The sequence below is a fragment of the Salmo salar genome, chromosome ssa06, assembly GCF_905237065.1.
Source record: "Salmo salar chromosome ssa06, Ssal_v3.1, whole genome shotgun sequence".
NCBI lineage: Eukaryota > Metazoa > Chordata > Actinopteri > Salmoniformes > Salmonidae > Salmo > Salmo salar.
Genome location: NC_059447.1, coordinates 56,751,372 through 56,895,550, shown reverse-complemented (window position 1 = coordinate 56,895,550; position 144,179 = coordinate 56,751,372). Strand labels below are relative to the sequence as shown.

Below are 144,179 nucleotides of genomic sequence, written 5' to 3'. Positions count from 1 at the left end.
CCTGGGAAAGAGCACACACTAACTGATATTTCCACACTTTCATGAGCTTGGCAGTAAATCAAGTGTGGTTGTAAAGATTCATGCGTGAAGGAGTTTGCATTTAATACATCATTTTAAAACTTTCCCCTAATCTACAAAAATAAAATAAAAGTAACCCACTAATCCCAAAAATTACAAAACACATCCATAAATATGGTCAAATGCGTTTGAACCATGTACTTTATGTGGGCAATCTAAAATAAGTTTCTGTCTAGTAATGCCTAACGCTCAAATCGTTTTAGCCTCATTTGTAAACTGCACTATTAGTCAATAAAAAACTCTTGTGACATACACTGAGAGTCCAAAACATTAGGAACACCTTCCTAAAATTTAGTTGCACCCTTTTTTGCCCTCAGAACATGGACTCTACAAGGTCTCGAAAGCATTCCGAAGGGACACTGGCCCATGTTGACTCCAATGCTTCCCACAGTTGTGTCAAGTTAGCTGGATGTCCTTTTGCTGGTGGACCATTCTTGATACACATGGGAAACGGTTGAGTGTGTTAAACCCAGCAGCGTTGCAGTTCTTGACACACTCAAACCGGTGCGCCTGGCACCTACTACCATACCCCATTTAAAGGCACTTACATCTTTTGTCTTTCCCATTCACCCTCTGAATGGCACACATACACAATCCATGTCTCAAGGCGTAAAAATCCTTCTTTAACCTATCTCCTCCCCTTCAGCTACACTGATTGAAGTGGATTTAACAAGTGGCGTCAATGAGGGATCAGCTTTCACCTGGATTCACCTGGTCAGTCTGTCATGGAAAGAGCAGGTGTTCCAATGTTTTGTACACTCAGTGGAGCTCTCTTGTGTTTCAAAGTATTACGTTCCCTAAAAACCAACCAACATTTTTGTCACCCAACAGAAAAAGGAAACTAATGGGTGCTGGCCAAGCGACTCGAGTAGGGTCTTAAAAGACACCCACTGGATTTTCCTGAGAACAGACAAACTAAAATAAAACAAGGCGTCGCCACAAGGAGTCGCGCCCTAGTGACTCACGCCCTAGTGACTCCTTGTGGCGGGCCGGGTGCCTGCAGCCTGACCCTGGTCGCCAGTTGAAGGGTGTTTCCTCTGACACATTGGCTTCCGGGTTAAGCTGACAGGTGTTAAGGAGGACGCATGACTCCACCATCACCTCCTGAGCCCGTTGGGGAGTTGCAGCGATGAGACAAGACCGAAATTGGGGACAAAAAAGGGGTAAAATACAAAAAAATATATAGATATATATTTCTTAAACTGAACAGAAAAAACTAAGCCTGTAACACAAGTCTGTAAAAAGACAAAATATGTAATTCAAGGCAAAACAATATAGTACTTAAAAATCTTCACCACAATGAAAGGAAAGACCAAAATGTAATAATATAATGCCTAAGTAACACATAATTGGCACAGCCACACATATTTTTCTCTGTGGAAAGAGCAGAGCAAATGTTCCTAAGCACACGGCTGCATATTCATTTTATTTTGAAAACATCTGAATCGTTTTATGCACCGTAATTACTGTGTACAGTTGAATGCCTCGCTGTCACATTACCCCTTTCGATATACAACGTTGTAACAATAACCTTTGTTGAATTCCTTATAGTAAACAGGCGTGTGGATTAAGGAAGTTGGTGTTCAATAGATTTTTTAGCACTTCCAGCTCAGCACCCGTATGTGTTGACAGTCCGAAAGGGAACACAGTTAAATCATAATGGCCGGAACAATTACTATCGTTGAAGAGGTAAGTCCAGATGAAACTAACATCAAAGACACATGTAAAGGCAGCTGAGCTGAGGAGTCATAAAAAGTAAAGAGGGAAGAAAAGATTTAGTCAAACTTAACGTTTACATTTTCAGTTCCCTACGGTTTAATGATTTCCCTTAAATCTGCTGTTTAGTTCAAGAATAAAAGTATACAGTAGAAGCCACCCACAGCGGTACCGTCAGTACATTCAGATATCTGAAACATATTGTCTGAACTCGTTGTTAAACATATACATTTTTGAGTTAGTTTTGTGAGATATTGATCTCAAATGTACAGTGATATACTGGAAATGGAAAGGGCATATGCATTTTTCAAAAATATGTATTGAATGTAAGTCAATACTTGCATCAGGCAGTATGGTAACATTTTGAGACTTCTCCATGGTTCCCTTACACCCTTTCCACTTCCATATGAGCTGTTTAGGTCAGTTCTCTCATTCTACATTCTACAGAACTCACACATTGCTCTCATCAATCCAACACCTGATGATGAATTCTGTTTACATAATAAATCAAAAGTTGCTCCAATGGACATATTACACTATACAAGGCATTGAAACTCTGTAACAAAAGGAGCTTTGGAAATAAGGGCTTATGAAATTATCTGTGACCATAAATCAGCATTGACAATCTATTGAGTTCTTCTGCCTAGTCAGTGTTTGTTTCTGCCCGTTGCGTAGAGATGGACCGATTTAACTGGCACTTATTTAATTCCGTAACAAAAAAAGGACATTCCTATTCAAGAAAATTTCCCAAACATGAAATAACTCGTACTTGGGAACAGTTTTACATTTTTTATAGCATGTTCGAATTTAATTAGGGCATCTCAGAAAACGTTTTTGTACATAAATTGTTCCTCTAGGGGATATTTAGAGGTTTAGCGTATAGGCGGTTAGAAGGACTTCATTGCACTAGGTTAGATATTAACAACCTGACATTAAAATGAAAGTATATGTAGTACATTGCAACCCATTACAGAGATAATGTTAGTCTGAAAGACAACAAAAGTACAGTATATGTACAGTATACAGTATATGCTACTCAATTTGACAGACTCTAAATTGATCCTACTCCTTGCCTTGACTTAAAAAATGGATCAGGTCAGTGATATGCAAGTGAATTGTATTTTGAGCCGTGGTGGTTGAGGTTTGGTCCTTCCAATCCACAATTGCAGGCTCTCCCAGCCGCCTGGCGTAGTTAAAGTCAATCATGGATATTTGGCAATAGAGGGGAAAATAAAAACGAATCGTGATGAAAGTTGTGAAAAGCGGAATGGATAATTTTCCACATAAAACACCAGTATTCTATGAAGTGCTTGAGCCAGAGGTATACCACAAACAATAAATATGAAATTAAATGAACAAACCTGCATAAAAGGAAACTGTTGTCTTTGATTAAAGAATTACTCTTTTATTGGAGGCAGTTAGCATTTTTTGTTACGTTTTCCACAGTCAACGTGATGGGTGGTTTGAGGGATTGACTAGACTAGACTAGAGGCAGTGGGTGCACTAGACTACAGATCTAACCCTCACCCCAGATCAGGCCATACGATGCCAGGAGCAGTTCTGTGCATTTGACGTATCTTTAAAACGTTTGTATGTGAAATTAGACCATTCCCAGGTTGTTGTTTGGTACTGCACAGCTGGTAAGTGTGTGGGTGCTGGGTTTTGATATCTGAATTACTATGTGCGATATGTTCATCAGCACAGCACATAAGCTTTCTGATTGTTACAAATCTGCATGTTAGCATACATATATTGCACCTAATATTTTTTGGTAATTATCCTCTATATTATGAATGGAAAGGTGAATAAATACTATGCTTGCTCTTAAATTAAATGTTAAATCATTGAAAATAAAGCAAAAAAGGACTGCCGCACTTGCGCTCATATTTTAACAAAGTTTGGGAATCAATCAAATGCTCAAATGGTAACCTGAGTAAGTCATTGGGGAGACACAGGCAGGTGAAGCTGGGGAAGAGACTGAGATGCATCAGTGCATTGCCTCCCATGGCGGTAAACTCTATACCCCCTGATCTTGAGTAACTTTGTTATCCATAGCCCTGTTGGCAATGTGTCAAGTCACAAGGTCATGGACACATTTATGTGTTTATGTAGATGTATGGTAGTAAAGTAATATGGATCAGACACCACCTGGAATTGATTCCCCCCAGGCCCCCAGGCCTAAAACAAATCTCCTGATTTAGCCATTAGGCTAGAGAGAGTGACATAACTCCTTGAGAATGTCACATATCACTGCTGTGTTACTTATGGTTGACTAGCCTTAGCTTTGAGTTGTGTTTCATCTATCCTAATTGTCTGTATGAGACAGAGGAGAACAACACCCAATACCAGTGAGGCTAAAAAGTGTACAACTTTAATATTTGATTACTCAGATATTTTCTTGCCTTTTATAATTTTCACTTTTACAGCCTCTTACGAAGGACTTAAAAGTACAAACAAACAAAAATTCCCAGTGCTTTATAGTGTTTGTTGGTGAGCTGTGTTCTGCATGTGTTCCACTAAACTGTGTACAAGGCTGTGTCTGGACAGCTCAACAGTGGCCACATTTTATTCTGTTGAGGAATTGATTGCTGTATAGTTGTGGTAATGACTTTAGCACAACACTTAATCAAGGTAATTCATGTCAGAGGGACACTGGGCACACTGAGAGATTCAGGCTCTGAAGGCCAGTGGGCCTTCCCATTTAATATGGTGAGCACAGGATCAGGATGAAGAGAAGCATTCACAGATATGTACTGAATGTTGATGAGACGTACAGTTCTCATTTGCAGAGCAGCTGTCGTGTTTACACAACTTAACAGCTCTTGTACAACATGGATACACATTTCCTTTACTAAACCTCACCGTTATATGGCAGAGTATGGTGGTCTCAGTATGGTGGTTATATGGCAGAGTATGGTGGTTATATGGCAGAGATCTGGGTCCAACCTATATCAGGGGTCTGAAGTACTTCTACTAAAACATCAAATGGCATTCTACATACTCAGGCATCATGTAAATAGAATGACATCTGTTTGCGGATTACCAACGTTTGCACAGTGACATTGTTCTTTGAATATAGAAAACGAATGAATGGACTACTTAATCTAGTTGTGTTTCTTTTGTCAGTGGAAAACAGCAGCCTGTGGGTTTTATTGTCTTTAGATTGTAAAGAAATGTTGCCTTCAAAAGAATTCCTAATGAGGTTGTAAACACGAGCATCTGGGTCTAAAGACAGCTATTTCTCAGTTTTAACCCCTGGAGAGAAACCATATCCAGTCTACGTCCCAATCGCAGGTTGACGTTTATTGTCATGAATCTTGCCCTGGAGGCAGAGCTGAGTGATTTCCACTAGATGGGCCAGCTGCAAACTTGGCTATATCGTAAAAATTTATTAAAACCAAAATTTTCTTTTTGGTCAGAATTTACGGTTAGGGTTGGGCATTAGGGTTAGCAGTGTGGTTAAAAAGCAACTGCTCCTAAAAACTAACTAATCCCTTTGAAAACTGCCTATGTGGCATTGATATGAGTCACAAACATTTATTCTAGGGCCAAAATTGACTAGAAAGTGTAAATAGGATAATTTTGGTCATAACGTCAGTCTCGTCTAAAACGGAGTTTGGAACCTCAGTGTGTGACAACGAGTATATTAAGGTTGGGTATGGATTATAATTATGTCAACAAATCATGCCCCCTTTTGCCATGTTCCACGTGCAAATCGCCCCTCTGCTCACTTCGCGTCCCTTCATTGAATGAGACTCCATTGTTTTCTTGCCCCCAACCAACTTGTTCAAAGCCGGTCGAGAGTGAAAATCCCTATACGGATTGACCATGCAATGCATGCTTCCAGCAGGATGTACAGCCAACAACTATGGCTTCCTTGCCCTGCCGAAGGACCCTATCATGGTGTATATAGATGGTTGTTTGTTGGTCCCCAGTGGTGGTGAGTATAACGGTAGCTAGACCATAGATTGCTGGTTATGTTTCTTTAGAACAAAATGCTATTAACCACTTGGCTGCCTATTATATCACCCTGTCACAAGCCCTCCCAGTCAACACCACCTCATAAGATTGTCTGCTGCAGTTGTTCGAGAGTCCAGTTTCCAGTTGAACATGCAGCATAGAGAAGACCAGCCCTAATCAACATCATGCAGACATGCCCTCGCTCTGAGCATTCCTTTGAATGGAACAGTCAGTTACCCATGTTGGCAAGTATCCGGCCAGCAACCTTCCATGTCAACAGCTTTCACAGGCTCGTCATTTGTACAAATACAGAAGACAAACCACTTCATTACTTCAACACATTTGATTACCCAATTGTGCAACTTAATTTATGTAAGCTGACATTATATGTTGCTTATTTTCTATTTCTTAGAAGCATGTAATGTCCAGGGCATAACCTAGCCGTGTTGAACCAGTCTGATTGCTATGTTCACAAGTCTATTTCACTTCACCTTTGATGATATATGAAGTGAAATAGAAAGGTGAATGAACAGCGATCAGGTTGGGAGAACAGAATAAAGTAGGTTTAGTGTGACTTGTTAAAACTTCAACATAGTACATGTTTATGTGTCAGATACTGTATCACCTATCCCCAACTGCCATGGGTAACAGTGACTATGTATGTACAGTTGAAGTCGGAAGTTTACATACACTTAGGTTGGAGTCATTAAAACTAGTTTTTCAACCACTCCACAAATTTCTTCTTAACAAAATATAGTTTTGGCAAGTCGGTTAGGACATCTACTTTGTGCATGACAGAAGTAATTTTGACAACAATTGTTTACAGACAGATTATTTCACTGATAATTCACTTATAATTCAACATTCTAGTGGGTCAGAAGTTTACATACACTAAGTTGATTGTGCCTTTTATACGGTGTCATGGCTTTAGAGGCTTCTGATAGGCTAATTGACATAATTTGAGTCAATTGGATGTGTACCTGTGGATGTATTTCAAGGCCTACCTTCAAAACCCACTGCCTCTTTGCTTGATATCATGGGGAAATCAAAAGAAATCCGCCAAGACCTCAGAAAAACAATTGTAGACCTCCACAAGTCTGGTTCATCCTTGGGAGCAAATTCCAAACACCTGAAGATACCACGTTCATCTATACAAACAACAGTACGCAAGTATAAACACCATGGGACCACGCAGATGTCATACCGCTCAGGAAGGAGACACGTTCTGTCTCCTAGAGATGAACGTATCTTGTTGCGAAAAGTGCAAATAATTTCCAGAACAACAGCAAGATGTGAAGATGCTGGAGGAAACAGGTACACAAGTATCTATATCCACAGTAAAACGAGTCCTATATTGACATAAGCTGAAAAGGCCGCTCAGCAAGGAAGAAGCCACTGCTCCAAAACCGCCATGAAAAAGCCAGACTACGGTTTGCAACTGCACATGGGGACAAATATCGTACTTTTTGGAGAATTGTCCTCTGGTCTGATGAAACAAAATAGAACTGTTTGGCCATAATGACCATCGTTATATTTGGAGGAAAAAGGGGGAGGCTTGTGATGGGGTCAACTTGGGGTCATGATAGGGGCTGCACCAAATGTTTGATGTATTATAATAATTGATTATGCTTATGTTGTATTAATAGAAGGGGAAGGGCTATAAGACCCCTCCCCCACTACATTCATAGGGTCATACACTACAGATTAACAATATATATATATATGTGTTATAAGGTTTAATATTGTTCCACAGTTCTTTTCTAGTCTCTGCCTCTTATAAAGAAATGGTCTGAAAGATGTGTGAGTTATTTTAGTCAAAACAGGGTGTCTGTGAGAAAGCGCCTCAAGGCTAAAATAGATTAATAGACGCAGAACCCTGCAGGGGAGTGAAATAAATAAGAGACTAGTCAGACATACCACTATAAAGCAACTTGGGAAGTGGAAAATTACTGCTGAGCCCTTAGAAAACACTGGAACTAGTGTCGCTCCTGCAAGTTTGTAAAACTGTATATGCATGGGCTTGGTCTCATGAGTAGAAGGTATTGACGTAGGCAGTTACATCACTAGGAGTTGACTGCAAGCATATTAAAAGCAAATTGGACATTTCCTATTTTGCAGAACTCAGGAGAGACATCAGTTGTATGTCTGATGTTTGATCTTTGACTTCTGTCCATAGCTGTATTTTGATTAAAATGTTTATGATTTATAAGTGCACATTTTGATTATTCCTTATTTGTTAAGTAAATAATGGAGCCGAGAAAAATGGAACCAACACTTGCAAGCTGAAGAACACGATCCCAACTGTGAAGCACGGGGGTGGCAGCATCATGTTGTGGGGGTGCTTTGCTGCAGGAGGGACTGGTGCACTTCACAAAATAGATGGCATCATAAGAGAGGAAAATTATGTGGATATATTGAAGCAACATCTCAAGACATCAGTCAGGAAGTTAAAGCTTGGTCGCAAATGGGTCTTCAAAATGGACAATGACCCCAAGCATACTTCCAAAGTTGTGGCAAAATGGCTTAAGGACAACAAAGTCAAGGTATTGTAGTGGCCATCACAAAGCCCTGACCTCAATCCTATAGAAAATTTGTGCGCAGAACTGAAAAAGAGTGTGCGAGCAAGGAGGCCTACAAACCCGACTCAGTTACACCAGCTCTGTCAGGAGGAATGGGCCAAAATTGGGAAGCTTGTGGAAGGCTACCCGAAACGTTTGACCCAAGTTAAACAATTTAAAGGCAATACTACCAAAAACGAAGGGAGTGTATGTAAACTTCTGACCCACAAGGAATGTGATGAAAGAAATAAAAGCTGAAATAAATCATTCTCTCTACTATTATTCTGACATTTCACATTAAAATCAAGTGGTGATCCTAACTGACCTAAAACAGGGAATTTTTACTAGGATTATATGTCAGGAATTGTGAAAAACTGAGTTTAAATGTATTTGGCTAAGGTGTAACTTCCGACTTCAACTGAAACATGTATGGAGCCAGCACATGGAGACTTGCAAGATGATGTGATAAAGCCCAGACTGACAGACAGGTTTTATGCTGATGTCTCTGAATAGAGACCTGTCACTCGGCATTAACATTTTACTAGACACAACTTTTACATGTATTGTCTTTTTTTTATTATTGACTGAATGGTATCAGCAGCATAGAGCAAACATCTAGCAATCCAAGGGTTGCGAGTTTGAATCTCATCAAAGAAAACTTTAGGTAATTAGCAACTTTTCAACTACTTCTAGCTACTTTGCAACTACTTAGCATGTTAGCTAACCCTTACCCTAAACCTAACCTTAACCCTTTTAGCTAACCTTTCCCCTAACCTTAACCCTTTAACCTAACTCCTAAACTTAACCCTAACGTTAACCCTAACCCCTAGCCTAGCTAACATTAGCCAGCTAGCTAATGTTAGCCACCTAACCACCTAGCTAGAACTCGTAGCATATAGTACCTTTTGCAAATTTGTAATATATTGTGCATTTAGAAAATTCATAAAGTGCGATTTGCAAATTCGTAACATATCATACCAAATCGGTGATGAACATCCACAAATGAATACATACCATACGAAACATAACATATCATACTAAATGGAGTGTCTCGTATTTACGCACAGAATAATATGAAATGCTCTGAGACCAGGTTGTATTACCCCCATACCTGCAGTCATGAGTCATGACCATAGACATCTTCCACATGAGTGCATTCAAATTGCCATCGATAAAAATGTCATTGTGTTCATTGTCCGTAGTTTATGCCTGCCCATACCGTAACCTCACTGCCACCATGGGGCGTTCTGCTTACAAAATTGACATCAGAAAACCGCTCGCCAAATTCTCTAAAAAACAGGGTGATCAAATTAAGATCTTACATCTGTTAAGCAATAAAGAAGTTATTAAAACAACCACATTATCACAAGAAAAACCGATGGTTGTCAATATGATAAGTGAAATGCTTGTCTTTCTAATGGAAGCATGGTTTGCTAATACATTTCAATTGAAAAATGAATACTTATGACATAATACATATATCTTTTAAGCACTGGGAATACAATCAGATTGATCATTGATTAAAAGTTTCTACAACTCCAAGGAAAATATTGTGTCTTGGGTTTTGCATAAATATTATTTATTATTCAAAGAGACCATTGATAAGTTTGGTACAATGATTCTCTACTCAAGTGAATACGGAACACAAAGGAAATTGCACCACCTACTGATTTCCTGCATGTCGCTAATGTACCTCCTACTCAGCCCTCAACCTACCGGACCACTGAAGCCCTTTCAAATAACCTACAAGTAACAACTTCATATTGATGGAAATGGTTAGGCTGCATATGGTAGGAACCATGTGTCTATGATGGAGCGGACATTTCTCACTACGCACAGACGTCAGTTCAACATCTAGGTTTGATTTACATTTTGTTCGTTGTCAACTAACGTGAATTCAACGTGATAACTACAAAAAATGTCACCATGTCATTGGATTTAAAACGTTTTAGGACTAGGGTCCTTTTTTCTGAATTTCCGCCTGACTGACATGCCCAAAGTAAACTGCCTGTTACTCAGGCCCAGAAGCCAGGATATGCATATAATTGGTACCATTGGATAGAAAACACTTTGAAATTTGTAGAAATGTTAAAATAATGTATGAGACTATAACACAATTGTTATGGTAGCCGGAAATCCAAAGAAAAACCAAACGTAAATTATTGCGATCCCATGCTCTTTCACTGGAAAGCTTTGGGTCCTATGCAATTCCAGCTCCCAGATTGCAATTCCTATGGCTTCCACTAGATGTCAACAGTCTTTGTTCAAGGTTTCAGGCTTGTTTCTTCCAAAATGAGGAAGAATTTTGAGTTTTGGTACAAGGAGTCACAGTTGGAAATCAGTCTGTGGGCGCGCGAAATAGAGGACGCGCACTTGCTAATTTTACTTTTCTATTGAACATACTTCTTTCCGTATGAAATATTATAGTTTAATTACATTTTAGGGTACCTGAGGTTTGAATAGAAACGTAGTTTGACTTGTTTTAAAGTTTAGCGGTAGGTTTTTGGATTCCTTCCTGTCTGCATGTTGAACGACTGGATTTGGGATATAAAGAAGGATTTTATCTAACAAAACGACCATGCATCAAAACGACTACGCTGACGGGACGCCTAGCCCTTAGAGGTTTTTAAAGTTGAGTGAAAAAATCCACCGTCAGTACTGTTCAACTGACTCCAGTGCAGTGGCAGGGTGGCCTGTCCTGACCCTGATCAGAGGAGATCCCCTCGACCCCCCCACTGCTGCCCCCCCGTCAGAGACAGGATACGAATGATTGCCCTCTTTTGAGTTGTGAAATGATGACACAGAGGATGGGTCGCGTCCCAAATGGCACGCTATAATAGCGCACTACTTTTGACCCAAGCCTAATATGGACCCTGGTCCAAAAATTGTGGAATAGGGTGCCATTTGGAACGCAACCCTACAGTACATTCAGCTAATGAGCGCTTCACTCTTTCAGTAAGCTGGATCAGACAGGGTAAAGATGCTTTAGGTGGCTGACAGTGTTAGAGGAAGAAGGGGGGGAAATGGGCACATTCCTTTTGGGTGAAACAAAGTTGTTTTCCTTACTATAGAAAGTGTTTACAGATGTGCTGTCAGTTTTTACATTTGAAATCTCATCTCCAAACCTAGAATTCTTTGATAGCCGTACCTTAACCTCTTACTGCAGTGGGCTAAATCAGGGTCACAGAAAGTGTTTCCTGGTAGTCTTAAACAAATCTACTTTGAAACCAAGGTATACACCTCACACACATGGTTATGGGCTTAAAAAAGAAGACTCCTGTACCATGTCAGAGATACAGTTGAGTTGTAGAGAAATGTATTCCATTTTGAGTTGGCATCCAAATATTACACTTTATATACTTTACAGAAGACTGAAATATAACAAAACCATTTGACATAGAAACACCAGATAAGCAGTATTTAAAAAAAAATATATAACGTTTATTAATTATGAAAAATATGAATACCATTCCACAGATGAGGCCACTAGTCATTTAACTGCAGGAACGGGCTACTAACACATAATCAAAATATATTCCTGGGGAAGTCCATGTATTTTATAGTCAGTTAACCTTCATTGCACTTCAGTCATCATTTTTTTTTCAGTTGTCTTTTGCAAGTAAAAAGACTTACATTAAGTGGGGGGAGAATGTTACAAATTTCTACCATGAGACGTGTCTGAATAACCTTTGCAGATTGACAGCGGGATACTGAAAGAGATGGAACCGATAAGCATTCGACTGACAGCCACAAGTGTGTAGTAACAACTTGAATGTGTGTGAGAGAGTGGGTAAGTGAGCATGTTTTCAGTGAGGGTGGATTGTCGCTAAGGGACAAGGATACCACATAGAGTGATCTTCAGCTAATGTGGATGCACAGTGCTGAGAATTGTTGATGTTGGTAGCACTTCGAGGATAGGTCCTCCACTGTCTGACAGAAATATTGCGTTGATGCCAAAAAGCCAGAATTACCTTAAATGAATTTATCCAGACATCATTTGAAAGATTGTAAAAGACACTGTCCATCCTAATCATGATAATACTATATTATTACATTATAATATAATACTCTGATGCTACATTTAAAGAAAACAACCGAGAGAAGTCCTTTTTGAGTGTCCAATAATACGGTACTGTTTATTTCTCGTCGGTGGGGTTGAGTTAGATGTTGCCAGTTTGCCAAGCTTCTTTTTTCACTAAGCACAGATGTCTGTTAGCAAGCTGAGTGAGCTGCTGTTGCGGTCTTGACAAAGCATATGGCTTTTGATGGCATGGAAATAATTAATTGTGGATCTATTCAATACTGTACTGTATATACTGTACAAGTCCTTGAAGTTTTGAAAGAGTGCCATTTTCCGATTCCCAAATATTGGTGATGCTGTGTCTAGTTTGGTAAACAACTCCCAAATCCTTGATCGAAACCATGATGTAAAATGGATAAAAAACAAATACTTCCTTTTACGACCTTATAACTAGTTGGGGATTTCAAGCTTTTTTTTGTTATAAGAGGCAACTGCAACCACATTTATAGCTTGTAGTTGCAAGAGAAAACAATAACACTGTTGCCAATCAATTGGGCAAAGACGGGCTGGAGAACTCATAGCTGCCTCCTCTCCCTTGTCATCAATAATGTTGGAATGTTGTATCTTTTATGCTATACTCCCATGAAATTTCCCAGATGACTTTGCATGTGTAGGTGTTCTTTAAACCATGCAACTGTAAATAAAATGTTCTGTAAAGGGGAAAAAACAGGGTAGGGGCAGATGGAATCCTGCTAGCTGGCACGAGCATAGAGCAAGTATCGAAGAGATCAAGCCCTGTCCTCTAGAATATATGACCCCATGGCTGAATCTCATTGACCTGTTTTGTCATACTAGGAAGTTAGAGGACACAAAATGTGACCTTGTGGGACTTCGGAGGCCAAATCTTTTTTACATTTTTGAAATTTTTTATACATGTTTGTTTCCCCATATTCCAAGTGCATATTAGCTACAGGTAGCTGAATCATTTATATATTTCACCACCATAAATAAGGTAGCAAACAAACAAACAAAGGCAAACGTTGCATGAGAACGGCTGGAACAAGGTGCACAATCTGTTTTCAGTTCGATGTTTGGCATCCCAATTTACTAGCTGTTACAAAAGGAAATCTATTCTCTCTTTTATAGGATATAATAAAATAGTTTGGATTCTGCCGACATCATGCTGATTAATTTCCATTGAGAGAATGCACATTGTAGTGATACACGCAACTATTGGACATTATGAAGTAAGAATGTGGCAACAATAGCATTCTCTGGTTGGTGTAAATTCAGTTTTAGGTAACATGGCTTTAAGTATGAATTTTGAGTGCCTGTTCTATACTGTTCAATTGTTCTCAGAGCCAAAACATTACAAAGAACTGGAATAGACAGACTATCAGACTGTGTTTTTTGGTCAGGAATGGTGAGGAATTACTTGTTATGTGATCACCCTGTTGCAGGATAACAGGAAATGTAAGACTTGTATTGTATTTGAGGTTTAAAAAGGCTTCTGAAGTTCGTAATTTCCACTTTGAAATGTCAGACTTGATTTTCCCTTACAAAAGATGTGTCAATCCTTACAAAAATGTCCATTAATTATAATGCATATAATAATTTACATTTCATGTTGCTGCATAATTATTTTTCTTGCTGTAGCAAACTGGCTCAAATTAAGATTCTACAACAACAAGAACAAAGCAGACAAATGGGAGGTCTGTCATTATAACGGTTCACTTTCAATAAAAAATGTTTTAGTCCATTGGCTACACATCTGACAGGTGTTAACTCTGTCTGTGTAACGGTCTTCGTCGTCCTCGGATGAAGGGGAAGAGAAATCGGACTAAAATACAGCGTGGTAAGTGTTCGTCATTTTAATGTTAAAACTGAACACTAATGCGACAAGCAAACAAAAGAACAACCGAACAGTTCCGTCAGGTGCAAAACACTAAACAGAAAATAACCACCCACAAAAACCCAAAGGAAAACAGGCTGCCTAAGTATGGCTCCCAATCAGCAACAACGATATATAGCTGTTCCTGATTGAGAGCCATACCCGGCCGAAACAAAGAAATACCAAACATAGAAAAAAGGACATAGAATGCCCACCCCAACTCACGCCCTGACCAACCAAAATAGAGACATAAAAGGATCTCCAAGGTCAGGGTGTGACACTGTGTTAATGCTATAAGAAAGATTTATGTCTTTGTGCAACATATAGAAAACTCAATATTAAACATATCCCTTTGTACATTTTTAAAGTGCTGTGTCTTTGGCTTTCTCTGATATTATCATTAGAGAAAGTTTATCGTACAGTACTTCAGAGAATGATACTGGGATGGACTCCAGGTGTATGTGGTACAGATATGATACATGTCTATATGGAAATGAAGGAGCACAACTGATGCTGGGCTATGAATAGCTCTTGTATACATCATGCTCTCCCAGGATGAATATCAGGAGAGTGGAGAACCACATCTACAACAAGATCTAAGGGCTCGTGCTGGAGGAGGCTGGTCAGCTCCAAACTGCCAGCAGCGGTTTTATGACCATCCTTTAAACCATGGACAGCAAAACAATTGGAACCAATGACAAGACAGCCAGCAATCGGGTTGATTAATTAATTGAATAAGCCTGTGGCTTGATGGGTGCGTGACAGACCACCCTGTGTGGTACGACATCACCAATCCCAATCGCTGATGAGGACATCTTCAGCTCGCGGCCTCAATGCACTGTGGTCGATTGTGAATAGTACTACCTGTAATAAGCATTAGATTATCTGTGTTTAACAAGCCGGGGAATGCATGCTTCACATTCTTCTGTTTGTTCCCTTCTTGAAATTGTACAAACAAACACATAAAGTTTAATGGATCCCTCATGGCTTGGTTTTTCTTGATTGGGACATGGGCTTTATCAGGCAGCTCCCCCCCTTTACTGAGATTAGCCCCGTTTCCATTACCTCTTCAACCCCACAGGGCCAGATGGTGTGCCACCCGTCATAGCCGTGAAAAAGATGGAGACATTCTTCACTTCTACTTGAAACATGTATGCTGACAGATATAGTACCTCAGTCATTTTCCCTCCCTCAACAACTAAAGTGCAGTAGTCAATGTGCTTATTGAGTGAGTGATGCAGGCTGCAGTGTTTACATTGGATGTGGCCCAGGTAAAAGGGGGACTACCCTCTAATTATGGGCTGTGTTGAACTTTCCAGTCACTCATTCTGGCAACAACAGTTTTGTCATGGCTAACCCCATTGGTCGCCACTCAAAATCCACTCCAATATATCAAACCGTTTTATGGTTAACACTCTCTCATGCTTTATTATTGATTCAAACCTAGTATTTCTATTTGTCATGCATGACGCCTCTGCATACCTATTTGCATGTCATTATATTGGAATATAATAAATGTTTTCTACCAGCAATGAAATATTACTTTTTATACTCTATTTTTTACTGCTCAACATATCATTATTTCAGTTCCTCTGTAAATATTCAGCTATTCGTTTCATAAGCCCCCAGCAATTCTACTTTCTCTACTTCAGTTAACTTCTGTGTTAAATATTTTCTCAATCGCGTACAAGCAATTTTGGTATCTGAGTTGAAACGTATCTATAGCCGAAAACAATTATCAAATGCTCAAATGTATTTCAACTTCTGACGATTTTCTTGCCTTTGTACCTGACTTGCATAAATATCTTAGACCACCTTTTGCACAACATTAAATACAAACGTCATCAGTGAATACAAAATTGACTGTTAAGTGTTTTGTTTGCAGAATATTAACACATAGTTTTAAGAAGAGAAATGAGTGCAATTGTGCTCACTGTTTCCAGCAATCATCAAATACTACTGCACAAAATTCTAAATCATCCTATCAGTGTCACACCATGTACAATATATGGAAAGATCTAGCTAATTGGGACTGTCTAATTGTTGTGATTGGTTTACAATATTGCAGACATGCAGAGATGCAGAGAATGAAGTTGGGTTGCTTCTGCATAACCTTGGGTTACTCCTAAGTCATCATCTCAATCATTGTGATCTTCCATTATAGAGCTTTGCTTTGTGTTGATTTAGGCCTATACGTCTGTTGCTCCTCCATTGTATTTACCTTTCCTTATGTCTATTGTGCGCCAATGGAAAAGCTTTAAGCAAACCAACCTTTGTATTGAATACATAGAATTGGACTGTGATGATACCGATGAATGAATTCTGAACACTACTGCTTATTTTTAGGGGTTCAAGCAGCAAAGCTGGGGGAAACCCTATTGTATTTGTTGGCATCATTATTATGGTTCTCCGTGGATTTATAGAAAACATTTCCCAAATTCCAAACAAATTCCTGTAAGTAAGGCCTAGGAGGGTGCAACTTGGCATGATGGTAAAGGCCCATGGGCCACACTCTCTCGTACAATGCCATGTCAATTGGCCAGATGGTGGTGCTATAACAGGCAATTGAAAGTGCAAACTTTGAAAGGTCATGCCGCTCACCCCGTTTGACCTAGAGTCATCAAATGTGTTACATAGGTCCCTCTCCGCACAAGGAACACATTTGCATCAAGAACCCATTAGGTCCACCCTGATGGATTTTCCGCCATTTCGAATTTTGTGAAAAACACTTCAAATGCAGCAAATTACCGATCCGCAGGAAACTTGATATACAGTGCATTCGGAATGTATTCAGACCCGTTGACTTTTTCCAGTTTGTTACTTTACTACCTTGTTCTAAAATGGATTAAATATATAAAAAAGTTGTCAATCTACACACAATACCCCATAATGACAAAGCAAAGTATTCAGACCCTTTGCTATGAGACTCGAAATTGATCTCAGGTGCATCCTGTTTCCATTGATCATCCTTGAGATGTTTCTACAACTTGATTGGAGTACACCTGTGGTGGACACATGTTTATATCTCTTGATCTGTTTGGCTCAGAGTGATGAAATTGTGCACACATGTTCAGGGATGTGAGTCTAGCTAACCTGTAGAGTATGGTTCAGTTTGGGCACATGGTGGCGCTGTTGAACAGGACAAACCAATCATACAAACTCATTGGCTTGTAGTGGCCATGTTGTTTGAGCTAGAGTCTTGGAAAATAAAAGATGTGAGTCCATGGATGCAATCTATCAAATTTGGTGCCGGTTGGTCCGGTGGTTCTGGAGAAGAAGACATTTATAGCAGTCAACATCATAAAAAATGGTCCAAAATACATCAAAAGCTTATTGCATTATCTGTTTGCTTTTGAGTTCTGATATTTGGCAAGAGTGGTAAAGAGTACACAGTGGTGTAGTGGGGGCTGTGGGCAGGTATATGACGTATACCCACTTTTTTCAGTGGAAATGGTGTACTCACTTCTTAATCCCCACTGATGCATATCAAAGTAGTGTAGTGGAGGTACATGCTGCATCAATTAAGTAGTACATTAGAGAAAGCATGCACAATGTACCCTACACATACGCAAAGCACGTGAAATATATTCACATGCGTGCCTCACACATAGCTTAGTTTCAGCGGACTATCATCCCAAGGTCATGTAACTCTCAACTGGTTGTCACATGGAGCAGCTCACAGAAGAATGATATCGGTAACTGGTAGGGTAGGTAAGAAAGATGTTTCAACTTATGATATCTACAGTAAATGCACACGAAGGCAACAATGGGTATGCAAACCAGGTATCAAAAAGGTTTGGTCTGGGGCCTCCCGAATGGCGCAGCGGTCTAAGGCACTGCATTGCAGTGCTAGTTGCGTCACTACAGACCTGAGATTGATCCCAGGCTGTATTACATACGGCCATGATCAGTAGTCCCACAGGGCGTTCCGGGTTAGGGGAGAGTTTGGCCGGGGTGGCTTTACTTGGCTCATCGTGCTCTAGTGACTCCTTGTGCGTTAATCTTTTTGCATGCAGTCATGTATGTACTTGCAATTTTTACGGTATAATATAGTTTTGATGAATGTATTAATGTTTTGAGAAGGCAACTACTTTTTTTTTTTAAAGCATTTACTGTTTTGCAAAAGGCCACAGAGTTTTGTGTCTTATGGACTCGGTTTTGAAAATTGTTCCAAAGAATGCTTGTACGCAATTGAGAAAAACTGTAACAGTACATGCTGCTTTGAAGCTCAGTTAAGTTTTTCTGTGTGGCACTGCTGTGCTGGAATACAAACACTCCTTGAAACACACAGCCTCTCCACAAAACAACAAATTACGCAGCAATGTCCTCTTCCTTACCCTAGTTGAACCTACTCTTTTCACATCTGTTGAGATGAAAGGGGAGAAAAAAGGAATATTTCACACACGAAGGGGGCATCACAGAGCACGCTGTGCAATAACATCATAGGGGTTCACTTTCCTCCCTTTCCTCTCATTTAGCCCATTGTCTGTTTAACAGCATTAAGCGATGACAGCTGAAGCACCAAACAGCACTAGCGCGGTGGTGGATACCCTTTGGGGAGATCCTGTTTTGTGTGTGTGTGTGTGTGTGTGTGTGTGTGTGCGTGCGTGCGTGCGTGCGCGTTACAGCTGCTCTTAAAACATGGAGGGCCAGACACCTTGACATTCAAGTTCAATTAGACCAGGTCCGAGAACTCCTACTGGTCTTTCTGTTTTTTCTATAACTACTGATTAGCAAGAGCAGTTCATGGAGTTCCACAGTCTGTAAAAAAAAGTGTTAATTGGTAGGGAAATGACTTCACCCTGTCTCAAAGCTACCACTCACACACAGGAATGTCTCTCAACACTGTTATCTGAAGTGTAACACACACACAGATGTGTGGACGCTTTATTTAACTAGACAAGTCAGTTAAGAACAAATTCTTATTTACAATGACAGCCTAGCGGGGAACAGTGGGTTAACTGCCTTATATAGGGGCAGAACAACTGATTTTTACCTTGTCAGCTCTGGGATTCGATCCAGCAACCTTTTCAGTTACAGGTCCAACGCTTTAACCACTAGGCTACCCCCCAGATCTCTCTCCATTGAACTGCATTGAGAGAAAAAAAGAGCAGGTACCTTTATCAAAATGAGAAATGCACTAGTTGGGAAGGTGGAAACTTGGCTGGGATAACTACATACTGTCTGATCTATGAACTAGTCTGTCCATCAAATAGACAGACATGAGTAAACAAGGCTTTTGCTATAAACTGTTATGTTTATTTAATAACCTGAGATCTGTCAGTGCAACAAAGCATTTGTCCAACCTCTCATTACGGAGAGATTATTTGACAACAAATAACATGCCAAGGATGCACATTTTAACTGCAACAGCCGCCCCACCACCATTGCGATTGTTTTTGTTGCCGAGCTCAGGACCGTCTAGCCGCTTTGGTATAAAAAAAAAACGGCACTAAATACTATGCTCTTCTATCGCGCGTGCAATGATGTTTTGACAGGAAAAAACTATATTCATCGTTTTCAGTAACTTCTTTGTTGTAATATCACACATGCCGTGGCTGTTTCACCAGTGGGGATTGCAGCTTTAACTCAGCCCCACATTTTGTTTCTGCCTTAAATGGGAAATCCTCCTCCATAGCTCCTATTGTTATCCAATTGAGCACTTTGTCTTATATACAGTAATGTAACTGTTTGACATATTGAGAAACTCTCTGGTGTACGACATCTCTATAATCTGCAGGGAGGTTTTCATCACAACGGTTTGGGCGGAGTGCGTGTGCATATCCGTTACTATCTGGACAAGAACGTCTCATGGCTTTATTCTAGACAGGAATTCTCATAGCCAAGGTGAATGTTACATAAACAGAGACATACGTGCTGAGTTGTGAAAGCCCAGATCATAAAAGCTGGATCAAAATTCTGAACTACTCAAGACACATTTCCAGATCAGTTTATCTGTTAGTTGATGAGGCCACTTGACCAAAGCGTATAGTTAACCCTTAAACCATCAGAAGATGTACACATGTTAGTAATAATACGATACCATGTACAACATCTAATGGATAAGTAATGGTCAAGTGTCTCTAAACTCTGTTGTATTAATTCACAAGAACAGTTGTTGATTTTCTGAAGCTGAAAGACCCCCCCCCCAGCTAAGGTTCTCCACATGACAGGGAATGGGAGTGGTACTGAAGGCTAATGAGCATGTTGATCACACTCCTAACAACAACAACAATACCACGGCTGTGTCCCAAATGGCACCCTATTCCCTACATAGTGCATTACTTTGGTCACACGTTATTTGGATAGTCCAGATTTTCCATCTGTAGACGCTCTAGAGAGGGTTTAGTCCCCCCCTGTACTCCCTGTTCACCCACTATTGCGTGGCCAAGCACGACTCCAACACCATCATTAAGTTTGCTGACGACACAACGGTGGTAGGCCTGATCACCGACAACGATGAGACAGCCTATAGGGAGGAGGTCAGAGACCTGGCAGTGTGGTGCCAGGACAACAACCTCTCCCTCAACGTGAGCAAGACAAAGGAGATGATCGTGGATTACAGGAAAAGGAGGGACGAACACGCCCCCATTCATATCGACTGGGCTGTAGTGGAGCGGGTTGAGAGTTTCAAGTTCCTTGGTGTCCACATCACCAACAAACGTTCATGCTCCAAACACACCAAGAAAGGGCACGACAATGTATTTTCCCCCTCAGGAGACTGAAAAGATTTGGCATGGGTCCCCAGATCCTCAAAGGTTCTACAGCTGCACCGTCGAGAGCATACTGACCGGTTGCATCACCGCCTGATATGGCAACTGCTCGGCATCCGACCTTAAGGCGCTACAGAGGGTAGTGTGTACAGCCCAGTACATCACTGAGGCTAAGCTTCCTGCCATCCAGGACCTCTATACTAGGCAGTGTCAGAGGAAGGCCCCAAAAATTGTCAAAGACTCCAGTCACCCAAGTCATAGACTGTTCTCTCTGCAACCACACGGCAAGCGGTACCAGAGCGCCATGTCCAGGCCCAAAAGGCTCCTTAACAGGTTTTACCCCCAAGCCATAAGACTGCTGAACAATTAATCGAATGGCCCCCCCTTTGTTTTGTACACTGCTGCTTCTCTCTGTTTATTATCTATGCATAGTCACTTTACCCCTACCTACATGTACAAATTACCTTGACTAACCTGAACCCCCTCACATTGACTGTACCCCCTGTATATAGCCTCATTATTGTCATTTTATTGTGTTACTTTTTTTTCTTACTTTAGTTAATTTAGTAAATATTTTATTAACTCTATTTTCTTAAAACTGCATTGTTGCTTAAGGGCTTCTAAGTAAGCATTTTTTGGCGTACGTGACAAATAAAATGTGATTTAATTTGAGAATAGGTTGCCATTTGTGATATAATGTGAGATGATCAGTTCAACTGCTTCAGCTCATCTCCACTCCTTTTCCCGCCACTGAACTAAGCATTTACAGGGAAGCATCTCCCCTCAGCCCTGCATGATCTTTAGAGCAAAGCAGGCAGTGCATCTGTGTTGAGAGGTACATTTGCACTGACAAATATTGCTGGAGAGAAATTATGAAATGAGAGAATGAGAGCATGTGCTTGTGCTTGTGTTCAATTCATGGCATCTTGCCTTGAATTGTCTTTAATAGCTCTAGTGATGCTCTATTGAAAATCAGGCATACACAGCAATGTTTTCTATAAACCAACAGCACCATTTCTTCATCCTCTGTCTTTTCAATGTGGTCTTATGGTTAGGGTTGAGCTATGATGTGAAAACAAAGCTAGGGTTAGGGTTAGGGACACGTCCACCCTGACCTCCATCCTAGCACCAAAGTGCTCCTGTATTATTGTCAGAGCCATAATTAATATGTCACCCAAGGTGACATAGTCTGCTAAATTACTAAAAGGTCAATGTAAATATAACTACACAACTACTATGGTTAATTTTCAACTGACTGTTGTTTCAGGACCTCAAGGCTATTTATGCCTATGGTGTGGCTAGTGTATTGTAACACACACATCCCTCTACAGGATCGGTTGAGCTAACTTAGGCTAATGCGATTACCATGAGGTTGTAAGTAAAAATAACATTTCTCAGGACATAGACATATCCTGATATTGGCAGAAAGCTTAAATTATTTCTAATCTAACTGCACTGTCCAATTTACAGTAGCTATTACAGTGAAAGAATACCACGCTATTGTTTGAGGAGAGTGCACAATTATGAACTTGAAAAGTTATTAATAAACTAATTAGGCACATTTGATACAAAATATTGAACAGAAATGCAATGGTTCATTTGATCAGTCTACACGTTTGCACACACACACTGCTGCCATCTGGTGGCCAAAGTCTAAATTGTGCCTGGGCTGGAATAATACATTATGGCCTTTCTCTTGCATTTCAAAGATGATTGTACAAAAAATACTTAAAACGCATGGTTTTTTCTTTGTATTATCTTTTACCAGATCTAATGTGTTATATTATCCTACATTCATTTCACATTTCCACAAACTTCAAAGTGTTTTCTTTCAAATGTATCAAGAATATGCATATCCTTGCTTCAGGTCCTGAGCTACAGGCAGTTAGATTTGGGTATGTCATTTTAGGTGAAAAGTAAAAAAAAGAAAAAAAAAGGGGGTGGATCCTTAAGAGGTTTTAAGGCAAGACAGATACACATGAACCTCAAAGGGCAAATGAGTGTGTGCAGGATATTGCACTAAAATCTTGCTTTTATCCATCAAAACAGTTTAATCTAATTCATCAAATGTGTTCATGCAATCCGTGAAAGTTATATATACACAAGAAATGTTCTTTTGTTTGCTCGTTTATGTGTAATTATGTACATGCATGACCTTTCAAATCTAAAGCATTCCTACTACTAAAATCACCATGAAGCCACAGTATTGCTATTTTTTATAACATGGATGAGTAATTATCATCAAAACACACTAGAAACATATTAGCCAAGAACAGCAACATTTCGTGACCAAGGAGTGACCACAGTGCTCACCCCATGGAATAGATTTCTCCAACAGACTTCTATAAACACAATTTGTCAACCTAGGACCTTATGTCAGACTTCAGAATGAAGTTGGGAGTACCAAATCTCTCTCACCATTAGTGCCACTTTGTGTGTTGTCAAAACAGGGCCCAGAGTTAACATTTCTATAGAATGTCCACTTCACGGAGAGCTCAAGTGTGTGAAAATCAGGGCCATGGTCCATTGCGAGACAAATATGTCACGCAACAGGCTCTTTTTCCTGGGTAGGGAACCAAACCAAGGCTATGTCCCAAATGGCACCCTATTCCCTAGTGCACTATTTTTGACCAGGGCCCGTAGGAATATGGTGCCATTTGGGACATAATCCTTCAACTCTGACTCACTAAGTCAACAGCAGCTAGACTACAGCGCCTATACTTGCTGTGGACTGGACTGGACACTGACACCAGTGTGGAAACATAAATGGCCATATCCTGTATACATACCATTACGGCCATTAACCTGTCCGACTTGAATAGACTTGCATGTAAAATGGTTCATGTTCTTTGGCAGGATGAGGAAGTGAAGCCCCTAAATCATAATGGCCCTTTTCTCCAATAACCATGAAGCCATGTTTTAACATCTCCCATTATCTCAATAATGAGAAAAGATGAAAGGTTCGAAAGGTACCTGTGAAATGACCTTGTAATACTAAGGTCACACTAATCACACGAGTAGTTGTTGGTGTTCACATAAATACTACTGGCAAACCACTGACTTGTCAAAGATGCTTTGAATGTACAGTAGGTTAAGATTACCAACATAGGGTAACCTTAACTTTTCATGTCAATCGTCCATTGATATTAAGGAGCTTCCTTCCTCCAGAACTGAGGCGAAGGAATATTTTTTGATATTGGGCTGTAGGTTGGAAAAAGGTTAACAAAAGAAAAACAATATGATATCTGTCTAACTGCATGCCTGTTTATGTAAAAAAAAAAATTGATAAGGAGAGAACTTGAACGAAAACAAAGTTACAGAAGAACAATGGGAAACAGATTTTTTTGCCATACAGATTTCCCCTGTTAGATCATAGCAGTGAAATACAAAACAGATACTGTATCATGCATCTCTGTTATATTAGCAACCCACTGATAGAAATGGCTGGATAAAATTATCTGATGTACTGTAGTGATACACGTTTGGAAATATTTACTGGAGCAGAATTTCGTGTGTTCAACTAATGTCACTGTGGGGTCACTTTATATTGACAATTACGTATAATATTCAAAGGTCTGCCTTGATCTATAAATGTTATTGGATAGAATCTCATTATGCATTTGAATTACTCATTACGCTGTAGGAATGCTCAACCGGTGTCGCTTATTCAGCCGACAGAAACTTTCAACCGGTTCTCCCCATTAATAAGCGAGTCGGAGTCGGAGGCCGAGACTTCTCTGGTCTCTACTCCTCCCATTGTGGGGTCTGAGACGCCGACGGCTCCCACCATTAGCTCTGACAAATTGAAAACCCTAGTCATTGGCGACTCCATTACCCGCAGTATTAGACTTAAAACTAATCATCCAGCGATCATACACTGTTTACCAGGGGGCAGGGCTACCGACGTTAAGGCTAATCTAAAGACGGTGCTGGCTAAAGCTAAAACTGGCGAGTGTAGAGTATAGAGATATTGTTATCCACGTCGGCACCAACGATGTTAGGATGAAACAGTCAGAGGTAGCTTCAGCGTGTAAATCAGCTAGAAAGATGTGTCGGCATCGATTAATTGTCTCTGGCCCCCTCCCAGTTAGGGGGAGTGATGAGCTCTACAGCAGAGTCTCACAACTCAATCACTGGTTGAAAACTGTTTTCTGCCCCTCTCAAAAGATAGAATTTGTAGATAATTGGCCCTCTTTCTGGGACTCACCCACAAACAGGACCAAGCCTGGCCTGTTGAGGAGTGACGGACTCCATCCTAGCTGGAGGGGTGCTCTCATCTTATCTACGAACATAGACAGGGCTCTAACTCCTCTAGCTCCACAATGAAATAGGGTGCAGGCCAGGCAGCAGGCTGTTAGCCAGCCTGCCAGCTTAGTGGAGTCTGCCACTAGCACAGTGGGCGTAGTCAGCTCAGCTTTCTCCATTGAGACCGTGTCTGTGCCTCGATCTAGGTTGGGCAAAATTAAAAATGGCGGTGTTCGCTTTAGCAATCTCACTAGTATAAAGACCTCCTCCATTCCTGCCATTATTGAAAGAGATTGTGATACCTCACATCTCAAAATTGGGTTACTTAATGTTAGATCCCTCACTTCCAAGGCAGTTATAGTCAATGAACTAATCACTGATCATAATCTTGATGTGATTGGCCTGACTGAAACATGGCTTAAGCCTGATGAATTTACTGTGTTAAATGAGGCCTCACCCCCTGGTTACACTAGTGACCATACCCCCCGTGCATCCGGCAAAGGCGGAGGTGTTGCTAACATTTAGGATAGCAAATTTCAATTTACAAAAAAAAAACAATGACGTTTTCGTCTTTTGAGCTTCTAGTCATGAAATCTACGCAGCCTACTCACTCACTTTTTATAGCTACTGTTTACAGGCCTCCTGGGCCATATGCAGTGTTCCTCACTGAGTTCCCTGAATTCCTATCGGATCTTGTAGTCATAGCAGATAATATTCTAATTTTTGGTGACTTTAACATTCACATGGAAAAGTCCACAGACCCACTCCAAAAGGCTTTCGGAGCCATCATCGACTCAGTGGGTTTTGTCCAACATGTCTCTGGACCTACTCACTGCCACAGTCATACTCTGGACCTAGTTTTGTCCCATGGAATAAATGTTGTGGATCTTAATGTTTTTTCTCATAATCCTGGATTATCGGACCACCATTTTATTGCGTTTGCAATCGCAACAAATAATCTGCTCAGACCCCAACCAAGGAGCATTAAAAGTCGTGCTATAAATTCTCAGACAACCCAAAGATTCCTTGATGCCCTTCCAGACTCCCTCTGCCTACCCAAGGACGTCAGAGGACAAAAATCACTTAACCACCAAACCGAGGAACTCAATTTAACCTTGCGCAATACCCTAGATGCAGTTGCACCCCTAAAAATTAAAAACATCTGTCATAAGAAACTAGCTCCCTGGTATACAGAAAATACACGAGCTCTGAAGCAAGCTTCCAGAAAATTGGAACGGAAATGGCGCCACACCAAACTGGAAGTCTTCCGACTAGCTTGGAAAGACAGTACCGTGCAGTATCGAAGAGCCCTCACTGCTGCTCGATCATCCTATTTTTCCAACTTAATTGAGGAAAATAAGAACAATCCGAAATTTATTTTTGATACTGTCGCAAAGCTAACTAAAAAGCAGCCTTCGCAAATGGAGGATGGCTTTCACTTCAGCAGTAATAAATTGATGAACTTCTTTGAGGAAAAGATCATGATCATTAGAAAGCAAATTACAGACTCCTCTTTAAATCTGGGTATTCCTCCAAAGCTCCATTGTCCTGAGTCTACACAACTCTGCCAGGACCTAGGATCAAGGGACATACTAAAGTGTTTTAGTACTATATCTCTTGACACAATGATGAAAATAATCATGGCCTCCAAACCCTCAAGCTGCATACTGGACCCTATTCCAACTAAACTACTGAAAGAGCTGCTTCCTGTGCTTGGCCCTCCTATGTTGAACATAATACACGGCTCTCTATCCACCGGATGTGTACCAAGCTCACTAAAAGTGGCAGTAATAAAGCCTCTCTTGAAAAAGCCGAATCTTGACCCAGAAATTATAAAAAACTATCGGCCTATATCGAATCTTCCATTCCTCTCAAAAATTTTAGAAAAAGCTGTTGCACAGCAACTCACTGCCTTCCTCACTGCCTTCTGGTTTTAGACCCCATCATAGCACTGAGACTGCACTTGTGAAGGTGGTAAATGACCTTTTAATGACGTCAGACCGAGGCTCTGCATCTGTCCTCGTGCTCCTAGATCTTAGTGCCGCTTTTGATACCATCGATCACCACATTCTTTGGGAGAGATTGGAAACCCAAATTGGTCTACATGGACAAGTTCTGGCCTGGTTTAGATCTTATCTGTCGGAAAGATATCAGTTTGTCTCTGTGAATGGTTTGTCCTCTGACAAATCAATTGTAAATTTCGGTGTTCCTCAAGGTTCCGTTTTAGGACCACTATTGTTTTCACTATATATTTTACCTCTTGGGGACGTCATTCGAAAACATAATGTTAAATTTCACTGCTATGCGGACAACACACAGCTGTACATTTCAATGAAACATGGTGAAGCCCCAAAATTGCCCTCGCTAGAAGCCTGTGTTTCAGACATAAAGAAGTGGATGGCTGCAAACTTTCTACTTTTAAACTCGGACAAAACAGAGATGCTTGTTCTAGGTCCCAAGAAACAAAGAGATCTTCTGTTGAATCTGACAATTAATCTGGATGGTTGTACAGTCGTCTCAAATAAAACTGTGAAGGACCTCGGCGTTACTCTGGACCCTGATCTCTCTTTTGAAGAACATATCAAGACTGTTTCAAGGACAGCTTTTTTCCATCTACGTAACATTGCAATGACGCAGAAAAATTAATCCATGCTTTTGTTACTTCTAGGCTGGACTACTGCATTGCTCTACTTTCCGGCTACCCGGATAAAGCACTAAACAAACTTCAGTTAGTGCTAAATACGGCTGCTAGAATCCTGACTAGAACCAAAAAATTTGATCAAATTACTCCAGTGCTAGCCTCCCTACACTGGCTTCCTGTTAAGGCAAGGGCTGATTTCAAGGTTTTACTGCTAACCTACAAAGCATTACATGGGCTTGCTCCTACCTATCTTTCCGATTTGGTCCTGCCGTACATACCTACACGTACGCTACGGTCACAAGACGCAGGCCTCCTAATTGTCCCTAGAATTTCTAAGCAAACGGCTGGAGGTAGGGCTTTCACCTATAGAGCTCCATTTTTATCGAATGGTCTGCCTACCAATGTGAGAGACGCAGATTCAGTCTCAACCTTTAAGTCTTTACTGAAGACTTATCTCTTCAGTAGGTCCTATGATTAAGTATAGTCTGGCCCAGGAGTGTGAAGGTGAACGGAAAGGCTGGAGCAACGAACCGCCCTTGCTGTCTCTGCCTTGCCGGTTCCCCTCTTTCCACTGGGATTCTCTGCCTCTAACCCTTTTACAGGGGCTGAGTCACTGGCTTACTGGTGTTCTTCCATGCCGTCCATGGGAGCGGTGCGTCACTTGAGTGGGTTGAGTCACTGACGTGGTCTTCCTGTCTGGGTTGGCGCCCCCCCCTTGGGTTGTGCCATGGCGGAGATCATTGTGGGCTATACTCGGCCTTGTCTTAGGACGGTAAGTTGGTGGTTGGAGACATCCCTCTAGTGGTGTGGGGGCTGTGCTTTGGCAAAGTGGGTGGGGTTATATCCTGCCTGTTTGGCCCTGTCCGGGGCTATCATCGGATGGGGCCACAGTGTCTTCTGATCCCTCCTGTCTCAGCCTCCAGTATTTATGCTGCAGTAGTTTATGTGTCGGGGGGCTAGGGTCAGTCTGTTACATCTGGAGTATTTCTCGTCTTATCCGGTGTCCTGTGTGAATTTAAATATGCTCTCTCTAATTCTCTCTTTCTCTCTTTCTGTCTTTCTCTCGGAGGACCTGAGCCCTAGGACCATGCCTCAGGACTACCTGGTATGATGACTCCTTGCTGTCCCCAGTCCACCTGGCCGTGCTGCTGCTCCAGTTTCAACTGTTCTGCCTGCGGCTATGGAACCCTGACCTGTTCACCGGACGTGCTTGTTGCACCCTCGACAACTACTATGATTATTATTATTTGACCATGCTGGTCATTTATGAACATTTTAACATCTTGACCATGTTCTGTTATAATATCCACCCTGCACAGCCAGAAGAGGACTGGCCACCCCTCATAGCCTGGTTCCTCTCTAGGTTTCTTCCAAGGTTTTTGGCCTTTCTAGGGAGTTTTTCCTAGGGAGTTTTTCCTAGCCACCGTGCTTCTTTCACATGCATTGCTTGCTGTTTGGGGTTTTAGGCTGGGTTTCTGTACAGCACTTTGAGATGTCAGCTGATGTACGAAGGGCTATATAAATACATTTGATTTGATTTGATTTGAACCAGGGATGGCAACTTGATAGGGGTGGGCGCCACAAAAAATCTGAACTCATCATGAGGGGCTGCAGTGGCTCACCGGTCTGCATAACCACATCCATACCCACACATGCAGTGAACTGATTTGTGCAATTGTGTGCAGTTAAACTACTTAACTCTCTTAACAAAACACGTTATACTAGTAGCCATAGCTCAGTCTTAACGGAGGAGAGAAAAATGTACATTTTAAAGCAAGTTCGCAGCAATTCCACACATTTTGCCATGGGGTGGAGAGAAAATGTTGCAATTTTAGAACACATTTCATGCAATTCTACTCATTTTGCAATGGGGCAGAGAGAAAAGATGAGAAGTTTAACATCCAATTTCCTGCCATACCATCCATTTTGCCATAGAGGGGAGATACATGCAATTTTGAAGCTAATTTCTTGCAATTCTACACATTTCGCCATGACTTATGCCATGTTAATTTGATATCTGAGTTAGAGTGACTAACAAAATCAATGGGAGGCCCATTGAGGTAAGGGCCCCTGGCAACGTGCCCTATGTGCCCTGTCGGTATTCAGCCATGATTACTACAAGTTTAGATGGCTGGCTAGACTAACTTACTAATCCAAAAATTGTTAGGTGACATGGCCAATTGAGTGACTGTCAGTGACTGACATAAGAGAAAATCTACTGATGCATAACCAAAAGTTGAGACCCCGACTGTGTTGCTATGGGCCCCGTTTTTGGAAATTGCCAATCCCTAATTTGAAGATTATTTCATGCAAAAGAGACTTAAACTCACCAGAATGAGAGGCAGTTACAGAAATCAGTGATTCTGCAAAGCTGAGGTGAGATACAGCTTCTTTATAAGTAACATCAGTAGATAACATGACATGGATGTTACAAGACAATTCTGACATACAAGTTAAAACAAGGATCAAAATGAACTGAACTTTTTCAATGGTCGTTCATGCTGGTCATGCCATGTTAGGAATGTTGCTATCAGTAAAAATTATCAGTGGTGGATGTAAATGAAAAGATGAAAGATGAAAAGAAATAGCACAATGTACATAGACAGGCAGTTGTTGGAGGACATTTGATCTGATAACAGAAGGAATGTTTAACATATCAGCATAGATAGCTCATGTAACCTATGTTGTGGTGAAGTTTAAAAAGGTGGGCAATTCAGGCAATCTATGTATGTGCAGTTGTAGCCGGAAGTTTACACACACTTAGGTTGGAGTCATTAAAACTCAGTTTTGAACCACTACACACATTTCTTGTTAACAAACTATAGTTTTGGCAAGTCGGTTAGGATATCTACTTTGTGCATGACACAAGTAATATTTCCAACAAGTGTATACAGACAGATTATTTCACTTATAATTCACTGTAGAAAATTATGTCATGCTTTAGAAGCTTCTGATAGGCTAATTGACATCATTTGAGTCAATTGGAGGTGTACCTGTGGATGTATTTCAAGGCCTACCTTCAAACGCACTGCCTCTTTTCTTGACATCATGGGAAAATCAAAAGAAATCAGCCAAGACCTCAGAAAAACAATTGTAGACCTCCACAAGTCTGGTTCATCCTTGGGATCAATTTCCAAACACCTGAATGTACCACGTTCATCTGTACAAGCAATAGTACGCAAGTATAAACACCATGGGACCACGCAGCCGTCATACTGCTCCGGAAGGAGATGCGTTCTCTCTTCTAGAGATGAACGTACTTTGGTGCGAAAAGTGCAAAACAATCCCAGAACAACAGCAAAGGACCTTGTGAAGATGCTGGAGGAAACGGGTACAAAAGTATCTATATCCACAGTAAAACGAGTCCTATATTGACATAACCTGAAAGGCCGCTCAGCAACGAAGAAGCCACTGCTCCAAAAACACCATAAAAAAGCCAGACTACGGATTGCAACTGTACATTCTGGGAAAAAGATCATACTTTTTGGAGAAATGTCCTCTGGTCTGATGAAACAAAAATAGAACTGTTTGGCCATAATGACCATCGTTATGTTTGGAGGAAAAAGGGGGAGGCTTGCAAGTCGAAGAACACCATCCCAACCGTGAACTACTGTAAGGGTTGCGGAACTGGTGGCAGTGAAGTCAGACGCAGGAGAGCAGAAATAGGTAATAGCCGGAGCAGTTTAATACAAAACCCACGGCAATACAAAAGAACCTACATGGGTACAAAACCCGACGCGCACCAGTAACATAAAGTACAAGCACTTACAAACAAACAATTCCACACAAGGACATGGGGGAGCAGAGGGTTAAATACACAACAGTTAATGAGGGAAATGGAAACCAAGTGTGTAAGAAAACAAGACAAAACAAATGGAAAATGAAAAGTGGATCGACGATGTCTAGAAGACCGGTGACGCCAACCACTGAACACCGCCCGAACAAGGAGAGGAAACAACTTCGGTGGAAGTCTTGACAACTACGGGGGTGGCAGCATCATGTTGTAGGGGTGCTTTGCTGCAGGAGGGACTGGTGCACTTCACAAAATAGATGGCATCATGAGGTATGAAAATTATGTGGATATATTGAAGCAACATCTCAAGACATCAGTCAGGAAGTTAAAGCTTGGTCGCAAATGGGTCTTCCAAATGGACAATGACCCCAAGCATACTTCCAAAGTTGTGGCAAAATGGCTTAAGGACAACAAAGCCCTGACCTCAATCCTATAGAAAATGTATGGGCAGAAGTGAAAAACTATGTGCGAGCAAGGAGGCCTACAAACCTGATTCCGTTACACCAGCTCTGTCAGGAGGAATGGGACAAAATTCACCCAACTTATTGTGGGAAGCTTGTGGAAGGCTACTTGAAACGTTTGACCCAAGTTAAACAATTTAAAGGCAATGCTGCCAAATACTAACTGAGTGTATGTAAACTTCTGACCCACTGGGAATGTGATGAAAGAAATAAAAGCTGAAATATGATTCTGACATTTCACATTCTTAAAGTGGTGATCCTAACTGACCTAAGACAGGGAATTTTTACTAGGATTAAATGTCAGGAATTGTGACATTATTGGGCCTCTGTCTACCATGAAAGAAACTTTATGGGCTTGTTTAGCCTTCCAGCATTCCAATAACTCTCACCAACGTTCAGTTTCTGTTGGGCCTTTTCACTTTGGGAAACCAGTATAATACCAATATAAATAGTAATTTCTCACAAATAAGCTATTTAATTTAAATTAAAACCAACATAAAAAATACAAATATATTTTATGTTGAGCAGCGCCTCAGTAGAATGTCCAGAGGGGCTCTAAACTACTCCCAGAATAACTAGCTGTTGCTCTCTAGGGACAAGGACTGTATCTGGGCTGGCCTTGTCTCGCTTAGCCATCCTTCCAAATCCGTCTGGCCTGATGGACAGATCAATGAAACTGGCAGTAGTCATGAGTTTGTCAAAGTTTTCTTCCACTGATAACTCAATTGGTATAGCCTCTTTCTCTCCATTGAAGTTCCTTTTAATCTATTCCAAATCAAAAACCTTCACTTTTTTTTACGCATAGTTAACTCTCTCCAGACTGACCTCAAAGTAGTACTGGAGATTACAGTTAACAGTGGTGAACGTAATAATTGTTCTATAGAAGAATACATTATAAAGTGGATATGGTCTTTATGACCCCCAGGTGCGAACTACATGCTGTATGGGAAAGGACTGCTGGATCACAAACATATCATTTGTAATGACCATCAATCCCATTTATGGCTACTGATCTTTTTTTGTTGTGCCTGTTCGCTCTTAATTTAAACCCTCTCGGAAGGGTTTAATTGTATTTATTTATGATGAAGCTCCAGCTAGCATTAATGAAGGCCAAGAAATACTGTACTACAGTGTGAACCATTCAGGATCTTCCAAATGCCATAACTGTTTCTCATTAAGTGTTGTAGTCAGGGCCTGAACAGAAATAAAAATAGATAAGTTAGTGAAGAGATGATGGATACAGGAAAGATGTAAAGTATGATTGATGGCAATGGTTAAACCAATAAACCAGGAACTTCCTGGAACTTCCTGGGCCGTATCGTCTTGCTCAATATAAAAAAGAATGGGTGGAGCTTGAGTGTATTACTGGTAATTTTCAACATGGTTCAACCATCTAAATTGTTTTATGAACCCTACAGTAAGTTTAAGGAGGTATTGAAAATAGATGATGCTAGAAATGGATGTACACTCTTATCAAAATGTTTTTTCTTCATTAATTGTATCAGTATGCTATATATTAGACTAAACAAAGCAGACATTGACAGTAAGCAGTGATATTTTTCTTACTGCAAGGCAATGGACCCATTAATATGCAGAAGATAATTTAGGAAGAAATTAAGTAGCAGTTAGGATAATTGCCTCAATGAGCTTTGGGCTTTGGCTTTGGCTTTATCTCGCTCCCTCTGGGCAAATAACCTAGCAAAAATTTCACATTAGTCTGCTTATTCTATTTTCCAGCCTCTCAACAAATATCGGTGCCCCTTTACCCTTGATGCATCACAAACGGCACCCTATTCCCTTCAAAGTGCACTATTTTTGACCAGAGCCCTATCAAAAGTAGTGAACTATAAAGAGAATAGGGTGCCATTTGGGAGGCATACCCTGATAGTCTCATGTTGCTATTTCAAGGGAGGAATTACATCATTGTTTACATAAACTTTTATTCGGCTAACTATCTCTAAGTATTCCCAATTGTCCAGGGCAGCCCTCAGCAAGGGCAGCCCTTAGTAAAATATAATTATAATATTAAAACGTGGAGTGTTCCAAGAAAGCACATTTGGACAGAGAGGCTTGTTGAGAGAGGGCAGATCAGAGCTGCCACTTCCCAGCTTCCATGCTCTGAGCATCACCAGAGGCCCTCTCTCTGCAGTAGCAGACCCAAAACAGTGGCCCAGGGGTCAGCCTCAGCTGGCCTTTAGGGACCTGCAGGTGTTGGTGGTGTTACTAACATGCTGCACTGGTCTGACACCTCTGTGGGCTGGCAATATGCCAGAGCATGATGAAGTGTGTCAAATCAAATTGTATTTGTTACATGCGCCGAATACTTCACTTTACCATGAAATGCTTGCTTACGAGCCCTTCCCAACAATGCAGAGAATCATTTTTTTTAACTTTTTTAAAAATTGTAATTTAATTGAGAGTGTGAGTGAATGTGTATATAGTCCTGTGAGTGTATCTCACTGGGTTCATGTAATCCTCCTCAGACTGTCCTTCCAGTTAGAAAGAGGTCCTTTGAGGTTAGAGGAGGTCAAGTTCAACCATCATCATCGTCTTCGTCAAGAACATTGACCTAACAGACATCTGATGTTTGAGGTAGGTTTATCCTATCTAGGTTCCAGTGTCTTTCAAAATAATAATTAGAATAATTAGCCTTGTATGAAGTTGTTGTTATGCCTAACATTTATCACTATGGATGACGTGTTCACCACAAAATCTCACTATAACTATCACACTCATATAAAATAACGCTGTAAACTGTCTTATTGGACATTTTCCTGATCCAAATTGAAAAGCAATTATCTCTGTCACTCGCTGGTCTTTAACATGGGATGTGACATCATGGCAGGCTAGTCTGAAACGTGCGAAAATCTGCAGGCTATTTATTATGGGTTTGTTGCTAGTTAAGTAGAATGTTTACTATGGGTTTATTTAATGGAATAATAAAGTTGATTGAAAATCTCTTAAAAAATGTAAAAGAGAACACCAACCAAGAAGTGCCGTTCTTAGTTGTCTAGAAAACTCCAGAAGAGTGTGGAAGAGGTGGACCAGCTTTATATATGTGTTTTTAGGTCCAAAGTGGTATGATGTAAGAAATATTACATGTTCTGTATAGTGTTATACTATGGTCCCAACAAAACAAAATCTAATTCATAGAGTTGAACAATTCTGCCCTATAGCCAACAACCTCTCAAAACAATGCACTTTGTTTGAAGACCCTTTAAAAGGCTTCAGATGTCAAAACCATTTTATCGCCAAACCTAAATAGTAAATAGCTGATCTGTTATGAAACGTTCCATAATTGTACGAAAAGGATAATCAGGAAATGTGGAGTTTGGCTAATGAGAAACAATACACAACAATATCAGCAAACAAAAACAAGGAGGCATTGACATGCCTTTTCCAAATACACATGGGATATTGAAAAGTGGATATATGCGCAAGTTCCAATGTGTTATCATTTCCTTTGACAGACTGCTGACGTGGTGACTGTTGTGTTCCTCAAAAAAACACCACAGGAAAAAAGGGGTTTGAAAACCAACGATTTAGAATCCATAATGCCAGGAGGTCTTCCAAACCTAAGGTTAGATAAGAGTGAAGGAAATTGTTAGCACATGCTAAATAAAGAAGTTGCCAGTGAGGCTGTGAGGAAGCAGTTACCCCAAATCACTTTCTAGATGGTATAAAAAAAAGACACAAAGTGTGAAGTACATGGAAGGAAACAATGAAAAGACAGGCTGAGCAATGAAAAGACAGGCTGAGCAGGAAAAAAACAGCCCAGAGGAACACTTTGTAACAAATGTTTACAAAGGAGGAAGTGCTGACTTCCAGCCTCGGAGCATAGAAGAGTGTTGTGGGGAATGTCTGATGCTCTTTTGATGAGCCCAGCCCCTGGAGGTGGGTTCACAGTGGTGGTCCTTCAGTGTCTATGATGCGACATACTCAGGTCATAGGGCTCTGGTCAAAAGTAGTGCACTATATAGCGAATAGGGTGCCATTTGGGATGCATCCCAAGTCAGTGTGCTAGACTGTCTTATGCCACCACTTACATAAACCAGCTCAGGATCCCAGTTTTATGATTGGTCATTTAAAGGCAGGTGTTGATGTGTCTACAAATGCCCAAGCTTCTCTATGAATATTTCCTTCATCACATTGACAACAGTTGCCTCCAGGAGGGTCAAGTCAATCATGCCATGACTGTTTAACCACATGGATTAAATATGCAAATCCTCAATGATTTCATCCATTTGTAAACTTAATAACAAATAACTCCCTTTGGGGCAAGTCCTCTGCTGTAGATAAGTAGTACCACCTGGATAACTGTGCCGGGCGAGAAACAAGTTTAAGGAAAAAATACATTTCTATTTTGACTTTTTGGCGCCACTCCCAGATATACCGTCCTGTGGATCCATGAAGTTGTGAGGGCAATGAGATGAGCCACCGGCACAGAACCCATTACTCATCCTCACCTACCTTCCCACTGTGCCCCACAGCAGTGGAAAATAAATAACAAATTGAGTTTGTCAATTCCATACAAGTTTCAGCAGCAGTAGCAGACATTGATGAATTGCCTGGAGACAGTGGCACATACCGGTACACCCGCTGGCCACTGAATAAATATAGCCTAGGAATAGGGCTGTTGCTGCGGTGACCATTTTACCGGCACACCGGCAGTTATGAGTCATGAGCGCAGTCAAATTCCACGTGACTGTTGAGTCATAGTAATCTCCTTTTATGCACTTTGGAAATAAGCTAATGACTGTCAGGTTGTGAATGGCCTGGTACTCAGCGCTCTATTTTCCCTCTAACATCAATGCAAATGCATTAAAAAAAAAATCACATCTAACACTTCATCAAAACGGTATCACGCTTTTATAACTCACTTCACTGAGATCAATCAATTTGAAGAAAGATGTTCAAGAACAGGTTCAACTGAGTGGAAAACATGGTCAGAGTGGATGTGGTTTAAAGTAGAACACAACAAAATGAACAGTGCTTTCTAAATTGATGATTCATTCAAAACCCCCATAAGCATATTAGAGATTATTCATTCGTAAAGTATTCAGACCCCTTGACTTTTTACACATTTTGTTACGTTACAGCCTTATTCTAAAATTGATTATTCATACAATATCCCATAATGACAAAGCAAAAACAGGTTTTTAGACATTTTTGGCACCATCCCTACGGTGAGGCATGGTGGTGGCAGCATCATGCTGTGGGGATGTTTTTCAGCGGCAAGGACTGGGAGACTAGTCAGGATCGAGGGAAAGATGAACGGAGCAAAGTACAGAGAGATCCGTGAAAACCTGCTCCAGAACTCTCAGGACCTCAGACTGGGGTGAAGGTTCACCTTCCAACAGGACAATGACCCTAACTACACAGCCAAGACAATATAGGAGTTGCTTCGGGACAAGTCTCTGAATGTAATTGAATGGCCCAGCCAGAGCCCGGACTTGAACCCGATCTAACATCTCTGAAGAGACCTGAAAATAGCTGTGCAGCGACGCTCCCCGTCCAACCTGATAGAGTTTGAGAGGATCTGGAGAGAAGAATTGGAGAAACTCCCCAAATACAGGTGTGCCAAGCTTGTAGCGTCATACCAAAGAAGACTCAAGGCTGTAATCACTGCTAAAGGCGCGTCAACAAAGTACTGAGTAAAGGGTCTGAATGTGAAAAGAAAAAAAACTGTTTTTGCTTTGTCAGTATGGGGTGTTGTGTGTAGATTGATGAGGGGGAAAAAATGATTTAATCAATTTTAGAATAAGGCTGTAACGTAACAAAATGTGTAAAAATCAAGCGTAAGCCCCCCCCAATAAATGAAGTAGCTCTTTCCAGCAGTCAAATTAACTAGTGGCCTCGTGGGTGGAATGCTAATAATTAAGTAACATTCTTTCAGAAAAAACATTTGAAATTCCAGTATTTCTATGTCAAATGGTTTTGTTATACACTGAAAAATAATATAAACGCAACAATTTAAGAGATTTTACTGAGTTACAGTTTAAATAAATGTAAATAAATTACCCCTAATCTATGCACATCACATGACTACTGTGAATACAGATACCTTATTAAAAAAGGTAGGGGCGTGGATCAGAAAACCAGTCAGTATTGTAATGAATACTCAGGGAGAAAAAGGTATAGATTCAGGCGCAGAGCGTGGCAGGTGTTTATTTCGCCTTCACAGAAGGCAGGAAATCGTGGTCACAGGCAGGCAATGGTAATACACAGGTAGGCAAACAGGCAGGTGAAGCAAAACTAGGACTGAAGGCTACAACTGGTTCTCACAAACGAGCTAGGAAAAGGCTTAGTAGAGTCAAAACGAACAATACCTCACAAAGGCACAAACAGAATGAACTGAACTAAATAAGGAGCTGATGAGACCAGGTGAGTAAGTAACACAGGTGAAATCAATGAACAAAAATGAAAGACAGGGCTATGTTCAATAACATAACGAAACAGAACACTAGGTTGACTAAGAAAATAAATACAGAACCTTAAAAGTATATGGTGTGACCACCAATTGCCTCATGCAGCGTGACACATCTCCTTCAAATAGAGTTGGTCAGGCTGTTGATTGTGGCCTGTGGAATGTTGTCTCACTCCTTTGGGGCCGTGCATTACCATGCTGAAACATGAGGTGATAGCGGCGGATGAATGGCAAGACAATGAGCCTCAGGATCTCACCACATTATCTCTGTGCATTCAAATTGCCATCGATAGAATGCAATTGCGTTCATTGTCCGTAGCTTATGTCTGCCCATACCATATCCCCACCGCCACCATGGGACACATTTATAACATTTACATCAGCAAATCGCTAGCCCACCTAACGCCATACACGCTCTCGGTTAGGACGCCAAACTGCAGTCAGGTCAAGACCCTGGTAAGGACGACGAGCACGCAGATGAGCTTTCCTGAGACGGTTTCTGACAGTTTGTGCAGAAATTCTTTGGTTGGGCAAACCCACAGTGTCATCAGCTGTCCGGGTAGTTGGTCTCAGACGATCTCACATGTGAAGAAGCCGGATGTGGAGGTCCTGGTGCTGCCGTTGGTTACATGTGGTCTGCGGTTGTGAGGCCAGATAGATGTACTGCCAAATTCTCTAAAACAACATTGGTAGAGAAATTAACATTAAATTCTCTGGCAACAGCTCTGGTGAACATTCCTGCAGTCAGCATGCCAATTGCACGCTCCCTCAAAACTTGAGACATTTTGACATTTATGGCATTATGTTGTATGACAAAGCTGCACATTTTAGAGTGGCCTTATACTATCCCCAGCACAAGGTGCACCTGTGTAATGATCATTCTGTTTAATCAGCTCTTGATGAGCCACACCTGTCAGGTGGATGGATTATCTTGACGAAGGAGAAATCCTAACTAACAGGGATGGAAATAAATTTGTGCACATCATTTTAGAGAAAAAGTCTTTCTGCGAGTATGGACAATTTCTGGGATCTTATATTTCAGCTCATGTTGCATTTATATTTTGGTTCAGTATATTTCAGTCCAGTATATTTCAGTCTTCTGTGATGTATATAATGTGCAATAATGGGATGCAAACTCAAAATGTAATACATTTCAACTCTATATCTATCACATTTCAGGTAAGACCCAAATGCAGACCGTGTTGAAGTAACAATGTTTATTACAGCAACAGGGGCAGGCAAACGACAGGTCAAGGCAAGCAGGGGTCGATAATCCAGAGTAGTGGGGCAAAGGTACAGGACGGCAGGCAGGCTCAGGTCAGGCAGAGGTCGGTAATCCAGAGTAGTGGCAAAGGTACAGGATGGCAGGCAGGGGCAGGCAGAGGTGTCAGGCAGGCGGGCTCAGAGTTAGGACAGGCCAGAGTCAAAACCAGGAGGGTGAGAAAAAGAGTGACTAGGGAAAAGCAGGAGCTGATCCGAAACGCGGGTTGACTTGACAAACAAGACGAACTGGCAACAGACAAACAGAGAACACAGGTATAAGTACCCAGGGGATAATGGGGAAGATGGGCGACACCTGGAGGGGGGTGTAGACAAGCACAAGGACAGGTGAAACAGATCAGGGCGTGACAATATCTGACATGGTACATGAATCTTCTTTTTTTTAAGCCTATACCCGTGTGTGACGTGTATACTTTTGTTTCAAAGTAGATTTGTTTAAGACTACCAAGAAACACTGTGTGATGCTGATTTAGCCCGCTGAAGTAAAATGTTCAAATAATGATTGTGCAGTTATAGCCTACATAGCCTAATAGCCTACCGCATATTACGCATGGCAGAAAAACATACAAAAAACATTGATTTAAATTTGGTATGTAATTGGTGTAGCCTGCACTTCAAAATGTAACACATTCTAGTAATCACCTTTGAGTGTGGACTAAATGATTATGCATACTGGATGGACTGCTGAACTTATGCTATGCTCCAAATTTTCTATCTATGAGTCTGGGAGAGAACGTATAGGCCCAGTCGTTGCTGTTGGTTCATTGATTGTGCAGGGCGGCTTACAGAGTTAGCCTACAATTATTGTGAATTTATATTTGATTTTGAATAGTCTAGAGATAGGGATTTTGGTATATTTTCATAATTAATAGGCTGACATTACCTTAAGCTACAGAATAGCTGACCACTGTAAGTTTCCATCTCCTCCTCTATCCCCTTGATTCCTTTCTTGAGCACAGCGAGACGGGCTGTCAACAGTTTAATTAAATATGTTCATATGTTGTGAATCAAATGAATAAATATGTTGTGAATCAAAACCAAATGTTATTTGTCACATGCGCCGAACACAACAGGTGTAGGTAGACCTTATAGTGAAATGCTTACTTACAAGCACTACCTGTTATAGAGGTCCTGGATGGCAGGAAGCTTGGACCCAGTGATGTACTGGGTCATGCGCACTACCTATGTAGTGCCTTGCAGTCGGAGGCCATGCAGTTGCCATACCAGGCGGTGATGCAACCAGTCAGGATGCTTTCGATTGTGCAGCTGTTGAACTTTTTGAGGATCTGAGGACCCATGCCAAATCTTTTCAGTCTCCTGAGGGGGAATATGCGTTGTCATGCCCTCTTCACGACTGTCTTGGTGTTTTTGGACAAATAATAGTTTGTTGGTGATGTGGACACCAAGGAACATGAAGCTCTCAATGCGCTCCACTACAGCCCCATCGATGAGAATGGGGGCTTGCTCGGTTCTCCTTTTTCGGTAGTCCACAATCATCTCCATTGTCTTGATCATGTTGAGGGAGAGGTTGTTATCCTGGCACCACACTGCCAGGTCTCTGGGAAAGGGCAGTGTGGAGTGCAATTGAGTTTGCATCATCTGTGGATCTGATGGGGTGATATGCAAATTGGAGTGGGTCTAGGGTTTCTGGGATAATGGTGTTGATGTGACCATGACCAGCCTTTCAAAGCACTTCATGGCTACAGATGTGAATGCTACAGGTTGGTTGTCATTTAGGCAGGTTATCTTGGTGTTCTTGAGCACACGGATTATGGTGGTCTGCTTGAAACATGTTGGTATTACAGACTCGGTCAGGGACAAGTTGAAAATGTCATTGAAGACACTAGCCAGTTGGTCATTGCATGCTCAGAGTACAATAGAGTACAGCTCAGAAAAAGATTGAGATGAAAACTCTATTGCTACATAGTGTGATCTACAGCTTGTCATGAGATACTCCTTAATATTAGATTTTGTGCACCAGCTGTTATTTACAAATAGACAAAGACCGTCACCCCTTGTTTTACCGGAGGCAGCTGTTCTATCTTGCTGATGGACCAAAGACCCAGCCAGCTGTATGTTATCCATGTCGTCGTTCAGCCACGACTCGGTGAAACATAACATATTACAGTTTTTATGTCCCGTTTGTAGGATATACTTGATCAGAGCTCATCCATTTTATTATCCAATGATTGCACGTTGGCTAATAGGACTGATGGTAGAGGGGGTTTACTCACTCCCCTATGAATTCTCAGAAGGCGGCCCGACCTCCGCCCCTTTTTTCTCTGTCTTTTCTTCAAGCAAATGGCAGGGATTTTTGCCCTTTCCAGAGAAAGCAACATATCCTTTGTGTCGGACTCGTTAAAGAAAAAATCTTTGTCTCGTTTGAGGTGAGTAATCGCTGTTCTGATGTCCAGAAGTTATTTTTGGTCATAAGAGATGGTAGCAGCAACATTATGTACAAAATAAGTTCAAAAATAAGTTACAAACAACGTGAAAAACAAACAAAATAGTACAGTTGGTTAGGAGCGCGTAAAACGGCAGCCATCCCCTCCCGGCGCCATTATCATCATGTCACTTTCGATGTTCCCGAACAGATTTCACTTGGTTTCCCAAAATAAGCACTGGGTAGCTGCAGGAACAGGGTTAGAGAGCCCACGGCATACAGAGTTTGGACGGAATATCACCTGTCGTGCATCGAGAGGCTGCATGCTCCTCAAACAGTGATTGATGAGTGGAGTGAAATCGGCTAAGTGTTCTTTTAAGCCCAAACATTTCTATATGCAATCCCATGTGAAAGCGGAGTTTTGATGGTTGCCACTAAAAAGAGGAGGATCAAAGCTGCTACTATATTTGTTTCTCAGCTGCTATTAAGCACATTCTCGACTATAAAACCAGAGTAACCTACCTGGCATGATTGAAAAAGGAACAGCGGGGATGCAGCCTCCATTTTCTATTTGAGTGCATAAGGATGACATGTATTTTTTGCTCTGCCCCTGTTCCTGCCCATTATCATTCTAAATTTAAACTCATTTTACATATTAGTAAAGACAAGATTAAATTGAGAATAGTCTAATGGGTGGAAATATGATAAATTGATGATCTGAGGCAAGGACCAGAGTGCAAGCTTTTTTTGCGACTTTTTCTAATCCTCAATATCCAGTAGTTGCATTATTTTATTAACATTTTTTATCTAACCTTTAGTTAACTATGCAAGTCAGTTAAGAACAAATTCTTATTTACAATGTTAGCCTACCAAAAGGCAAAAGGCCTCCTGTGGGGACGGGGGCTGGGCATTGGCGAAAATCTGATATCAACTTTGGAGGGGACAATTACATGAAATTTTCTCAAGAGCAATTCCTGAGGGGGACACCAAAAGTAGTGCTGTAACACATAGCCTACATTGTAATATGGTAAATGTATATTGAGGAACCAAAGAAATAAGGTGTTTGCCGTACTCCTAACTACCGGTACCCAAAACTACACAACTAATCACAACAGCAATACCATTGCCTTTAACAAATCTTAGTTCAATCACCAGTTTAAGTTGAGAGTGGGGGTATCCATGGCATTTTCCAATTATGTTCCTATTTTACAAGTCAAAAAAATGGAGAACCTTTCATAATGTTGCCAAACAAAGACTCAACAAACTTACCTGAGACTCCCTGTCTCTGCCAGTCTGTCCCTGCATATCTGTCCCCAACTCTGCTGTCTGTGTGCCATCTGTTGCCTGCTCTGCCTAATGACATCATTGTGAAACATTTCCATTAGAATTTCATTTCTTTCTTATGAACATTTTATCAACTAGTCTTTGAGATATTAGGCTACTAGGGTTCTTACTTTGCGTTTTGGTGTATTGAAAAATACTCTGATGTCCGTCTTTTATTTTTCTGCCATTTTTCTACCTGGCTGGCTACACACACAGTGTGTAGGTTATTTACAGTAGGAGATGGGCTTCTATCATCTTCAATCATTCTATTTGGGCTTCGATCTAAAAGGTAGCTAGCAAATGTGAAACGGATTAAAATGACAAGAGTTGACAGCTGTATGAGTTCACCATTTACACAACATATGCTGCAACCTTTTGTAATTTTAATAGTTTGTTTCATATTGGCTGGCTTCCAACAATAGCTGAATTTGCAAAGCTAGCGAGCACCAATTCAGTTTCAGTGGTGTTTGCTATAATCTTTGCTACCCGGGTTAAATAAAGGTGAAATAAAATAAATAAATAAAAGTTCACTTGCGACAATTTAGCTTTTGCAACGAGACCATTAAATATATTTAAGACAATGGTAGAAGAGAGTGTAGTTCTGTTCAGTTTGGATTTCAGTTTATCGCTAACCTTATCACAGGGACTTTGAAGCACTAACTTACATCATCTGCATGCTGATTCCATTTTTGACGACGCCACATAAATGGAATAGGTACTAGCTAGCTTAATAGTTCATATTTGCGCGCTAGCTCTGCATATTCAGCTAGTGTGTGTGCGCGATTGACTGGATTAACCTCACGTCAGTTACGTAGCAAGCTAAGGAACTGGCAGTGGATCAAACCATTGTGAGGCAAAGGGTGGGGGGGGTTGCAATCTTTTGAAACTTAAAAACGCGCTATTAAGTGTCTATAATCAGCACAATTGCTTTCATTGCGTATTATTAATATTATTTAAATTACATAGTTATGTTTCAGTGATATATTGGGGGGGACAAATCATATTTTTCCCAGGATGGGGGGGTCGTGTCCCCCCCGTCCCCCCCGGGATTTCTGCCCCTGGGGCTGGGATTAAAATACAATTTAAATATAGGACAAAACACACATCACGACAAGAGAGACAACGCAACAGTACATAAAGAGAGACCTAAGACAACAACACAACTCCAGCATGGTAGCAACACAACATAACAGCAGCACAACATGGTAGCAGCACAAAACATGGTACAAAAATTATTGGACACAGACAACAGCACAAAGGGCAAGAAGGTAGAGACAACAATACATTACACGAAGCAGCCACAACTGTCAGTAAGAGTGTCCATGATTGAGTCTTTGAATGAAGAGATGGAGATAAAACTGTGCAATTTGCTTGTTTTTTTGCAGCAAGTCCCAGTCACTAGCTGCAGCGAACTGAAATGAAGAGCAACCCAGGGATGTGTGTGCTTTGGGGACCTTTAACAGAATGTGACTGGCAGAAAGGGTGTTGTATGTGGAGGATGAGGGCTGCAGTATATCAGATATGCAGCCCATATATGTTTTGATTTCTAAGGTTTGTATCATTCACAACTCAAGTTGCCAAGTAAGTCTAAATCTAGTGTATAGGACCTGTTTCAAATTATCACTTTTACGCTCAACATAGCCACTTCATATGCACACGCTCCGGAATGGGAAAATATCCTTTCTATTTTATTCAGCTAAGTTAAATTATATTCTTCTTTCTATGAAATCATATAATATAAAATAATGCCACGGAACTTATAAGCATATCTTGTCTGCTAAATGATCTAACCTACAGCCTATGGCATGGCTCATAGCCAGATAGCATTTGTTCTTCTGAAATACATTTTCTTCATATCTTAATGTTACTTTAGACCTGCCTAAAATATATAATGGATTTATTGTGATGGCGTATATTAAATGGATTTATTCTCATTTTAAATGTAGATGTTCCAAAGGCACGCATCAGCGGCCTATATGCGTGGAGGCCTGGAGATGCTAAACATGTTTATGTTAATTAAAGTTCACTTACCGTGAGACCAGCAGTCATTTGCATGACAATATCTCATGAACGCCACAGCCCTCCCTAGGATCAACAGAAATAACACATGGCAAAAGGGGCTGTGATGAAGTGTACAGGCTGTCAATGGCATTACATCTGTTCACCAAGTATTCCCACAAATAAAATAAGAGACGTGATCGTGTCTCATTGATTTGAATCTGGATTAGCTATCCCGGCCTCAGAACAATTTAAGATTATATGCATTGATTGTAATCTGACTCAATTGATCTAAAACCCCACACGGCTAAATGTGAAAAACAATGTTTGCTTCTCATTGATGATTTAATTCTTACTAATAACCCCCATAAACATTTGTCTAGTATTTGCATATGATCTCAGTAATCATTTTCACCTAGCATGTATTAGAGATACGAAACAGCAAAAATACTAATCCTCGTTAAATTAAGAAGATACATTTAAAAAAAAATGATCCTCAAAGGTTTTTACATGACATGTTTTAGCCACTGTCTCCTGTATTCCTCACCCTGAGTTGGTTCTAGAAAATGTATCCTCCATATTTATTCCTCTGGCAGATACACATGCCCCTTTTAAACAATTCAGAGTCAAAGATAGATCTAACCCTTGGTGTTCTTTGGAGCAATCTGAGCTCATTCAGATGAGAAATCAGGCCTGGCCCAAAAACAAGGAAAGCTAACTGTAGTGGAATGGGAATCTTTCAGACAATTGAGAAACAGATGCACTATCTCGATCAAGAAAGCAAAATCAAGCTACTTTTTAAGCTCTCTCTGACACTGGTGGTGATCCTTCAAAACTTTTGAAAACAGTAAATGCACTGAAGCGTACAAATTCCTCTTCTTCCCTGCCTAAGCAAGTTCTGTCTGACTCTGGCATCATACAAGAAGAATGGGACAAGTGCTGCTTTAAATCATCATTTTTTCTCGGTGGGCTTTTTATTTGAGAGAAACAATGTCTTTAATTGACCTTGGTCAGACCTTGGTCAGACCGCTCTTCCCTCTGTCAACCTTTAGCCGTCAACTTCAACTTATTTTTTTTCTTTTCAACAATTTACTATCTGTGATGTCCTAGATGCCTTGCTTAAGATTGATGTAAAAAAAAATAAAAAAATCCACTGGGGCTAATATGCTTGTTCCATTTTTGCTGCAGCTCTCTGCCACCCTGATTGCTAAATCATTAACCAACATTTCTAACCTGACAATTATATCTGGTACTATCCCCAAGGTTTGTAATGTGCCCCATGTACTCCCCCTTCACAAAGGTGGTGACCCTTGTGACCTAAATAATTATCGCACCATTTCTAAACTTTCTTGACTAGCTAAAATATTAGAATCCTTGATTCATTCTCAGCTAAGATCGTTCTTATCTTTGAAATGTATTCTCAATGTACATCAGTCGGGTTTTAGACCAGGTCATAGCACTATCTCTGCTGCATCCCTAGTTATAAATGATGTGGTTAACTGAATGGATAAAAGGCAACATTGTGCTGTCCTTGTCATTGACCTGTCAAAGGCTTTCAACCCTGTTGATCACAATGCAAATTCAGAGGCTTTCCTCAATTGGCTTAGACCAGGCTGCATGTAACTGCATAAAAATGACTTGACAGATATAACTGAATGTGTAACTACTGATGGTGTTAAATCAGGTTTCCTGGATATTACGAAAGGTGTCCTGCAAGGGTCGATTCTTTGTCCTGTACTTTTTACTGTTTATATTAACAATATCGACTGGTCTGTAAAAAATTGTAACTTGCACTTGTATGCCGATGATACTGTTGTGTATGCTATAGCCCCCACAGTTGACCAGGCTGCCTTCATTGTATTACAGAAAAACTTTATTGAATGCAGGTAAAACTAAGTAAAACTAAGCAACTGGTTAGATGGAAAGCTGTCTTTAAAAAGCATATTGATGAGTTAAGAAGCTGAGAATAAAAGTGGGCTTCTTCTATAGAAATAGGTCCTGCCTCTCGCTAAATAGTAGAAAGCAGATTATTCAGTTGACGTTCCTATTGGTCCTACACTATGGTGACATCATCTACTATATGAACGCAGCTGCCATTTCATTAAAGCCGTTAGATGCAGTTTATCACAGCGCACTGTGCTTTATTACGGGCAACAATTTTTGTTCTCACTGCATTCTCACTGCATCCTCTATCAGAAAGTTGGTTGGCCGTCTTTGATGTCCCGTAGGTTGATACATTGCTATGTTTTTATTTATAATAACCTTTTACTGTAAAACAGACAATGAGGATGCCCTTCATCACAGAGACGTGTTTGTTATTGTTACCTCAGAACGCTCCAGGTATGAATTGTGGGTAAGCCTCACTTACATATAGATAGGCACGGTCTGATTTTGACAACCCTAAATAACACAGATGTTTTGAAAACCACAGACTCACATTTTGGCAAACAAGTTCCTAAAGCTCCAAAAATATCAGTGAGGGAGCACTCAGCTTTGGGCATCTGACAATTGTGTTTGATCTCACTGATGTTGTTACATCAGAGCAGATGGTGTGTGTGTGTGTGTGTGTGTCTGCGCGTGTGTGTGTGTTGTGTGTGTGTGTGTGCGTGTGTGCGTGTGTGTGTGTGTGTGTCTGCGCGTGTGTGTGTGTGTGTGCGCGTGTGTGTGTGTGTGTGTGTGTGTGTGTGTGTGTGTGTGTGTGTGTGTGTGTGTGTGTGTGTGTGTGTGTGTGTGTGTGTGTGTGTGTGTGTGTGTGTGTGTGTGTGTGTGCGTGCATGCGTCGGCCAGTCGGCCAGCGGGCGGGCTGGCGGGAGGTGTGTTTGGCTGAGATTCTCAGGGACAGAGAACAGTGACGCATTTGGAGCTTTAATTTTAAATACCAAAGGAAGCATTTCCCCATTAAGGGAAATAGTGAACATTTTTAGACATCTGCATATCCCTGAAAGTATGTCAATGATTAACAATTTTCCTTTATATGACCACCACAACCCATCCATCCAAAATGCTTTTTCCATGAGGTTTCACATTGTGTGAAGTATTCCATCTTTCACCCCCCCCACCTTTTTCCAGTGACACTCTTTTCCATATAGGAAATTGTCAAACAAAACAGGAGTTATTTTCACAAGGACAATCCTAGTTTATTTCTAGACCATTATAATAGAAAGGTATGGAACATGTCTGTAATTTCAAATATACAGCTGTCATCTGAAACCGATTGGAAAGAGATTTAGAATTGCACACACACACACGTGCACACACACACACAAGACACTCAGATACATGTGACACTACGTTACAGACACACAGACAGACTGGTGCCCAAGTTAATTCTGACGTCACTTCAGAAAATGTGCTTGCGCCTGTTTTTAGCAGCATAGGTTCACTTCAGACTGCGATCACTGGCACTACAGCGGTATTGGGCGCATGTTGCTTGTTCTGATGGATGACCTCTTTGGAGATATTGTGTTTCCAGACGCGGTCACCCTGAGGTGAAATTTGGTAGTGGAAAAAATGTCCTCCTCTCGTCTGTGTGCCTGTCAAAATGTTCTGCACGGTGGACAAAGAGAGTGGGGAGTAGTGTGGTCTAGGAAGTAAGACTGAGAGGGGAATAAAAACCCTTGAAGTTATATCATGTGAAAAAGCAATATTTAGCGGCTCTATCGCACCCCCTTATTGTGACTGGAGGAGCCCCAGCAGAGCTATACTGACACCTAGTGGTAGCTCTGGGAGAGGGCCAGTAGATTGACAGAGACACAACTCAATCAGCCACCTCATGATGGGAGGGTTCAAGCACATAAATCATCTCAGACACACTGCATGCTACTAGAGGGTTTGTGCATGTAGTATGTACTACACAGCTAAACTAAGAAAAAGGAATAAGATCAGGTTTCATCTCACACTAGTCTTATACACTGAGTGTACAAAACATTTGGAACACCTGCTCTTTCCATGACATAAACTGGCCAGGTGAATCCAGGTGAAAGCTATGATCCCTTATTGATGTCACTTGTTAAATCCACTTCAAATCAGTGTAGCTGAAGGGGAGGAGACAGAAGGATTTTTAAGCCTTGAGACAATTGAGACATGGATTGTGTATGTCTTCCATTTAGAGGGTGAATGGGCAAGACAAAATATTTAAGTGGGGTAAAGTAGTAGGTGCCAGGCTCACCAATTTGAGTGGGTCAAGAACTGCAACTCTGCTGGGATTTTCACCCTCAACAGTTTTTCGTGTGTATCATGAATGGTCCGCCACCTAAAGGACATACAGCCAACTTGACACAACTGTGGGAAGCCTTGGAGTCAAAATGTGCCAGCATCCCTGTGGAATCTTTTCGACATGTTGTAGAGTCCATGCCCTGACAAATTGAGGCGGTTCTGAGAGCAAAAGCGGGTACAACTCAATATTAGGAAGGTGTTCCTAATGTTTTGTACACTCAGTGTACATCTGTAATATGAATGTAATAACAGAACTAACCAATTGTACTGTAATTCCAGCATACACACTGGGGGGAAAAAACAACGTTTTAACAGTCATTTTGATGTTCTTCAATGACTAGTGTAATAAAGTTCATGAACTTTACTTTCCCGGGTTCCTGATAAGACTTTGGGACACTAAATCAGTAGCAAATGAAATGTCTGACAGAGAAAATCCCAAATGCAATCAAAACCTGTGGAGAAATATGTTGCCCGGCGGATCACTGAAAGAGGGACACTGTGTGCTAAATGAAAAATTGGATATCTGATAATAATGGCAACAGAAATCCTTTCAAAACAGTAGCAGGATAATTTCATTTGGATCTCCCAGTAAAATTTCGAAGTCCAGTAACAATATACATCATTAGGTTATACTCATTAACTGGTCTCTGTCTACTTTTGCCACGTCAAGGAATAACAAATACCCACTTTTCACATAGTTAAACACACACTGTGTCCAACAGAAAAGTATATCAAATTGAAAGTATTTCTAGACAAATAAACAAATCATCCTTGCAGTTAAGTTTTTTTTTGTAGTTCATTTGACATATCCAGTCCCCATCCGTTTGTGTGTGACCAAGCAGAACAGGTGACCTTTCGGACCTCTGAACTTAAAGAATTTGAGGCGTCAGGGTACAAATAAAACCATCGACTCTAATGGCATGTGTCTGTCTCTAATGACACTATTATCCTCAAGTTCATTCAAAGTGGACCGTGTTCCAGTCTAGTCACCACTGTCTGTTTTCCCCCAGCATACTCCACATTCCTCAGGGTTTATACACCAGCCCTGGTTCTCCTTCCTCTGTGTGTTCTGTTCTGCCACGTAGCTGAATCAGTTAGTAGCGTTCTCCACAGGTTATCCCCCAGTAATCCCAACATACCATTTTGCTCACAATAATGTCGTTTCTGGAATTGCTCAAATATTTTCCCATATTTATTCATTCACTTTGTATGAATCATTTTCCATCACTAGTACAACACTTGCCTCATAAAATATACTGAACAAAAATATAAATGCAAAATGAAACATTTTCTAAGATTTTACTGAGTTACAGTTCAAATAAGGAAATCAGCCAATTTAAATTCATTCATTAGGCCCTAATCTCTGGATTTCACATGGCTGGGAATACAGATATGCATCTGTTGGTCACAGATACCTTATAAAAAAGGTAGGGGCGTGGATCAGAAAACTAGTCAGTATCTGGTGTGACCCCCATTTGCCTCATGCAGCGCGACACATCTCCCTCACATAGAGTTGATCAGGCTGTTGATTGTGGCCTGTGGAAATGTTGTCCCACTCTTCAATGGCTGTGCCAAGTTTCTGGATATTGGCTTGAACTGGAAAACGCTGTCGTACACATCGATCCAGAGCATCCCAAATATGCTCAATGTCTGGGGAGTGTGCAGGCTAAGGAAGAACTGGTACATTTTCAGCTTCCAGGAATTGTGTACAGATCCTTGCAACATGGGAACGGGCATTATCATGCTGAAATGGCGGAGGATGAACGGCACCACAATGAGCCTCAGGATCTCGTCACAGTGTCTCTGTGCATTCAAATCGCCATTGATAAAATATAAAATGCATTGGTGTTCGTTTTCCGTAGTTTATGTCTGCCCATACCATAACCCTACCGCCACCATGGGGCTCTCTGTTCACAACGTTGACATCAGCAAACCGCTTGCCCACACTACATCATACATGTGGTCTGTGGTTGTGAGGCCGGTTGGACGTACTGCCAAATTCTCTAAAACAGCTCTGGTGGACATTCCTGCAGTCAGCACGCCAATTGCTCCCTCCAAACTTGAGACATCTGTGGCACTGTGTTGTGTGACAAAACTGAACATTTTAGAGTGGCCTTGTATTGTCCCCAGCACAAGGTGCAGCTGTGTAATGATCATGCTGTTTAAACAGCTTCTTGATATGCCACACCTGTCAGGTGGATGGATTATGTTGGCCAAGGAAAAATCCTCACTTACAGGGATGTAAACAAATTTGTGTAAAACATTTGAGAGAAATAAGCTTTTTGTGAGTATGGACAATTTCTGGGATCTTTTATTTCAGCTCATGAAACATGGGACCAAAACATGTTGCGTTTATATTTTTGTTCAGTGTAGTTGGCCCTCTCATAATTTAGTCTTCTTTTGGGGGTTTTGAGAAACAGAACATCTGTGAGCCGGTCATGAATTGTGATGAATTGTTAAACTCTTCCAAGCAGTCTCCTCCTCTAGTTTGACCCGAGCCTTAGGGTTCCCCACCTCCTGATGAGACTGCAGAAATGAGCCGATAGTTCTTCAAGGCCGTAGTACTTCAAACAGTTATAGTTATGCATACCAGTATGCAATGATATGAACTGACAGACAGAGTATCTAAATCTCTGTCAAGACACACACACACTCAGTCCTGTTGCTGTCTTCCTATGTACAGTAATGTCATGGACCAGAAGCACAGATATTTCAACATGAAAAACAGTTTCTCATAAATGACAAAACATTCCTGCAGGACCTGTCTTCCCCTCTCAATCTTTCCTTTACATTGTATAATATGTACAGTAAGACTGCAGGGCAAGAATTCCTCACGTACAGACCTGACATACCCCTTAATCTACTCAGGCAGGCACACTTGAAACAAACCTTAACCTTCACACAGCTCATGTCTTCTCTAACATCTATCCAGACCACTATTTGAAATCATTTCAAATGCTTTAGCTGGGCTTGATTGATTGATTGATGAACCAATAGAATAACCGCATAACTAGAAACCCTGCCCATCTGGCACTCCAGGAGGAAAGCAAATGTTAAAAGTACTTGAGAGATTTCAATAGTATTTGAACCCAACTCTATTCCTCCCATGACACACAATTAAAATGGTTCTCGAGGGGCGCATTCACACTAATATTAGCCACTATAAAGATATAGCCTACTCATCATATAGATTTATTTTACGGTTTCCTAGCTGTGGGATGTGAAGTTATGTTTGTCAGGGAATTAAAAATAGACATAGGTAACATGGGTAACCATCATATTTGAGTTCTGTTTGGTTTCATATTTTCTGCATCCTTCCATTTGTTGTCCAGTCTCCCCATAGCCCCTCCCATTCCTGTCATAAAGCAGCAGTCATTGTCTGGAATTTAATTACTTCTGCACACTCAATGGGAATACTGAGTCTGGGATGAGGGATAAATCTCCAAGCCAAGTTTCAGGAAAAAGCCGCAATAAATGTATGAGCCTTTTCCATGGATAAAGTTGAGCATGCTGAATAGGAAAGAGAAGCTAGAGACGCTTCCATGGTCATAGACCACCTGCAGTCTCTGTCATTCCAGACCTCGTTTGTATCTTTGACGAGACTGTGGAGAAAGCTTTACACACTCACCGTGCCCTGCCTCTCACTGTGAAGGGACTACGGCTGCTATCTGCCAGCACTATCAATCTTCTTTAATGTGCACAATGACAACAATGAACTAAAATGCTATATCCACGGCCGTGTGAGCAGGCTTTAATTTGCCTCTGAAGTTTTAGCACACATCTGGGAGACATTTTGTTATGGTTTACATTTTGAGAAACAAAATAGTTTGTTGCTAGCGCTTGAGCTAGGCTAATGATCCCAGTCTAGTCTAGATTCAGCCGAGGTGTATATACATTTCCCGGGTCGTTTACAGTCCTTAAATTGTGGGAGTATATGGCAATGTAACCATGGTGATGTAGAATTGTAGGTATGCGAAGAGAAAATCAGGACAGCTGGAACCAACACGGTTGAACAGTTATACCAAGTTTTTGAACTTGCCTCTTATCCTTCTGTGTATCAGCCCACTACCAGTTGAGTTTAATACACTAAACGTGAGGAACTGTGACCGCACAAACACGTAAATCAATCATAGCACGAAATAGGATTCCCTGGTTGAAAGACACTAGGTCCACTGAAGGTCGTTTTATTAAACCCCAAAGAACCCATTCACCTAATTATCAAAACACAAGGATGGACAAGTTCACGGTAGTTAACAATCTAACATCCCTGGGGGAACTTGATCGCTAGTGTATCATGTGTAGATTTGCGATGACACAAAAGTTATAATGTGTGAGCTTTTAATGAGTGGAAAAGAGAATTGAGCAACGTTTACGTAGCTAGGTTGGAAAGTATTCCAAGCCCTCTGGCAATTGGTAAAGTCTAAATGTACAGGTAGCGATTAATACAGCTGACATCCAACACTACAAGGACCTAGGGTGATAAAATGCCTACTTGTCGAGGGTTTGTGTGTACATGCATTTCACGCTTGTCTACCTGTCTAATCATATGATTGTAAGAGTATCGTTCTCATGTCATTTAAATGTTTCGAACTCATTTATTTACCAGTTATGTGGGAGGCATAACAAGCTGAATAAAAAGGCTTCCAGTATGCTGATGGGAAATGGAAGGCAGACTCCCATTACTGATTGTATCCTAGTATCCTTTGACCTGATGTAACGGCTGCATTTCACACTTAGAAACCCTTGGTATCCAGAGTGTGGTATGATATTTTGGCAGATCTTTGGATACCAGAGATAAATACTCCGGGGTCATGAGTAGAGTAAGGAAACTCATCGTTTTTTCATGAATGTTGTAATATTATTCACTTTGAAAATACTTTCATTTTACAACCTATGCCACTTAAAATGATCATGAAAAGCAGATTTTGAAAGTGAATCATTTGAAGTCCTTCCAGACGAGAGATTTTAACAGCATCTTAGAAGGGCCTTATCAGTCACATTCATTCATCAGATATTACCTCATCTCTTTCAAAGCTTCTCTAATAGGTCACTGTTAATTTACGAAGCGTTACATTACATCAGGACATGTAATGGCCTTGATCTAAAGGGGCAAGTATGACATTTAAACTGAAGCATATGCTAAAATGAAATATTTGTACTGGATTACCAGCTGCTGGGGCTGCAAAAAGTGTCTGAAGGAATGACCACACCAGCTATCTCCCCACCATGCCAGACACGTGGTCACATTTGTTGGCCCCTGCTGCTTCCATCTCTGATCATTTAACTTCATTGGACCACCCATTTAACTTAGTAGTTTTGTTGGTGATGATCAAAAGAAAGAAGCGTGATGACACCGTAAACAAATGCTTATGCTGAGGTCACACACACACCCTCTCTCCCTTCACCACCAAAAGCTGTTAGTGTCTCACCCTAACCCCAGAACTCTCCCAGACAAAACCACAAAGTATTTGCGACATCCGAACAGAACAAAGTGTGACTTTAAATCAAATCACAGATGAATCACCGTCGCTTTTACTGTTCTGGTCAGTGTGTGGTGCTCACTCAGACAGCCTGTGAACACTATGTCTGCATCCAAAATGGCACCATTCCACTGACTAGCAACAATTATCCCTCTCCCTGACCAGCGACAAGGCATGCTACTGCTGACAGCAGACATGAGGAATGACAGGCCGGGCCAATGTTACACAATTCAAGGGAATGATACAATGCACCCACAGAGAGGATTGTCATTATTTTCCCTCCTTTTTCATTGTTTTGAAGGTCATTATGTGTCAGGTCCTTCCATCTTCTTTTTCTTTCACTTGACCTCCAGGTTTCAAGTTCGACCTTGCTGTCCAGACTGTCCGAGTGTTGGATAGGTCAGCTGTAAAACCATGCTAGGTCACCACATCAGAGGACAGAGAGGAGTCCTTCATGGTGATAACATGGTGTGTCGGCACACAAGTACAAGCCATCATAGAGCACCCCAGCTAGAGAGGTCAGAGGTCAGGGACATCTGGTTAACGCTTTACATTTACATTTTCATCATTTAGCATATAGGCCTACTGGAGCTCTGATTGGTTATGCCGCACAGGTGTGTGCAGAGTACAGGCTGAGTAGTGCCTGTCAATGCAATAGAATCCTACTCGGATGTGTCTTGCCTACAACAAAATCTCTTGCGTAGTTAGTTTTGCATACTAAGTCTTGCATAGTATGTTTTGTTTCGGTATGTTGCATTGAAAGTGGCTAATTTTGTATTAGTTCAATCACAATTCCCACAGTAAGGGGAAACGTTGATAGTGTTAACTAAGGGGAAAAACTCTAAAAAGTTGAGTGATGTTCAATCTCGTACTTCTCTGTGCTGTCTGATATTTCTTCTGCCTGACAGTCCCAAGGGAGCTGCGTGCCCGCGCATGCACGCACATTGGATGGGATCCTTGTGGAATGAAATATGATATAGCAGAATTCCAAAGTAAACACTGAACTATGACAACCAGATCCTCACCCCACATTTTACTACAAGCACTGGCTTTTCTGATAGCTACTTTATTGAGGAAAAAAGTTATTTACTATAATGTAATTAAATGAATATAACTACTGTTCCCCAAAGGAAGTAACAATGTACAACATACTATGGGGAGTTGCACTCTCGCGACTTCGGTTGAAGGATCTACAATCAAGCATGACAAGGCCAATAAAATCCATGCCACGCTGCAAGCCCTGCCTTCCACAGATGATAAGTGTGAGGCTTGGATTCATTCCTTCAATTTAATATCGCTCTTAACCGAGCCCAGGAACGGGCGGCGCGGGGCCCAACAGGTGTTGTGCCTCGCTTCTCTCCCAGGTGCTGTACATTGTTTCCCCCGGTTCTCTGCACACTCCGCTGGCTTCCAGCCAAATTTTTCATTCCGCTTCAAGGCCATGGTGCTTGCCTACAGAGCAGCAATGGGAACTTCCCCACCCTACCTTCAGGCTATGCTCAAACCCTACACCCAAACTCGAGCACTCAGTTCTGCTACCTCTGGTCTCTTGGCCCTCTCACCCCTATGGGTGGCCAGCTCCCGCTCAGCCCAATCAGAGCTCTTCTTTGTCCTGGTACCCCAATGGTGGAACGAGCTCCCCCCTGACGCTAGGACAGCAGAGTCCCTGCCAATCTTTACGTTCCCTTTCAGTCAGTCAACTTGAGTACAACATATTATGGGGAAATATAATCATGCCCCAACCCGACCCCAATGAATACTAAATGAAATGGCCGATGGCAGACCTCCCCAGACCTGTCCCCACCAGATGCGGCAGTCTGGGTATTGCGCACACGGAATGCTGCCTAATGACTTTCCCCTGTCCCAACCGTAAGCACACTGTGGGCTACACTGGGAGCATTGACATCCAAGCGACAGAAGTGTGTGGTGATGCCCAACTCTCCGCAGTGCAAATATCACCTATAGCCAACTCTTTAAACAACACCCAAGATGCTGCCAAGACCGCTGGTGGAGCGGTGTACACGTCCACTAGTTAACCCTTACCCCTTGCTGCTATATTCTAGGGAGATAGCCTCCACAATCCAGTGGGAGAGACGCTGTTTAGAAGACGCCCTGCTGCAAGCTGGATTAGCAAAACATACAAAAAGCTTATCACATAACCGGATACCCCGGGACCTCCAATGTACGTGTCTAAAGCTTGCACCGGACACAGGGGATGTAACCTCTGTTTCTCTTCAGATTTAAAAGGAGGAGGTGGAAAGGGAAATGGCTCAAAGCTAAGGACCTGTAGGACATAGCCATGACTTTCAAGGGGTGAAGGCCGCATTTGGACTCCACGTCACCTTAGAGTCTCCTGGTGCTAACTGAGTACAGGAATGGTGTACGGATAACGCGTGGAGGTCCCCAACACATTTAGCCGAGGCCAAAGCCATGAGCATGGAGATTTTGTAGGAGAGGATCTTCAGAGGGGGCACACAGTGCCTCCAAAACTAGCAGCAAGTGTCATATGGGTGCAATATTTGTAGAGAAAACTTACAACCATTCAGGAACCGCACAACCAGGGGGTGGGCACCCGGTGTGGATCCATCAATTCCCACATTACATGCTGAGACTGCGGCCATGTGGACAATGCCCACCCCTGCTCGAATAGCTCCTGTAGGAACATAAGGATGTCACTCACAGAGCACTGAAAAGAAACCAGCCCTTTATCTTGGCACCAGATATCCAATGCTTGTCACTTATATGCATACAGGGCACCCTTGCGGACTGAATGGTAGCAATAACATTCGGAGGTAAACTTCTAGCCATCAGATTGGAACATAAGCCACTGGTGCGCCAGAGCATCTGTTCCCAACGGGGTACTCGGTCCCTCATAGAAAACAAAATAGACATGCGTTTTCTCGTGATGCGTAAAGATCTATGTCGGCCCTCCCGAATCGCTCCAATATCTGGGCAACCACCCAGGGTTGAATTCTCCACTCCTGAGGAAGAGGGCCACCCAGGATAGCAGATCTGCACCCAAGTTGAGTCAATCGGGAACATGCATCACACAGCAACATGGAGCGAGCCAAGGTCAGGATGGGGAGGGACCGTGTCCCCCCCCTGCCTGTTGCTGTGTGCCACCGTTGTCATGTTGTCAGATCTGACCAGCAAATGCCGGCCCGACAAACATGGGAGATGGCGCTTGAGCTCCATGTACATCGTCAGAAGTTCACACCGTCCATACTCCCAGAATTGAGTAACACTCGCACAGCTCGCCCCACCCTTGGAGGATACGTCCGTCATGACCATATTGTGGAACAACACCTAGCCCGTGAGATCCCCTTGCGACAGTAGCCGGGGATCCCTCCAGTGGGCCAGTGCCCGAAGGCATGTTGTGGCCACCTGAATCGACCAGTTTAGATGGCTAGCACCAAGCGTTGGAACAGCTGCATCAATAATAGTCACAGAGGAATGACCACAATCATAGAAGCAATCATCCCCAGTAGGGACAGGAACTGGTGAAAACTTACTGTGCACCCCAACCGAAATTGGGCCAAGAAATCTGGACACCCTCTCCGGGGATAAATACATTCAACAACAAAAAAATTCACCTTTATCCAGGTAGGCCAGTTGAGAACAATTTCTCATTTACAACTGCGACCTGGCCAAGAAAAAGCAAAGCAGTGCGACACAAACAACAACACAGGGTTACACATGGAATAAACAAACACAGTCAATAACACAATAGAAAAAAAAGTCTATATACAGTGTGTGCAAATGGCGTGAGGAGGTAAGGCAATAAATAGGCCATAGTAGCGAAGTAATTACAATTTATCAAATTAACACTGGAGTAATAGATGTGCAGATGATGATGTGCAAGTAGAAATACTGGTGTGCAAAAGAGCAAAAAGTAAATAATAACAATATGGGGATAAGGTAGGTAGATTGGATGGGCTATTTACAGATGGGCTGTGTACAGCTGCAGCGATTGGTTAGCTGCTCAGATAGCTGATGTTTAAAGTTAGTGAGGGAGATATAAGTCTCCAACTTCAGCGATTTTTGCAATTCGTTCCAGTCATTGGCAGCAGAGAACTGGAAGGAAAGCCGGCCAAAGGAGGTGTTGGCTTTGGGGATGACAAGTGAGATATACCTGCTGGAGCGCGTGCTACGGGTGGGTGTTGTTATCGTGACCAATGGACTGAGATAAGGCGGAGCGTTACCTAGTTTATGCAAGAGTCTAACTCAAGACCCAGTATTGGAATGCGTTGCAATTGAGTTAGACAGCTCTTTTCTGGTTTACAATAAAACCTAGAGACTGAAAATGGGACACAAGCCTACGAACTCTGATATACTTTCTGAAGGCACAAAAGTCTAAAAACAGGGCGTCATGTCCCGACCCCTTTCAGGAAACCAAGAAATACCGGCTGTACCCGCTGTCCAGTATCCGACATAGAAACCTCTCGGATTGCCCGCGTCTGGAGACGGGAGGATATTCCCTTCCTGAAAAAAAGGCCACGGAGGCCTCAGGAACAGTCGATGTGATGATGCCGCAAGAGAGTAGGGGTTTCGCAACAAATTGTAGCCTGTACCCCGACGTCAGCCCTGGGTGAAAACAGACCCCTTTTGTGGTAACAGCCAGGGGCAATTCGTAATTGAATCTAATTCCCAGGAATGAAACCAATCGCCTATACAACCCATAACCTGTGTCACTAACCACCTGATTGGGACTAGTGAGTTACAGGCAGGAATCAGCAATGAATCCCAGTAATGAGCCGCATATGGGGAGGAGTACCCCTTGTGGACAGAGAGTGACTCGCCCAACTTATTATTCTCACCCTGAGGAGATTGATATACCCCTTGAACCCTGTGAACACCATGGAACACGGGGTAACAGAGGGGGCTTTAAACATGGACAACTACCAAATGAAGCTGTGCTTCTGTGCAACTGTATAGCCTGGATGAAGCCCAGCCCCTTATGGACACAGGGGGCTCTGGCAATGGCTGACGTAGCACCCCATTTGGCCGTACCCAAACGTGGGGGCACTGACGTCACAGTAATGTTTTTGTGTAGGGGCTCACCGGTTGCTCGGACCGATGCTAAGGCCCCTCGCTCCGAGGCTTATCCAAGCCAAGTGCTCAGAGGCTGCTTCCTCATCGGATGTGCCCGCAATTTCTTCACTCCCTCCAACTCCAGAAATTGGAAATAGGAATGTGATTGTCATAACGCCTGAGGAAAGCTAGTAAGCTTCATTCGCCGGACGTTATGCATGCTAGCCATGATGAGGCTTTTAGTCTATGCTAGGCTAGCTAGCCTCTTTGACCACAGCATGGTCTGTTTAGATTGACCGATTTGTAAGAGTTATTCACAAATATTAAACAAGAGAGCTACAGTCTTATAAAAAAGGTGCTATTAAAAACCTGAAACGGTTCTTTGGCTGTCCCCACAGGAGAACCCTTTAAAGAACCCTTTTTGGTTCCATGTAAAACTCTTTTGGGTTCCATGTAAAACCCTTTCCACAGAGGAGAGTTCTGCCTGGAACCAAAAATGGTTTTACCTGGAACCAAAATGTTGTTTTTGGTCATTTAGCAGACACTCTTATCCAGTGCGACTTACAGTAGTGAATACATACATTTCATGCATTTTTTATTTATTTATTTTTGTACTGGCCCCCCGTGGGACTCAAACCCACAACCCTGGCGTTGCACACATTATGCTGGCGTTGCAAACACTGTGCTCTACCAACTGAGCCACAGGGAAGACTATGGAGACAGCCGCAGAACCTGCAGAACCCTTTTGGAAGTCTTTTCTCTAAGAGTGTACCAAAGCAATTCCACCGTTAGGAAGCCGGAATAGCTAGCAGTAGCTAGCTCACCTCAGCAAGTTAGTTAACCTGGCTACCACGCTATGTAGCGCTTGTTAGCTAACCTGGTCTCGAAAGTCCACGTAGGACCGGATCACCGAGGTCGGACATGGACCCTTCTGGGAAGAGAGGAAATCGGTGTTCAACCAAGGCAGACATAGGTGGCATAGCACATAGGAGCCGGGAGACCGTTGACCCGACCAACAACCCAATCCATCTCTGCGTATCGCAACTCAGACCCAGCTGAAGTACGGGCACCCAGGAGAGGAAGTCACCATCGGAAACACCAAGCCCCCTAAAGAATGCTACACGATTGTCAAGAGAACCTACGCTGTGGACTAGTAAGGGAACAGTGCCAGCCGTCCGCTACTCTCACACTCAAACTGATTTGAGCGAGGGCACACTGAGCATGCACTGAGCCGAGACATACTTATTAACCTTTATTTAACTAGGCAAGTCAGCTAAAAAGCACCCTCATAGATATTTATGTTATCATGGGACTGCCGATATTTCCCTCTGGCCAACGCCAATTGGCGGCCAAGGGTTTGCCGTAGGATGCAAAGGTGTGTCATGAGTCAGGGAGATGGTCTGATGGTTTTAGTGACAATAGACCTAGATATGGGGGGAGGTTTTAGTGGGGGGAATATTAGGACAATTGGAGGTTTACAAATTTGCAGCTACAGTATGCTTATATGGTGCAAATATTATGGTACAGCTATATGGACACTTAATCATCATGGTGCTTTTTAATGGTAAGTTTACAAACATTGGTTGTGGTAAGTATAATTGAAACTTGGGTGTCATTATGGTAAGTGGGGAAATAAGTATAGCCAGTTATAATTGTAATGACTTAGCAGATCATAAAAAAGGAGATACATTTTAACATGGCTAAAATAGAAAGAACATAATATTTATTGTTTACAGGAAACTCATTCTACGAATATAGATGAGGTTGGGTGGAAAAAGGACTGGGAGGGAGAAATATATTTTTGTCATGGGCAAAGAAACTCAAAAGGGGTGGTTATACTAATTAAAACAAATTTTGATCCGATTCTGCAAACTGTGCAAACAGATCCGCAAGGAAGATGGATTATTTTAAATATGCTATTGGATTAAAAACAGATCTGGCTAATTAATCTATTTGGGCCAAATAATGATGATCCACACTTCTTTGAAAATATATATAATAATCTATTGAGCTCACAAGCAACGAATGAATCTATTATTATGGTGGGAGATTATAATACGGTTTTAAGTACCTCAATGGATCGTAAAATAAATCACTCTACAAACTATCACCCTCAAGCACTAAAGGAGATCTTGAAGTTCATGGATACATTAGAACTAGTGGATATATGGAGGCTGAAAAACCCTGACAAATGAGATAAGTATAGAGGAGGCTTAATCAAGCTAGCCATCTTGATTACTTCCTCGTCTCATTCTTGCTGGCATCAAAAGTATTAATAGGAGACTGAATGCGATCGGACCACCATCTAAATTGGCCTCCATATACAGTAACTCTTACAGAATTCCCACATGGATGGGGATATTGGAAATTTAATCAAACCTATTGGATGACAATTTGTTCTTAACTATTACAAAATAATGAATAATTCACTTTTTTTGCACAACATAGGTACAGGAGATCCCCTTATTGTATGGGATACTTCTAAATGTACTTTTAGAGGCCATTCAATACAATACTCATCATAAAAACAAAAGCTGTTTAGGTCAAAAGAGATAAGACTAATAAAGGAAATAGAGGAAATAACAGCGCAGGTACAGTAGATGGTAATGGAAATGGTACTATAGAGGCACAAAATAGGTTAGACGAAATAGAGGTACTTATTCAAGAACGATCAAGTGTAATGTATTACAAAAATAAAGCGAATTGGATGGAAAATTGTGAAAAATGCACAAAATGTTTTCTTGAATATTCAACATAGAAATAATACCAAAATTAATTGACAGAATGTCATTACAAATGATGGTGTCATCCATGATTCAACAAATTATATTTTGAAAGAGGAAGCAAAATATTTTAAGCATATGTTTTCTTTTCAGTCTCCTCCATTTCCACTGAATGATGTTAACTGTAAGGATTTCATTCCTAATAATAATAATAATTTAAAAAATACAAATAATAATAATAATTAAGTGCAGACGTCATTACAAAGTTTATTTTTTATTTACATTTGGTTATTGTCAACTAACGTGAATTGAACGTGAAATCAAAAAACGTTTCACCATGTCATTGGATTTAGGTTAAAAGTTAGGTGAAAATAAATACTAAATTCCCTTACACTGATGACTTTTTACAAATCCAGTTAGTTTTCCACGTTGATTTAACATCGTCACGTTTTTTGGTTTTGTTGAATTGATGAGGAAACGACGTTGATTCAACTAGTTTTTATGTAAAAAAAAAGAAAAAGAGCTATAAGACCAGTGAGGGCCATTCAAGTTTCAGTCAAGATGAGTTACATTTGGTGAATTAAGATCTTGTGTTAATTTCTTCCAGGGATCATAATTCTATATGTCACCATCATTCTGTATGTCATCATGAATGGGAATTTATGTGTTCTTTTAGCTGAAACAGATGTATCATAGAGTTTGTCTGACTAGCATGTGTGATTGTTTAAACACATAACAATTCACAATGTAGCTTAATTGTACCATCCGCTCTCTGGTGTTGACCGAAAGATAATGGCCTATAAAATGGTTTGGATGGAGGATCCGTATATCACCAGACAGATCGCTTCATGTGGAGCTCAGATGTTCGAAGTGAGCCATCAAACGGAAATTCCTCAGAGCACATAATTCTACAGGATCTGGCAATCCATGGCATGAGGCACCTTACGGACAGACAGATGGAGGTGAATCAAATGCTCACATCTCCCTGGAAAAACATTCTGTCTGTATATGCGAGGATTCCAAACGCAACCCCATGTTAAAGTGGGCATTGGATGGCCAGAACCCATGAAGTCATCACAAATCATACCCCACAAGAAAATGTTAACAGTAGCACTCACAGATCACCTCTCACAGATACAGTTCTTGCATGGATTAAGGTTTAGGACATATCTTGTCTCTGGGGAGTGGGTAGCACCAAGCTTCCTGCCAACATCCCACAGTGGTTTGTTTTAATGGTGTGTATCATGATATGTAATACAGTATTTATACCATGTACAGTGCATTCGGAAAGTATTCAGACCCCTTGACTTTTTCTACATTTTGTTAGGTTACAGCCTTATTCTAAAATTTATGAAATTGTTATTTTTCCTCATCAATCTACACACAATACTCCATAATGACAATGCAAAAACAAGTTTTTAGACATTTTTGCTAATTTATTAAAAATAAAATACAGAAATATCACATTTCCATAAGTATTCAGACACAATACTCAGTACTTTGTTGAAGCACCTTTGGCAGCAATTACAGCCTCGAGTCTTCTTGGGTATGACACTACAAGCGTATCATACTAATTTCAGGGTCACAGATTTACGTTTACTATGTTACGTGTACCCCTGAGTCCAGGTTTCCATTTAGTGTAAAGTACTTAAGTACAAATACTAAAGTACTACATAAGTAGGTTTTTGGGGTATCTGTACTTTACTTTGTATATTTTTGACTACTTTTACTTCACTACATTCCTTAATTAAGAGAATATTGTCGTTTTTATGCCATACATTTTCCTTGACACCCAAAAGTACTCGTTACATTTTGAGTGCTCAGCAGGACAGGAAAATGGTCCAATTCACACACTTATCAACAGAACATCCCTGGTCATCCCTACTGCCCCTGATCTGGAGGACTCACTAAACACACAGGCTTCATTTGTGTTTGAGCGTGCCCCTGGCTATCTGTAAATTAAAAACAAGAAAAGAAAATGGTGCTGTTATTATATTATTAATTATTTATACTTTTACTTTTACTTTTGATACTTAAGTACATTTTAGCAATTACTTATACTTTTGATACTTAAGTATATTTTAAACCAAATACTTTTATACATTTACTGGGTGACTTTTACTTGAGTCAGTTTCTAAACTGCGTTTATTTTCAGCAAACTTAACATGTGTAAATATTTGTATGAACATAACAAGATTCAACAACTGAGACATAAACTGAACAAGTTCCACAGACGTGTGACTAACAGAAATGGAATAATGTGTCCCTGAACAAAGGGGGGGGGGGTGTCAAAATCAAAAGTAACAGTCAGTATCTGCTGTGGCCACCAGCTGCATTAAGTACTGCAGTGCATCTCCTCCTCATGGACTGCACCAGATTTGCCAGTTCTTGCTGTGAGATGTTACCCCACTCTTCCACCAAGGCACCTGCAAGTTCCCAGACCTTCTGGGGGGAATGGCCCTAGCCCTCACCCTCTGATCCAACAGGTCCCAGACGTGCTCAATGGGATTGAGATACGGGCACTTCACTGGCCATGGCAGAAGACTGACATTCTTGTGTGAAGGTGTGAAGGTGAATGGAAAGGCACTGGAGCAACGAACCCCCTTGCTGTCTCTGCCTAGCCGGTTCCCCTCTCTCCACTGGGATTCTCTGCCTCTAACCCTATTACAGGGGCCGAGTCACTGGCTTACTGGTGCTCTTCCATGCCGTCCCTAGGAGGGGTGCGTCACTTGAGTGGGTTGAGTCACTGACGTAGTCTTCCTGTCTGGGTTGGCGCCCCCCTTGGGTTGTGCCGTGGCGGAGATTTTTGTGGGCTATACTCGGCCTTGTCTCAGGATGGTAAGTTGGTGGTTGAAGATATCCCTCTAGTGGTGTGGGGGCTGTGCTTTGGCAAAGTGGGTGGGGTTATATCCTGCCTGTTTGGCCCAGTCCGGGGGTATCATCGGATGGGGCCACAGTGTCTCCTGACCCCTCCTGTCTCAGCCTCCAGTATTTATGCTGCAGTAGTTTTTTGTCGGGGGGCTAGGGTCAGTCTGTTATATCTGGAGTATTCCTCCAGTGTCCTGTGTGAATTTAAGTATGCTCGCTCTAATTCTCTCTTTCTCTCTCTCGGGGGACCTGAGCCCTAGGACCATGCCTCAGGACTACCTGGCATGATGACTCCTTGCTGTCCCCAGTCCACCTGGCCGTGCTGCTGCTCCAGTTTCAACTGTTCTGCCTGCGGCTATGGAACCCTGACCTGTTCACTGGACGTGCTACCTGTCCTAGACCTGCTGTTTTCAACTCTCTATAGACAGCAGGAGTGGTAGAGATATTCTCAATGATCGGCTATGAAAAGCCAACTGACATTTACTCCTGAGGTGCTGACCTGTTGCACCCTCGACAACTATTGTGATTAATATTTTTTGACCATGCTGGTCATTTATGAACATTTGAACATCTTGGCCATGTTCTGTTATAATCTCCATCCAGCACAGCCAGAAGAGGACTGGCCAGTTTTTGGCCTTTCTAGGGAGTTTTTCCTAGCCACCGTGCTTCTACACCTGCATTGCTTGCTGTTTGGGGTTTTAGGCTGGGTTTCTGTACAGCACTTTGATATATCAGCTGATGTAAGAAGGGCTTTATAAATACATTTGATTTGATTTGTCTTGCAGGAAATCACGCACAGAACAAGCAGTATAGCTGGTGGCATTGTCATGCTGGAGGGTCATGTCAGGATGAGCCTGCAGGAAGGGTACCACATGAGGGAGGAGGATGTCTTCCCTGTAACGTACAGCATTGAGATTGCCTGCAATGACAACAAGCTCAGTCCGATGTTGCTGTGACACACCGCCCAAGACCATGACAGACCCTCCACCTCCAAATCGATCCCGCTCCAGAGTACAGGCCTCGGTGTAACGCTCATTCCTTCGACGATAAGCGCAAATCTGACCATCACCCCTGGTGAGACAAAACCACGACTCGTCTTTGAAGAGCACTTTTTCCCAGTCCTGTCTTGTCCAGCGATGGTGGGTTTGTGTCCATAGGCGACGTTGTTGCCGGTGATGTCTGGTGAGGATCTGCCTTACAGCAGGCCTACAAGCTCTCAGTCCAGCCTCTCTCAGCCTATTGCGGACAGTCTGAGCACTGATGGAGGGATTGTGTGTTCCTTGTGTAACTCGGGCAGTTGTTGTTGCCATCCTGTACCTGTCCTGCAGGTGTGATGTTTGGATGTACCGATCCTGTGCAGGTGTTGTTACACGTGGTCTGCCACTGCGAGGACGATAAGCTGTCCGCCCTGTCTCCCTGTAGCGCTGTCTTAGGCGTCTCACAGTACGGACATCGCAATTTATTGCCCTGGCCACATCTGCAGTCCTCATGCCTCCTTGTAGCATGCCTAAGGCACGTTCAAGCAGATGAGCAGGGACCCTGCGGCATCTTTCTCTTGGTGTTTTTCAGAGTCAGCAGAAAGGCCTCTTTAGTGTCCTAAGTTTTCATAACTGTGACCTTAATTGTGTCTTAACGACCGTTCCACAGGTGCATGTTCATACATTTTTTATGGTTCATCGAACAAGCATGGGAAACAGTGTTTAAACCCTTTACAATGAAGACCTATGATGTTATTTGGATTTTTTACGAATTATCTTTGAAAGACAGGATCCTGAAAAAGAGACATTTCCTTTTGTGCTGAGTTTATAAAGCAGTTGCAGTATAACTGTGCCAATACAGGACCATTAGAAAACTACAGTGCCTTCAGAAAGTATTCATACCCCTTGACTTATTCCACATGTTGATCTGTTACAGCCTGAATTCAAAATGGATTAAATATGTTTTTTCTCACCCGTCTACACACAATACCCCATAATGACCAAGTGAAAACCCATTTTTAGAAATGCAAATTTCTTGAAAAAGAAATACAGAAATATCTAATTTACATAAGTATTCAAACTTCTGAGTAAATACATGTAAGAATCACCTTTGGCAGTGATTACACCTGTGAGTATTTCTGGGTAAGTCTCTAAGATCTTTGCACACCCGGATTGTACAATATTTTCCCAGAATTATTTTCAAAATTATTCAAGCTCTGTCTAATTGTTTTGCCATAGTCTTGCCATAGATTTTCAAGGAGATTTAAGTCAAAACTGTAAGTTGGCCACTCAGGAACATTCACTGTCTTCTTGGTAAGTGTAGATTTGGCCTTTTTTTGTTCTGCTGAAAGGTGAATTAATCTCCCAGTGTCTGGTGGAAAGCAGACTGAACCAGATTTTCCTCTTGGATTTTGTCTGTGCTTAGCTCCATTCCATTTTTTTATCTTGAAAATCTCCCCAGTCCTTAATAACGATTACAAGCATACCCATAACATGATGCAGCCACCACTATGCTTGAAAATGGTACTCATTAATATGTTGTATTGGATTTGCCCACACAATAACACTTTGTATTCAGGACAAAAGTGAATTGCTTTGCCACGTGTTTTGCAGTATTACTTCAGTGCCTTATTGCAAACAGGATGCATGTTTTGGAATATTTGTATTCTATACATGCCTTCTTCTTTTCACTCTGTCATTTAGGTTAGTATTGTGGAGTAATAACTACAATGTTGTTGATCCATGCTCAGTTTTCTCCTATTAAAGCCATTAAACTCTGTAACTGTTTTAAAGTCACCATTGGCCTCATGGTGAAATCCCTGAGCGGTTTCCTTCCTCTCCGGCAACTGAGTTAAGAAGGACGCCTGTATTTTTTTATTGACTGTGTGTATTGATTCACATACAGCCTGACTTAAAAATGTCAGTAGACTTTACACATAAATCTCACTTGAAAGGGTGATTTACTTTAAATAAATGCAAAACATGTCTAAAATATCCTTGTTGCTGACATGGAGCCTTGCATTTTATGTTCTCTATCCATACTCATGTCATCAGCAACATTTACATTAGTCGGTGCTGGCTGCAAAGCCAAACTGTATGGAGCTTGAGTGTGCTTTTCATTTCTGATAGCTCTTTACTATGTCCCTGGAAAAAGGGAGAATTCTAATCTATGTGCTTTCATGGATTACATATTTGTCGAATCCTCGACAGTATCAAGCAATGTGGAAAGAATGCATATGGTGAGGAGCAGAGGAGGCAATACTTGACCACTGACTGAGGGGTATGTTCTCCACATACATATATGTACATAAATGTAATATTAGCTTGTCTCTCTCGCTCACATTTTTATTATATTTTTCCGTCTTTAAAGTTGAGGATATGCCAAACCGTTTGAGCCAGAAACTGGGACAATTTATAGCAGTGTGATTGATACCACATTGTGGTAGAAAGCCCCATATTCATTGGGATTTGGAGCCGTAGATCCCTTCAGAACTGTTCGTCAAGCTTACATTGTTCAAATGCGACTATTCTAGATTTGAGGGTAAAGACACGGTGACTAAACCATTAAATTACTGTCATTAGATGATACAGAGCTCTATCTTAAAGCAGTTTCCAATTACAATTATAAACAACATGGACTTACCTATAGTCCTGTCTCCTTTGACCTAAACATGAACATAAGCACTTATCAATTTAATAACAGTTTAATAACAGTTCATCATCCTATTGACCTTATAAAGCTACCCTAGTAGCTTTCTTAATGAAAATATCTGCATCAAAGAGGAAGAGGATTTGTACATTCCCACGAAAAACATTTCTCCCTATAGCGCAGCACATCTGAATATTCGTCGGGTTAACTTTCTTTATGGCTTACAATGTGAAACTGTAGGCAGTCCACATGTCTTCTGGGCCAGAGAATGGTGTTGTCCCAAATAGCACCCTATTCCCTATGTGGTGCACTACTTTTGACCAGGGCCCGTGAGGGTCTGGGCAAAAGTAGTGCACTATGTAGGGGACAGGGTGCCATTTGGGACAGAGCCTATATGATACTACCCACCCTGCAGGAATGGGGCATCCGGAAAAATCTCCTCACTGGGGTCCTGCTCTCCACCCTAAGCCCTAGCTCACCACTGATGCTTCCAGCCAGCACTGCAGCAGTGGAAAATGTTGCTTCTGGAAGTCTACATAATCTGGCATCATACCACTGAGGCGTTAAAGAAGTGATTCTATCCAGCTCTGCAGCTTTAAAGTGAGAGCCCTCCACAAGGACAAATGTGTTGCCATTACTGTTTTAGGCAATTGTTAAGAGTAATGTCTTTATTAGAATGTTGGATGAAGATTTGATGTTATGATGCATTCACCCAGAAAGACTGAAGACTGATACTTTTGAGAATGGCTATTGTTGTTGTCACGCACAAGGTGAAGGAAGCAATGCCGTGTGAATCAGGCATGGCCACAACCGTCATGTTTTCCATACATTAGTCCATTCACATGTGCAGTGGCGACACGTGCCACAGAAGATTAATGCAGTGGCCTGTTTCTCATTATACTAAATTGGTGATTGTGTTAAGGAAAATGTAGAGCAGCTGTCTAAATTTGTACTAGTAAGCTCATGTTGGGCTTGGGCAAAATAAATGAAAGCTCTTCTGCTAATAAGAGAGCCGTTCTGAAGCGGCAACTTCCCAGCAGCTTCCCTTACCTGGCAGCATCTAAGAACTTAACAGTTAGCTAAGGCTTTTGAAAGCTCTTAAGCCGTTTTCAATGACTTTAAGCTGGTGCCTCTCGTTTTACCTTTGGTCATATTTGGCAAACCCATGAAGAATTGCCCCCCACCACCACCACCACTACTACTACCACCCTGCCCCTAGCAGCATAGCTAAGCTCCTTTCCCAAATCTCTCCTTTGAACTCAGTTTTCCCCAAATGAGAAACACTCACACTCCAAGGGACCATAAACAGGCCTCTCCTCCTAGCATGTTGGAGAATGATTTACAACAGACGGCCTGCGGACACTGCCAATCATCCATTCCTTTGGCGTGTATGCAGAGAGAGGGCCACAGGCACTCCGGGGCCTGCCCTTTTGCCCTTTCGGTGGAGACAGGCAGGTTTTTTCCACAAGATGTGGGTTTTTGACCCTGTTAAAGGTTTTCCATTCATAAATCATGGCTCCAATCCATACTTACATCACTGACAGCCATAGTAGTTATCAATGAACTGTATTATTTCATGGGCATCCAAGGAATGGAATGGATATCTAGTTGTAGTACACAATAGTTACTCAGTTATATACTATATGCTATAAGTTATGTAGGCAGTAACTTGCGGCGGTAAAAAGTGATTGTGTTGTGCTGCCTTTACCAACAGTGCTCCTTATCTTCAGAATGACCATTATCCCATATTTTCAAAGAGCAAAGGTTCCATGGTAATCACAGTGAATAAGGGTAACTGCCTACTAATGGTACTAAATTAACCCAATTTACTTAAATTGACTAAACTGCGGATTAGATTGATGACATAAAGAGAACCATCAGATCTGGTCTGGGATTCCCAAGTGGATCGCTGCCTTGACAGGTACTGTAATCCCCGTTGTAATCCCAGCTGTTTCAAGCCTAGCGGCAGAAAAAAAATAGACATTAGTTCCATCAACGCTTTAAGTAAAACGTGTTGTATAACTCCCACGACGTCGTCTCGCACCACAACGTTCTCTTTGATCTCTCAGTGGTGCTCCCAGTAGTGTGGCTAGCCTAGTTGACTTGGTGTGCTTGGCCTGCAAAACCCTAGACTGAATTATGAGTTAGCTGGTGGGAAAAGGACCAGAGGACTTTCCATGACTCCCCGGGATGAGATGAGCGAGTCCTGCCAGATGCATGCATCATCATCACCACGGCTGACGAGCCACACTAAGGTCATGTTTGGTTCTTTGTCAGAAACAAATGAGAGCTCCCCCATGGGCTATTACAAGGGATGGGATGACATCATGACTCGGCTCTGGGCCAAATCAGGGTTATGCCGGTAGGGCATGTTTGCTTTTGATTCTTATGTAGACAGCAGTGGGACTTTGTGTTCGGGGGGGGCTATCAGCCCTAATCTAAAGATAATCATTACACAGCTGCAATTTTGGGCTCACAAGATGAAAGGAGGTATTTGAAGGGGATGAGTAGGCTTTTATAGTTTAAGGGAGTTTTAGAGAAATGTAATCAAAGTTCCATCACTTGTCCTGGGAAGCAATTATGGAATATTAAGATAATGAGACTTGGGTTATTACAGTAAAACATGTATGGCATTGATACTGTAAGGGTTATAGTGCGCTGAAGACAATTTAGTTATACCTTTTATAAATATCTATGAAAGCTAGCGCTCAACCTTTGCATTTATTTCCATGGCAACGGTTTTGTTGTGGTGTTGCCTTTTATGATTAAGGGCAGGCAAAATAACTGAAAATATTTGTGACTCTAAGGTTGACTTAGTTGCAATACATTCACCGTTTTAAGTAGCCTACCCACAATTGATCATGCATTAAAGCTCCCTCCAATTAAAATCTGTCAGACCATTTCTGTATTAAGTGATTCTTGGTAGGTGTTGAATTTGTATTTGTTTATGTCATCTGCATCCTCATGGTAACCCTTTTATAGGTGTTCTTTGAGGTCTTTCTTCATTCCTGGATATCATTAAATGGTTGAGACTCTAGTGAAGTTATTTGATTGTGACACATGCTCTTACCTAGACCTCCTATTGTGTTCTGTTGAACTGCGGTGTGTTACAGATCGAGCCAAATACAACTAGCCAATTACAAACTGAATCCAAATACCTTGGGCAGTGAGCTGTTTGCATACCCCCCAAAATATGTTAGCTAATAGCATATTCAAAGTTTAGTGTTCTCTTCGTTTTTGAAAATGTTCTTGGAACCACATCCCATAAGCAATGTTTAGACTGGAACATTTTTGGAATGATTCCCTTCCCTGATTTCATCAATGTAAACAGCACAAACACATGTCGACATGTGATTGAGTAAATAGCTGCATCCACGACCACGCATGCTTGTTTCCATAAATGGCAACCTCAGCTTGATGCAGTAAGTGTCACTAGGGTATGGTAATGTATTATTGGGAGACGCAACACAATTATGAAGAGCATGGCCATGGAAACCAATAATTGGAGGCTGGGGTCTCCCATAGTGACTGTAAGTTGTGTGTGGGATAATCAGGGGCCCCAGTGTTGGAACATTTCATCACAACAACAGTAGCTCAAACCTCTGGACAACCAAACCCACCTGGACATACCAGACAGTTTAATAATGATCCTCTAAGGATCAATTTGGATTTTCCTTTCCCTGACCTGCCTCTGCGGATGACCTGAAAGAGGCAGCTTGGGGTGTGCCGAGGGGCCACAGTGGCTTAGTGCTGTAACACGATCCTGAGAGTCAATAGTCCTTGGAAGCCCCTGGGGTTATGGATTGACTTCTATGACCTGGGCCCCTGAGTAGAGCTGAGCTCAATACTAATGAATGTTGTACATCACCTCCGGCCAGGACTGCTCTGCTCTCTCCAATGGTGGGATGGACTTGTGTTGTAACCATGCGTTCACTCCGCATCCCAAATGGTACCCTATCCCTTATATAGTGCACTACTTTTGACCAGAGCCCTGGTTCAAAGCAGTGCCCTATATTAGGAATAGGTTGCCATTTGGGACACATCCTGTGTGTTACGTTACCAAACTGCCTCACTCCCATCCCCGGGGAAACCTTAGTGATACATTTTTCATTTTATGACTTCCATTATCCTAGTCAGCAAAATGAATGCTACATTCATACATTCACACTTGAGTCCTGAGTCATGTACGTATACGTCCATGCCTGGATCTGATCTGCTATGCTCTGGGGTTTATGGAAAGCTGCGCTGCGTATCCGCCTGGCTCAGTTCACTCCAGATTCCTGTAAACTGGGGCATGAAGAAGAAGCATCCCTTGTTCTGAGGAGCGCCTAGCTGACCAAGATTCACATGACAGTTTAGTATGAATAAAAGAATGGAACGAATTGAACGATAACACTTGCTGTTGCTAGGCAGTCGTTAAGTAGAACGAGAAAATAACTTCCTCGGTGCATTAACGAGCCTACCACATTTTTTTTTTATTGGCTCTCCCTGACCTTTAGTGAATCTAATTACTAGTATGTTTTAGTGGTGAGAATGCTTTCAAACAGAGCAAGAACAGTGTTTAATTGTCATGGTACCCTTAGCATGGTCCCAGATCTGTTTGTGCTGTTAAGGCTGCTTTTACAAAGGCAGCCCAATTCTGATATTTTTTTTCCATTCATTGGTCTTTTGACCAATCACATCAGATATTTTCACAGCAGATCTTTTTCAGAGCTGATCTGATTGGTCAAATGACCAATTACTGAAAAAAAAGATGATGTGTAAATGCATCCATGTCAATGTCGTCTCGACATGGCATGCCAAGGAGTAGCATGATGGCACAAACAGACTGATACCCAGGCTAAGTTACTCTCACCCAAGGTCAGTCGTGTCACTTTTCACTGTAGATAGACATGATATGAATACACTTGTAATGTAAAATGGTGTGAGGATATCCACCCTAAGAGAACCTAAGCACACTGTAGATTTGATGCTAGACATCATAGGTGTTTCTGTGTTATGTGCTGCACTTCCACTGATTCCATATTTTCGTAATTATTTTGTTGCATGTGGTCTATGAGTCTCTGGCAGTGATCTCGGCCCATCTGCCTTCGATGAACAGTGACAGTCAAAAAGTCTCTCTTCTCACACAGTTTGACTTACACAGGCGATGTGAAAGCATCTATAAAAAGGTTCCTGTTGTTACCTTTTTTGTCATGGAAAGTAATTTACTTTTTTTTGGCTCTCAAAACTTTGTCTTGAGCAAGTTTGCCACCTAGTGGTGAAATGGATGACTGTGATGGTCAGCACAGAGTGACGAACATCCAGGATCCACGATGTATGAATTAAATCTGAGGGAGCGTTATTAGAACTCATTTTCTCGTTGCCCCAGAAGAAGAGGTGTTGTGAATCTTGTCTCCATCATCCATCACTAGTAAGACCAATCTTTAGTCCCAGAGAAGCCCAATTGACACTGGTTTTGATTCCAACAACTGCTCTAACGATCAGTTATGTCTGATTGCCTACGAGATAAACTCAAATGGGATGGGTGTCCTTGGTAAATGAATTAGTGTGGCTTGAGAGAAAATGCTGGATGTCTTGTTGGATCTGATGATCCAACCTTGTCCTTTACCAACAAATTAGCATAACTGGATCTTGTTGGAAAATTGGAGCCAGGTGGTTGTTGACAGTATCATATTATTTTCTTCTCTGAAGTCACACTGAAGCACAGAGTCATTTTGACATTCCTGCCTGTGTGTGTTGTTTGATGACCAAGGGAATGACCAATGTGGTCTGTGCTACATGTGTCGGGTGGGGGTGGATAGATGTAGGCTATACAAGAGGGTCTGGCCTATTTAGAATGACTAATGATGAACCAGAACTCTGTGTTTGTGTAGAGTAAGATTCTCCGCTGAGGAAAGATTCAGCCTTTATCGTGTTTATATTCCCACAAGGTCTAGACACACGATTTTCTGGCTGGGCGTGCGGCGAGCAAACGTGTTTGTTTACAGGGACGCATCTTCCCTTTTTTTGGACCTGGTTGGAATCAGAGGTCAGTCTCTCGTGACCAGATGCACTAACAAGTAAACAACCTTTCCTCTTGTGTCCTTATTGCAGACATAAACCTCACTGTGTTATTCCATACTGAACAGTACTGCAATGTGTGCATGATAAAGCTGGAAAAAACAGGAAAGTTGCTATCAAAGCCAATGTAATTACTATGGTTACATCCCAAATGATACCCTATTCACCATATAGTGCACTACTTTGCCCTGGTCAAAAGTAATGCACTAAATAGGTAATAGGGTGCCATTTGGAACAGAACCTATGAAATAAAGTGCTGCATGCTCCAGTCAGTAACATATGGCCCAAAGTCCACAACACACCTCTGTAATTCACAGCTGCGTTGAATATCCCTCTAACTGCCCTGCTTCCTGGTTTGGCTGCTCATGACCCTGGTTGCCTTGGTCATTTCTGAAGGCATATCCCCTGAGCATGACATCCATCTCCGGTATCTCCGACTGAGTCCAATGTTGTTCTGTTACCAGTGGGAGATGACATTCAGACCCATTTCTACTGTTGATATAACCTGAAGCACCTAACTACAGTGCATTCTGAAAGTATTCAGACCCCTTCCCTTTTTCCACATTTTGTTACGTTACAGCCTTATTCTAAAATGGATTAAATAAACAACTTGATTAAATGTTCGAATAAGGCTGCAACCTAACAAAATGTAGAAAAATTTAAGGGGGCGGAATACTTTCCGAAGGCACGGAATATAGGAAATAGGGTGCTATTTGGGACGCACACCTGAGATCAGAGGCAGACTGAGGGGCAGGAAGTGCTTTTTGGACAGACCTAATTGAGAGACACACCCTAAGTAAAGCCCTGTCTGTGCCATTTGGTGCTGATCAGGGCCCAGGATATGTCCAGTTCAGACCCAGGCCTGCAAGGCGTCAGGTACCGACCGGTAAGCAAAGACAGGGTTCCCCTCCTCTGGAAGAAGCAACACTTCAGCTCATTGACATTTACACACATACAGAACCTTGTGGCTGAGGGATTTGATTGTATAGTAGTTTGAAGGTTATTTAGATGCTGGATGGATTACTCTCTATAGACAAACACTGGATGGACATCGATTACTCTTTTGAGCTGACCATATTCACACCCATGCATCAACTCAACTACTTCTTGTTCTGTCCCAACGATTAACCAACATCTGACCAATCAGAATAGAGCAAGGTAGAGCTAAGTAGTAACTAGGTAGATAATCCACAGAGCTAAAAAGTAGCTAGACAGATATTCAATTACCATTACTATTCCAAACAACTGATTCACCATATTTGAGAACTACAAAACAGTGACGTAAAATAATCCTACATGATCAACAGGGTAGAAGTATGTCAACTCTGCAGAACTATAGGAATTAACAACATTCATCACACTTTGTGAGTAATCAGCGTTACAATGCTTGTAGTGAATACAATGTTGAAGAATCGTAACAAAATGATTCTACCAATATCTGCCATGTAAGTACACTACCAGCAAAGGAGTAGTATGTAGTGATAGAAGTGTGTTCCCTCCCCTGCTGTCGGAAGGAATGCCAATAAATAAAAAACAGCAGTGTGAAACAGCATGCCAAGGACCAGAGGGCATCCATCGACCCAGAAAAACCTCAAAGGAACTACAAATATTACAAAGGATCCAGAATATGAGGTCAAAATGACCTAACAGACTAACGCCATACACTACAGTCTGTCTGTGAGGGCATGATTCCAACTGGGCACAGACGTCAATTCAACATCTATTCCACGTTAATTCCGTGTAATTTCCTTAAAATTAAGTGGAAACAACGTTGATTCAACCAGTGTGTGACTTTGTTAGGTCAGGGACAGATCTCCAACCCCACTCATATTTTTTTGTGCCGATGGAGGGAAAAAAAATCTGTTATCGCCTTACTCACGTAACTCTTTCTTCTCATTCTGTGTCCAGTAAGGGCAGTGTGATTGTTGTAATTAATCGTCATGGAGACAGCTTGGTTGTGTTCAAGAAAAGATTTACCCGTTTTGAATGTTATATTGTTTTCGTGCATCTCGATGTTCTATCGATTTCCATTGTCATGTCATGTTTATCTGAGCTATTCAAGCAGGCAGAAATACAGTGAGCAAAACTTGTCATACCAGCTGTATTTCTGCCTGCTTAAATGGCTAGCTCAGACACACATGAAAACATTTAAATGACGCCAGGAATCGATAGAACATAGCTCAGAGATGCACAAAACAACATAAAATGGGTCAATATTTTCTTTAAAAGGGTCAAAAACGTGATTTCCTGTGTTTCATGTATATTTCCATACTATGAGATTGGAATAATACTGTGAAATTACGATAATGATGATAATGCCCTTTTTATTGTAAGAGCTGTTTGACTGACTGCCTGAAATTTCAGCTTGTTTTGCATGGGTCGGGTTTCGGACCGCCTGGCGACATCAACAGGTGGTATAAGTTAATAGGCCAATAACAAAGAGAGTTTACCCTCCTCTGCCAATAACAGCTAGTTTTCAGGTTACATATCCCTCCAATTAGGCTCCTCAAATTAGGTCACTCAGACCACTCTCAGACAGTCCTAGCAATATTCTTGCTTGATAAATAGCTTTTTGCTAAGAAGCATTTTTGTTTATTTTTTTAACCATTTAATTGAAAACAATCACAGTAAGGTACTTAAGTGTTACCAAGAAATTATTTAATATTGAGATCAAAACAGCTGCATTGGATCTTTAAAACCCCACTCTTTCTATAATGGGTAATTCCCGGAGAGTATTCCCCGTAAAGGATTTCCCAGAGAGTATTCCCCGGAGAGTATGCGCCAATGCATACTGTGTCATTTACTTCAAAAAGGTCTGCATGAGAGGCTGGAGGTGCTATTTGTTGTCCGATTTGTTCTGCCGTTTCCAGTTGCCAGCCACTTGAGTATATACAGGTGTAGAATCTTAAATTGACCAGTTTGTCACAGCAGGAAAATAATCCTGCAGCAACAGGAAATGTGAATTATTGTGTGGATTATAATGACTGGATATTTTTGTAGGGGTTGATACATTTTTAGTTAGGGCAAATCAAGTCTGACATGTTTAAGTGGAAATTAAACTTTAGAAGCCTTTTTAAACCTTGAACATACTACACGTTTTCATTTCCTACTGTGCAGGACATTTCCTGCAACAACAGGGTGATCAAATTAAGATCCTACACCTGTATTACTATACTGCTCTCAACTCCTCTCAGGTCAGTCGGTCTGCTCTCAGAGTGTCTTTCTCTTTATTCAACAGACTTTATATTACATTGTACACGATCATACCCAACATATGAAGACATATCAGGTTGTGACAGTCAGTCATTATATTAATTGTGAAATGCTATATTGTACTTTTCATGAATGCCTTAAAAGTGATGACAGGAAGAATTCAAATAAATGCATAATATGCCTGTAATGTTCTGCGCTCTGGTACCTCTATCTATATTTCACTTAAAAGTCCAATAAAAAAATTCTAAACAGTATTTACAAACATTCCAGTGCATGACTTTGAGATGCCTAAGACAAAATACACTGCAGAGCAAGATTTAATAAAACCTCGATTGAGAGAAAAAATACCTCACACTTCCCCAACCTATTCAGTTAAATCAGTTTCCACTTACTTATTATTAAACAACCAAATGGTATAACAAGTCTATACAGATGTCTTTTACAAGCTACAGACCAGGAGGACAATAAGAGAATAGGCGAGAGTGGCCACATGGTGGCAATGGTGGGAGACAGACACACTGTTAGACACATAGGCCATCTGTCCTTTACACTGGCTGCAGTCTTCCCCACAGAATGAGCAGGCGCCCATGTCATACCTCCAATAGGACTGGTATGTCCTCACCGTCTTCCTCCCTTGGTATGAGACAAGAAAGGAAACAATTAGTTTACAGGCACAAGTCCACCAGGTAATCTCATGCCCTCATTTCGAATGCGTGTTGAAACTTAAGTGTTGTTTACGGGGCTCGTAGTAATCATAGATGAGAACCGTTGCATCCTGGACGTTGGCAACCTTGAAGTCCATGACTAGAGGGATTTTCACACACATCTCCTCTGTTGTCACCTGAGGAGGGAGTCAACATGAGAATAAAACGAGAGGTGGTTTCCCTGCTGAACAGTGAACTTGGAGGTCATGTAACACACGTTTTGACTTCTGACCACTGTTTCCAAGGCCTCCATATCTATAATGAGTACCTATAACAATAATTGTGTAAATCAAGAGTTTCAAGATCTATCTCAATATGGGATATGTTTCCTCCTCGCCATTGTCGGAACGAGAGATGCCACAGGGTATATTGTCTTGATGGTCTTGTTACATGAACCGGCAGACACACCCCACAGTACAGTACTAGAAGATACACCTCACACCACACAGTACAGTAGTAGAAGATACACCTCACACCACACAGTACAGTAGGAGAAGATACACCTCACACCACACAGTACAGTAGGAGAAGATACACCACACAGTACAGTAGGAGAAGATACACCTCACACCACACAGTACAGTAGGAGAAGATACACCTCACACCACACAGTACAGTAGTAGAAGAGACACCTCACACCACACAGTACACTAGTAGAAGATACACCTCACACCACACAGTACAGTAGGAGAAGATACACCTCACACCACACAGAGACAAACACTACACGGAGGGGAAGTGGTGAGGATATATACAGGGCATTTGGAAAGTATTCAGACCGCTTCCCTTTTTCCACATTTTGTTACGTTACAGATTTATTCTAAAAGAGATTTTTTTTATATTCCCCTCATCAATCTACACACACCTCATAATGACAAAGCAAAAACAGGTTTTTAGAAATTCTTCCAAATGTATTAAAAAATAAAAAACAGAAATGCCTTATTTATGTATGTATTTAAGTATTCAGATCCTTTGCTATGAGACACTAAATTGAGCTCAGGTGCATCCTGTTTCCATTGATCATCCTTGAGGTGTTTCTCCAACTTGATTGGAGTCCACCTGTGGTAAATTTAATTAATTGGACATGATTTGGAAAGGCACACACCTGTCTATATAACGTCCCACAGTTGACAATGCATGTCAGAGCAAAAACCAAGCCATTAGGTCGAAGAGCTCCGAGACAGGAGCTGTAGAGCTCCGAGACAGGATTGTGTCAAGGCACCGATCTTGGGAAGGGTACAAAAAAATTGTCTGCAACATTGAAGGTCCCCAAGTTTACAGTGGCCTCCATCATTATTAAATGGAAGAAGTTTGGAAACACCAAGATTCTTCCTAGAGCTGGTGGCCCGGCCAAACTGAGCAATTGGGGAGGTGACCAAGAACCCAATGGTCACTCTGACAGAGCTCCAGAGTTCCTCTGTGGAGATGGGAGAACCTTCCAGAAGGACAACCATCTCTGCGGCACTCCACCAATCAGGCCTTTATGTGGACAGACGGAAGCCACTACTCAGTTAAAGGCACATGACAGCCCAATTGGAGTTTGCCAAAAGGCACCTAAAGGACTCTCAGACCATGAGAAACAAGATTCTCTGGTCTGACGAAACCAAGATTGAACTCTTTAGCCTGAATGCCAAGCATCACATCTGGAGAAAACCTGGCACCATCCCTACGGTGAAGAATGGTGGTGGCAGCATCATGCTGTGGGGATGTTTTTCAGCGGCAGGGACTGGGAGACTAGTTAGGATCGAGGGAAAGATGAACGGAGCAAAGTACACAGAGATCCTTGATGAAAACCTGCTCCAGAGCACTCAGGACCTCAGACTGGGGCGAAGGTTCACCTTCCAACAGGACAACGACTCTAAGCACACAGCCAAGGCAACGCAAGAGGGGCTTTGGGACAAGTCTTTGAAAGTCCTTGAGTAGCCCAGCCAGAGCCCGGACTTGAACCCGATCGAACATCTCTGGAGAGACCTGAAAATAGCTGTGCAGCGACACTCCCCATCCAACCTGACAGAGCTTGAGAGGATCTGCAGAGAAGAATGGGAGAAACTCCCCAAATACAGGTGTGCCAAGCTTGTAGCATCATACCAAAGAAGACTCAAGGCTGGAATCGCTGCCAAAGGTGCTTGAACAAAGTACTGAGTAAGGGTCAGAATACTTATGTAAACGTGATGTTTCAGTTATGTATTTATTTTGCAAAAATGTCTAAGAAAAACAGCTTTTACTTTGTCATTATGGGGTATTGGGTGTAGGTTGATGAGGGGGGAAAAAACGAATTAATACATTTTAGAATAAGGCGGTAGGTAACGTAACAAAATGTGGAAAAAGTAAAGGGGTCTGAATATTTTACGAATGAACTGTGTGTGTGTGTGTGTGTGTGTGTGTGTGTGTGTGTGTGTGTGTGTGTGTGTGTGTGTGTTTGGGGTATGTGTATATGTATATATATATATATATATATATATATATAGATATATATATGTATGTGTATATATATATATATATGTATGTGTATATATATATATATATATGTGTGTATATATATGTGTATATATGTGTATATATACACTGCTCAAAAAAATAAAGGGAACACTTAAACAACACAATGTAACTCCAAGTCAATCACACTTCTGTGAAATCAAACTGTCCACTTAGGAAGCAACACTGATTGACAATAAATTTCACATGCTGTTGTGCAAATGGAATAGACAACAGTTGGAAATTATAGGCAATTAGCAAGACACCCCCAATAAAGGAGTGGTTCTGCAGGTGGGGACCACAGACCACTTCTCAGTTCCTATGCTTCCTGGCTGATGTTTTGGTCACTTTTGAATGCTGGCGGTGCTTTCACTCTAGTGGTAGCATGAGACGCAGTCTACAACCCACACAAGTGGCTCAGGTAGTGCAGCTCATCCAGGATGGCACATCAATGCGAGCTGTAGCAAGAAGGTTTGCTGTGTCTGTCAGCGTAGTGTCCAGAGCATGGAGGCGCTACCAGGAGACAGGCCAGTACATCAGGAGACGTGGAGGAGGTCGTAGGAGGGCAACAACCCAGCAGCAGGACCGCTACCTCCGCCTTTGTGCAAGGAGGAGCACTGCCAGAGCCCTGCAAAATGACCTCCAGCAGGCCACAAATGTGCATGTGTCTGCTCAAACAGTCAGAAACAGACTCCATGAGGGTGGTATGAGGGCCTGACGTCCACAGGTGGGGGTTGTGCTTACAGCCCAACACCGTGCAGGACGTTTGGCATTTGCCAGAGAACACCAAGATTGGCAAATTCGCCACTGGCACCCTGTGCTCTTCACAGATGAAAGCAGGTTCACACTGAGCACGTGACAGACGTGACAGAGTCTGGAGACGCCGTGGAGAACGTTCTGCTGCCTGCAACATCCTCCAGCATGACCGGTTTGGCGGTGGGTCAGTCATGGTGTGGGGTGGCATTTCTTTGGGGGGCCGCACAGCCCTCCATGTGCTCGCCAGAGGTAGCCTGACTGCCATTAGGTACCGAGATGAGATCCTCAGACCCCTTGTGAGACCATATGCTGGTGCGGTTGGCCCTGGGTTCCTCCTAATGCAAGACAATGCTAGACCTCATGTGGCTGGAGTGTGTCAGCAGTTCCTGCAAGAGGAAGGCATTGATGCTATGGACTGGCCCGCCCGTTCCCCAGACCTGAATCCAATTGAGCACATCTGGGACATCATGTCTCGCTCCATCCACCAACGCCACGTTGCACCACAGACTGTCCAGGAGTTGGCGGATGCTTTAGTCCAGGTCTGGGAGGAGATCCCTCAGGAGACCATCCGCCACCTCATCAGGAGCATGCCCAGGCGTTGTAGGGAGGTCATACAGGCACGTGGAGGCCACACACACTACTGAGACTCATTTTGACTTGTTTTAAGAACATTACATCAAAGTTGGATCAGCCTGTAGTGTGGTTTTCCACTTTAATTTTGAGTGTGACTCCAAATCCAGACCTCCATGGGTTGATAAATTGGATTTCCATTGATTATTTTTGTGTGATTTTGTTGTCAGCACATTCAACTATGTAAAGAAAAAAGTATTTAATAAGATTATTTCTTTCATTCAGATCTAGGATGTGTTGTTTAAGTGTTCCCTTTATTTTTTTGAGCAGTATATATATATATATATATATATATATATATATATATATATATATATGTGTGTGTGTGTGTGTGTGTGTGTGTGTGTGTGTGTGTGTGTGTGTATATATATATATATATACATACATACATACATACATACATACATACGCACGTACGTACGTATGTGTGTGTATATATATATATATATATATATATATATATATATATATATATATATATATATATTGTGTGTGTGTAATAGTAACACTTACAGAGTCCAGGTAGAGGATGACTTTCCCCGAATGCGTTTCCACTCTCCGTACCACATCGTTGGTCTCGATGCCATCCTGAGCCAAGATGAAGCCACTGAGAAGGCCCACGTCTAGAATGGCCATGCCAGTCTGATTAATGCCTTGGCCCTCCAACAGACTGGAAGAGAAAAATACATAAATAGCTGTCTCAAACGTGGTAGGTATTAAACTTTTAGTAGCATACTGGCACGCCAGACCATGTGGTCCTTTCCAATATCTGTCTTACTTAACAGCAGGCGATCGAAAAACAGAGTTTTCTTTCCTGTTTTTCATTTTTAAGTTGTAAATGTGTGTTACCAAGCCAGACCCTAACCCTTACCTTGTGCAAATGTAAAGGTGGATGTAGTACATGTTAGTGTCAAACAACTCTATGTGCAAATCAAAAGCCTCCTGTGCAGTGTTTCTCCATTTCCGTGACAACCCTCTGCTCTCTAAATTGTAAAACACATTAATCTAGCGAGAGAGAGAGAAAGAGAGAAACAAATCATTTGAGAGATATAAATAAAGGACAGGAAAATCAAAACAATTTACAGGCAAGTTTCATTTCCATTGTTTAACTGACAGACAGAATGTTTTCTTCAAAATGACTAGGGGCTGATTTGTTGCAGCTCATTCACAGAGATGAAAACAGGTCAAGAAGACTGAGACTACAGGCCACTTTCCAGCAGGAGGCTCCACCATAAACTCCCTGGGACACAATCGGACAGTGGCAGCATGTTGTACTCAATAACACTGCAAAGTGGACATTTTTACTATATATTTTGGTTATTTCTTATCCTTTTGATATGAGTTTAGTCATTGGTATGATGCAGGAGGCTGGGTAATAATTCGCAGCAGTTGAACATTTTGTTTTCATGTGTTGTACCTTGATAATTACAATGTTCTAGGCACTGGCAACCTCTATGTCATGGTGTTCACGTGGATACCACAATAGCCCAGCAACCAGGGTGGCTTAGCTTTTGTCTGTAATGTCATGTAATCTCTTACTGACGCAACATTGCTCGGTGGGGTTACTATTATGATCGTAAAACCAGGGTGACAGGTTTTCATTATTGAGATTATTGATGCTGGCAGACATGACATCAAGTACATTTAAGATTATCGGTACCTGAAACAGAGCGAATCCTTGGCCCTTGGCAGAAACCGTTAAGCGTACCTCTCTTCCTGTCTCGATCTGAAATGTAAAATCACAGCGATCGGTTGCAACATCATCACTAAGGTGGGGCACCAACCTGGAGAATCATGCGCTGCTTTGTTCTTTATCGGCAGATAGATTTAGATATTTATTTGAATGGGGATATTTTTATTTTACCTCTCGGCTTTGGTATAGCAAATAGTTGGTGTAGTTTATGTGGAAGCTGGCCACTGTGGTTGAGGGTGCTGTGTTGACTGTAATGTGGAGATTGATGAATTGAGACCCACTGTAGGCTGCATACTCAGACAAGGCCTGCAGGGCAATCACTGTATCCTGAGGAGAGAAAGGGACAATAAAGCAGCTAGACTCCAGTTGAGTCCCAAATGGTACACTATTCCCTATATAGTGCACTACTTTTGACCAGGGCCCTAGGGCTCTGGTCAAAAGTAGTGCATTATGAAGGGGAATAGGGTACCATTTGGGACAGCCCTAGACTTAATTTCCACATGTGGAGGCAAGAAGAGGCCATTTTTGAAAAACCCTTTCAATAAATGAATGCCAATTCCCACAGAATGAAACCAATATCTGGTTTTGCTTTGGATGTTGTTTGAGTGTCTGAGCACGGACTGGGCTGCTTACAATAACTTTTCTTTTAGCCCAGCCAGCCAAAGACAGTCTCCCTAACGATTTGACACAGACAGAGAAGCTATTCCCTATTCCCCGGTGGTTGTTGTTATCCTCTCTCCAGCTCTACGAGTAGCTGCATGCCAGCTCAATACAGCCTGTTGATCCTTACTGCTATCTTCACTGGGGTCCCTAATATCTTGTTATACCCTAACTCTGTCCATGGTGGGTTTTTGGGTAAAGTGGTACATTTTATCACAACGTGCCTCAAAGTACTTGAGGGACTTCTATTTCAATCCCTGTGACTGACACAGAACAGGCTCCATAGACACTAAACTAGAGGATTGTTCTTTTGGGTTTTGTGAATGTTCCTTTTGGTTATATTCAGTGAAACTGGAATGCAGTATGCTCTGAGTCAACCTAACTGATCTGGACTCAGAGATTGACCCTTTAAATGCTTCTTCAGTCTAACTGATCTGGGTTTCGTCACTGACCCTTGAAATGCATATGTTCTGAACCAGCCTTGCTGATATGGGATCAGAGACTGACCCTTCCTTCCTTACCTGTGTGGAGCTGTATCCTCCCAAGTAGTTCCTCTGCTGGCTGAGCCACTTCATGAGGCTGAAGCCCTCCTCCAGCCTGGATAGCTTGTGGAGGGAGAGCAGCAGGTAGGCAGCCATTTCGATGTCTGCGGAGCGCGGCTGCCACGACTCAGAAAGCCCTACGCCTGATGAACTCCACGATGGAACACTGTCTGCAAACAGAGGAAGTAATGGTGGGAAACACAAATTAACTACATCAACAACGACAACATCTAGAAGACAAGGCTTGCGCTGTACAGTTGAAGTCGGAAGTTTACATACACTTAGGTTGGAGTCATTAAAACTCGTTTTTCAACCACTCCAAAAATGTCTTGTTAACAAACTATAGTTTTGGCAAGTCGGTTAGGACATCTACTTTGTGCATGATACAAGTCATTTTTCCAACAATTGTTTACAGACAGATTATTTCACTTATAATTTACTGTATCACAATTCTAGTGGGTCAGAAGATTACATACATAAAGTTGACTGTGCCTTTAAACAGCTTGGAAAATTCCAGAAAATGATGTCATGGCTTTAGAAGCTTCTGGATAGGCTAATTGACATCATTTGAGTCAATTGGAGGCGTACCTGTGGATGTATTTCAAGGCCTACCTTCAAACTAAGTGCCTCTTTGCTTGACATCATGGGAAAATCAAAAGAAATCAGCCAAGACCTCAGAAAAAAATTGTAGACCTCCACAAGTCTGGTTCATCCTTGGGAGCAATTTCCAAATGCCTGAAGGTACCATGTTCATCTGTACAAACAATAGTATGCAAGTATAAACACAATGGGACCACACAGCTGTCACACCGCTCAGGAAGGAGACCCGTTCTGTCTCCTAGAGATGAACGTACTTTGGTGCGAAAAGTGCAAATCAATCCCAGAACAACAACAAAGGACTTTGTGAAGATGCTGGAGGAAACAGGTACAAAAGTATCTATATCTACAGTAAAACAAGTCCTATAGCGGCATAACCTGAAAGGCCGCTCAGCAAGGAAGAAGCCACTGCTCCAAAACCGCCATAAAAAAAGCCAGACTACGGTTTGCAACTGCACATGGGGATAAAGATTGTACTTTTTGGAGAAATGTCCTCTGGTCTGATGAAACAAAAATAGAACTGTCTGGCCATAATGACCATCGTTATGTTTGGAGGAAAAAGGGGGAGGCTTGCAAGCTGAAGAACACCATCCCAACCCTGAAGCACGGGGTGGCAGCATCATGTTGTGGGGGTGCTTTGCTGCAGGAGTGACTGGTGCACTTCACAAAATAGATGGCATCATGAGGGAGGAAAATGATGTGGATATATTGATGCAACATCTCAAGATCAGTCAGGAAGTTAAAGCTTGGTCGCATATGGATCTTCCAAATGGACAATGACCCCAAGCATACTTCTAAAGTTGTGGCAAAATGGCTTAAGGACAACAAAGTCAAGGTATTGGAGTGGCCATCACAAAGCCCTGACATCAATTCTATACAAAATTTGTGGGCAGAACTGAAAAAGCGTGTGCGAGCAAGGAGGCCTACAAACCTGACTCAGTTACACCAGCTCTGTCAGGAGGAATGGGCCAAAGTTCACCCAACTTATTGTTGGAAGCTTGTGGGAGGCTATCTGAAATGTTTGACCCAAGTTAAACAATTTAAAGGCAATGCTACCAAATACTAATTGAGTGTATGTAAACTTCCGACCCACTGGGAATGGAAATAAAAGCTCAAGTAAATCATTCTCTCTACTATTTTTCTGACATTTCACATTCTTAAAATAAAGTGGTGATCCTAACTGACATAAGACAGGGAATTTTTACTGTGATTAAATGTCAGGAATTGTCAAAAACTGAGTTTAAATGTATTTGGCTAAGGTGTATGTAAACTTCCGACTTCAACTGTATATAGAATAACAAACTATTAAACATGCAGAAATCAAGAAAGTTTAATCAAGAAATAACCATTTTCTAAATTCCTCTTGAAATGTTTTTAGATATAACCAGCACCTTGTAAAGAGGTGTCTCATCCATCCCCATCCAACTCCCCAAGTGTTTACCCTTCATCTCTGCTCGTCCCATCAGCTGTGCCAGCGCTCGTTCTGCACTCTCACTGTTGGCCAGGGTCAGAGCGTAGGTGGCCAGACACAGGCTGTAGTTACTGGAGATGCCTAGAGCAAGCCTGGTCTCCAAAAACATCAGGGCCCCGGAAACCTGGCTCGCATACATCTTCTGAATAATAGAAACAGAGAAAACGTCAACCACAGAGATTTAACAAACCAAATACTGTAGCACAGAATCTAACGGTAGCATGACTCCCACCTTGTAGATGTCATCCTCCAGTAGAGCCATGAGAACGTAGGCTGTGAGAGATACAGGGCCATCCAGGCCTCCCTGGAGCTCAGTGTGAATGACCCGGCCAGGCTCCAAGAAGGCCCCATCATTCCCCTGCTGGGCCCCCAACCAGGCGGCGGTACTGACCAGCACTCTCCCATCAATGGAGATGAAGGGCCTCGCCTGCAGGAAGCACTTCAGTACGAACGCAGAGAGCCTTCGGAGAGAAAACATGAATACAGGGTTACAGACAGACAGACACACACAACCACAAGCCAAGTTTTCTCACCATGTGCTTCCAGAGTAGTCACTATCCCCAAAAGCACTGAAGGAACCGTCATCTCTCTGGTAGGACAGTTCACGTTCATAACCTACATTGATGAGAGACAAAAAGGTTAACTATTCATCTTCATCATACACATTTCAGCTCAGTGGCATGAGTTGGTATTATTAGCACCTTTCATCATGTAAGACGTGGCTTTAATCAAGGTATCGTGGTCAGCTTGTCCAGACGCGGTCAGATACTGGATGACATATATGTTGGGAGCAAAGTGGATCATGTTCTGCTCCCCGCAACCAGAAGGCATCTGGATGAGGGACTCCAGGCCCGTGATGGACGGTCCAAGGATGTCACCTTTTCCACCAAGAAAGAAAATGAAGAAAAGACGACAGAAACCAGAGAGAAACCATGAGAAATTACATCTTGGTCTAACTCTCACAATGCATCCCCAGACTGAGACAGCTCATCCCATAGAATTAGGAATTAGAACACTAACAATTGATTAAGATATCTATGGCCTGTCAACATCCAAAGGAGCCCACGTGGTGACAGCTTAACAAGTGTAAAAAAAATAAAAAATAAAATAAATTAAAAAGGGCTTTCTTTTAATATGGTGACAGACAATTAGCCTAACAAGTAACAACCAGACTTGCTCTTCCCTGACATATTTAAAAGAGCTGCCACTTAAACAGCAAGCATGTTTACCGGACAACAAACACAAGCATCCAAAGTAGCCTGCTAGATTGACAGGTTGACTAGAGTGACAGATGCAGCACTCTTTAGGATTCCATTCTCCGAAGGGTAAGGAAACAATCACACAGCTGCTGACCATAAAAAGAGAAAGAAACGTTGCCAAACATGTCAGTATTTTCCACGGAAATGTATGATTCAACGTGTTTAAGGCTTTGTCTTTGCTTGACATTCTTTCTCCGTGTTTTCAAAGAGTTCACTTCGACATTTTATAGGGGTAAAGTGGTGATAAAAAGGTCTAATATATTGTGACTATGCTCGTTATAAGACCATCGAAAATGAGTTTTGGGGTCACTAGCTTGTGACTGGAGTGGAAGAGGCCAAGCTGGATGTGTTTACATACCGACTGCAGTCACTTGTGCTCGCTGACTGCCCTCCACAACATCTGCAGGGAAGGTAAACGCCACTTCCCTGGAAAGGCTTTTCACTGACCCCACCAGCTCCAGAAACATGGTCTTCGAAAAAGACTGCTCAAATCCTTCAGGCTACCAAAACAACACGGATGAAAAAATGATTACGCACAAAGAAACAATAATATGCAATACAAACTGGGTGAGACTGAAAAGTTCTTTGAAGAAGTTTAGAAGAACGAGATGTGTGTGTTTGAGCTGAAATAACTAACAAATTCATTTGATACTCCAATAAGGAGAAAAATGAATTGCTTTCGCTGACTTGTACGTTTTATCAAAGTAAAGTGAAACTTGTGACCTGTACCTTGACCAGAACCATCCGGCGGACGGCGTCAGAGGCCACAGACGATTTGGCTTCCACCGAGATTGGGATCTCCCCCAGGACCAGTAGCCTGATGGGAAATAGGACAGAGGTTCCGTTCTGACTCCCCACTGACACAGTACGTGTACTGGCCATAGAGAGCCCCTCATTGTCCGGGAAGACAAACTCAAACGAGTCACTCTGGGAAACAATCACCATCACCTGGAAGTGGAGAATAAGAGCAAACAAAGAGAGAAAGGGAAGAAAGGGAAGTCGCCCAGATCACATTACACGCTTCTCAAAAGACATGGAATGTATTTAGAGGTAAAACAAACTGTTCTTTACCCCCAAATGTTTGTCCCGTAACAGTATTACAGATTAGAACTATGATAAATGGATTGTCTAGGGTCCTGCTCCACATAGAGGGGAGTGATATTTCTGGGATAGGTCCCTGTTGGATTAATAGGTACAATGATTTGTTACCTCTAGCATGTAAACATCTAAACTGGTTCATTCTTGTTCTGGCTGCAACTCCATTACAGGATTCTATTTGTAATTGTAAACTGGGTGGTTCGAGCCCTGAATGTTGATTGGCTGAAAGCCGTGGTATAGCAGACCGTATAAAACGGGTATGATAAAACGTTTATTTTTACTGCTCTAATTACATTGGTAATCAGTTTTAACAGCAATATGGCACCTTGGGTGTTTGTGGTATATTTCCAATAAACCACGGCTAAGGGCTGTATCCAGGCACTCCGTGTTGCGTCGTGTTTAAGAACAGCCCTTAGCCGTGGCATATTGGCCATATAACCACACCCCCTCGGGCCTTACTGCTTAAATATGTTAAAATATGTGTCAAAAAAGGAAATAATACTGTTAGATGTACAGATGTCAGTGGTGGAAAAAGTACCCCATTTTCATACTTGAGTAAAAGTATAGATACCTTAAAAGAAAATGACTGAAGTAAAAGTGAAAGTCACCCAGTAAAATACTACTTGAGTAAAAGTCTGAAAGTATTTGCTTTGAAATGTACTTAAGTATCAAAAGTAAAAGTCTAAATCATTAAATATTTCTTATATTAAGCAAACCAGACAACTTGATTTTTTATTTACTTATAGCCAGGGGCACAGTTCAACACTCAGACATCATTTACAAACGAAGCATTTGTGTTTAGTGAGTCTGATAGATCAGAGGCAGTAGGGATGACCAGGGATGTTCTCTTGATACGTGCGTGAATTAGACACATTTCCTGTCCTGCTAAGCATTCAAAACGTTATGAGTACTTTTGGGTGTCAGGGAAAATGTAAGGAGTAAAAAGTACATTATTTTCTTTAGGAATGTAGTGGAGTAAAAGTAAAAGTTGTCAAAAATATAAATAATAAAGTAAAGCACAGATACCCCAAAACACAGCTTAAGTAGTACTTTGAAGTATTTGTACTTAAGTACTTTACACCACTGACTGTAGTGAGGGATTCTCAACACAGTAAATAATATCAAAGTGGCTATGCCAGAGACATCTGAGAGGCACATTGATGCCAGACAGTGCAGCTCACCTCGAGATCCTGTTCGAGGTAATTGAAGAGAGTGACCTCCACGACCAGCAGCTCTCCTCGGATGATGAAAGCAGGTAGATTCAAGGACAGAAAGAAGTCCTGGAACACTGTGAGCTGAAAACACAAGAGGGAGAGGAGAGGAGAGCAAAGGAGAGGAGAGGATGGTAGAGTCAAGCAGAGAAAAGTAGAGTAGAGTAAAGTAGAGTAGAGTATCGTAGATGAAAGTAGAGTAGAGAAGGGTAGAGTAGAGTATTGTAGATTTAAGTAGAGAAGGGTAGGGTAGAGTAAAGTAGAGTAAAGTAGAGTAGATGAAGGTAGAGTAGAGTAAAGTAGAGTAGAGTATTGTAGATGAAAGTAGAGAGGGATAGAGTAGAGTATTGTAGATTTAGTAGAGTAGAGAAGGGTAGAGTAGAGTATCGTAGATGAAAGTTGAGTAGAGAAGATGAAAGGGTAGAGTAAATGAAAGTAGAGTAAAGTAGAGTAGTGTAGAGTACCGGAGATGAAAGTAGAGTAGGGTAGAGGAGAGTATTGTAGATTTAAGTAGAGTAGAGAAGAGTATAGTAGAGTATCGTAGATGAACGTAGAATAGAGAAGAGTAGAGTACAGTAGAGTATTGTAGATGAAAGTAGAGTAGAAAAGGATAGGGTAGAGTAGAGTAGATGAAAGTAGAGTAGATGAAGGTAGAGTAGAGTAAAGTAGAGTAGAGTATTGTAGATGAAAGTAGAGTAGAGAGGGGTAGAGTAGAGTATTGTAGATTTAGTAGAGAAGAGAAGGGTATAGAAGAGTAGAGTAGATGAAAGTAGAGTAGAGTATCGTAGATGAAAGTTGAGTAGAGAAGATGAAAGGGTAGAGTAGATGAAAGTAGAGTAAAGTAGAGTAGTGTAGAGTAGAGTACCAGAGATGAAAGTAGAGTAGTGTAGAGTAGAGTATCGTATAAGAAAGTAGAGTAGAGTAGAGTAGAGTATCGTACATGAAAGTAGAATAGAGTATCATAGAGTAAAGTAAAGTAGAGTAGAGTAAGTCTATCTGGGAATGAACAATGACTCGTACGGCGCCAACAATGCAGATCAGGGCGTGTGTGAGGATATAGTACAGGAAAAGTTGGTAAATAAAATACTGCATCGGAGCTATTAGAGTGTGCAGCTTTTCCTTTTCTTCTAAAGGGTATAGTGCAGTACCTTTGCAGGGGTCTCAATGATGCCTATGCCCAGATCAGCAGACATGACAAAGGCAGTGGCTACCCAGGTAGTAATGCTGTCCGGTAAAGTCAGAGGGAACTCAGCTGTGGTAGAATCCCTGTGACCAAGACAATGAAATGCCTGTTGTCAATAAGAGTAGGATTAATGCATATTTAATTCAAGTGTGTGTGTGTGTGTGTGTGTGTGTGTGTGTGTGTGTGTGTGTGTGTGTGTGTGTGTGTGTGTGTGTGTGTGTATGTATGTATGTATGTATGTATGTATGTATTATGGACCATGGTTCCTGTCCATCACCCTGTGTTGGTGTCCAGCCACAGCCAGGTCTCAGGGAAGTCCCTGCGTTCCCGAGGCTCCTGCTCCTCCTGTTCCATATCATCCCCCTCATCTCCAAGCAACTGGATTCCCTCCCCTGCTGTAGGGAACACAGGGGTTAATACAGCCAAGACAAATACTGCACATAGGTGTACTGGAATCACAATGTGCTTTGTGGGTATTTATATCTGAGCTTACGGAATTGAGGTCTCAATTGCTCCCCCATCTTCTCCAACTTGGCATCTGTCAAAACCATGATGCCAGATGTCTGGGGATGTAGGAAACAATCACAAAGAACATATGAAAAATGCACATTTTCCAAGGAATGTGATATACAGTATGTGTGATGGTGTTATGGCATCTGATATGCCTGTCAAAGTCACAGCTAGCCACCGTAAAGATGGAGTAGGGATCTCCCATTCTCATGTCGCCTGTCGTCTTTCTGCCGTACTTTGCCATCTCCTCCAGCACCTGAGAAAAAACACCAGCATTCACTAAAGCCTCCTACTGTTACAACCTACACAGCACAACAAAACATCTAGAGACAAAAATATAATGCATTGTTAAAACCTGTTTGGTCAGGTTCAAAACAGACAGTTCATAGTGACTTCGTTTACACCTGACCGATACTTGGGTGGGGGCAATAGAAAGTGTTTCATAGGTGTACCTGCACGGGATATTATATCATGTAAAATGGCCTACCTGAGATGAAATAAATAAAATAAATAAATATGTGAGGTGCACATTAAAGTCAGACAATGAAAAGCTGTAGGGAACCACAAAACAACGAAAAGCTCCCCCCTTTTGTAGGCCCGCGGCTCAATTTCCAAATAACAACAACAACAATATTTGTTGTTGTTACCAGATCCATGAACTGTTGAAAGGGGGATGAGGAAGGACAAGAAAGGAAAGGAGGAGAGGATAGAAGAGGATTGAAACAACAATAAAAAAAACAATTTGGGTCTCAACTTACTGTTGAGAGTTACAATAGTAGAATACACAAGGTGCAATTTAGAAATGTGGTTATGCATCAGTAGTTTCTCTCATGTTATGTCAGTTATTGACAGTCACTCAATGAACCATGTCAGCTAACAATTTTTTGATTGGTGTGTTAGCTGGATAGACTATCTAAACTTGTATTGAAGTTGGCCGAATACCAACCGTGCATGTTCCCTGGGAACCTGACCTCCAGAGGGCCCCCATTGATTTTGTTAGTCCTTCTCACTCAGATGTAATATTAACATGGCATAAGTCATGGCAAAGTGTGTAGAATTGCAAGACATTAGCTTAAAAACTGCAAAAATGTCTCTACCCCATGGCAAAATGAGTAGAATTGCGTGCCATGTGTTATACAGTTGCAAAATGTTCTCTCTGCCTCATGGCAAAATGTGTAGAATTGCAGTAAACTTACTTTAAAACTGCAACATTTTCTTTCTGCCCTGTGGCAAAATGTGTAGAATTGCAGGAAAAATCTCCGCCTTCAAGACGGCAGATAGCCTAGTGGTTAGAGCGTTGGGCTAGTAACTGAAAGGTTGCTAGATCGAATCCCCGAGCTGACAAGGTAAAAATCTGTCGTTCTGCCCCTGAACAAGGCAGTTAACCCACTGTTCCTAGGCCGTCATTGTAAATAATAATTTGATCCTAACTGATTTGCCAAGTTAAATAAAGGTTAAATAAAAAGACGTGGGCCAGTAAAATGTTTTGCCTGCGAGATGGGGGACCCCCCCCACACACAAAAAGCTTGGGCTGGCCTTGGCTACTGGTATAATGCATTTATTTAAGAGAGTTAAGTAGTTTAACTGCACAGTTGGATTGATTGCACAAATCAGTTGACTGCATGTGTGGGTATGGATGTGGGTAAATTCATATTTTTTGTGGCCCCCACCCCCCAACAAAGTTGCCCATCCCTGTGTCATCAGTGGTACTATCTAGCCCAAGGTTACAGAATGGATCGCACTCTTTTGTGAAACAAACAATGTCTTTCAAAACAGTAAGTATCTGCTTACATACATTTTCCTTATATTAACTGAATTCTGTGGCAGTCAAGTTCACGCATGTTTATAGGCTGTTTTTTTTCCCTTTTACAACATTGGTCTTCCTCACCATGTCCTTGGTGATGTCATTGTGTGAGCGCGGCCAGCGTGTTGCCTTATCCACCACCAGAATCCCCACCAGTGAACCGGGCTCAGCAACAGACACCTTGAGAGACACCTCATCAGCAGGCCTGGCCCTGTCCTCACTCCAGCTCAGAGACACCTGCCAGAGAGAGGTCACACCACAATATACTGGGGCAGAATATCACAGTCAAGATCATGAATGACTACACTGCTAGGTTAACTGTTACTTATTCCAACGATTCAGTTTAGAGATATGATGAAGGGCAGCGGGGGTCTCAATCTGCACCTTGAGCTGGCGCAGCAAATGTTCAAAGTAAAACAACGGATGGCAACTACCTTGTTCTTTAGATCTTGGGCGATGGGAACATGCAGTGCATCATTGAAGATCTCTCCATCGGAATGTACACAGTATACGACAATGCAGGCCAAGGGAGCCCAGGACTCCTGTGGGGTCAGGGTGAGGGAAGAAGAGCTGCCTCTTCCAGAAGACAGCACCTGTCCCCTGGACATCACCTGAAAACAGGGGAGACAAGAGAAGAATGCTGGGCCTTTGGATACTAACTGATGAGATTAACTTGAAGATCAATCTTTTAGGGTATCATTATATGACAGGTAAACTGCTTGAGGTACTTACCAGGTAGTGAAACTCTTTCAATGGGAAATTGCTCTGAAGTGTCAACTGGAGCGGGACATCAACCTTCAGAAAATCAAAGTTTGGTTCATCACTTAGAGTAAATATACTGCTCAAAAAAATAAAGGGAACACTAAAATAACACATCCTAGATCTGAATGAATGAAATAATCTTATTAAATACTTTTTTCTTTACATAGTTGAATGTGCTGACAACAAAATCACACAAAAATAATCAATGGAAATCCAATTTATCAACCCATGGAGGTCTGGATTTGGAGTCACACTCAAAATTAAAGTGGAAAACCACACTACAGGCTGATCCAACTTTGATGTAATGTCCTTAAAACAAGTCAAAATGAGGCTCAGTAGTGTGTGTGGCCTCCACGTGCCTGTATGACCTCCCTTCAACGCCTGGGCATGCTCCTGATGAGGTGGCGGATGGTCTCCTGAGGGATCTCCTCCCAGACCTGGACTAAAGCATCCGCCAACTCCTGGACAGTCTGTGGTGCAACGTGGCGTTGGTGGATGGAGCGAGACATGATGTCCCAGATGTGCTCAATTGGATTCATGTCTGGGGAACGGGCGGGCCAGTCCATAGCATCAATGCCTTCCTCTTGCAGGAACTGCTGACACACTCCAGCCACATGAGGTCTAGCATTGTCTTGCATTAGGAGGAACCCAGGGCCAACCGCACCAGCATATGGTCTCACAAGGGGTCTGGGGATCTCATCTCGGTACCTAATGGCAGTCAGGCTACCTCTGGCGAGCACATGGAGGGCTGTGCGGCCCCCCAAAGAAATGCCACCCCACACCATGACTGACCCACCGCCAAACCGGTCATGCTGGAGGATGTTGCAGGCAGCAGAACGTTCTCCACGGCGTCTCCAGACTCTGTCACGTGCTCAGTGTGAACCTGCTTTCATCTGTGAAGAGCACAGGGCGCCAGTGGCGCCAGTGGCGAATTTGCCAATCTTGGTGTTCTCTGGAAAATGCCAAACGTCCTGCACGGTGTTGGGCTGTAAACACAACCCCCACCTGTGGACGTCGGGCCCTCATACCACCCTCATGGAGTCTGTTTCTGACCGTTTGAGCAGACACATGCACATTTGTGGCCTGCTGGAGGTCATTTTGCAGGGCTCTGGCAGTGCTCCTCCTGCTCCTCCTTGCACAAAGGCGGAGGTAGCGGTCCTGCTGCTGGGTTGTTGCCCTCCTACGGCCTCCTCCACGTCTCCTGATGTACTGGCCTGTCTCCTGGTAGCGCCTCCATGCTCTGGACACTACGCTGACAGACACAGCAAACCTTCTTGCCACAGCTCGCATTGATGTGTCATCCTGGATGAGCTGCACTACCTGAGCCACTTGTGTGGATTGTAGACTCCGTCTCATGCTACCACTAGAGTGAAAGCACCGCCAGCATTCAAAAGTGACCAAAACATCAGCCAGGAAGCATAGGAACTGAGAAGTGGTCTGTGGTTACCACCTGCAGAACCACTCCTTTATTGGGGGTGTCTTGCTAATTGCCTATAATTTCCACCTGTTGTCTATTCCATTTGCACAACAGCATGTGAAATTTATTGTCAATCAGTGTTGCTTCCTAAGTGGACAGTTTGATTTCACAGAAGTGTGATTGACTTGGAGTTACATTGTGTTGTTTAAGTGTTCCCTTTATTTTTTTGAGCAGTGTATATCACGAGAATCTCGCCATGTTGCTAGCGTTTATGAAACGGTCCATTTTTAGCGCAAGGTGCTCAAGCCTAAAGCATCTCACACATCTATGACATCTACGGCCTCAGTCTCAGCATGACTTCCTTCAATCTCCTAGGAGGAACAAAGTCGTTTGGTAACATGCATTTAATCACTGGATGTCTTAACCATCCCTGTGAGATTTACCTGTGGAGATAAACTGGACTTCTGGATCTGCAGGTACGATTTACTGGGGGACTTGTAGCTGCTATAGACCTGTAGCATCTTATAGCCGTCCTTGAATGAAGCCTAAAAAGTATGAAATATTATCACAAATGATGATATCTTCATTTTGACCACGTACTGCGGTACCTAACCCAGGTACAGTTAAATACAAAGAGAGATACTGTACATTGTTGGAAGTTGGCAGTGATTTTGAAACAGTCATTTTGAAAGGCCACTTACATCTACAGTGAGTGTTGCCACCTTATCTGAGAGCTGTATGTGAATGGGGATGACCCCGTCTGCAGGCACAGGTAAAACCATTGTCTGGACCGGTATCTCATCTGGCATTGGAGGGAGGCCAGGACCAGTAGAGTTCAGCAACACACGAGGCAGCATTAACCCCAAGTCGTCCAACTTCCAGCTCCACGGACTGTGCCTTTGCTGTGTTACGGAGATTGTAACAGTCTTCCCCTGATCCTCTCGAGTCAGGGGCCACTTGTTGTACGTGGATATTTTCAGCTGCAAGAACAAGGGGTTTGTGTTTCAGGACATGACATCCATACTCTAAAGATCATAATGACTTCTATTGTTTTCTGTGATGACAATTGGAGTAGTAGGGAACAGCATTCTGCAGGTCCTGGGTATGGCACAAACACATATAGTAGTACATTTGTTTCCATGGCATTGATAAAAGGTAGTCTGAAACAATGCCCTACTCATATATCACTGATTACGCTGCATGAAAACAGGCGTAATAATACAAAACGTGAAAAAGCTACTTAATCTACTTTTGTCAGAGCTGCGCCGATATGTTTTGTCATGGAAAGATTACCATTTATTTCCACACCCACGCAACTGAACAATACTCTATAGACTTGTACTTTCGCTTACCTCAGCGGTGAAGTTCAAAGAGGGCTTTATATAGCTGGGGTATCCACGGAAGGCAAGGTTATATCTACATTTAACCACACCCACCTCCATAGTGCTGTGATAGGTCAGTCCTTAAAAATCAACAAACAGCAGATTCTATAGATCAGTAACAGTCGACTCTGAATGAGAGCGTTATTCTTCCTTCTCAATAAGAAATGAGTGTACAGAATCTAACTTATATGGTTTGAAATAACGATATGATTACCTGTCAGGGACTCTGTGACATAAACTATGATGGTAAGAAACTCATCGTTCTCATAATCCTCATACATGTTGTCTGCAGATCGTTTATACATGACCTGGTAGTCAGGCACATCGAAAGAGAACTCCGTCGAGCCGTGAATCTGTATAAAAATGACAAACACTGAATCATCAGAGATCTCCACTTCAGGTTTCATGAATGTCATTCAAATGTCAACAGGATCCCTTATTTGATTCATAAGACTAAAACTACAAATTACATGTTGGGGGGGGGCAAACTTACCTCTTTATGATCATCAGAACTCACACTGATCCCATGAAAATGATGCAAGTAGGTTATGTTCATGTGACCTCGCACAGGCTTCCCATACATGTATCTGTGAGATAGAGAGGGAGTAGATTACAATCCCTCTTGCTGCAGTGGGACCTTCAAATGATCTGAACCAAATAGTTTTGATTGAATTTTCAGTGTTATACACCATTTCGCGCCCAGCCCATATGGGCTTATAAGACACTATTTCTTCAAGTATGTGTGCACAAAACACATAGCCTTGTTCAAACCATAAGGTAAAACATTATCAAACTGATTTACTTAGCAGTGACCATGCCCCAGAGAGTATCATCATGATGAAGGACACTGGGAGCCTCTATCCACACCTCAAACCTGGGCAGCACTGAAACAAACACAAAGAACATTCATTGAAATCGATTACAATCACACACAAACCTCAGCAAATGCTTTTCAAATGTGTATTTTTATTCAAGATACACTACATGACCAAAAGTACGTGGAAACCTGCTCGTCGAAAATTTCATTCCAAAATTATTGGCATTTGTCCCCCCTTTGCTGCTATAACAGCCTCCACTCTTCTGGGAAGGCTTTCCACTAGATGTTGGAACATTGCTGGGGGGACTTGCTTCCATTCAGCCATTAGTGAGGTCGGGCACTGATGTTGGGCAATTAGGCCTGGCTCGCAGTCGGCATTCCGAATCATCCCAAAGATGTTTGATTGGGTTAAGGTCAGGGCTCTGTGCAGGCCAGTCAAGTTCTTCCACACCAATTTTGACAAACCATTTCGTATGGACCTCGCATTGTGCATGGGGCATTTTCATGCTGAAACAGGAAAGGGCCTTCCCCAAACTCTTTCCACAAAGTTGGAAGTACAGAATCGTAGAGTGTCATTGTAAGCTGTAGCATTACGATTTCCCTTCACTGGAACTAGGGGGCCTAGCCCGAACCATGAAAAACAGCCCCAGACCATTATTCCTCCTCCACCAAACTTTACAGTTGGCACTATGCATTTGGGCAGGTAGCGTTCTCCTGGCATCCGCCAAACCCAGAATCATCTTTCGGACTGCCAGATGGTGAAGCGTGATTCATCACTCCCGAGAACGCATTTCCACTGCTCCAGAGTCCAATGGTGCTGAGCTTTAGTCCACTCCAGCCAACGCTTGGCATTACGCATGGTGATCTTAGGCTTGTGTGCGGCTGCTTGGCCATGGAAACCCCTTTCATGAAGCTCCCGATGAATAGTTATTTTGCTGATGTTGCTTCCAGAGGCAGTTTGGAACTCAGTAGTGAGTGTTGCAACTGAGGACAGGCGATTTTTACACGTTACGCGCTTCAGTACTCGGTGGTCCCGTTCTGTTAGCTTGTGTGGCCTGCCACTTCGCGGATGAGCCATTGTTGTTCCTAAACATTTCCACTTCACAATAACAGCATTTACAGTTGACCGGGGCAGCTCTAGCAGGGCAGAAACTTGCTGAACTGACTTGTTGGAAAGGTGGCATCCTATGACAGTGCCAGGTTGAAAGTCACTGAGCTCTTCAGTAAGGCCATTCTAATGCCAATGCTTGTCTATGGAGATGGCATGGCTGTGTGCTCGAATCATCAACGGGTGTGGCTGAATTAGCCGAATCCACTAATTTGAAGGGGTGACCACATACTTTTGCATATATAGTGTATATTGAAGTACAAAACAAGTAAATGCTATGCAGCTCAATTGCAGCCTATTTAGTTACAACCTAAATGTACCATATTGAATGTGTTTGGTTTATGTAAATGGCAAATGTATAGCTTATTAGCTTAACTTTAATATCTGAGTAAATAGTTCAGCTTTAGTCATGTTCAAAATGAGAGAGAGTCAGTGAGTACACCTGGTGGGTCATCTACCGTTGTTCTGAACAATATAGGGAGGAACCAGAACTTATGGAAAAGGTACAGGAGCCCTAAGCTTAACAATGATGTAACGTTGATGTAAGCGATCTTACCATAATGTTCCACGTTGAATTGGTTTTCACTCACAACATCCTGCGAGACAAAGAGAAAATGTGAGAAGTGACCACATTTCAGCACAATGAACTATGTACTGCTTGTTTCTAGCCCTCCTACAGGAAGACTTTTAAAACGTCTGGACAGTTTTGTTGTAGTTATCTACTCTCCCTTGAGTAAAACAACATGAGGGGGGGGGGGCTGTCTTTGTGTAATAGTTCGCAGAAGACACGTTTCAGTGAAGACACATTTTTTTAAATAACACTCATTTATTATGAGTATTTAGTGTCAATTATTCCTGAAGATGAAAACATTTGCAGACAAAAAACACATTCAAGCCCCAAGGCCATCTGTTAACAAGATGGAATATCGCCAACAAGAAATATATAGCCTGCATCACCCTGAAAGGCCTTAATAAAGCTATAATAACCCCTCAATGTTTTGAGCAGCAAAACGTTAGCATAGTCCTTCACATTTTAAGAGGACTTACATTGACAGAAGTCACAATGGTCCACTTGCCAAGGGATGGATTCTTAGACAGCTGAAACTCTTTAGACAGAACACCCAGAACACTGTCCAATGACAACCACTGCCGGATCATGTTTGCCTTAGGATCCTGGCTCACAGCGTTCATAAAAGGAAATGAGAATGATCAACTGGCCATCATAGTTTCATATCTCAAGTTTCCATTCCATCCACCTGCTATCACTTCCACACTGAATGTTCATACAATACCCACTTGACATGGTAACAGTAACACACACCTTAATGATAATATCTATCTTGCCCTTATATGGCTTTCCGTCTGGGTAAATGGACACTGCCCGGATCTTCACAACCTGCCCAGGCCCGTAGTTGGCCTTGTCTGTCTGAATAAACGTGGATGAGCTTTTGGGGTTAAAACGCAGGACCGTAGAGTTGGTGAACACCATATTGCCCATCCCGTCATAGCCCTTGACCACTAGCGTGTAGGGGTGCCTATAGTTCAGTTCACTGTCAGGGATCTGTAGAGGGGGGAATGGAAGAATAGGTCAAAGGTCAAAGAGGGTCAGGAAGAAGAAGTATTCTGGCAGACACGAGTCAAGGCTAATGAGTACTGTTATCTCAGACACAATGGTGGACGGTGATATTTCGAACGTGACTTACTTTGTCATGTTTGTGGTGGTTTATAATAACCCATTTTTGTTATGCTATACCTGACACAAAAGATACACCTGATCCAAGCCTCTCTCTATAGGAATGATGGTGTGGGAACTCAGAGTTGAATACCAAAACTGAAGAGGAGTTTTCTATGTGCCTGTGACCAGCAATACTGTGATCAACAGCACATACTATAAAAAAAATACTGTCTCTACTTTGAAAGGGGGAATACAACTCAAGTAACCAAAATGGTAACAACATCACTGCCACTATAAAATGTAAATGTGTATCTTCATTCATACCATGTATAGATGATAGCTTTGACATCTAATTGCTACTTTTATTTAATGAATTGTTTTTATATTGTATAAGCGTACACATTATGCATTTCAGAAAAATGAATACTTACCGGTGACAGAACCAGCAGCTCAGTAGAAACTGTATGAAGAAAATGGAACAAAGAAAAAAGGGATGTTTATCATCAACTGAGTCATAATCAATTGAGTTAATGCACTGATAAATACAACATCATTATAGCGAAATGTCAAGGTTGCTGCTTGGCGTGTGAAATAAATTTTAAGCAAATATTTACCGTATAAACCGTTATAGAAATATTAAAAGTTGAGTTGAAAATAATATCTTACCTCCTTGAATTATGGTTGTTTCTGTGACAACAGTATTATTACCATTAATAATCTCAGTAACGACTTGGACTTCCACCGCCTTGGTGAGGATAGTGACTGATAGTGTGATGGGGACACCAGGCCGTAGCACCCTCGGAACAGAGATCAGGTATGAAGGGCTGGGGGCCATGCTGGGCCTGAAAGAAAAGAGGATAGAGAACTTTGAAAATAGGGGAGGCAATTTAAAAAAAAAAATCCTCTATAACGTCAAATAAGTATAGCATCTTCAATAATGGAAAAAGTATAGGATTGCAAATGCATTTGTCTAGAATACTTTTGAAGTACCATTTTTTTTCCCCATACCTTGGTGTGTTCTGGGCTCCACTGAAAACGACAAATAATCCAAGAAACCCCAACACTTGAAACCACTCCATTTGCATTAACAACACACCAAAGTGCTTCACTAATCAATGGAACCAAGTCCTTTCAGTGACTGTCTTCAGACATGTTCTAAAGTAACTCCACCTACTCTGTCCCCAGAGAATACATATTATACTCTCCACCAACCATATCAAAGGAAAAAAAACACCTCACTTAAAACCTTTCTTTCCTAAAACATGTTCTTGTTCAATCAATATTTTTACGTTTGGAAATTTGTAGTTCAGTTACTGCAATTAGATGCATGTACTTTTTTTTTTGTCGTGGGCTACTTACCCAGGTATTTGTTTTTCATGGAGGAACATCTAGCTAACGGTTTTTAAATTGCCACCGAATTAATTGATTTTAAATTGTACACTACTACAGTATCAAGCATAAGTCAGCTATCCATGTGTTTGTGAATTCACTATTGCAAAGTAATGGATTAATATCTCAACTTCCCATACAAAACTTGATGAGATAGGTCCTACACATCGAAATATCTTTCCAAACTTTGCTCATCATGTTTCTGCTCGTGTATTCTAGCCTGCTACTCCTCAGTCAAACAGAAGATGGCAGTAAATCAACAGCCAATGACACCTCCCTAACGATAGAGGGCATCGACGTTTTGGTTCATGCTAAAGTTGGTCAGCGAAAATGACAACATTACGAGCTTTCACGTGCGATGATTTGTTCAAGTTCAACAACATGTGAGTTAATTTAGATTTGTTTGTAATCATGTTGAATAGGCTAACCTTCTAGCTACACAATACTTATGTTTTAGTGGACAATATCAATGGCATTTTGCTCGTTGGCTAGTTGCAGGTATAGCTAGCTAGCCAGAAGCTAATTCTTTGGCCATACAGTGAGATGCATAGACGCCATCTTAAACGAGTCAACTCTGTTGCTATAAGATACAGTATTTGGTATGTATGGACAATAGCTCACTAGCTGGCTATCTCTTTCAAAGAAGATAGCTAGCTGGGCATAAAGACAAACTGAAGTCTGCTGCCCCTCATCGTTAGGGGCATTGCATTGAATGCATGAAACATGTCGAACTTTGTTTCTACCTTCACAGCAACCTGGATCCATTAACAGAGACTGTATCCTTTCACACGTACAAATTGAACCCCTGCATTGTAATAATATACCACCTGTCTATCTATGCATAGAAACCCCAGATAATGTAGCCTTTGTCTTGTTATATTAGAAGACAAGCAGTCCTTAACTTTCTTTTACAGTATGGAATCCCATTTTACCTACAGTACCTGGCCCACTGGCCTGAGTACTTCATTGTAGCAGAAGCCCCTGGTGGAGAATTGATGGGTTACAGTAAGTACATGTCATATGTACCATTCTATATGATGATTGCTTTCGAGAAAATGCAATAGCATACGCTCTGGATGGCCTCCATCAAAATTACACTTCTGACTTTGTCCTTGCAGTCATGGGAAAGGCGGAGGGATCAGTGGCGCGAGAAGAGTGGCATGGGCACGTCACGGCTCTCTCAGTGGCCCCAGAGTTCAGACGACTGGGACTGGCAGCCAAGCTTATGGAGATGCTGGAGGAGATCTCAGAAAGGTGGGTCTGACTTTTATTAAGATCAGTGTCATTTGGTACCAATGTATATCTTTTTTGTACTGAAACAGGGAGGGAATACAAATTATAAACCGTTATTTTTGTTTTGTTTGAAACATTTTGCTATAGTGCACCCAACTGAACATGACCATGTTATCTCGCATACTTCTTGGCTTATTCTAATCTATGTCATGTCTCACTGTTGTTTAGGAAGGGCGGGTTCTTTGTTGACCTGTTTGTTCGAGTCTCCAATCAAGTGGCGGTGAACATGTACAAACAGCTAGGCTACAGTGTTTACAGAACCGTGATAGAGTACTATTCTGCTAGCAACGGAGAACCGGATGAAGACGCCTATGGTAAGATGAACCCCTTCAAATCAATGTAAACATTACTGTAACGCAATAATTTTGTTGACACGTGCTCACTCTTTGTAGATATGAGGAAAGCCTTGTCGAGTGACACAGAGAAGAAGTCCATCGTTCCTATACCACATCCTGTCAGACCAGAAGATATAGAATAGACGGTGGAACGCGGACACTTTTTAAAACGAATACGTTTATATTTCTCTCGTCTGCATTGGTGAGTGTGATCAGGACTAGTTTTGAGGGTGTGATGTGTGAAAGCTGACAGAATGTAATTGTACATAATTTTGAACTATCCAATAACTGGTCCTTTGTGAAACTAAGATTTTTTTTGCCAATGAGTCACTGTTTGGTGTGAAATTTGAAAGTATGAAATGCTATATGGAATTGAAAGGACTAATTCAATAAATGATCTACTTACTTGACTCACCCAGGGACCTGCTGCTTTGTTACAACAATCAGTTATGGTTCATTTTCAAATAAATAAAATGGATATCAGTGTTATTTATTTACAATGTCATTGCACTACAGTAACTAAAACAAAGACATGGAATAAGAATTCACATTAACAAAATACATGTTTGTAAAAAAATAAAAAAAAATGCACTAGAAATTACCTGATGAGGTACCCAACTTGACCCTACTTGTCATGAGTGAAACATTTTCCAGACAAGCTAATCATTCACTGAATCCTTTTTGCTCTTCCTGGGCTGTTTCTCACTGCCATCTTTGTCACTATCACTACCGCTGCTGCCACTACTGCTGCTGCTGCTGCTTTCATCAGAATCATCGCTGTCATCATATGTGCTCTCTTTGGAGTCTTTTTCAGGCACAGGCTCACTGACCATAGGATTTTCTGATGATGGTGATGCAGAGTCTTCTGACATTTCTTTGTCTCTACCCTTCTCCCCTCTTCCATTTTCTTCTCCATCCATTTTTTCATCTCCATCTCTCTCCACTCTTCTGTTATCTTCCTCCATTTCTTTGCCACTACCTCTATTGTTTTCTTCTTCCTCATCTTCTTCCTCCTCCTCTTCGTCATCTTCTTGTTGCTGCCTCTTCCACATCTTGGCCATGGCGAGTAGCTTGAGGTTGGGCTGATTGGCTGCATCCTCAGGGAAGATGTAGTCGTAGTACTCCTCCCACCCTGCATCCGACTGTTGAATCAAAATGAAAAGTAAATTATTGATCAACCGAACCACACCATGACAAACTTGCTGAGTACCTCAACTCCAACTAACCGCAGACTCGATATGCGTCGATAATTCAAAAATGTAAATCCTTAAACCCTCACTGTGTACCCATGTTTGCCCTCTGTTTTAGCGTGCCTTTGTTTGCTGAAATCCATACTTTTTAATAAAATTAGATTTTAAAACTTAACCACACTGCTAACCGTATGCCTAACCCTAAATTAAGACCAAAAGGCTAATATTTGGAGCCCATTTTGTGGCTGTGGAATCTGACTGTGGCTATTGAAGCTAGTGGAAACCAGTGTGAATGCGCATGTGCCAATTGTATCTCAACAAGGAAACAGTCCGTTTGTATTTGATTAATGTTTAATTAAAAAGTATGGATTTCAGCAAACAAAGAAAAGCACGCAACAGAGAACAAAACATAGGTACACGGTAAGGGTTTAAGAATGTACATTTTTTAAGTGTCGGCGCATAGCGAGTCGGAGATTCATTTGAGAGCAGACTATAGTTTTTCAACTCCGTGGAGGAGTTGAGGTACTCGGTAAGACAAACAAGGGTAATGAATTAATGTTGGATTGGTATGACCAAAGGAAACAACACTTACCCCGTCCTCTGCTGTGAGCTTTCTCCTCTTCTTCACCTTCTCCGGCAGCAGTTTCTTCACCCTCTCCCTGGTCGTGTCTGAACCAAACTCCTGCTCAAACTCCTTCCAGGACTCCAACAACATCAGACGCTCCTCCTTCTCCTCACAGCTTCTCAGACCCTTGTTGGCCTCCTCAAATATCCCCCTACACCTCTGCAGCCGGTCCGAGGTATCGATGGACAGCTCATACTGGGCATAGCTGATCCAGACCTGCAGGTAACATTTATCTAAATTACACAATGAACGAGTAAATGTTTGAGGAGTTGCTGCGCCACAGTGAGTTTTTGGCAGGCGAGTTGTAGCATGGGACTGGTAGCAAGACGGTCACTTCAAGGTTAAAGGGACATCTCTCACCTTAACGTGCTGTGTGCGCTGCAAAAGTCTCTGGTAGAGGCCCCTGGTGTTGTCATACTCTTCCTGCTCAATTTCAAAGTCGATGTAGGACTTCCACAACACCTAAGATTAAAAAGAAAATGGAATATATTAAAGTAAAATACTGTTCAGAGGTACCTTCATTAGTTTTCACTACAACACTTCTCACTTGAGGGGCGTCTTCAGACATGCTAAACGACAGAAAGTGGAAAGTCAATACAGTGAGTAAATGTCCTGGGTGAGCGTTTGAGCCTGACCTCTGGCATGTCCAGTCGTGGCTGTCCGATGGCCAGCTCGAAGATGGCCCGGGCCCTCTCTGTGTCTCCTAGAATGGTCTCCAGCTCAGAGAACTTGATCCAGGTGGTGCAGTTCTCTGGGGCAAACTCCAGGTACTTCTCGTAGAGCTTCCTGCATCGGTCAAACTCTCGGAGCTGCAGCTCCAGCTCAATGTAGCCCTTGAACAGCTTGTTTTTTGGACATTTACCAATGGCTGTGCCCTGGGGGAGAGGAAGAAGCCCAAATTAGAGAGAAGTTTGATACAATGAAAAACATACATCTTCAGCAATCAGTAGGGACCTTACCAAGCCTCGTCTGGCAGCTTGAAGGTTCTTCTGGCGGATTTCAAACTGGCCGTAGAGTAGCCAAATCTTGGCAAATGTGAACTATGAGGAAGAATGCAAAGTAATAAATATGATCATTTGTTGATCAATGTTTTTGTTCAATATCAAAATGTTGATTATGTCCCATTTCAGAAAGGATGTGCCACTGATTGTAAACATTGCAAACTGCCAATACCTTTTTGTGAGGGATGAGATCCAGACATGCCTGGTACACCTGTCTTGTTCTCTCCGGGTCCTGCCAATTCAGCAAAATAAGCACCGAAATCCACAGCTATATGCACAATGTCACACATAGCAATGTGAGAATTATAGCCATTCTATAAAACACACAGAGGAAGTAGGCTTACCTTGACCTCCAGTTCTTCATATAAAGCATAGTTTATCCACAGGTAAATGTATCTTCTCCAGTGCCTCTTCTCCTGTATAGGAGGGATGTTGGCGATGGCTCTCTCATACACCTCTCTGGCAGTGTCAGGATCCGCATCGCTCTCCACCAGGCGTAGGTAATCAAACCAAGCGTCGTAATTGTGTGGGCTTGCCTACACAGGAAACAAAACAATCCAATAGAAAGCTATTAGGGGGATGAAATATTGAACCATAAGTGTTTTAATGGTTTATTTGTAGTGAAATCTTTGCACATTTTTAAAGGTTTAATTGAACGTACCTTGACTTCCTCCTCATACTGAAATCTCCGCTTGCTGACGATGACGTCCTCAATTCCCCTCCGGTCTCCAAATTTCTTCTCAAATACTGTGTAGAACTTGAAGAGCTCCTGAGCCTGATGCTTGGGGATTCTGTCTAAGGCGTACTTGTAGATGACTCGAACACGCTCAAACTAAGAGACAAAGGGAGAGAAACGTTGTGTTGTTCTGTTGACCACAGTATAAATATGTGGGAATAAAACTGACATGGTTCAAAGTGTCAGATTTAGATACCTCTTTCTGTTTCTCTTCAAATCTGGCGAAGGCCACAAAGAGGTTTTCATTGACATGCTCCTCGCCAAAGAACTCCACTGATCTCTCAAACACCTTCCTCCCGTGGGCGATGTAGCCATGCTTCTCTTCAAAACGGGCATACTTGATCCAATTCTTCACGTCAGGGTGGACAATCACAAGTGCACTGTAGTTAAGGAGCTTTAAAAGAGATGCACTCTACAGGCATGATGACAATGTGAAGGTAATGCCATTACAGTAGGTTGCTATGAATCATTATAAATGTAATCAACTGCTAAACTGCTACAAGTCTCTGCTAGGTAAAGCCCCACCTTATCTCAGCTCACTGGTCACCATAGCAGCACGCACTCGTAGCACGCACTCCAGCAGGTATATCTCACTGGTCACCCCCAAAGCCAATTCCTCCTTTGGTCGCCTTTCCTTCCAGTTCTCTGCTGCCAATGACCGAAACGAACTGCAAAAAAAATCACTGAAGCTGGAGACTCATATCTCCCTCACTAGCTTTAAGCACCAGCTGTCAGAGCAGCTCACAGATCACTGCACCTGTACATAGCTCATCTGTAAACTGTAAACAGCCCATCTATCTACTTCATCCCCATACTGTATTTCTTTATCTTGCTCCTTTGCACCCCAGTATCTCTACTTGCACATTTATCTCCTGCATCTACCATTCCAGTGTTTAATTGTTATATTGTAATTACTTCACCACCATGGCCTATTTATTGCCTTAACTCCCTTATCTTACCTCATTTGCACTCACTGTATATAGACGTTTTTCTTTTCTTTTTTCTACTGTATTATTGACTATGTTTTGTTTATTCCATGTGTAACTCTGTTGTTGTATGTCGAATTGCTATGCTTTATCTTGGCAGGGTCGCAGTTGCAAATGAGAACTTGTTCTCAACTAGCCTACCTGGTTAAATAAAGGTGAAATAAAATTTAAAAAATCAAATCAAACACCTGTCAATTAATGACGCACTCTACAGCAACCACAACTCATTTGCCAATACATTGTAGTAAGTAAATGCTTCAAGCACTTCCCATCAAAAGGATATATCTCTCATAGATGGAGCGGGCCTTGTCGACCTCTTTGTAACGCAGCTCAAAGTTGATGTAGGAGTGCCAGGCTTGTTCCTCTGGTTCCCACTCTGTCCAGCGCTCAAACACCTGTCTGCAGCCAGCAATGTTGCCCAGCATCTCCTCCATGTAACTGTACTTGTACCTGAAACGGGGGGGAAACAGAAAAAGAACAGATGAGCCGCAACAAGATTTAACCACCAATGTGCATGCTTTAGTCATTATTCTGCAAAAGTCTGATTCATTGAGGATCAAAACACTAATATGTGACCACATCAATCAGATAAAAAAAATGTTTTTAAACAGATAAATGGTTTAGGAGGTGAAGTTGTTCAGTACCAGAACTGGTTGACACGAGGCAAGATGGTGATGGCTCTGTCCCAAATGTTGCGGGCGTGGTTCACTTGCCGGTTCTTCATCTCCATCTCGGCATACTTCAGCCATAGAGCAATGTTCCGGTGGTCTACATCCAGAGCACGCTCGTAAATAGAGCGAGCCCTGGGGTGGGGGTGGGGGGGGTTAGACAACAAGTATCCCAGTCAAAATCCATCTGTAACATTCACATCAGATTTCAAATAGGTATGGTTCACAATCATCACCTTCACAAAGTGAAATTGACAAGCATTAGCTTACCTCTGGACTTCTTTCAGGCTCTCCTCCCATTGTGCGTATTTTATCCAGTTGCTGATAACAGTACGATTCTTTCTGATGTTGTCTTCAAATCCCTATGAGAAGGAGAGTCCAATATGCATCTAATTAGATCAATGTATTTACTGTATTCTTCACAGGATTCGGAAATGATTAAACTGGCAGGATGGCAGACCAACAGAATATCAACAGTAAAAGTGAGGTTTGAAGTGTAACCTATGTGTCCACTGTTACGTGGGGTCTTACCTTCCGCTTCTTCAACTTGTAATCGTTCAACTCTTCTTCATCAGTGATTTTCTGTTTGGGCGGCGGTGGCAAAAGCTCGAGCTCCCTCTCCTTTGCCTCCCTGAGCAACTGCTCAGCTGTGATTTGTACCTCTGCTGGAGCTTTGTTTTTCACCTACACAAAACAAATGAAGACGTTCATTTAAGAGTGGGTGAAATTAGTTGGAGATAATACTAGCTAGTTACATAGTACATGTTCCAAAAGGAAACAGTTCGAACTCGCCAGCTAATTACGTAATCAGCGAACTTCATCACAGACACTGACTTGGGTTAGAGTATCTAGCTAGTTACGTTAGCTTGCTAAATACAATTATTTGCAGTGCTTAGCTACCCTTTCGTTCGTCTAAAGTAGCTGAAAGTAATTGAACTACATTCGTACCAAAACAAAGGACAAGTATTGTTGTGGTTAGCTAGCTTGATACCTGTCTAGGCCCATATAGACATGGCTAGTCAATAACTTACAAGTTCGCTAACGTTAGATAGCTAACTGTTTTTAAATGTTCTGTTACCTTAGCCACTTTAGGTATCCTCTGTTTCCCTGCTGCAGTGGATGCCATTTTGCTCGGTACTATGGCAGAATCAATGAGAAACAACTATTACAATTGAATCTATAAAACACAACGAACAGATAATAGTTTAGAATATTTTCACAGCGCCAGTGGGCTCCGCCATGACACCTTCAAAAACGTGCGTCAAACGTAACCTATGAACTGTAACCTTTCACCCCAAGACATCACTGACGGTTCTGTTTCTATGGTTACACACCACAACCCCATCAGCACAGTGCCTTTACTTTCTTCCTTAGTTTATTACAGGAGGACAAATATGTATTTATGTTTATGTTTCACTTTATGTTTCAATAATTAGCTAACCGTTAAAGAAGAGCCACCCTGATTTGCATCCTTGATGTAAATTCAGAAGAATACATAGAGCTTGAAAAAGTTTCCATGATGCTAATTTTACAAGAATGCTGGAGTGGTCTTCAAACGTAAACACTTGTTGATATTATTCCCCATAGCTATTGAATTGTTAGCTATTACAGAAATTGTGTTTTGTTAAATTTCCCAACGTGTACACCCTGTATCCTGTGCACGTGACCAATAAACGTTGATTTGATGATAATTTAGTTGGTTTGCTTCTCATTTGCTTTTCTCTCCCAAAATCAGAAAAAGATGAGGACCATAACTTCCCCAGGTGGCAAAGTTAAGACTGTGACTGTGAGGAGAACAGTGTCATTGGATGCACATGAGATCAATAGCCTGATCACTTCTGCCACAGTACCAGTATTTGGAAGAGTAAATGTCATTCGTCTACTGTGAGTATGCTTAAGCTTACTCATGGCAAATGCATGCAACAGATATTGACACTCAAGGTGGGACAGATTTTTCGATACATCATTCGTTTACTTTTATCATATCAGAATGCATGAACTTGCACGCATCCATTACATTAGCCACAATAATTTATCCTGGCCTCAATGTCTGTATGTTGGTATCCTCAGAGAGAAGGCTAATCTGGCAGTGACCCTGAACAATGCAAAGAATGAGGTGCTGGCCCATACTGACTTCTCTGTTCACCCCATTGGAGACATTGTGGATCAAGCTTTTTGGGAACCATTCGACAGCCTCTGAACACACTCTTCCTGCACCTCTTTTACAGCCCAGCTGATCTTCTCCATCGGGAGTGCCAAAGAGATTGTAAGGTATTGGAGATGATGAATGTTTTCAATGTATGGTATGAAATCAGCAAAAAACTGAGTGGCAGAGTGAGCAGCACTAATAAGTGTTGGCATGGCATTGCTCATAATCATGTAACAAGCCCTTTTATAACATAGGCTCAAAAATATAACATGATGAAATGTTATATTTAATAATAAGACTGTTTGATTCCTGTTTGTGATACAGCAGTCTGACATTCCTATACCAAAAATGCTTTTCCAATTTGATTCCACAGCCATTTCATCAAATTTCAGCATCATAAATTAGATTCTCATGATGTGATATTGCATGCATTTCAGGTTCTTGACAGGGTGATGGATTGTGCAAAAAGGAAAGTAAACATCTTCTTCTTACAGAACTGTGTTTAATGATATCATTGAGCTGCAATACATCTGCTTGGTCACCCCAACCAGTGGATGTCTAGGTAAGAAGTGGAGGGTGCACCTATAGGTCTATCGCTGGCCAATCAGATAGGTCAGATCCCCATGTCTGCAGTTCCCTTGAGCCGTAGACTGTAAAAATAAGCCTAGAATGCACAGCAAAGTTGATACTGTGAGATTTCAAAACTTTTAAAATCCATGAATAGAGAGAAACTCAACGAATACAGCAAAGAGCTGCTGTTTTTGAATGAAAGTGTTCTGAAAGTGTTATTATCAGCGGCTTGTGTCTTTAATATCGAGGAATATTTCACTTTCTCTGGTCATAGGAGTAACAACATGAATTGGTGCATGAGGCAGAAATAATGCAGTGCGACTTGAGTTTTGCCATCAGCTGGAAGACTGTGTCCCCTTTTCTCAGCGGAGGGAGGGAGGGCGGAGGGACGGTGAGTCATGTGAGAGGCTGCCTCACCACTGCTCCCTCCCTCCCCTCAGACTAACCATTAGATACAGGCCATCAGTCCAATTAAAAACAGAAGCAAATTATTATGCTTACTTAGCTGTGCTTCACAAGTAATACAACAAATTATCTATTACCAGTGTACTGTACCTACATTTTTTTCAATATAATTTCAAAATGGTCTGAGAAGAACAACATTGGCAGGGCAATTCAAGCATAGCCAATATGCAGGGATAATGTATTGGACCTATAGCCTACCGCACAAACCTCATATGCTACAGAACTTTTTAATTGGTTAATGTTGCATAGGCTTACGTTTTTTTAAGTGTTGTTAAAAAAAAAATCAGAGCGGTAGATCTCATCTTGAATTTTAATTCAGAAAGTGGTCTTGACTCAGAAAAGGTTTGGGACAATTGATCTAAACGATCCAGGGTCCCAGTGTTCACCATTTGTATGCCACAGACACAACTATAATCCAAGGCTGCATGTTGAGAACTTGTGAAATAAAAAATGTAAAAATAAAAATGTCCACTGGCATCAGTAATCTCTGATCCACTGTCAGAGCGGCAAGGCCATTTTAAATGTAATAGCGGCGGTGCAGATGCTATTGCCTGGTTCACAGAAATCCTGCTGGGGTGCATTCCCCCAGGACTTAGAAGATGGCAGATCTTTCCTCCCCTCCCTTCAACTCAAGCTGACATGTGTTCATGGCAGCATATGGCAGATGAGAGTTGACACTCTGCCAAGACATGCTCTCACTAAACATATTGTGTTCAGACATCTAGCTTTTTTTTTCAGGATGTGTCCTCCGTTCAGAGAACGAACAGCACAACATTACCCAAGAGGGTTGTACTATTCAGCCCTCTCTTCCTCTTAGGAACATCGTGTATTATTTACTTTAATTTGCACGCCCCGTGGTACCATCAGTTTATAAAGGTCTAATTTGGAAACCAATCATATTTAACGTGCCACAGCTCAAATGAAAGTTGTAGCCTAGAACAAAATATTTGGTCAACTTTGATAGTATGCACATATGTATTACTAGTGTTCAAACTCACTGAGGAAATATACTATCTATTTCATTACAAATGGCATTACAGTATAATGACCGTGTCTGTCTGTGCACTGTCTTCACAGAATGAGGGAACTGCAGTGAGCTTCATCAGTGTGAGTGGTGACATCAACTTGAAGCTGCTCAAGGAGTGCTTTGAGCTTGGGCCCTTCAACAGTCTGTATAAGCCCAGCCCAGAGGACCCGATTGAGACGGCCCCTGAGCCAGAGGAAAAGGGGCCTCCAGGGTACACCACCAGCACACAGGGATGAGGATCCAGGAGGATCCATGTGTCCAAACTACTGTAAGGCTATAACACAATACTGCAATCCTGTAAGGCTATAATGGATATGCCATTGTCAGGCACAATGTAACATATTGGTTTGATTACGTGAATTGCAAGGTGTAATCACATGATGTAAAACAGAGAATGTGAAGTGAAGTTACAGCCATACCCAGTGAAGTATCAGAGGTAAATCAATTATGAAGTCCTCATGGTATACCTTCATGTCCACCTAGCTATGTGCTCTCCTTCATCTCCTATTGATATATTAACATCGTGATGCTCTCATTGCAGCCGGTGGACACCCAGGCTTGTGCTGCAGAGCTTCGGGATTCAGAAGTGACTCTGCAACCAAGAGTCTCAGAAACACCCAATGTTTTCTTTGTTCAGTTAGTTGTCATCAATAAGAAGTTTGAAATGAGGTAAGTTCAGGGGAAGATCACAAGCATAATTTGATTACTAAATAATTCATTGATGAATTAATTACCTAGTCGTTAACAAAAGGGTTACTATTTCGAAGAATAAAGAGGAAATACATTCCCATTAATCAAAGGTGATCAAATTTAATTTGTCTTTCTCCATTTTATGAATATGTGGAAATCTTTCACTTATCATGGCAGCCCTCCAGTGTGTATCAGTCTTGTGCTGTGTGAAGGAGAGCGAGGGATTGTTAGTTGGCTCCCGCTGGGTCCCTCTCTCTGTCGCCTTACTGCCCAGCTGTTCTGGAATATGGAAGCCAGTCACTCCCCACCGAGAATGAGCATGTAATTAATGAGTATGGCGCTTAAAGTGACAGTAACTTGAAGGAGAGAAGTTGAGCCGAGACCAACGGGCATTGTACTGAGACGGGCAGCTTGCTTGGCCAGTTGTTCCACCGCTATGATCTCCATATTGGCTCTGATTAGAGCTTCGGCAGAAACACAGTTTCACTTAACTTTCCTCATTCAACTACAGATCGGTGGACTTCCTGCCCAATATATTAAAACCTTTCCCTGTAAGTACCCTCTATAAGTCTTATTACTAAACCCATTTATGACTGACATCCTATACTCAGTGATTTCCTTATTGTGGAGGGTCTTTGAACCTGAGGTTATGTGATAAGCATGAAGCCAATCTCCTTGTCTCATCCAGGACCGGCATCATCTCTGTGCCCAAGCTGCTCCCTGAGTTCCCCCTCCTCCAGAGCTTCCTCAAGGTGGTACCACACCAGCAGCCTGCCCCAGGAGCTCTACATCTTCCGTTGCTCTGTTCTGCTTAAGTGGGTGTAATATAAAAATGTGATTGGGTACAAAGTGCATTGTCTTAGCATGCATCTACTTGTTAATCTTAGGATCAAACCGAGATGGATGTTAATGGGGAATTGAAGAGAGACATCCCCTAGATCAGTGGTCACCAAGCCTTTTCTGAGCCCAGATCACTTTCTGAGTCAAAATGCAAGACGAGATCTACCGCTCAGATAAAAAAAAAACATGACTTATAAAACGTAAGCACATGCAACATTAACCAATTAAAAACAGTTCTGTAGCAATGAGGTTTGTGCAGTAAGCTATAGCCCCAATACATTATCACTACATTTGGCCATGATTGAATTGCCCTGCCAATTTTGTTCTTCTAAGACCATTTTTATACTATATTGAAAGAAATGTAGGTGCATGATCACACTGGTAATAGAACTTGTTGTATTACTTGTGAGGCACAGCTGAGTGAGCATGATAATGTGCTTCTTTTTTTTTACTGAACTGATGGCCAGTAAAAAGCGGAGGGAGCAGCAGTGAGGCTGCCTCTCACTCGACTCACCATTCCTCCACTCTCCCTCCCTCCGCTGACAAAAAGGGGACACAGTCTTCCAGCTGATGGCGAAACTCAAGTCGCACTGCATTATTTCTGCCTCGTGTACTAATTCCTGTTGTTACTCCTTATGACCGGAGAAAGTGAAATATTCCTCTGTATTAAAAAAGACACAAGCCACTAATAATAACAATGCAAGCTTATCGGAACACTTTGCTATGCTCATTCTCAGTGCTGGTTGTAGCATGAGTGGAAGTAGGGAGAACGCACATTTTATGGATTATAAAAGTGCTGAATAACAACTTAAGCATGAACTTACTCATCAAAACAGCAACTCTTTGCTGTATTCATTGAGTCTCTCTAGTCTTGGTTTTAAAAGTTTTGAAATCTCACAGTATCAACAAGGTTTCTTTTTACAGTCTATGGCTCGAGGAAACTGTGCAGACATGGTGATCTGAGCTATCTGATGGGCCAGCGGTAGACCTATAGCTGCACTTGGTTTGCTCTCTGGGTCTGCTGGGTAGGCGGAGTTCTACCTTCGGACACATGAAATGGTTCAAAATGGGAACACTTTGCCTTTCCGGCTCTAGGGCTGCTGAATCAAGTACACCTACCGCCAACAGAACAAAAACATTTTTAAAATAGGATATTCTTTTTACAGAAATGTTTGTTGATCGACTAGAAATGTCTTGGAGATCGACCAGTCGATCGCAATCGACCAGTTGTTGACCACTGCCCCAGATGTACTGTATATTGCTTGTGTAATGTCAATCCTGGTCTTGTTGTCTTCTCAAGACATTTGACATGAGGCTGGCAGTGTCTGCAGATCGGCCTGCTGTCTGTGACATGGTGAAGAGACTCGGTCTGCATGTGAGCCCTGCTGGAGGACCTGGACATGTTCTTCAAGGCCAACAGAGACATGGCCAGTCACAGACACACAGGGCATACTACTGCAAATAGGACAAAGGATAGTACAATAACCACTAGCTCCATTTACCTTAGCTAGTCTCCGTTTATCAATCAATCACACAAAACTGTTCCAGTGATTACAATTATTATGTTGGAAGACTTGGAGTATCACTGATTGATTGATGGTTTTCGCAAGGAACCAACTAATTACCATGTAAACCACATTACCACATTACACCCCAGATGTCAAACATGGCTATGGCAGAGCTCCAACAAAGATAATTACTTTGGAAATGAAAATGGAACCACATTTATGTGTAATATCTCATCTCCCATCGTCTCTTTCTCTTGGTGTGTCTTCCAGGTTGGAACACCCTTGCAGGTGTTTATGGCCCAAGTTCCGAACCAACTAGTTGGGATTTTAATTATTGGAAATTAGGAAGCAATTTTCTTTTTTATCTTCACTAGACAGACTTCAATGGTATTTTGCTTTCGTAGATTTAGTACTACTTAAACTCTCTCTCTCTCGATATAGATTACATCCGAGCCAACTATAACATCAAAAACGTAATCTACTTCAGCCACCACTGCTATGAGGAGTACGGCAAATGGTGTCACTTCGCCCTCAACCCCATCTTCCAGCACTACGCCAAACACTTCCCGAAGCGGGCGCTGCAGCTCGCCCACAAATCTTGCCTCTACTACCCAATCTACCCCTCCTGCCACAGCCAGGGGGTGAGAGAAACAGCCTAAAGACCGTAAAGCTTACATTGAGTGACTCCTCAATGTGCTCATTCCAGATTGTGTGCGTACGTTCAGTACCAGATAGCGCCTGCCCAGCCACCAGCTCTCTCCGGGGTTAAGGCAGCAGGTGCTGATATAAGACTGCCAGCTCCAGCTCTCTGGACTGTGAGAAGACATTTCCTCAGTGTGTAGAGGCCTCCTCCTCCTGCTAATTACCTTCTACAAACATGCACCAGATTGGGAGATGATGAGGTGTAAATAGAATTATGGAATTATGGAAATCATCATTTGGAAGGAATCATCATTTGGGCAGTGGATGGTGGAGCATTGGGTTGGCCAGCCATGAAGGGGTTTATTTCTATTCAAGAGCACGTTGAAGGACATGTAAATCGTGTAAACCAACTTGTTCATCTGAACTAATTATGTCTGCTTCCCAAATGGCACCGTATCCCTTTACAGACCTTTTATGGGTCCTGGTGAAAGGTAGTGCACTATATAGGGAAAAGGGTGGCATTTGGGATGCATCCTATATCACCTTAGACTTGGCACCTGTTAGTCACCACCCGCCCTTGCCTCCATCAATAGTATAGCTCATATGTATTACCTCACCTGACCTTTGCCCCTTTTCTTCTCCCCTCAGAACTCCTGTGCCCGTTACCTGACCTCTGTCCTGAACTGCATGGTCCCGGTGCTCCCACGACGCCAGATTGTTTACCCCCTGGACGAGCTGGGCATCAACACACCATCCAAGCAGATCACCAAGGACCAGGTGGGCACAGCAGCAGCTGGTGAACATGTTTTAACATGCCAGGGAATGCAAATGGGAAATACCCACTGTCTCCAGGTTAACAGAATGAGCGGGAGAGAGATGATATGAGCACTAGCGGTTCGGGGGGGGACCAGTGCCCCTGTGACAACAATTTTGGACCCCCTTGTGGCCCCCCTAAATGTGGTGTATGAAATCATTTTTACATAACACATTTTTGCTATCGTTCTTTTTTTTTACATCCGTTATTAGACAGTGGCAACGCGGAACATGGTCTTTTGCCTGCTAATGCCTGCAATGCAGTGAAGAAAACGATATGACAACAATAACGTCTAATGTAACTGGCCCCTCTAACAGTACAACTGGCCCCAGCTCGGCCCCTCCAGTTGAAATGGTCTAGAACCGCCACTGGATATGAGACAGAGCTAGAGTAGGGAGAAAGACGGGAAGGATCTTTAGTGTGGGTAATTTACATGCCCACAAGAGGGCGCTGCTTTAAAATTGATGGATTCCCCACTTAGCATGGAGTGTTTATAACTGATATTTGTGTCAAACAGTAAAATATTGTGATGGATAAAATGATTTTATGTGACTGATAATTATTCAATCAAGTGTAAGGCGTGCCATGTACAAACAGCATTGCAGTTTTGAACATTGCATATAATGAGTTGTAGAGCTTTTTCAGTGGTATTGTATATGCACAGGTTTTCTTTAATAGTCTTTCCAACCCAACCTTCGCAGGTTATTTTTAAAGGGCTTATATTTATATAGATGAGGGCAGCAGATGGTTGCTCTGACAGACGGTTGGGGATGTTTGCCTCTGCTGTTTAACAAGGTAAAGCAGCATAGTCCACTTATCACACTCATAAACCAGTGTCTGCCGCACCTGGGCTATATCTCAATAGTTGTAACTAGCTTCCTCTCCTTGTGTCCTTTTTCCTCCATATTCACTGATCTGGCTGGACAGAACAGGTGGAAGCAAAATAGTCTAAAGTAAACCGAACCAGTCTGTTCACCTATAAAAGCTAGGTCATGGAAAAAAGGACACCAGGAAAGGAAGCCATTTCAGACTAACAAAACATAGCCCTGGACCTGTCCTTATCCGCATAATGAAACACTTGTGTTGGATATGCTGCAAATGTAATGTTATTCTAAATCAGAACTTTATAAAGGTAACACTTTCACCATTTGACTTTTGCTAATCACGGCACATTCCTCTTTTACATCAGTAGATATTCTCAACATTGTCAAATATAATAATATCAATGGAGTTTTAGTCCACAGCATGTTCTGAACCATGTTATGCAACATGTTGCTGTGCTTTTTAACCTTAGATCATAGATTTAAATCGGAGACTAATTGTTCCTATATGTGTCACGTCTGTCACGCATCAATCCCCTCTCCCTCAGTGCATTTGCAGATACACCTGCATTCGCCCATTCCAGCCCATCCAATTTCAAAGCTCTATTTAGTAACACGCCAACCATCATATCCAGGCTGCCGTGTAGATAAGAGGAGAGCAGAGCGCTGCCTCGCAGCTTTGTCTGTCAGGTTGCGTCGCAAATGGCACCCGATTCCCTCTACTTTTGACCAGAGCTCTGTGGGGCCCTGGTCAAAAGTAGTGCACCATGGGAATAGGGTGCCATTTAGGACGCAGGCGCCGCTTTGTGATGTAAGCCTGGTGTCTAGCACAGATGTATTAATCAGATTTAAAGCACCTGTTCCCTCTCTATCAATACGGGATCATATTACACAGTGCCATGGTCACAGCGCCCGGCCATTATGTTAGAGAAAAGGTTAGGCAGCATCTCCACAGGGACAGGAAACAGGGACAGCTGTACCTGCCCCACGCTATACCTACCTGCCCATGACAAATCACAAATCAGACCTGCCCTGTGTTGTTTGGCTGTCTGGAGTATTTCAGGTGATTCTTTTTTGAGGGTGTTCTTTACAAAGCTAAATAAAGACGTCAATAGCTGAACTGAACTGTTCCTCGCACTTTAATTACATAGGTTTGATAACATTTGCTCATTTTCACATGAAGAGTTTGCATTTACGTTTTGTTGACGTGTGTTCTTTTAAAGAACAGAGCAGGCACGGCCGGAAGCAACATAAATATTATGCGAAGGTTAATTCCACCCCTTCCTTTCTGGTGTGCTGCCATTTTCCATCCAACAAGGTGTGCAGGGAAACCAATCTAGCTAATTCTGAATGCTCAAGGACCACTTAGCGCTCTAAGATCACTGTGTGGTTATTAGTGATCCATTGCAGCATTTGGAGAAATGGACAATTCTGTGGATAACACAATGTTCTCTGCAACCATTCTCACTCTGTACCTTGTGTTGAATGACATTTGGACATTTATTTTCAATAGAGCCAGTACCCATAATACATTTGTTAGTATTTAAGTAGGAGCGCTGGCACTTAAGTTTCACTCAGTGCTTCCAGTGGCACCATCTAATACTAAGAAATGTCCATATTGTTTGGTATGAACACTGCTAAAATAATAATAGAATGTTTGTGCTGAAAGCTGGTACTCTCTTTTAGGTAGTTTAGTGCTCAGGGAAATCGCTGCAGAATGCTGTGGTAGCCATGCTGGTTAAGTGTGCCTTGAATTCTAAATAAATCACAGTGTCACCAGCAAAGCACCCCCACACCGTCACACCTCCTCCCCCATGCTTCACGGTGGGAACCACACATGCACAAATCATCCGTTCACCTTATCTGCGTTCACCTTATCATCCGTTCACCTTATTTGGTTCCAAGACAAATCTCAAATTTAGACTAATCAGACCAAGGGACAGATTTCCACCAGTCTAATGTCCATTGCTCGTGTTTCTTGGTCCAAGCAAGTCTCGTCTTCTTATTAGTGTCCTTTAGTAGTGGTTTCTTTGCAGCAATTCGACCATGAAGGCCTGATTTACGCAGTCTCCTCTGAACAGTTGATGTTGAGATGTGTCTTACTTGAACTTTGTGAAGCATTTGTTTGGGCTGCAATCTGAGGTGCAGTTAACTCTAATGAACTTATCCTCTGCGGCAGTGGTAACTGGGTCTTCCTTTCCTGTGGTGGTCCTCATGAGAGCCAGTTTTATCATAGCGCTTGATGGTTTTTGCGACTAAACTTGAAGAAACTTTCAAGGTTCTTGACATTTTTCAGATTGACTGACCTTCATGTCTTAAAGTAATGATGGACTGTTGTTTCTCTTTGCTTATTTGAGTTGTTCTTGCTATAATATGGACTTGGTGTTTTACCAAATAGGGCTATCTTCTGTATTCTGTATCTTCTGTATTCTAGAAAATAGTAAAAATATAGAAAAACCCTTGAATGAGTAGGTGTGTCCCAACTTTTGACTGGTACTGTATATTGTTTAAAAATACTAGAGTGACTGAAATATTAATTTAGGAGAGACATTTTTTAAGTTAATCAAACAAATGAATATCTTACTTTTACGGACACTCTCTGCCACTTCGCCTCAGGCACCATATGCACTCAACCACATCAACCAAAAACTAACCATGGAACCAAAAGTCACCATCATTGTGGTAGTGGGGTCAGCAGACACTGGCTTCACTTTTTTTGAAGTATTGAGAAATTGTATACAAGCATTCATGTGTGTGTCACGTCCTGACCAGCAGAGGGCGTATTGCTTAGTCTTGGTCAGGATGTGGCAGGTGGTTTGTGTTTGTTGAATGTTGTGTTGGTGATTGGGACTTCCAATTGAAGGCAGGTGTGTATAGTTGCCTTTGATTGGAAGTCCTATATAGGAGTGTGTGTTTGTCTTTGGGGTTGGGGGAATTGTTCTTGCACTGCGTTTTTGTATGCCTGTAAGACTGTTCCTTTACTCCTTTTTTGAATTAAAACATGAGCATCCACAATCCCGCTGCGCCTTGGTCCTTCTCTCTCACATACGACATATTCGCCGAAGAGTACGACATATTCGGTGACAGAATTCCCCACCTAACCAGGACCAAGCAGCGGAAGAAGTCTGGCGAGGACTGGGGAACACGACGGGTAAGGGAGACCGAGAGGCACCCCCAAGATTTTTTTAGGGGGGGGCACAAGGGCTGTTTGACGGGGCAAGACTGGAGTGCCAGTCAACAGTTACCAGAGCTGCCCGCCAGTCAACAGTCGCCAGAGCTGCCCGCCAGTCAACAGTCGCCAGAGCTGCCCGCCAGTCAGTCACCAGAGCTGCCCGCCAGTCACCAGTCGCCAGAGCTGCCCGCCAGTCAGTCACCAGAGCTGCCCGCCAGTCAACAGTCGCCAGAGCTGCCCGCCAGTCAACAGTCGCCAGAGCCGCCCGCCAGTCAGGAGTCACCAGAGCCGCCCGCCAGTCAGGAGTCACCAGAGCCGCCCGCTAGTCAGGAGCCGCCAGAGCCGCCCGCTAGTCAGAAGCCGCCAGAGTGGCCCGACTGCCAGGAGATGCCAGAGTGGCCCGACTGCCAGGAGATGCCAGAGTGGCCCGACTGCCAGGAGATGCCAGAGTGGCCCGACTGCCAGGAGATGCCAGAGTGGCCCGACTGCCCGGAACTGCCAGAGTGGCCCGACTGCCCGGAGCTGCCAGAGTGGCCCGACTGCCCGGAGCTGCCAGAGTGGCCCGACTGCCCGGAGCTGCCAGAGTGGCCCGACTGCCCGGAGCTGCCAGAGTGGCCCGACTGCCCGGAGCTGCCAGAGTGGCCCGACTGCCCGGAGCTGCCAGAGTGGCCAGACTGCCCGGAGCTGCCAGAACCGGAGCCACCTCCAGTATATAGGTGGGTTGGGGAGGGGGGGTGTAGCACAGTGACGGCAGCCACCCTCCCTTCCCTCCCTTTTTTGTTTAGGGGTTATTGTTTGTTGGTTTTGTTGGGGTATTGGGGATTTTCTTGTGTTTTTCTTTTTTAGGTGCATCCCGGAGTCTGCACCTTGAGGGGGGGGGGGGTACTGTCACGTCCTGACCAGCAGAGAGCGTATTGCTTAGTCTTGGTCAGGATGTGGCAGGTGGTTTGTGTTTGTTGAATGTTGTGTTGGTGATTGGGACTTCCAATTGAAGGCAGGTGTGTATAGTTGCCTTTGATTGGAAGTCCTATATAGGTGTGTGTGTTTATCTTTGGGGTTGTGGGGAATTGTTCTTGCACTGCGTTTTTGTATGCCTGTAAGACTGTTCCTTTACTCCTTTTTTGAATTAAAACATGAGCATCCACAATCCCGCTGCGCCTTGGTCCTTCTCTCTCACATACGACATATTCGCCGAAGAGTACGACATATTCGGTGACAGTGTGTTTTGGTCCAGTCAAGAGGTGCTTAGATCTTAACCCATTTCTGAAGGGCACAATCGCCAGATTATATGATTTAATACAGAACATTAATCTGCCTTCCTGGGCAAATACAAAATCTGCATGGGAGCAAGACATGGGTGCCGAGCTACCCGATGACATATGGCAACATAGTATTGGGCGTATTCACACCTCATCATTTTGCACAAGGCACGGGCTCATTCAGTTGTTTTGGTCGTGCCAGTCTTTGAGTGGCTTCTGGGACCCCATTCTTTTTTGCCATTCTCACACGTGTAACAAAACTATTAGCCCCAACCCATTCACTCCTATTTTTTGAGTACTTCCCCTAGATCAGAATGGCATGCAACAGCTTTTGCCTCGCTGCTAGCTCGCCGTCTTGCCCTCTTTCACTGGAAGTCTGCATAGCCGCCTTCCTTTATGCAGTGGGTTAAGGAGGTGATGTCATCCCTGCCTCTGGAAAAGGTTAGGTACACTGTGCCTGGGTCCCCATTCATACAATATGTGGAAAGCCTGTCTTTAACATAGTGTAACTTGTATATTTTAGTAAGCAGTCATGTCTGATCTAGTGGCCATATACTGTGCTGATAAGTTTCAACTATAATTACGATACCGATTTTTGTATTTTATATAATTTTTTCCATTGGTTTAGTTTAGTTTTTGCTTCTATCGTTGTCTATTTTTTTTGTCTTATTACATTTTCTGTGATATATTTGTATGACGCCTTGGTGGAGGGATAGGTGGAGGAATGGGTGGATGGGGGGGAGGAGGTGGGTGGTTGGTTGGGGAATAAGGGGTTGTACGGTTATTGTACGTTTTTTCTTTCTTTTCTCATGTCTGAAAATGGATAAATAAAGTACATAAAAAAAGAAATGTGTGTTTTAGAGGAAGCCCAATGACATCCAGATGATTGTAATTAGTGGGAGTGACTGGTCGGTATTAGGGCAGCAGCTTGTGCTGCTTTAACAGCAGTGATTAGTAGAAATATGAGTAGAGAGGCTAATAGGTATACCCACCCAGAGCAACATGTGTGAACACACTACCATCCCCTTTCCCACCAAGGCAATTTATACAACCAGCATACTATTAGTATTACTCTGAATTCATGGTTACCTTCAAACAAACACCAATACAACTCCTTTTGTTATTACAGTCTTTTTTGCATCGTCATAAATAAGCTTTTTTTTTAACTCTTCTTAATCTATCTGCCCATGCAGTGTGTACAGATTCTTGCTTCTCAAAGTCTTGATGTTTAGTTGATTGGATAAATGAGGCTTTGTAATTTTAGGCTTGGATGAAAGCCTGAACACACACGACAACCCTCCATGACCACGAGTAAAAACACTTGTCTAAAGTGTATGTCAACAGCATTCACTTGCAGAAAGAGTTCTCCAGCATTTGTCTTTTATTCCAGGAATCCAATCTCTGGAAATGTCACCAGACCTTTGATTGGTTAGAAAGTGGAGGCGCTGCTATGTTTGCATTCATCCCATCTTTGAGATTAACTGTTCCTCCAAACAATTTGGCGTTTAGGCCTGCTCATTCACCATGAGCCGATAACTGCCAGGCAACCGGGTCATTGTGTGCGGATGTGAAAGCAGCGTGGAGGGAGGGAGTGTGCATAACGCAGGGAGGGGGTTGGCAGGCAGGAGCGGCGGGGCGATGGGCACACAGCTGCCTGGGGCTGGCATTCAGGAGGGCCGAGCGCTGGCCCTTTAATTAGCCACTCCACTGTTCTCCTGTCAGGGATCTTCTGCAGCGATCTGTGTTTGCTGTCACTAATGACTTGACTAATGAGGCAGTTAGTGTCCACTAAAATAATGGCGAGGCTCTGCTAGCAGTGGGCCTGGTTGAGTGATGGATCAGCTTGGGCCCTGCTGGGCCCCCTTATCAGGCCAACCCAAACGGCTGGCCTCCAGCTTTCCATCCTCCTCCATCCAGCCCACCCCCCTCCTCCATTACTCAGTGCGACAGGGTCAGAGTTGGGGGGGTGGGGAAACAGGGCAGTCAGATAAAGAGGTGGTGGGGCTGCTCTGCCTCTCTGCCTGGTGGTCAGCGGTGTGGGGGGAGTGGAGCGCCGGGGTCACAGCGGCCGTCTGTCAGCGTCTGATAACAGACAGACAGAAAGCCAAGGAGCTGGTGATTTGGTTGTGTCCAGAGCCTAATCACAGGCCTTAATGCCTCAGTGCTGGGAGTTAAACCCACCTTCTGGCTCAGATTAAACACGGAAAGTTGGATTGAAATGAGCTCCGATTATTCTCTGTTCACCAGAAAAAGTAACGTTATGACTATAACTACTGTTCCCTGAAGAAAGGAAACAATGTACAACATACTATGGGGGAGTCGCACTCTCGCAACTTCGGCTGAAGGATCTACAATCACGCCTGTCGAGGCCAATGAAAAATGCGCCTCGCTGGAAGCCCCGCCTTCCACAGGTAATAAGTGTGAGGCTCGGATTCATTCCTTCAATTAATAACGCTCTTCACCGAGAACGGGCGCTGCCCAGGAACGGGCAGCGCTGGGCCAGAGAGGTGTTGTACCTTGTTTCCCTCCTTCAGGAAACAGTAGTTATAGTCATAACGTTACTTTCCCTTTCAGTCAGTCAACTTCGGTAAAACATACTATGGGGAAATATAATCACGCCACAACCCGACCCAAATGGATACTAAATTAAATGGCCGATGGCAGACCCCCCAGACTTGCCCCCATCAGATGCGCCAGTCTGGGTATTGCGCACACGGAATGTAGGGCTACACAGGGAGCAGTGACATCCAATGTATGCGGATGATAGCAATGATAGGAGAGATCATATCCTCACATGGTCTCTCCTATCATTGCTACGCAGACGACACACAATTAATCTTCTCCTTTCCCCCTTCTGACAACCAGGTGGCGAATCGCATCTCTGCATGTCTGGCAGACATATCAGTGTGGATGATGGATCACCACCTCAAGCTGAACCTCGGCAAGAAGGAGCTGCTCTTCCTCCCAGGGAAGGACTGCCCGTTCCATGATCTTGCCATCACGGTTGACAACTCTATTGTGTCCTCCTCCCAGAGTGCTAAGAGCCTTGGCGTGACCCTGGACAACACCCTGTCGTTCTCCGCTAACATCAAGGCGGTGACCCGATCCTGTAGGTTCATGCTCTACAACATTCGCAGAGTACGACCCTGCATTACACAGGAAGTGGCGCAGGTCCTAATCCAGGCACTTGTCATCTCCCGTCTGGATTACTGCAACTCGCTGTTGGCTGGGCTCCCTGTCTGTGCCATTAAACCCCTACAACTCATCCAGAATGCCGCAGCCCGTCTGGTGTTCAACCTTCCCAAGTTCTCTCACGTCACCCCGCTCCTCCGCACACTCCACTGGCTTCCAGTTGAAGCTCGCATCTGCTACAAGACAATGGTGCTTGCCTACGGAGCTGTGAGGGGAACGGCACCTCCGTACCTTCAGGCTCTGATCAGTCCCAAAACCCGAACAAGGGCACTGCGTTCATCCACCTCTGGCCTGCGGAAGCACAGTTCCCACTCAGCCCAGTCAAAACTGTTCGCTGCTCTGGCACCCCAATGGTGGAACAAGCTCCCTCACGACGCCAGGACAGCGGAGTCAATCACCACCTTCCGGAGACACCTGAAACCCCATCTCTTTAAGGAATACCTGGGATAGGATAAAGTAATCCTTCTAACCCACCCCCCAAAAAAAGATATAGATGTACAGTGGTTGTACATTCTACAATGTAGAAAATAGTACAAATAAAGGAAAAACCCTGTAATGAGTAGGTGTGTCCAAACTTTTGACTGGTACTGTAGGTCTAGAATGGGACCCAATGTTCCGTCCATTTTTGGAACCAGGAAACACTGGCTGTACCAGCGTCCTGGATCTTCGACATAGGAACCCCATGGATTGCCTGTTTCTGGAGACGGGAGGATATTTACTAACTCAAAACGGGCGCTGAGACCTCGAGAATAGTCAACGTGATAACACTGCAGAAGCGTGGGGGAGACACAATAAATTGTAGCCTGTACCCTGGCATCACTGTTCACATGATCAACGGTGACACTACACATGCGCGCCACTGGACGGAGCAGACAGCGAGCCTCCCGTGAAGTGCCATCTGAATGGACAAGACACCACTTTGTGGCCTGGGAGAGATGGTTGTTCTTCCATTTCCACCACTCTTGACAACCATCAAACTCACATGTGGGAGACAACACCTTTGACACCCGTGAACACTGTGGAACTTCGAGGTTGTTAAAATTGTGCCAAGGTTAGCCTAAAGCCCAGCCCACTCTGGGTACAAGGGCTCCGGTGATCAGGGATGTCCCCGATTGGCAGTACTGTTGTCACAATGAGCCTCACTCGTTTTAGGCGGTAAGATGCATTCCGGTAACCGGCTGGCTCCCAGCACTGGACCATTTCGAGGTTCATATGAATCCCAGAGACTGTGTGTTGGATAATAGCATTGTCGTGTCCAACCCTGCTTGTTCCCTCGACTGCGCTACCAACCACCAATCGCCTACAGGGCCCATAACCTGTATCACTAGACACCTCATAGGGAAATGTGAGCTACAGGCAGGAATCAGCAATGAATCCCAGTAATGAGCCACCTATGGGGAGGGGTGCCCCCTTATGGACAAAGAGTGAATCTCCCAAATTATTACTCCCACGATGGGGAGATTGATTTACACCTTGAACCCCGTGAACACCATGGGATGCGGGGTACGAGAGCGGCATTAAAAATAGACAAGCTTCCAACAGACGTTGTGTTTCCGTGAGTGTCACGCCCTGACCTTAGAGATCCTTTTAATTCTCTATTTTGTTAGGTCAGGGTGTGACTAGGGCGGGCAATCTATGTTTTCTGTTTCTTTGTTGGCCGGGTATGGTTCCCAATCAGAGGCAGCTGTCTATCGTTGTCTCTGATTGGGGATCATACTTAGGCAGCTTTTTCCCACCTGTAGTTTGTGGGATCTTGTTTTGGTACTGTGCTGTTTAGCCCTACTAAACGTTACATTTGTATTTGTTGTTAATTTAATAAAGTAAGATGTACGCCTACCACGCTGCACCTTGGTCCAATCCTTCCAACAACGATCGTAACAGTGAGATTGTATAGCCTGCATGAACCCCGGCCCCCTTGTGGGCACAGAGGACTCTGGCAATGGCTGATGTAGCACCCAGTTTGACATAACAAAATGTGGGGGCACTTGTCATCACAGCAATGTTTTTTGTGGCGCAGCGCATATTCCTCATCGGAGGAACATGCAAGCCCTGCTCTCTCTACTTTCTCAAACTCCAGGAATTGAAAATAGGAATGGGGTTGCCATATTCCCAGGGGAACGCTAGTAAGTTTCTTTCAGTGGGAGTTATGCATGCTAGCAGATGTTATTTTTTATTTATTTTTATTTAATTTTATTTTATTTCACCTTTATTTAACCAGGTAGGCCAGTTGAGAACAAGTTCTCATTTACAACTGGGACCTGGCCAAGACAAAGCAAAGCAGTGGGACAAAAACAACATCACAGAGTTACACATAAACAAACAAACCGTCAATAACACAATAAAAAAATCTATGTACAGTGTGTGCAAATGTAGTAAGATTAGGGAGGTAAGGCAATAAACAGGCCATAGAGGCGAAATAATTACAATTTAGCATTAACACTGGAGTGATAGATGTGCAGATGATGATGTGCAAGTAGAGATACTGGGGTGCAAAAGAGCAACAGGGTAAGTATTGATATGGGGATGAGGTAGTTGGGTGTGCTATTTACAGATTGGCTGTGTACAGGTACAATGATCGGTAAGCTGCTCTGACAGCTGATGCTTGACGTTAGAGAGGGAGATAAGACTCCAGCTTCAGTGATTTTTGCAATTCGTTACAGTCATTAGCAGCAGAGAACTGGAAGGAAAGGAGGCCAAAGGAAGTGTTGGCTTTGGGGATGACCAGTGAAATATACCTGCTGGAGCGCGTGCTACGGGTGGGGGTTGCTATGGTGACCAGTGAGCTGAGATAAGGTGGGGCTTTACCTAGTAAAGACTTATAGATGACCTGGAGCCAGTGGGTTTGGCGTCGAATATGTAGTGAGGGCCAGCCAACGAGACCATACAGGTCGCAGTGGTGGGTAGTATATGGGGCTTTGGTGACAAAATAGAGGAGGCTCTTTAGTCTAAGCTAGGCTAGCCAGCCTCTTTGACCGCATCACGGTTCGTTTAGAATAACCAAGCGACTTAACACTGCTAAAGCTAACTCTCTCTCCTCTGCTCTCATCCTTCTAGACCTATCTGCTGCCTTTGAAACTGTGAACCATCAGATCCTCCTCTCCACCCTCTCCGAGCTGGGCATCTCCGGCGCGGCCCACGCTTGGATTGCGTCCTACCTGACAGGTCGCTCCTACCAGGTGGCGTGGCGAGAATCTGTCTCCGCACCACGTGCTCTCACCACTGGTGTCCCCCAGGGCTCTGTTCTAGGCCCTCTCCTATTCTCACTATACACCAAGTCACTTGGCTCTGTCATATCCTCACATGGTCTCTCATATCATTGCTATGCAGATGACACACAATTAATCTTCTCCTTTCCCCCTTCTGACAACCAGGTGGCGAATCGCATCTCTGCATGTCTGGCAGACATATCAGTGTGGATGACGGATCACCACCTCAAGCTGAACCTCGGCAAGACGGAGCTGCTCTTCCTCCCGGGGAAGGACTGCCCGTTCCATGATCTCGCCATCACGGTTGACAACTCCCTTGTGTCCTCCTCCCAGAGTGCTAAGAGCCTCGGCGTGACCCTGGACAACACCCTGTCGTTCTCCACTAACATCAAGGCGGTGACCCGATCCTGTAGGTTCATGCTCTACAACATTCGTAGAGTACGACCCTGCCTCACACAGGAAGCGGCGCAGGTCCTAATCCAGGCACTTGTCATCTCCCGTCTGGATTACTGCAACTCGTTGTTGGCTGGGCTCCCTGCCTGTGCCATTAAACCCCTACAACTCATCCAGAACGCCGCAGCCCGTCTGGTGTTCAACCTTCCCAAGTTCTCTCACGTCACCCCGCTCCTCCGCTCTCTCCACTGGCTTCCAGTCGAAGCTCGCATCCGCTACAAGACCATGGTGCTTGCCTATGGAGCTGTGAGGGGAACGGCACCTCCGTACCTTCAGGCTCTGATCAGGCCCTACACCCAAAAAAGGGCACTGCGTTCATCCACCTCTGGCCTGCTCGCCTCCCTACCTCTGAGGAAGCACAGTTCCCGCTCAGCCCAGTCAAAACTGTTCGCTGCTCTGGCACCCCAATGGTGGAACAAGCTCCCTCACGACGCCAGGACAGTGGAGTCAATCACCACCTTCCGGAGTCACCTGAAACCCCACCTCTTTAAGGAATACCTGGGATAGGATAAAGTAATCCTTCTAACCCCCCCTAAAAGATTTAGATGCACTATTGTAAAGTGGTTGTTCCACTGGATATCATAAGGTGAATGCACCAATTTGTAAGTCGCTCTGGATAAGAGCGTCTGCTAAATGACTTAAATGTAAATGTAAATGTTTAGCTAAACAAGAGAGCTACCCAAGCAACTCTACCGTGGGGAGGTACAAATAGCTAGTCGTAGCTAGCTTGCCTCAGTGATGCAGCACTTGTTAGCTAGCCTAGTCTCGAAAGTGTAGGTAGGATCAGTGACAGAAACCAGGAGACAATCGACTTTACCAACGACCCAAACCATCTCTGCGTCCTGCAACTCAGACGAGGTACGTGCATGCGGGAGAGGAAGTCACTACCGGAAACACAAAGCCCCCTAAAGAATGTTACACTATTGTGAAGAGAACCTGTGCCACGGATTAGTAGGGGAACATTGCCAGCCGTCCCCTAGTCTTGCACACAAACTGATTTGAGCGAGGGCAGCCTGAGCATGCACCGAGCCATACAAGACAATCAACGTGAGTGTCTTTGAATTCATTGGGACATGGTTGTTAATCCTCTCCAGTTTACAATTGGCTCATTCATCCCCTCCTCCTCTCCCCTGTAACTATTCCCCAGGTCGTTTCTGTAAATGAGAATTTGTTCTCAGTCAATTTACCTTGTAAAATAAAGGTTAAATACAAATAAAAAACGAACCCAGCTTGTTAGCTTTCGTCTTCAGGTACTTTAGCCATCTTACTTATTGCTATAGCCAGGCCAATCAATTACAAGAATATCTAATTGTTCATTATTAGGAAACTTTTGAGAATCATACAAACTTCAGCACACAACTTCCAGTGGCTGAGCACGCCAACTAAGGGACAATTTAGTTGGCGCAACGTAAAACAGTCTCGTGTTCCAATTGTTTGTTTTAGTAGTGTGCACACTGAGGTGTAATTGAAGTAATGAATCCGAGCCTCACTGTTATCACCTGTGGAAGGCGGGGCTCACAGCGAGGCGCGGAATTCATTGACCTTTGGCAGGCGTGACTGTAGATCCTTCAACCGAAGCCGCGAGAGTGCGAACATAGTATGTGGTACCCCATAGTATGTGGTACCGAAGTTGACTGACTGAAAGGGAACACACTGGATTAGGCTGCCATTGTGAACAAAGACTATGGTTGAGTTATTTATTCTATACATCAAACCGAGTGTTAAAATCTATTGACATTAAAGGGTTGTAATAAGTATTGTGCTGACACATCTGTTTGTGTTGCATGAAAAGGTATTTGTTTCCACTTCATTCACAAATGTGCAACTTAGACAAGATCAATCACTTTCCCTCCCAGAGAGAGGCAGCAGACTTGCAGGCGGTCTAAAGCTTGCCATGACATGGCTCAGCCCAGTGTACATCTCCTTTTCACTCAGCACCATTGAGGCTTTCTCTGTTGTATCACCAATGGGAATAATGTCCATTTGGCACGGAACAAAGGAGGACATTTACATCACAAGAGACCTTTTACACTCCTGATAGTAAACGCGTAAGAGGAACACTACAGGCTGGGGACAAAACCAGACAAAACAAAGGAAGGGCTTTTACTATGAGGCTTAGAAAATAAAGGATTTTTAATGTATACCGATGTAGATGAAATGCAATAAGGGTATTAGATGGAGGCATTCAGATGCATCTGCGCCCTGTCACTCAGCTCTCAGAGAATAACAACACACTGCAGATAGAGCCTTGGCTCATATCTCTGTGATTCCCTCTGTTCTTCCTGAACCAATGTTCAGCATGTCGAGTATTAGATTTTTCCGCTACTGCAAAAGGAAACAGGAACTCTGAGATAACTGTTGCCGAAATACACCCATTTGATCATCAGGGCTAGACCATTTGGGTTTAGGTACGATGAGGTCATAATTTCTCAGAAAATACATGTTCTCGTATTCTGCACTGGACATTGTTAATCTATCTATGCATTATTCCTAGGCTGGCTGAAGGCCACTGAGTTGTCAGAAGCAAAGTCATCTTCCCAGAAATCATTATGTTTCTTTCCTGCTCCAGCCCACACCTGCAGGTTCAATAACATGACTCTGATCTTCACGCAAGGCTTTCCGGGCTACTACACCAATGAAAAGATGAGATTCCTGTCCACAAGATGAGATACCTGCAGCTTACCTTACTATCGTTCAAGGTCTACATGGAAGACTGTCGTCATCAATGTCAATGGAAATCAGAGCTTGGGAATCATCGTGATCTCATGGACACAGAAATGGCCTGTACTACAAATGTATAATACCCAGACACAGAATATATACTGTATCTGCCTATCAAACACACCTTTCAGAAGGCTCTATAAAAGCTTTAACATACTACATAATGAACATCTGTTATAGACTGTGCCAAGCTGACTAACTCCACTCTCCCTGTCCACTACCCACAGCCATGGCTACTGTGACAGGGACCATACCCAGCTGTCTCTCCGTTCCTGGATCAACGTGGTGACGGGCAAGAGGGTGGGCATCGACAGGGCAGTTAAGCACGTGCTGGTGTCTGGGGGCAGGAAGGTGCCCTATGATCACCTCATCTTCTATACAGGCCAGCAGTACCAGGTTAGAGGGAAATATAACACACTGGTCTACTACAGGGGTGACAAATGAATTTTGCCTCGGGAGCCGCATTCGGTCTACAGTGAGGTCCGCAATGATCATTTCCTCGCCGACAAAATTTGAGAAAAAAAATGTGTCCTCTTAATATCCATATTTTTTATTTATTTTCTATGCTCCCTGACTGTCTAGATTTCATTTAGTCGATTATTAGCGAGCTGAACAATGTTAAGAAACTGTTCTGATTTGGTTTTAGTTATTTTAAAGTATATTAAGTTTGAATTGGACCCCCTCGTGGGCCGGATGTTTGCCACTTCTGGTCTACTATGTAATAGTGTCAGGTGAAAAGCACGCTCAGTGCTCTATTTTAAAAAATGCAATGGTAAAACTTACCGCTGGTGTTAGGTTTCAGGGGAGTGTCAGAAATATTTTTGCTCTTTTCACAACCGTACAGTAATTATGGGCGCAATAGCTGGCGGTGGCGCTAAAGGACTAGATTGTGACGAATAAGCAAGTTGTGGGTGTGTCGAGGCTTGGCCCCTGACTGGCCAATCAGAACGTGCTCCATGGCTAAATATGTGGTTGCTTCAAGTGGTGTATTTACCTTTTTTGAATGTGTTCCATTGTCATCAATTCCAATTCAAATGTTAGTCCATTATAGCCTAGTTCATTAAATAGCCTTCCCCATATTTGCTAATGTTGAACATGTTTGAAGTCCACATTGTTCTAATTGCAATGCTTCAATATGGAAATACATTGTCAAACATAGGCTATAGCATTCACACTGATATAGGGGCTTGGCCTACTGTAAATTGCCATCTGGACATGGACATGGCAAAAGTAGTCCATCATCAAGATTAAATTAACTAAGCTATTGACGAAACAAGAACTTGCTTTAAATAGGCTATGTCTAAATACAGTTACAGGCACCATAATTGCTCATAATTGGGCGTATTGCCCATAATTGGGCGTATAATACAGACAAGGCAACTAAGACTATGGAGTGTTTTACGCACATCCCAACTTTTCATAGGAGCTGGATAAAGATCCGTTATAAAGACAAATGGGGAATGTCCACTCTCCATTATACTGCTTGCAAATGTAATGTTTTATAAACCTCGTGGAACCATCTTACAGATCGTATTTGCACTTCTCCAGAAATAGCAGACGAAATTGCATTGCATTCGAGCAATGTATGTTCTCACCATATACGGGTTGGCTGACAACACGAACATGATGAGTGCGCATCCACGAGGCAGAAGGCCATGTGGTGTTACGATTCTGAACGGTCAGAGAGCTAGCAACAACGACAAGAAGCTGCCATGTGGGGAATCGTAGGTAGCTCGTTTCCGCGCGTTGTATCATGTTATTGATACCATGTCTTGTTTTGAGGTGCTTTTTGACTCATGTCAATGCTAATATGGCTAAAATGAGCTATCTAGATAACCAACAACTTTAACGATGTATTGGAGAGACAACAAGTGGTCATGGTGCAAATGTATTTATGTTTTCAATTAACATTTGGAGACAAAATAGTTTACATGACGGTCAACAGTCTAAGCCAACCCCGCCCGATAGCTGAGCATGCCTCGGTTTTGTTACTAAACAACCAATCCGTCTATAAACTCATGGGCAGTGAATCCTTATAATAAGTGTGTTTTTTTTAAATCAAATTAAATGAAAAATCAATCTGTTTTTCAAACAAACAACAATATTTCTAAATAGGATTGGGTCAGAAGCACGATATCATATACCGCTTCTCTCGTGGCACTGTAGGCCTACATTTCTTTATGTATAACATTCACATGTCTACACGAAATACTAGCTCCTGTCAATTGTATCATTGCCTATGTGCGAGACAGATTCTCAAAAAAGTCTGCCGTTGATATGGCATTATAGGTTGAATAGTTTGTTGGAGCTTGTCTTTGGTAATCAGACGAGGGGCAGTCTTTGAAAATGGGGATGGATAGCCTACTTCAACAAGCAAAATGCAGTTATGTGAATTGTGAATAATAAAAAAGGGAAAAAACATCCGAAATACTTCAAAGCACTCTCAGTAATAACCCTTTATTCATAGGCTACTTAGCTAATGTTGACCAGATAAAAGACAAACCAATGCTGCTAAACCAGGCTTAAATGAGGGGAGGGGAGGCTATGCTTCATTATCTTTTTTTATTTTTATTAAACGAAATGGGGGGGAAACAAATACTTATTTTATGTTTCTAAATATGAGATTCACCGGCACAAAAGTCACATCATTCCTTCAATGGGTACTGTGTGTCAAGGCTGGATAGGCTTCGCTTCCGCTCTCAAAATCCATGATACCATTATCAACTGCTTTACCGTTAAGACCTGCTTTTTGTGGGTCTTAAAACTCCCCATTAGCACTGCATGAAATTGTCACATTTGCGCTTGTTAAGGACAAACCTCAAATATTGCCACCCCTCCCACCTCAGCTCAAGTGAGCTGATGATACACAGGTACATTTCCAAACCTGGTGTTTGGATGGAAAATGTCAAAAGCGGCCGCTTTTACACGACTAAAAGACGAACGTGCATTTGACGCTGATGCTTCCTTAGCGCCAGACGAAAATAGAACCCTCTGTTTCTATAGGTAGAGCAAATTATTTTGACATAATCGTCATAATTTCTCAACGCCCTGATGCTGTACTGATGACATACCATACTTTGTTATTTTTACGTCCACAATGTTGAATGATTGCTGTGAGGATTTCTAGATTCATCCCTGCTAGGTTCCCTGTCCCGCTGGTGTGGACATAAGCCAGCTTCCTCCCAACAGCCAGCTCCTAGCCCCGCCGTAGATACACCCTGGGCCTGTCCCATCCAACCTCTTCACCCTCAACAACCACCGTGACTGTGTGACAGTCTACCAGTGACTGCTGATGAACTTTGTAGAGCTGGAGGGTATGAATGTAGCCTGTGTACCAGTCTGTTTGTGCCATCGTTCCAGTCCTTGCCACTCCTTGTCATGCCAAGTAAATGTTGAGGAGTGGCACAAACAGACAAGTAACCAGGCTAGCTCCTGAGAGTATTCAGACCCCTTGACCTTTTCCACATTTTGTTACGTTACGGTCTTAAACTAAAATGGATTAAATAAAAAATGGTCCTCATCAATCTACACACTGTACCCCATAATGAAAAAATGAAAACATTTGTAAAAATAAATGTTTTTAAATACCTTATTTACATAAGTATTCAGACCCTTTGCTATGAGACTCGAAATTGAGCTCAGGTGCATCCTGTTTCCATTGATCATCCTTGAGATATTTCTACAACTTGATTGGAGTCCACCTGTGGTAAATTCAATTGATTGGACATGATTTGGGAAGGCACGCACCTGTCTATGTAATGTCTCACACTGGACAGTGCATGTCAGAGCAAAAACCAAGCCATGAGGTCGAAGAAATTGTCCGTAGAGCTCCCGAGACAGGATTGTGTCGAGGCACAGATCTGGGGAAGGGTCCCAAAACATTTCTGCAGCATTGAAGGTCCCCCAAGAACACAGTGGCCTTCATCATTCTGAAATGGAAGATGTTTGGATCCACCAAGACTCTTCCTAGAGCTGGCCACCCGGCCAAACTGAGCAATCGGGGGAGAAGGGCCTTGGTCAGGGAGGTGAACAAGAACTAATGGTCACTCTGATAAAGCTGTAGAGTTCCTCTGTGGAGATAGGAGAACTTTCCAGAAGGACAACCATCTCTGCAGCACTCCACCAATCAGGCCTTTATAGTAGAGTGGCCAGACGGAAGCCACTCCTCAGTAAAAGGCACATGACAGCCCGCTTGGAGTTTGCCAAAAGACACCTAAAGGACTCTCAGACCATGAGAAACAAGATTCTCTCATCTGATGAAACCAAAATTGAACTCTTTGGCCTGAATGCCAAGCGTCACGTCTGGAGGAAACCTGGCACCATCCCTACGGTGAAGCATAGTGGTGGCAGCATCATGCTGTGGGGATGTTTTTCAGCGGCAGGGACTGGGAGACTAGTCAGGATCGAGGGAAAGATGAACGGGGCAAAGTACAGAGAGACCCTTGATGAAAACCTGCTCCAGAGCGCTCAGAACCTCAGACTGGGGCGAAGGTTCACCTTCCAACAGGACAACGACCCTAAGCACACAACCAAGACAATGCAAGAGTGACTTGGGACAAGTCTCTGAATGTCCTTGAGTGGCCCAGCCAGAGCTCGGACTTGAACCCGATCGAACATCTCTGGAGAGACCTGAAAATAGCTGTGCATCGACGCCCCCCATCCAACCTGACAGAGATTGAGAGGATCTGCAGAGAAGAATGGGACAAACTCCCCATTTGAAGGTGTGCCAAGCTTGTCGCGTCATACCCAAGAAGACTTGAGGCTGTAATCGCTGTTATAGGTGCTTCAACAAAGTACTGAGTAAAGGGTCTATGTAATGATCGTCTGACAGAGGGGACCAAGGCGCAGCGTGGGTTGGGTTCATCATATTTTAATTAACGTGAACCAGCAAAACAATAAACAAAACACAATGAACGAACAGTATTGCAGGCTACTCACAGCTATAAAAAGGGCTACCTAAGTATGGCTCCCAATCAGCGACAACGATGTCCAGCTGTCCCTGATTGAGAGCCATACCAGGCCAACACAAAGAAATACACAACATAGAATGGAACATAGAAATAGAAAATATAGAACATACAACAAAACCCCGAAACACACAAAACAAACACACCCCTGCCACGTTCTGACCAAACTATAATACCAAAATGACCCCTTTACTGGTCAGGACGTGACAGTCTAACTACTTATGTAAATGTTATATTTCAGTATTTTTACTTTTAATACATTTGCTAAAACCTGTTTTTGCTTTGTCATTATGGGGTATTGTGTGTAGATTGATGAGGGAAAAAACGATGTAATCCATTTTAGAATAAGGCTGTAACGTAACAAAATGTAGAAAAAGTCAAGGCGTCTGAATACTTTCCGAATGCACTGTATGTACTGTATGTAGGAAGTGCTAAAGGCATGATAACCCCTTTACATTAATTTCCACTGATGTGCCATTATTCAATAGGATATGAATAATAACGGTAATTAGTGAGAAGGGGGAAATCTTTCATCTCTCTCAACCAGGTCTGCCTCCTCCATCTCCCTCCATTTACAGGGTGATATTAATTTCTGAGGGTTGTGTCCCAAATGGTAATCTATTCCCTATATAGCGCACTACTTTTAACCGGAGCCTATGGGCCCTGGTCAAAAGTAGTGCACTATAAAGGGAATAGGGTGCCATTTGGAACGTATGCAGAGAAAAGGTTTTCTGTTTTCTGCTGATGAAAAGACTGATGTCATTAAGTGGAATTAATCTTTTTCCTCTGAAGGAATATGAGATGTGCAGTGATCCAGATTAAGCCTATTATATTCACTAATTAGGGGATCTGTTCATTATGGAGGATATCATTACAAAATGCAAATTACTGTTACTACGAATTGAATGTTGTAGACAGAATGAAAACGTGTTGGAAATGGCTGTATTTTATTTGTTCCTTATTCCCCCTCAAAAAATTTGAAAGGAATGGAAGAATAAGAAAGAGGAATGAGGAATAATACGAATATAAAGGATAGAAAATATAGCATGCATTTAAAGTGTACTGGCAGTATTGTACTTTGCAGTGGCTTTGCTGTGGCTATCCACTTCAGCACCACGGACAGGGGCACAAAAAAGAACTGGAAAACAGTGAGGGGCTTCAATAAACTGCTTTCTGTTTCTACAAAAGTGATTTTAAATAAATTACTTTATTCAGGCACAAGCTCTAATCAACTGGGACGCAACCATTGTTGTTCCTCCCATTTAGGATAATACGCCCAAGGGTAGGAATGCCTACCTCGAGCAGAAAGCTGTCACTTCCGAAGCCTGTGCATCAAAGGACCCATTCACTAAGGCTAAACTCATTTAGATCCTCTTTTTGCTGTCATTATTAGCATAATTGTGTTTTCATCACCGGGGCATGTCGTACATACAGAGGCTGAGCTGTAAGAATTCAGAGGTCACTGGGATAGATGCTCTCATCTCGTCCACCCCCCCCCCAACAGCTCTTCACTGACAAGGAGAAGATTAGGCAGTCTTTGTTTGGTTGCCTTGCCCCCTTGTTGCCAAGTGACCTGATCTTCCCCATCCACGTAGCGTCTGAGTAATTTGGTTGGCTGTAATAGATTTCAACCAATCCTCTTTTTGTGATTGTAAATTGCATCAAGCTCACCATTCATTCAATCTCTGTTCTTTGTTTGAATGTCTAGTTTTTATGTTGGCGCGACAGGTAATACCATCATCACAGCAACACCATCGATGTGTACACCTGTGTGGGGATTCTGTTGAGCCTGGGTGTTGAAGGCTTTCGTATCCACCTGCCCACTGATGAAGGCTCTAGCTGCAGCCCCAGCTCATGCTTCGGTAACCACACGGTGGAGAAGGCCTTGGAGAACAGTGGGGTCCATGTTCACCACAACTGCTTTCTGGCCCAGATGAATGACAGGCAGAACCCTGAGTCAATCACCTTCGTGTCCTTCACCAGTGACACTCAACCTCTCAGGCTGGAGTGCTCTTTAAGTCCAACTCAACAGCTCTGAGAGAAAAGAGGGGCTCTTACTAGGGTGCAGTAACCTCATACTTGATTCAGTGAATTGTGTAAGAGAGCTCTAAAATGGATTGTACAAAAGTGGTTTTGTGGTCTTTTTTCTCCAAAGTGCTTCAATCATTGTTGTTTTCTTATTGTCCATTTTTATTGTTGATTTCATCCTCTTATGAGCAGTGTAAAATGGTAGAAAAGGATTTTGATACAAATTTAGTAAAACTGTTCACATCCTTGATTTCTTGTGGGTTTTCATGAACCTCTCCTCCAAAGGGGTGAACTACGATGCCTTTCAGTCCAACAACAATGCCTGTCTGGTGTACGATGGTCGACTGGTCATAGACACCACCTTCCATACCAGCGACTCCACCATCCGTGCCGTTAGGCCTCTGACCAAGTTTCCCCGGCACTACCACTCAGACCAGTGGTCCCACTCCAGATTCAACTCCAGGGAGGTGGTCCAGGAGCTGGCTGCTATTCTGCTGCCCTTCTTCGACCTATCCCTGGAACCGGCAATCAACCCTCCAGCCGACCTGGACGGCCTCATCACCAACTACACACAGGCCAAGATTTAAGGCCTGCTGCCGTCCAACAAGTGCCTTATGATGCTTATCCAAAAATAATGCATTAAATCACAGATTGGGCACATGTTGGATAGTACAGCAGATTGGACAGAACAGCAGCCTCTGGTAAGACACGGGGCAGGGGGACTATGCATTTATGTAAACAATAGCTGGTGCACGATATCTAAGGAAGTCTCAAGGTTTGGCTCGCGTGAGGTAGAGTATCTCATGATAAGCTGTAGACCACACTATCTACCTAGAGAGTTTTCATCCATATTTTTCGTAGCTGTCTACATACCACCACAGACCGATGCTGGCACTAAAACTGTACTCAATGAGCTGTATACCGCCATGAGCAAACAGGAAAACGCTCATCCAGAAGCGGCGCTCCTAGTGGCCGGGGATTCTAATGCAGGGAAACTTAAATCAGTTTTACCTCATTTCTATCAGCATGTTAAATGTGCAACCAGAGGGAAAATAATTCTAGACCACCTTTACTCCACACAAAGAGACGCGTACAAAGCTCTCCCTCACCCTCCATTTGGCAAATCTGATCATAACTCTATCCTCCTGATTCCTGCTTACAAGCTAAAATGTATGCAGGAAGCACCAGTGACTCGGTCTATAAAAAGGTGGTCAGATGAAGCAGATGCTAAACTACAGGACTGTTTTGCTAGCACAGACTGGAATATGTTCTGGGATTCTTCCGATGGCATTGAGAAGTACACCACGTCAGTCACTGGCTTTATCAATAAGTGCATCGAGGATGTCATCCCCACAGTGACTGTACGTACATACCCCAACCAGAAGCCATGGATTACAGGCATCATTTGCACTGAGCTAATGGGTAGAGCTGCCACTTTCAAGGAGTGGGACTCTAACCCGGAAGCTTATAAAGAAATCCCTCTATGCCCTCCGAAAGAACCATCGAATAGGCAAGGCGTCATTACAGGACTAAGATCGAGTCATACTATGCTGGCTCCGACGCTCGTCGGAAGTGGCAGGGCCTGCAAACTATTACAGACTATAAAGGGAAGCACAGCCGAGAGCTGCCCAGTGACACGAGTCTACCAGATGAGCTAAATTACTTCTATACTCGCTTTGAGGCTAGTAACACTGAAGCATGCATGAGAGCATTAGCTGTTCCGGATGACTGTGTGATCACGCTCTCCGCAGCCGACGTGAGTAAGACTTTTAAACGGGTCAACATTCACCAGACCGCAGGGCCAGACGGATTACCAGGACATGTACTCCGAGCATGCGCTGACCAACTGGCAAGTGTCTTCACTGCCATTTTCAACCTCTCCCTGTCTGAGTTTGTAATACCAACATGTTTCAAGCAGACCACCATAGTCCCTGTGTCCAAGAACATTAAGGTAACCTGCCTGTATGACTACCAACCTGTAGCATAATGCCCTCAAATCACTAAGCTAAGGACCCTGGGACTAAACACCTCCCTCTGCAACTGGAACCTGGACTTCCTGACGGGCCAACCCCACATGGTAAGGGTAGGTAACAACACATCCGCCATGCTGATCCTCAACACGGGGCCCCTCAGGGGTGCGTGCTCAGTCCCCTCCTGTACTCCCTGTTCACTCATGACTGCACAGCCAGGCACGACTCCAACACCATCATTAAGTTTGCTGATGACACAACAGTGGTAGGCCTGATCACCGACAATGATGAGACAGCCTATAGGGAGGAGGTCAGAGACCTGACCGTGTGGTGCAAGGACAACAACCTCTCCCTCAACGTGATCAAGACAAAGGAGATGATTGTGGACTACAGGAAAAGGAGGGCCGAGCACACCCCCATTCTCATTGACGGGGCTGTAGTGGAGCAGGTTGAGAGCTTCAACTTCCTTGGTGTCCACATCACCAACAAACTAACATGGTCCAAGCACACCAAGACAGTCGTGAAAAGGGCACGACAAAACCAGGAGACTGAAAAGATTTGGCATGGGTCCTCAGATCCTCAAAAGGTTCTACAGCTGCACCATCGAGAGCATCCTGACGGGTTGCATCACTGCCTAGTATGGCAACTGCTTGTCCTCCGACCACAAGGCACTACTGAGGGTAGTGCGTACGGACCAGTACATCATCGGGGCCAAGCTTCCTGCATCAATGACATCTATACCAGGCGGTGGCAGAGGAAGGCCCTAAAAATTGTCAAAGACTCCAGCCACCCTAGTCATAGACTGTTCTCTCTGCTACCGCATGGCAAGCGGTACCGGAGCACCAAGTCTAGGTCCAAGAGGCTCCTAAATAGCTTCTACCCCCAAGCCATAAGACTCCTGAACAGCTAATCAAATGGCTACCCAGACGATTTGCTACTCTCTGTTATTATCTATGCATAGTCACTTTAATAACTCTTCCTACATGTACATATTACCTC

General features: G+C 42.7%; 4 protein-coding genes and 1 long non-coding RNA gene across 5 annotated transcripts; 3 read left to right on the top strand and 2 right to left on the bottom strand.

The window, feature by feature from the left end:
- Positions 1-78,153: 78,153 nt before the first annotated feature.
- Positions 78,154-103,301, bottom strand: cd109 (CD109 molecule). Its single transcript, XM_014204886.2, has 32 exons — positions 103,130-103,301; positions 102,895-102,923; positions 102,110-102,349; positions 101,836-101,961; positions 101,345-101,384; positions 99,666-99,747; positions 99,357-99,450; positions 99,078-99,216; positions 98,834-98,943; positions 98,183-98,461; positions 97,925-98,026; positions 96,035-96,097; positions 95,737-95,913; positions 95,387-95,539; positions 93,677-93,754; positions 93,482-93,551; positions 93,266-93,383; positions 92,954-93,071; positions 91,776-91,889; positions 90,226-90,444; positions 89,855-89,996; positions 88,939-89,115; positions 88,771-88,852; positions 88,470-88,698; positions 88,208-88,379; positions 86,149-86,339; positions 85,139-85,294; positions 84,935-85,000; positions 84,146-84,279; positions 83,788-83,944; positions 79,448-79,550; positions 78,154-79,342 (listed from the first exon to the last, which is right to left on the bottom strand). Exons 1-32 carry the CDS (start codon positions 103,296-103,298, stop codon positions 79,149-79,151), a joined length of 4,323 nt encoding a protein of 1,440 aa, XP_014060361.2. The 5' UTR covers positions 103,299-103,301; the 3' UTR covers positions 78,154-79,148.
- An 804-nt stretch (positions 103,302-104,105) lies between these two features.
- Positions 104,106-105,969, top strand: LOC106607684 (N-alpha-acetyltransferase 20). The gene is made up of 6 exons (XM_014204888.2): positions 104,106-104,235; positions 104,604-104,628; positions 104,767-104,857; positions 104,971-105,106; positions 105,314-105,459; positions 105,538-105,969. Exons 1-6 carry the CDS (start codon positions 104,183-104,185, stop codon positions 105,621-105,623), a joined length of 537 nt encoding a protein of 178 aa, XP_014060363.1. The 5' UTR covers positions 104,106-104,182; the 3' UTR covers positions 105,624-105,969.
- Positions 105,950-111,990, bottom strand: LOC106607683 (crooked neck-like protein 1). Its single transcript, XM_014204887.2, has 14 exons — positions 111,765-111,990; positions 111,218-111,370; positions 110,957-111,048; positions 110,663-110,821; positions 110,302-110,468; positions 109,229-109,407; positions 108,958-109,128; positions 108,641-108,832; positions 108,469-108,528; positions 108,255-108,335; positions 107,931-108,170; positions 107,656-107,757; positions 107,263-107,511; positions 105,950-106,622 (listed from the first exon to the last, which is right to left on the bottom strand). Exons 1-14 carry the CDS (start codon positions 111,810-111,812, stop codon positions 106,140-106,142), a joined length of 2,376 nt encoding a protein of 791 aa, XP_014060362.1. The 5' UTR covers positions 111,813-111,990; the 3' UTR covers positions 105,950-106,139.
- Positions 111,954-113,172, top strand: LOC106607685 (uncharacterized). Its single transcript, XR_001329249.2, has 3 exons — positions 111,954-112,243; positions 112,422-112,570; positions 112,757-113,172. It is a non-coding gene; the product is annotated as an uncharacterized lncRNA (long non-coding RNA).
- A 2,585-nt stretch (positions 113,173-115,757) lies between these two features.
- On the top strand, positions 115,758-141,797 carry LOC106607610 (cilia- and flagella-associated protein 61). Its single transcript, XM_045719517.1, has 11 exons — positions 115,758-115,813; positions 116,276-116,342; positions 117,728-117,794; positions 118,206-118,223; positions 118,377-118,576; positions 119,226-119,373; positions 119,709-119,781; positions 134,443-134,611; positions 140,687-140,784; positions 140,929-141,199; positions 141,474-141,797. Exons 1-11 carry the CDS (start codon positions 115,758-115,760, stop codon positions 141,795-141,797), a joined length of 1,491 nt encoding a protein of 496 aa, XP_045575473.1.
- The last annotated feature ends 2,382 nt before the right edge of the window (positions 141,798-144,179 follow it).

What these genes read in the sequence shown, in the direction of transcription:
- cd109 (XM_014204886.2), bottom strand. Translation starts at nt 103,298, where the DNA reads ATGGCCCCCAGCCCTTCATACCTGATCTCTGTTCCGAGGGTGCTACGG. An exon ending in ATCCCTACTCCATCTTTACG is followed by an intron (nt 93,552 to 93,676) that starts GTGGCTAGCTGT and finishes CTACATCCCCAG; the next exon opens with ACATCTGGCATCATGGTTTT. An exon ending in GGGACGAGCAGAGATGAAGG is followed by an intron (nt 86,340 to 88,207) that starts GTAAACACTTGG and finishes CTCTGTTTGCAG; the next exon opens with ACAGTGTTCCATCGTGGAGT.
- LOC106607683 (XM_014204887.2), bottom strand. Translation starts at nt 111,812, where the DNA reads ATGGCATCCACTGCAGCAGGGAAACAGAGGATACCTAAAGTGGCTAAG. An exon ending in CCTCGTGTCAACCAGTTCTG is followed by an intron (nt 110,469 to 110,662) that starts GTACTGAACAAC and finishes CCCCCGTTTCAG; the next exon opens with GTACAAGTACAGTTACATGG. An exon ending in AAGCTGCCAGACGAGGCTTG is followed by an intron (nt 108,171 to 108,254) that starts GTAAGGTCCCTA and finishes CCTCTCCCCCAG; the next exon opens with GGCACAGCCATTGGTAAATG.
- LOC106607684 (XM_014204888.2), top strand. Translation starts at nt 104,183, where the DNA reads ATGACAACATTACGAGCTTTCACGTGCGATGATTTGTTCAAGTTCAAC. An exon ending in TGGATCCATTAACAGAGACT is followed by an intron (nt 104,629 to 104,766) that starts GTATCCTTTCAC and finishes TTTCTTTTACAG; the next exon opens with TATGGAATCCCATTTTACCT. An exon ending in ACCGGATGAAGACGCCTATG is followed by an intron (nt 105,460 to 105,537) that starts GTAAGATGAACC and finishes CACTCTTTGTAG; the next exon opens with ATATGAGGAAAGCCTTGTCG.
- LOC106607610 (XM_045719517.1), top strand. Translation starts at nt 115,758, where the DNA reads ATGGCAGCCCTCCAGTGTGTATCAGTCTTGTGCTGTGTGAAGGAGAGC. An exon ending in CCTCCTGCCACAGCCAGGGG is followed by an intron (nt 118,577 to 119,225) that starts GTGAGAGAAACA and finishes TTCTCCCCTCAG; the next exon opens with AACTCCTGTGCCCGTTACCT. An exon ending in GGTGGGCACAGCAGCAGCTG is followed by an intron (nt 119,374 to 119,708) that starts GTGAACATGTTT and finishes CCCCTCTAACAG; the next exon opens with TACAACTGGCCCCAGCTCGG.